The sequence below is a fragment of the Ambystoma mexicanum genome, chromosome 4p (genome assembly GCF_040938575.1).
Source record: "Ambystoma mexicanum isolate Mex_15411 chromosome 4p, UKY_AmexF1_1, whole genome shotgun sequence".
Classification (NCBI taxonomy): Eukaryota; Metazoa; Chordata; class Amphibia; order Caudata; family Ambystomatidae; genus Ambystoma; species Ambystoma mexicanum.
Genome location: NC_090927.1, coordinates 355984091 through 356128269, shown reverse-complemented (window position 1 = coordinate 356128269; position 144179 = coordinate 355984091). Strand labels below are relative to the sequence as shown.

The window sequence follows — 144179 nt, the reverse complement described above, 5'->3', positions numbered from 1 at the left end:
TACACTAATGTCAGGACTCGGGGCCAGCTAGATTTTTGGTTGTAGCCCCTGAGCTTCTATCTGAAGCTACAATCAAAAGACCTGGGCTATAGACCCTCCCAGCCCCCTATCAACGCCTCTCTGTACTGTGATTTTGCATGTTACAAAACTTCACATAAGTTTAAATGATAAAAATATATATAAATTAGACAAAAGTTCATAGTAGTCTTGTTACTGTGCTAAGGGGACTGATACATGACACACTGGTGGTACGTTTCCATTCTTTGGTATTTGTTTGTGAAGATTATGTGGGTCATTACGGGTTTGGAGGTAGCCATGGCGCTATTAGTGCCATGGCTGCCTCCAAACCCGGATCCGGTCTGGCTGAATGGGGATTTACCGGGACATTCTGACCTATGTGGACCCGGTAAGTTCCCATTCAGTTGACCATTTCCCATTCCCAGCCGTTCCTGCTGGGACCCGTCAAGGGACCTCGGAATAGGGCGGTAAGGGTTTACCGGCACCATTACCGGTGACTGTCAATCCTTACCGCCCAACTCGTAATGACCCCCTATGTATTTATGTATGAATGGGACTTTAAAATCTAGCTGAGAAACACAGTGCTGTACAGAAGGGCTGCACCAATGACGTTGCAGATAGGCTGCAGAAGTAGAAAAGGTGGTTGATGGGCACGGAGACCAGGAAGGAGTAGCTCCAGGTGGGATTAAGTAGGGCTGAGTGAAGCAATCCGCAATATGTTCATTGAAGGGTAGGATCTTCTCATCCTTTAAAGGAAGGATGGGCAGGGCCAATTTGATTTCTATTTGTCCCAGAGACATGGTGCAGGGCGGCAAAAAACCTGTTCCGTAGCTTTTTCCCCTATCACAGTTCTTTGTTTCCATTCAGGAAACATCATGGCTTCTGTGGTGCATTGCATAATCATGCAAAGGTAATCTCCATCTCTGATAGGAACTGAAAAAAAGGAAGTACAAGCATAGAGAGGTATGTTCCCGTCAGGCATTATTTGCAGCCAATGCAGCTGATTTATTTAATCGGGCCTAAAGCCTCACAGATTCTGATTTGGTCGACTCTGCTGAGAAGAAGTAATCCATACATCTTCATATAACCACAGAACGAAATAGAAATGTGGTCTTAATATGGAATTCATTTGACAAATGCACAAATATTCTAAAACCTGTGCTGCATGCAAATACATTCAAAGCAACACGTGTACATAACATGAGTAAACCACACAAGGTTCAAAGACAAAGATGGGTGTACATAAAATTACAAAAAATAAATACATTCAACTGAACTAACAAAAGTAACCAGAAATTAACATGCAAGCATGCGATGTCAGAAGACCACACTGGGCTTCAATCATTCCCTTATCACCAGAAATGTCCTTTCTGGAAACCCGGAGGGCAAAGGGTGCCTAGTGTATATCTAATCTATAGGTGGAGGGGAGGAGCACACACATCAAGTGTTCTGTGGTGCATTGGCTTCCAGAGATGGCATGTTCTTGCCAGATAGTGATGTTTTGGTTGCAACTTCTTTGTAGGCAATACAGGATGTATTTACCATGCTGCATGCTTGGAGGTGGTAATCAATGCAGCTCCTCGAGGATGGTGAGACACCTAGTCCGGTCCCGCGTTTCTTCGAGGAGCTTGCGTGGGGGGCTCTAAGTGGGGCTTGCACCACTGGCCACCAGGCTTAAGCAAGGGCATGCCAGCCATTGCTCCACGTGCCTGTGAGAATTTGGATTAAACTCCACGCTTTTTGAAACTCCATCATGCCACCTTCAGTATATGTGCAAAGGTAAGGAGTAGCGAGTCCCTTTTTGTCGCATTGGTTGACGAATGGGATCCATGTTTCACTCTAATAGCCTCTTCCTCTTACTATGTCCGGATTCTGCGATTCCAGTAAGCACTCTCCCCTTTCTGTTTACTTAGGCCATGTGAAAGCACTTAATCACTGCTAGGCCTTTATTGTTGGTTCAAAGGTTAAACCCAACATTGAATGTTTTGTGCAAAGTCTGAATGCAATTTGTGGGGGCTAAGTTATATGGCTATTGTAAGTACATGCATTTTGACACTTGAACCGATACCGATAAAATAAGGGCGGATTTTCAGCAAATTTGTGTAAGGGGCATTGGCAAGGACCTGAGAGCCTGGTTTTGCAAATGTGTCCGTGTTTTCTTTTTGTAAAGTGCCATAATGTAGGTACAAAAAATAGTGAGCTACGGTGACCCGGAAAATCTGTCTACTGACCATGGCCACAAGGGACCAGCAATGAGGTTAAAGTGGGCATGGACACCAGGGACCGGCTATGTGGTAAAGTTTTACCAAATTGGGATAGGTTTGAATGGATAGAAAATATGCTTGTGGGTACAGGTTGAAGTGCTGGATGGGATTGCAGTATATATGCACGAGTAGGCTCAGCAAGAAGTTAAAGCATGGTTTTGCAAATATGTCCAGCGTTTTATTTTTTTCAAAAGTGTAAAATTTAAGTACACAACACAGTGATGTAACATTGGTGTCTGGGAAATGGGCCTGGCCGTCCGCAAGGAGAAATGTCTACTGTAATTTGATTATTGGGGCATGCGGCATGGCCGAAGCAGTAGGTTTGAATGGGAAAAAAATATTCTGCTTGCATTTACAGCCTTAAAGGAATAGTGCCATCAAAATGTTATTGGTTCAAAAGATGGGCCATCATCAAAAATATATATAAAACATATACATTAAGAAAGTTCCTATGTAAACATTTGAGCAAATGAAGCTCAAACTCAAAGATTTAAAGCACTATGAGGCATCCATTTTGTGAAATGGATGAGCCGCCTGTGCTTGTGGTAATTTCTGCCCTTTCGGCACTAATGAAACAAAGGCCAGCCAGCTGTAATAAACAAAATCTACCAGCAGGTGGCTTTTGCTTCATTATTGCTGTAGAGCAGAGATTAACACAAGCTGCTGCTGGTAAGTGCTTTAAATTTCATTCTTTTAAAAAAAGCACTGCAAAATAAATGCTGCGGTTTTCTTTCTAACTTAGAAAGAAAACCGCAGCATTTGTAACATTGTATTTATGTTTGCTGTGGCTTCAGCTTTGAGTCTCCTGGGCTCCCCCGACTCAGTAGCTTGGTTCTTAGGACTGCATATGCTGTGAATTGTACTTAATTTTAATCTGGGTGCACATTCATAATTAGCTGCAGAAAGGTCGAGAGAGCCAGGAAGACACCTAATTTACAGATTAGTTACATTTGTGCCATTTCTTCAAGGCTCTAGGACAAAGACAATGTGCTCAGCAGATTTAGCATTCCAGGGGCATGTTTGAGGAGCTTTCAAAGCGATGACTTTGTGCCACGTTCGGAATGAAAACGTGCCAAAGACAGCAAACGACCAGGATTGCGTTCAGGAACCGCAATGGCGCCGTTTAAGGTGTGCGCACTTAGGCCAACATTATAATACAAAATGGATGTATTTTTACTTGCAGAGTGGTGTTTTGCAGTATATACAGAGTACTGTTGTCTTCAAAAGATATGGATCAACAGGCTCTTTTATTACTTGCAAGGTAGCTGGTGGGATTTTGTGTCCCACAGAAGTAGGCTGTGTGGTTACAGTATTGGTTGAGGAAGATGAGGTGGAGAAAGAGACTACTACTTGCTAAGAAAGGAACAACCTCTGAGAGCATTGAAGTGGTTGGATTTGGTGTGGTGGCTCATGGAGGTGGTCCCGTAGGAGTACTGTCCAGGTAGTCCATGACCGATTACGACATTGCACTCAGTGCATTTTACTTTGGTAGCTTTAGCCTTTGCTACATTCCCTAAAGTGGTGAAGAACTGCCACACCCATGATTAGCTCTGGGTGCTAGAGGTAGGCACCACCTTATCTTGGCCTCTTCATTGTATTTGGAAGTAGTGCACTTTTTTTGTTGTGTAGGTCCTCCAGCTGGTGGTGATGATGGTGGTGGTGGTGGCTCTTGGGGAGGAGGGATGGCAATAGCGGATGCCATTTTTAAGAGAAATAGCAGGTTTGCTAATATTCTTCCAATTATGTGCTCTGTGCTAGATTGTTGATGGATAATGAGTAAGAATATGTGTAGGAGTTGTGCAAGGGTAAATTCCGAGCTTGAAAGTTCCTAGATAAGCAGAAAATGCAGCTGGATCTGTCCGTGAAACACGGACCCGTTCGCAAAGCGCAGACAAGTTTGCAGACATGTCATCATGCGTTCGAGGTCACATGACGCCGTCTGAAAAGTCTGCAATGACATCAGACTTTCGAGAATGTCGACTAACACAAAAACAGTGGACAAAGTTGCAAAAAGTGTATAGAAGTGTTAAACATGATGCTAGAAGGTGGGGAGTAAGGTGAAACTTTGTTAATTGGACAAAAATGTTGCTATATTGTGGCAAGTATGATATTAGTAAGTTGTAGGAAATTAGTGTGCACTGGTAAAAACTCATGAAATTCACTGACCATTGTTTGTTAAAGGGACGTTATGGTTAAGTTGCACTAATAAAAACCTATCAAATTCACCAATAATGCTAAGCAATCATAACTCACGCCACCACCGTGCACTGCTAAGACTAACACCAGGACATGAAAGATGATATCATAAATTTCATTGATGACATCACATATGAAATTCATTGTAATAGACAGTCCCTACAAGGGGTTGTGTTTATAATGTTGGAAACAAGATGTTAGGGGTGATTGGGAGAACTATCATGAACTACGTCATGTATTAAAGAATGTTCTCTTGTAAACAAATCATTATATTGTAGTGTTTTTAGTAGAGGAACTAATCATACATACATAAAGGCAATGGTTGGAGCATGCACCATAGAAGTGAATATTTTTAATTTGGTAATTTACGATAGTAAAATAATGAGTACTACATTTTGAATAATGTTAGACATGGAATAAATAGGTAACAATTGAAAACTTACCACACACTTGTGTTAGTAGAAAAAATACATATACAAATGCACAATGCATACAAATTAGAGGCACATACAGGGAAACTAAAGTAAGGAAGAAAGAAACAGCACCAGAAAATGACAATAGCATAAGAGTTAATCATCTACACAAATTAAATATGTGTTTGAGGCATGCTTGTTACCCCATGTATGTGCACTATGATCACAGATTAAACTCTAAGGAAAGCATTTTAATAAATATTAATATGTAGATATTTAGCACCTTTTAAATTTTGGAAATTCTCATCGTCAGTCAAACCAAAAAACTAGCCTAATCAGGTCAGTAAACAAAAACAAGTGGCCCAGATATGTGATGTCATTTGTGATGTCATCTTTCATGTCCTGGGTGTTCAGACCGTCCAGCTGAGAGAAATTTTGGGGCAAGGTTCTCAAAACTTTTTTTGACGCAAAAGGTGAGCACATCTCATCACTTGCGCCAAAATGAGAGCAGCCCAATCCACTATGGCATCTGAATGGGCACATATTATATGCGCTCATTAAGATGGCCTCTTTCACCCCTTTGTGCAAATCAGGGTGGGGTTTCTACACATTTAAATGCACATCCCAAATTTACAAACAAGATGTGCTTTTAAATGTGCAGAAATTGTAGGCAACCCTATGCGCCTGCTTCGAAAAGGCAAATAGTGGGTGTCACTGCATGATAGGGTTTTTCCTGACTCAGACATGCAATTTTCTTTTGTCTTTTTTTTTAACATGTGCCAGCAAAGGTATGAACTGCTGCGGTCTCACTTTAAACATTTAAAAATTGTCACAATTTGTGAGGGACAGGAGAGGGAGTGATGGTGAGATGTGGAGTGGTAGACAAGAAATCAGAGGAAGAGCAGTGGGTCAGAGGGAAGCAGTGGGCAATAGAGCAGAAGTAGTGGGGCGGTGGGCCAGAAATCAAATCAGAGAGGGAGAGGTTGGCCGGAAAGAGGCAGCGAGCTGCAGATTGGGAGAAAGGATGAAAGGATGAGGGGAGTGTGCGATAGAAATGGGAGAAAGGATGCACGATGCAGAAGTAGCATGAAAGAATGAAGGACTGTGTACTGCGAGAGGAATTGGGGAGTGTAAGGTGTGAGTTGGAAGTATGATTGGAGTGTGGCAAGGACTGGGGAGTTCAAATTGTGACTTGGCAGTGTGACAAAGAACATGAGTATGTGTATGACAGAGTGAGAGGTTCAGGAATGCAAGTTGTGATGGGGAATTGGTGAGACGCGTCAGGTGTGTTAGTGAGAGACGTGTGTGGGTGTTTGGGGATGAAGCAAATATTTTCAGCATTACAATGCATATTGATAATATTGTCAATAATATTAAATAAGCATGCACACAAAATCAAAAACGCAGCCAAAACCAACACTGTTCTGACAAGCCACAGATATCTGGGACTCTTCCTTTTAAATTGATACAAAAGGTCCAAATAATGACACCCTGGCTCTCATGTAGCCTTGCACACTGCCCCTTTCCTGCAATAAGCCAATTTTACACCTCCAGTCAAAATGTGCTATTTCATGCCGCAATATCCTGGAGGGTCTCGGTGTTAGTCTTAGCAGTGCACGGTGGTGGCGCGAGTTATGGTTGCTTAGCTTATCATAACTGGAGAATTTCTGGGGAGTTTTAGTTTTACTTGTGACCATAATGTCCCTTTAACTGTGTTTTTTCATTGAATTATATATAAGTGCATAAATATTTTTTTTTCTCACTATTTGGGTGCCGTTCCACCGTTCTATGAGTTGCACTCCCGTAATAGGCCCAGTGATTCATCGCCAGAGTACAAAAACAATTAAAATGTCAAATCTTTATTGAAAGAAAAAAAAAAAGTTTAAAATTCTTTCTTCTTAGTCCAAAATTGTATTCGACAGCAGCAGCTTCACGCATTTCGCCACAATCCTGTGGCTTGTTCACAATTACAATATTATATATATTTGGCCTGCGGTAGCAGCCCTGTAGTTATGGTTAAGTTGCTCAGCTCCTAGAAAGAGCACTTTATGGGAGGCTTATAACTTCGCCCCCCCCCTGTATGAAACCTCACCAAACTTTGCACAAAAAAAAAGTATATGACCCCTAGAATGATTCTGCGAAGTTTGGTGCAGTTTTGTTGTAACTCACATTACAACATATGGTGGAGATGGTGGAGGATAGGGACCTCAGATTGGCTGTACAGGAAGTGTTCAGAGATATACTCCAGGCACAAGAGGCGGAGGACATTGGAAAAGACAGTACATAGGGCGGGCCCTAATAGAACAGGCAAACCAGGGGAACGCCCCAGGGACGTGCTGGTGGCTCACTCCTCATACCCCCAAAAGGAAGAGATCCTGAAGAGAGCGAGGGGGGTGGACCACATCAGAATGAACAGAGTGGATATCCAATTATATCAAAACCTAGCCCAAGTGACCTTGCAAAAGAGGAGGGTGATGGCCCCGGTGGTAAAAGAACTGGTGGCGAGGAAAATCGCTACAAATGGAGGTTGCCATTCAGAATGCTTTTCACCTGGGAGGGCAAACAGCGACGGGTAACCACCTGTGAAGAAGGTCTCCACATAATGGACATAAGAGGAGAGAAACAAGGGAACTAACACCACAAGAGCAGAGAATCTCAGGAAACCAGGGGGTTGGAAGACGGTCCAGCAAACAAAAGAAAGAAACAGGAGGGGGAAGACACTACTAAACCCCTGAAGAACAAGGGAAAATCATAACCCGAGGGAGGGTGGCAAAATGAGACGAGGAGGTCGGAGAAATACACGAAAGGCAATTTCCAGTAGACCAGCGACGGAGCAGCCCGGCAAAGGGCATCTTACTTGGAACCCGCTGAGGACCAAGGTAAATGCGGGGTATAGGATCTCTGCAAAGTTCATCTCGAGTAAACAGATGGTCAGGAGCGACAGGCCGAGCACCCTAGCAGCCTCAGGTACCTGGACTCTCCACGGGATAGTTGATGGTTTGAAGTTAAACGTTAGGGGGAAAGAGTTGGGTGAATTATGGGTATGGGAGGCCAAAAGGCATAAGGGGATACCACCGGCAGAGATCGCTACAAAGATGAATTTACCCGACGGAGCCAAGAGAGAAAGAAACCACACAGTACGATGGGGCTGAAATCCTAACATGTCAGAGGACTAACTCACCAGTCAAGAGGAAAAAGCTGGAACACTATCTACATAAAGAGAAGTTCGATATAATGCTTCAAGACACATATCAAGAAAAAGGAAAAAGGGAAACTCCACCTAAAAGGCTTCAATCAGATAATACAGGCTAACGATGGGGAGAAAAATTTTTTTTTAAAAAAAAAAAAGTCCTGATAGCATCTGCTAATTCTCTAAACGTACAAATTCAAGAAACACAGGGGAATAAACCAGGAAGATTCCCGTTTGTAAAAATACAAATCAAAACCCGCAGGCTGACACTTGCAACACTATGCTCCGAACACGGGCCAGGACGGCTTCATAAAGGACACACTGCACAAATTAGAGAACTTTACAAATGGACAGATCATACTAGCAGGAGACTTCAACTTAGCTTGGGATCCCAGAGAAGATCGATCAAACCCAAAACCTTCACATCAGGTAACCCCAACGCAATCGCTGAAAAACACCATGGGGAATATGGCACTTGAAGATGTATGGCTGCGAATCAGGCACACAACCCTGGGATTCACATATCACTCCCATGTATATGGCACAAGCTCAAGAATAGACTATATGGGCGGCGGCGAGTATGGTAGGGGAGATAAAGGACACAGAAGGGCCCCATTTCATTATCAGACCATGCACCCCTGTGGTGGACACTTCCCACATGTTGCAATCAATCAGGCTTATGGCATTGGACACTACCACGGGAAGTCCTACAAGATCCGGTAATGCGAGAAACAATCAGGGAACAAATAACGGACTACTTTGAACGAAACAAGTTGCCAGGAATAGCAAAATCCACTGTATGGGAAGCATTTAAAGCAGTGATACAGGGACAGATGATCGCACTCAAAGCACAGAAGGACAGACAATCCCGGAAATGGGAAGAAGAACTGGGAGGAATCTTATCAAAACAGAGGAGATATCAAACACATCCTAAAACTGATGAGCCTACAGACACATACAGGGGCAGCTAGAATCCATTCAAACTAAAAGAGCAGAGAACCAACTACTACATATGAAACACTGGTACGCAATGAAAGCAAACAAGGCGAACAAACTTCTGGCGAAACAATTAAAAGGTAAGCAACACAATCGGATGGTGAAGGCATTGAGGGACGATAACAATCAGCGGAGAACGCAATCGAAGGACATAAAAGAAATATTTAAAGAATACTACCAAAGGTTATATACAACAGATCAACCAAAAGAAGCAGACCAGGCGAGCTATCTGAAGGACATAACGCTCCCACATAGAACACCGGAGGAGAAAACACTTCGATGAACCAATCGCGACGGAGGAAGTAACTAAAGCAATTGGAGAACTCCCTAAAAACAAAGCCCCGGGACCGACGGCTACACAGCTACATTCTACAAAACGTATGCCGGAGCCCTCACGCCGATCCTAACAGACCTCTATAACACCTTCAAAGAAACAGCAAACATCACGAACACCATGAACGAAGTGAAAATCCTGGTCTGCCACAAAAAGGTGAAAGACCCGAAGAATCAGAGCTTGTCCCGCCTCGTAGCCTTAATAAATCAGGACGCAAAGCTGTATACGACAATTTAAGCTAATAGACTCACTCCGCTCCTCCCAAACTAATCAGGACCAATCCGGATTCATCACTAACAGAACACATGACAATATTAGACGGATCGCCCACCTGATTGAGAAAGTGTGAATCCCCAAAAATCCAGCAGCAATATTGGCACTGGATGCAGAAAAAGCATTTGACCGAGTAGAATGGTCGCTCCGGTTTCGAATCCTGGAGAAAATGGGCATAGACTAAACATACATAAAAATGATACAGGCCAACTACTAAGCACCCTCAGCCAAATAGCAGTGAACGGAGAACTATCAGACAAGATCAAGATAGAAAGAGGCACAAAACAGTGTTACCCCCCTCTCCCCGTTACTATATGCAATATTTTTAGAGCCACTACTGGCAAAAATCAGAGAAACACCCGACATCCAAGGCATAACAATGGGTGGTATATCCCATAAAACTGCAGCGTACGCAGGTGACAGGATGGTGGCCACGGCTGACCCAGTGGAAACACTGCCAATAATCATTCAAACAATAGACAAATACGGAACGATCTCCGGACTGAAGATCAACAAACAAAAGTCATGTAATGGCCCTACATGGAAATGCACAAGAAATCCACAACCGAGCTAGAAAACTCCACATACGAGTATCGAAAGAAGGAGTAAAGTACATGGGCGTCACACTGACCAATACAATCAAAGGCTTGTATTCAACGAACTATCCGACCCTCCTGGAACAAGTGAGGAGAGACTTGGAAAGATGGAACCCACTCTCAATATCATGGTGGGGTAGAATTACAGTCCTAAAAATTACGATTCTGCCCAGACTGCTATATCGCTTCCAAGCACTCCCCATTCGAATCCCACCTTCCTTTTTCAAAGCACTCTCAAAGATGATATCCAAATACGTCTGACAGAACAAAACCCTGAGACTCTAATATCACACTTACAGCACCAAAAACAATGGGAGACATGGCACTACCACACTTTAGAAACTACTACGAGGCTGCCCAGTTATGGGTTTTGAGAGAATGGATCCCAAATAAATCGAAGAAGCTATGTGAAGTACAAGACGGGGCAGTGGCTAGGATTAACCTGCGGCAGCTGTTATGGTTAAGTCCGGAACATACACACCCAAATGTTAACCTAAGTGAGATCATAAGCGCAACACTTGAAATTTGGAACAGGGCAACAAAAAAGGAACAGACAATAGATCCGGCTCCATTCATGCTCCTATTGGAGAATCCCGAATTTCAACCGGGCACAGAAAAAGGAGCATTCCTGAAATGGATAAAAGTGGAGTGCACGAAGGTGGGGGACATGTACGAAGACCACCAAATTAGAATGCTCACTGAATGCAGGTAACTCCTTGGCCTCGTGCAAAGAGACAACTCCACCACTGGCTTTCATCCCCAAGAATAACAAGCGGCGACAAGAGATCTAACCCCATTCGAATCATACATAATGTCACAACCAGGGGATAGGAAATTCGTCTCAACCCTGGACAGATCTCTAAACACCCAGCCGGAAGAGATGAAGTGGCAATATATGAAGACTATGAAACACTGCGAAGGGAGATGGAGAGAACAATGGACATCATGTATGGCAAATAATTACCAAATTGACAAGGACGACCCACTCAAGAGAAGCATGGACAAAATTAATGATACAATGGCACTATACACCGGAAAGACTACACAGAATGAGAATGTTCAACACCACATAAAGCAAATGTTGGCGAGGCTGTGATTCGGAAGGAAACTGGAAACACATGGTGGGGTTGCCCAAAACTCCAGAACTTTTGGTCGGAGGTAAGAGCCCAATTGCAAGAAATGTTCAAGGAAACAGAAAACCTAGAAGAGGTCTGGATGTGCGGTATGTGGGACCCCCATGACAGAACAATGACAAAAAAGCAAAAGAGAAACTTTATGGGTCTCCTAACGGCCGCATGGCTGGCCGTAGCTCGAAAATGGTAACAGAAGACACCACCATCCAATCTAGGATGGCTCCAGAGGGTATGGCAACACATAGCAATGGAGCGTATAACATTCAAGGGGCACGCCAAAACTTTATAACAGACTGGGGGATGGCATTAGAATACCTACAAAGTGATTATATGCAACAGTGGTGCCCACACAAAATAAGAATATTGGACATGTTTACATAAGAAATGGACTGAGGGAATAATGATGCAGTCAAACTAAAGCTGGTGGGAGGGGGGGGGGGGGGGGGAGTGAGGGAAGGGCAGGGATGAGAGACGATGTCGGGAGTCCCAATGTTCATGTTTAAGAAATACTAATAAATAGAACTTGGGGGGAGGGGGGGGGGGGTTAGTCCCAGGTCTTCTTCAGTGGAAAAGAAAGCAGACAGGCAGTGGAGAAAAGCTGATCCCATCTTACTGGCTGATGCCCACCTGTTCCTAGAGGGGGAGAATTGGCACACTCCTTAAAAGGGTGCCCACCTATCTGATTCAGCCAAAGGAAGTCCTGATGAGAGTATTATCGAAAAGGGAATTCATCTTGTGGGGAGTGATCCTATAAAAAGGGAGCGCAAAGAAATTATTCTCAAAAAATAAGTCCACGGTGTGTAGATTGTGAGATCAACAAACTCCTCCTCTGTGCATTGCACAAGCACAGAGTAGCATCTCACTGCGTGCAGACATACAAATAAAGTAGAAAGTTGTGGGGCTTATTTGCAAAGTTGCTCACGCAGACGACTCCTTACAATCCCTGTTGTTTACCACGTGTTAATATAGTAGATTCACCGATTCCTATTTACTTGTCGCTGGTCACCGGATTCAGACGGGTATTAAGCCCATACCGTCCAAACACATCAGAAAAACCACAAAAGATTCCAGGACTCAGCGCAAATAGTAAGGGTTGTTTATTAGCATAAGCCCTCTACTTGATAACGCGTTTCGGCTCCCACAAGCCTTTGTCAAATCCGGGCCAACGTAATTCTGAAAAGATCCGTAGGACTGTTGTCTGATATACAGTAATAGGGACAAATCCCTACTGGTGAAAACCGCCCGACGTAAAGCAGCTTTTCACCAGTTCCTGTCTGGGGAGCACCGCAGAGCCTCCCTCTTCCCGAGTTTCTATCTTTGGGATTTGTCCCCATTACTGTATATCGGACAACAGTCCTACGGATCTTTTCAGAATTACGTTGGCCCTGATTTGACAAAGGCTCGTGGGAGCCGAAACGCGTTATCAAGTAGAGGGCTTATGCTAATAAACAACCCTTACTATTGGCGCTGGGTCCTGGAATCTTTTGTGGTTTTTCTGATACAAATAAAGTAATTGGTCATTTCTTGGGTATACCTTGGAGTAGAATACTGTTCAAGCTAAACTACTTCAGATAAAAGGGAGAGGGTGATTATTCGTGGTCCATTTCTTTCCACTGTACAAAGTGCCCATCGAAAGTTAGAAAGGTACATTTTACACAATATTTGAATAGAAGCATCATTGAAGGGAATTATGCCAACATACTGCCGAACATACATTTTCTTTTCTACAATCCATTCACATATCTGAAGGTCCAATAGTTGGTTACAATTGAACTGAATCTCTGACCTATCGAGTAAGGGTGGATGGGTGGGGTTTTTAAAATAAAAATAAAAAAAAAAATTTTAAAAAAAGGGGAAGTAGTGAGAAATGGATAGGCAGGGATATTTGATCTAATTTGTTGTCTGCACAAATAACATTCCTCCTGGACTCTAATGCATCCAATTCAAGGTGCCTGCATGCTCAGCGTGAATAAAATGAATATGGTGATGTTGGTGTTACCAAGTCCATTTCCATAACTGTAGCATTCAAAACTGAAGTGAGTAATGTGTTCAATATTTTATCATTGGCCTTGGAAACAATTTGTATATCCATGATTTTTGTTTTGTTAATAGTCCATCTGTGCAACCCAGTGAGTTTCTTATCCCAAAAGGGAGTGAAGCTGTAAGGAATCAATTATATTTAATTGAGGGTCCCAGATTCATCAAAAAGAACTTTATTGAATAAAGAAAAATTATACGTATCTGGTTTGGAGCGAGTGGAAAATTCCACTGAATTAGTTATTGCCCAGTTAAAACATCATGGTTATATACTTTGTCTCTTTGTTGAGGAGGTACATTAGGTTGCGCAATGGGTTTCTCTGTTCTGAGTCGTAGTTCGGTGTTTGGTTGGCCAGGTGGCCCTTTTTCCAATAGCTGGTTATATATGGAGTGCAGGTAGCAGTGGATTTTAGTCTGTGCTTCTTATAGGTGCCTTTCCTTCTCACCCTTGCTGCGTTGCAAGTGTTGGGGTGAGAGGTTTGATAGTATAGTGGGGTCTCCTTTAAAATTCACTGGGTCCTTTTTTGTGGATTGTTGGATTGTGTGTGTGGCTGGTTTGTATGTGGAGAGGTAGCGGGAGATGAAGTGAAGGAGGTCTTTGTCTGGATCTTTGGTTAGTTTAGTGGAGATTTAGGTTTTGTGAATTTTGGTAGGTGGATCCTGGTGTTCGGTGCGAGTTCTTTTGTCCCTTCTGAATTTCATTGTCAGTTTATCCTTTTATCGGGGCATATTTGTATAAGCTTTTTTGTGGCTTGGTGATCCGTTGATCCTGTGCCCATGTGTCAAGCTAGTTCAGAGATCGGGTCCCTTGTTGGGGAGGTTTGCGGTCATTGAACTTTTGACAGTTATAATCCTGGTGGTTATGCCATAGTGTTAAGCGATTATTCACTGGGTTGACCGCGTTTGTTGGGAGATGTGTAGAAAAGACAATTTGAGCCAAGTCACATTCCACAATGCCACCCAGTAGCCATTGCTAGAAGATCAGCTCCAGTTCTGAATCACAACAGCAAGGAATTGTGTGTGCAAATTAGCCCAAATGCAGACCTTTGAGAAAATTGCCTGTCTTGGGTTGATTACGATATGTATAAAAGGAGCACTGCCTTCTAAGACAAAGGCAATTTCCTGGAGAAAAGGTTTGTGTTAATTTGCATACTATGGCTAAATCAGAGGTGGTCATCCCTTCCCCCTTGGGGGCGAGGGGCTGTGAGCTATTGAGCTCCTGGTTATAGCCTAGTGGAGCCTGGTTAGCTTAAAGCAAACAGCTACCAGGAGCTACTTTTGACTCCTGGCACAAGTGGTGCCCTACAAACATAGCTATACGATTTTGGCCATGTATGTTTGGGAATGCCTGCCAAGGATGATAAAGAACACACTTAAGGGGACATTTAGACCATATTGGAGAACATGAAATGGATAAAAAGTTAGAGTTTGCATCTTGCACAAAGTTAGATTTGTTGTGCACTCTCTACTAGCTCTTGGTTCCCCAATGGTAGCTCCTGCCTAACTCGTTATGTCGGCTACCCAGGAGCTGCTTTTTGCTCCTTGTTGACAAATACCAATTTCAACCCATAGAGTGGTGCATTCAAAGTACAATAATCCACCTAGGGGTGTTTCACAGAGGTTGGATTACATGGGGAACGAAGCCCCCTATAAGATCACAGATGACTATTCTCAGAAGACACAGAATGCCCCTGCTTCAGCACCGCCAACCCCTTCTCCAGTAGCAAGTCACCCCCCCCGCTAGCCAGGGCCAATATTTTATATTGTCAAATAAGTCTGACTAATACACTGATTGGTAGGGAAGTGTGCCTAGTTGATGGGATAAAAAGGAACTTTAACACTGAGAAGAATATCCTTGTAAATCATCCAATGGCATTTACCTGAAAGGATACAGATGAACATTGTTTATTTCATCACTTTTGATTGCCTGAGAGAATGGGAAGGAACTTTTCGGTTTGTTGGAACGACCATGAACACTTTACTTGGGAAGAGATCATCCTTGCACATTTGGTATAAGTTGTTTGTATTAGGGACAGAGGTATGCTTTTGAGACAGGATGGTGATGGACTTTGTTTTTGGACATCCTGACCATTTCACTAGATTTCTTTGAGGCAGAGAGGCTTTAGTGGTGGAGAGGCCATTTTTGAACCCCTTCTTGATTAATAAAAGTCTGCATCCAAAAAGATGCCACCATGGTGTCCGAGCCTTACTTCTGCACCCTTACAATACCCACAATGCCTTGCTGTCATGGCAAGTAACAGGGGGGGTGAACTTCTAGCAATGAGCAATGGCTACTAGGTGGCATTGCGTAATGTGCGAGTAAGCTCAAATGGCCTTTCCTACTTCCACATTTCAGGTAAAGGATTGAAAAAAGTAAACACAACTAACATAACTTTCTTGGTGTTGTGGATATATATTATATCTTTTTATTACACGGCCTGCGGTAGCAGCCGTGTAGTTCTGGTTAAGTTGCTAAACCCATAGCAAGACCACTTTTTGATCGGCTTATACCTTCGCTCCCCCTGGACGAATCCTCACCAAACTTGCAAAAAAAGTATATGGGCCGCTCAGAATTTTGTTGAGGTTTCGTCAAGTGGGGGCAAAGTTATAGGGTGGGGGTCCCAACAGTTTTTTTTTTCTCCATAGACTGAAAAACTCACGCCTAAAGTGTGCTTTTGTAAATTTGGTGGAAATCCGTCCAGTAGTTTTTTTTTTTTAACCAGGAAAAATGTGCGATATCTGGGTTCGGTCCGTGGAGCCATTTCCCTGTTCGGTCCACGGACAGGCATCGATTGGCTTAGAAGGTGACGCGATTGCAGACATCGGACGCATCCACTGATTGGATGATGAAAAGCGTGAAGTGCGTCAGATTTTTGGAAATGTCCGCCATGTTGGATACGCGCACTACGGTTGATATCCGCGGACATCGCAGTAAAAACATTACACTTGTCAAACTTATCAAACAATCTCTGGGATGAGGTTGATGGGAAATGGCCATAAGTAGCCAAAAAACAGGTGTTTTCACTGTAAAAGTCCACAAACGGTCCGGATGTTCACAAACAGTCCTGTGAAGTTCGGGGACACTTCAGATGTTCGGGAGCAGTTCTTGGATGGCTTATAACTTTGGCACCACTCGAACTGCATTACATTTTGGAATTCTATTCTAGATCTGCTACTGAAATAATTTGCAAAGTTTGGTGGTATTCTGTACAGTGGGGGCAAAATTAGAGGGGGTCCCAAAATAATGTGAAGGCTAATAAATGTGGTGCCATTTGACAAATCGGCATAAACGTTTGCAAGACGATTTTAAATCTAGATATAAATGTTTTGTTAAAGTTTGATGGGATTTTCTCAAGAGGGGGATAAATTAGAGGGGGTCTCAACATTTTTAGATGGTTTATAACTTTGCCGCCATTTGATGAATGTGGACAAAAGTTTTCAGAAAGATTACAGACCCAACCTTGACTGTTTGTGTGAAGTCTGAATGGATTTTGTAAAGTTGGGGCTAAGTTATATGACTATTGTATGTGCATACATGTTGACACTTCTGGAAAAAGAACATGGTTGATTTCAAGCAAACTTGTGTAAGGAGCATTGGCAAGGACCTGAAAGCATGGTTTTGCAAATATGACTTATTTTTTGACAAGTGTCATAATGTAGGCACAAAGAATAGTGATATTTGGTGACTGGGGTATAGCCTCGGACCATGGGCAGTGGCCAGATAGTCCGGATCATGGTAGGTCATGACCCGGACAATCTGGCTACTGGCCTTGACCGCGAGGGATGAAAAATGAAGTGGCCATGTCCACCTGGGACAGTTATTCGAAATTAGGATAGGTTTGAAAGGGAAAATGTGCTTGTGGTAATATGGTCATAAGGTTCTGACTTCACCTTCTGCAGTCTGCCATGCAAGAGGGGGTCTGTACTGAGCCCCACCTTCTCTTTCCATGGTGGCCATCTTGGAAAAGGATTTTCCTATGTTTTAGCACCTCAAGGTTCCCGATTTGGGAGCCAGGGGTGCCAATGGCCTTCATCACCTATTGCAAGGAATGCAATTCAGGATAATGGTCTTGAGCCCTCATTTATTTATAACATGCCAAAGCCCGCAGGCATCAGGGTGCACACAGACACGCTTGGGCCGATAACTTGGGCTGCCGGGCCGTTATCCCCCGTTCCAAGCCCTAGAATGGGGCATGAACGCCACATTATTCCCATTAGCATAACACGAAATGCTAATAGAAACGTTGGGAAAACGTATTGAGTCTATGTTAGCGGATGTCGACCGAAGCAAACAGTGGAAAAAGTATAGAAGTGTTAGAAATGATGCTAGAAGGTGGGGAAATGGCAGAGTTAAGGTGAAACACTATAAATTGGCCAAAAACATTACTATATTGGGGTTAGCATATTAGTAAGTTGTAGGAAAATAGCATGCATGGGTAAAAACCCATGGAATTCTCTGCTAAAGAGACGTTATGGTTAAGTTGCACCAATATAAATTCAATGGAAAAACATTACATGGACGTTATTACAGGTAAAACCAAAAAACCTCAGAAATTAGGCAGTTATGGTAAGCTAAGCAACCATTACTCACGCCATCACCGTGCACTGCTAAGACTAACACCCAGGACATCAATGATGACATCACAAATGTCAATGACGACATCACATAACAGCCCACTTATTTTTTGTTCTGAAATATCTAGGCCAAGTGGTTTTGTTCACCGACAGAATATTAAAATTCAAAAAGGTGTTGTATATCTAGACATAACCTTGTCATATGTTCTTAAGGTACTTTCCTTAAGGTTTGGTCTCAGCTATGGTTCATAAACATGGGGCAATAGGCAGGCCTCAAACAATTCAATTGCTATACATGCATATACATTTTAATGCTGTTAAGATTTTCTGATGATGCCGTTTCTTTCTTCCTTTAGTTTCCCTGTATGTGCCTCTGATTTGTATGCATTGCTTTACTAGCACAATTGTGTAGTAAGTGTTGAATGGTTAGCTAGTTATTACATGTTTGACATTACACAAAATCAACCCTGACCTCGTTACCAACACTATAAAACACAACCCCTTGTAGGGAATTTTCATTCACATGTGATGTCATCAATGACATTTGTGATGTCATCTTTGATGTCCTGGGTGTTAGTTTTAGCAGTGCACGCGGTGGTGGGAGTTATGGTTGCTTAGCTTACCATAACTGGTGAATCTGAGGTTTTACAACATCCCTGTAACAATGTTTTTCCATTGAATTTCATAGGTTATTAGTGCAACTTAACCACAACGTTCCCTTAACTACGAATATATAGGACAATGCATTACTTACTGTAAAAGCATTTCTGATGGTTGTATCTGCTTAGATTCACATGCTGTGCATAGTCTGACATCCAGCGGTCACTGCGGAGTATTGCATTTTGTTTTTCGTAGTCGAAAATTTGACGTCGATAAGGCATGTCTGTAACACTATCCCTATAGTGACGTACAGTGTAGCCACAACCCCTGACGCGTCGAGGTCCCTCTGTTTGTATTTTTTTCTGCCCTGAGGGAGCCTACTATACGCGAGTACAGAAAAGAGAGAGAGAGATGTAGAAAGATGTCTATGTTCGTTCCATCCGAGCGGGGAGGAAGGGTGGGCGCATGTGAATCTAAGCAGATACAACCATCAGAAATGCTTTTACGGTAAGTAATGCATTGTCTTCTGATGTTTGTTAATCTGCTTAGAATCACATGCTGTGCATAGACTAGCAAGCAGTACCCGGAGTTGGAGGTGGGTTGCGAGAAGGGACAGTAGAGAAAAGATGTCTTGAAGCTTGTCCCACCTGAGAATCAGATCTAGAGTGAGCATCTAGACAATAGTGTTTTGTAAAGGTGTGTACAGAACTCCAGGTTGCCACTTTGCAAATGGACTCAAGGGGAATGTTTGCAATGAATGCTATGGATGCCCCAGTGCCTCGAGTAGAGTGTGTTCTTGGCTTGAAGGGTAGTTCTCTCTTAGCAAGAGAGAAACGGAGAGTGACGCATTGAACAATCCATCTAGATATAGTTGACTGAGACTGCATCTCCTCCTCTTCCTGCTGCCACCGAGACAAAGAACCGATTAGTCTTTCTCAGTGGCCTAGTTCTTTACATATAAAACATGACAGCTCTGCGCACATCGAGTGTATGCAGGCTCTTTTCTCCCAAATTGGAAGGGTTTTGAAAGAACGTTGGTAGTTCTATTGACTGGTTGACATGGAATTTCGATATGAATTTCGGTGCAAACCTTGGGTGTGTGCGTAGAACCACCTTATCTTTGTGAACTGTTACGAAGGGGTCTAGAATAGAAAGAGCCTGTAGTTCACTTACTCTCCTAATGGAGGTGATAGCTATTAAGAAAGCAGTCTTAAGAGTGAGGTCCTTAAGAGTTGCCTTGTGCATGGGTTCAAAGGGTGAGCCCATGAGCCTGGTAAGTACCACATTACTGTCCCAGCCAGGAGCTGGGTTTGCTATCTGAGGGTGTATTCTCTTTACCCCCTCCATGAAGGCTTTGATAACTGGGACTTTCCACCATGACACCTTAAGTTGAGAGGTGGTGTATGCCGAAAGTGCCGCTAGATGGACTTTAATAGAATTTATCACTAGTAAATGGGTCAGGTAAAGGACAATTTGTGTGGGAGAGCAGTGGACTGGGTTGATGCTCTTACCTCTACACCAGGTGACAAATCTCTTCCACTTGCTAGAATAGCAGTGGCGAGTGTTGGGTTTTCTAGCTTCTCTGAGAATGTCCATGATCTCTGAGGGAGTTGTAAATGGCCAAATTCTATGACCTCAGGAGCCAGGCTGCTAAATTCATGTTCTGTGGGCATGGGTGTGGTCTTGCCCTTGTCCTGTGACAGCAAGTTGTACGGGCAGGGCAGTTCACTGGTGGGGACAGGGACATCTCCATCAGGTGCGCAAACCATGGTTGGCGGGCCCACATCGGGGCCATCAGTATCATGGTGACTGGTTCCTGGTGCATCTTGTGCACTCTCTTGTTCAGCAGAGGAGTCGGGGGGGGGGTGGGGGAGAGAGAAGCGTAAACAAATTTCCCTGACCATGGTATCCAGAGACCGTTCCCCTTGGAGCGGTTCTGTTGGCATCTGGAGGCGTAATCTAGGCATTGTGAGTACTCCAGAGTTGCGAACAGGTCTATTTCTGGGAAGCCCCATTGTGTGAAGACGTCGAAGACAATATCTTTGTGTAACCGCCATTCGTACTCGGAGGGCAGAGGGAAGTCTCTGCTGAGTTCGTCTGCTAGCAGATTGTGTTCCCCTGGTACATGTTGTGACAATAGGAACATGTGTCTGAGAGCCCACTTCCAGATGTTCTTGGACAGTCCTGGAGAGTGAGTGCCCCTTGCTTGTTGAGGTAGTACATGGCTGTGGTGCTGTCCGTGAGGACCATCACGATCTTCCCTTGTAGGTGTGCCTGGAAGGCTTTTAGTGCCTTGAACACCGTAAGTAGCTCTAATAAGTTTATGTGTTTGGAAGGTACGCTCGGAGTCCAAACTCCGTGAGCAGTCTGATGGGATAGGTGAGGCCCCCATCCTGTGAGGGATGAGTCTGTGGTTAGAGTGGCTTCCACTGCGGAGGTGGCGAATGGTTTCCCTATTACCAGGTTTTCCTTCGACCACCACCGTAGCGAGAGAACCAAGGCCTGCGAGACCACCACTAGATCGTCCCATTGTCTGCTGGCCTGACACCACTGGCTGTTGAGCCACTCTTGCATTGGGTGCAGGCACACGTGAGGTACCAAATAAATACATAACGCCATCATTCCTAGCAAGCGCGTTGCTTTGAGTACCGTCACCTCTCGACCGGCCACATATTGAGGGATCTGAAACAGCATATTTTGGACCCTCTCGTTGGAGGGGAAGACGAGGCCGTCCTTTGTTCGAATTAGATCCCCTAGGAATTGTTTGATTTGGCTGGGGTCTAAGCTGGACTTCTTCTCGTTGATGGAGAAGCCCAGTTGGAACAAAAGGTCTACCGTCTTCTGGGTGTTTGAGAAGCATGTCTCGTAGGACTCCCCTGTTTTTAGCCAATCGTCTGAGGTAAGGGTATACCGGTATGGACAACCTGTGCAGGTGGGCCGCTGCCACTACCTTCGTGAATACCCTTGGTGCAGACGCTATGCCGAAGGGTAGCACTCTGAACTGGTAGTGTTTGCCCTCTATCATGAACCTGAGGTATTTTCTGTGCGCTGGCAACATCAAAATATGAAAGTATGCATCTTTCATGTCTAGTGTTGTCATGTAGTCCCCCTGAGATAGCAGGGGAATTACCTCCTGTAAAGTTACCATACGAAATTTTTGTGGTTTTACAAATTTGTTCGCTGGGCGCAGATCTAGTACAGGGCGCATGGCTAGGTCCTTTTTGGGTACAAGGAAGTACACTGAATAAATACCTTCCATTACCTGAGATGGGGGCACAACCTCCATTGCTCCTTTCTGTAGCAGCTGTTCTACTTCTTGCAGGAGGATGACGAGGTGTTCAAGGGGATGACGCCTGTCACCAGGAGGTCTGTAGGTGGGGGACCGATTGAACTCTATACAGTACCCGTGGGCTACGGTTGACAATACCCACCGGTCTGATGTTATTCCCTCCCATGCTGATAGGAACGATGTTATCTGACCCCAACCGGAGACGCATGGGAGGGGACCCGAACCTTCGGGTCATTTGGTGTTACTTGCTGGGGTGCCTCTGGGGCTGGAGCCCGGCCTCTGCCCTTGCCACGGCGTTGTCCTCTTTGGTTATACTGGTTACCGGTACCCTGATTAGAGGGCCAGTTGCCCGCAGTGTAATGCGGTTGCTGGCCACACAAAAATTGCTTGTTCCCAAATCCCAGAGGCTTTGAGATTTGGTCTAAGGTCTTTATGGTGTCAAATTCTTTCTTCCCATTTTCCAGTGCGTCATCCGCTGCCCTTCCAAAGAGATTTGACTCTTCTATTGGCTTATTATTGAGTGACGCCTGTGTTTCTGCCTTGAAACCGGAATTGCGAAGCCGGATATGACGCTTCAGCAGAATTCCCTGCACCAAAGAACGGACAGCAGTTTCTACCGCAACAAGAGAGTTCTTAATGATGCTCTGGTTGACCAGAGCTCCTTCTGTAACTGTAGCCAATACGCGAGTTCTTAGAGGTTCAGGGGCTTCTTCGATGTCCTGCTTAAGCTTTCCCCATTGAGCATCAGCATAGCTTGCCAACAATGTATTATTGGCAATCCTAATTGAAAACGCTGCCGAGGCGGAAATGCTTTTGCCCAAGGCATAAAGCTTTTTTCCTTCTTTATCTGGGGGTGCCTCGCTGGTTGACCGTGGAACCCCAGCCCTCTTCCTTGTGTTAGTCACCACTAAGGAGTCCGGGACTGAGTGACCCCTGTTATATAATGGGTCTGACTAAGAGGGTGAGAACAATTTCTCGATTCTTGGATTGACACCCCTTACCAGCGCGGGGGTGGACAGCGATGGGGTGAGTCGTCTCTTAACCGAGGCAAGGATAGGAATAGTTTGACTAGTGGGAGGTTTTTCTTTAATAATCCTTTCGACCGAAATCAGTATCTGGGGTGACCTCCCCAGTTTCAACTTCAAAATGCGCTGCTGCCTTCCTCAGTAGCGCATTGAAGGTGGGCTGATCGTCTACTGGAGATGGGTTCCTGACCGGTGTGGTCTGAGAAGAAGAAATGTCTATATTGTCGGGGTCTGGAGACCCTGATGGCGACTGCCAGGGCTGTAAGCCACTTTCACCTGGGTCCTCCTCGTAGCCCTCCTCACCTATGTTAGTGTCATCATGAAAACCTTCTCCCTCTTGTTGGTCTTCATTATTCACAAACTCATCCTCTTCCTGGCAGTGAGAGTCCTTTTCAGTGAGGTCGTAAGAGTTCATGTCTTCCTGTAGGTGGTTAAAGAGCTTCGGGTATTTAGCCCATGACCCCTCCTGGAGTACCTTCCTTGGCCTCTTGCCCATACATGACTGGAACCTCTCTACAGTCCAGTAAGGTAGGCCAGAGCGGTCTGGGAGTGAAAAGGGAGTTTCCTCTCCCTGTAGTTGCTTAGTTCTGTCCTATAGCGTCGAAGATAGAGTCCCTTCGCCTTCTGAGAAACCCTCTCGCTGGCTAGGGTCTTCTGTCGATGGTCGGAGCTGTCCCAGCCTACCCTCCGGCGTCCTCGGCATTTGTGGCCTTGTGAGCGGTTTTCAACGCGTCACCCGCCGTCCGTCTCTGGTCGTCTTTAGAAGCTATACGCGCGAGGCTTTCGGCGATCAGCTTCTCCGTCGAAGGATCGCCCGCTGTCGCGCTAGACAATGCCGAGTCTTTACTGGCAACATACGCAGAGGCGCGTCGCCTGAGGACTTGGGGTTAGCGCCCTTATTTACAGAAAGCCCAGTCGCCGGTCGCGGGGAGGGCTTGTGACCCTTACGGTCGGCGGAAGACACTGATGGACCCGATGCCTCCGTTGACGCTATGGCTGCCTTCGTCTTTGACGAATGCGTGCCGTGCGGTATGTGCTTATGTGTTTTTCTGTGTTCGTCCTTGTCGCCGGGGTGTTCATCCCCATAAGAGGGGCGTGAGCCGGGCTTGTCGGGGCCGGGGACGGACGACGACGAGCGGGAACGCTCCTTCGAGAGGTCTACAACCTCCATTGCGGAGGCCGTTTAATCACTGTCCTCGTCACTTTCGGTGGCGGCAGCTGGTGAGGAGTCAGACAGACATTGCATAGGCTGCCCACCTTTTGACCTTGCGGTCCTTTAAAGTTTTGGGTTTAAGTAACTTACAAACCGCACAGCCGTCCTCTTTGTGATCGAGGCGCAAGCAACGGTTACACCGTTTGTGCTCGTCCTTCCAGGTAAACTTGCCCTTGCAACGCGGGCAAAAACTAAAACGGCATCCTCTCCATAGCTGAGGGCATGCAATGTGATTACGACCTCAAAAGAGAGGGAGGGGAAAGAGAAAGGCATTCTCAGAGTGTTAACAGAGAAATGACCAACAACCCCACTCTCCTTACTGTGTTAGGCCGGCGAGGCCCGGCCACGTGTTCGCCAGCGCCGAAGGATCTCCTCCGCTCATCCCTCCGTCGAAGATCCTGCTCAGCGGAGAACAGCTTGGCACCGACGTCGAGGGAGGGATCTATGTGACAGTTAATAATAATAAACGACCAAGGGTCGAGGAAATGATTTCGCAATGTCTCGAGGAGCTCCGCATAAAGGCGACCAGTAACTGGGCGGAAAAAAACAATCTGAGGGACCTCGACGCGTGAGGGGTTGTGGGTACACTGCACGTCACTATAGGGATAGTGTTAGACACGCCTTGTCGATGTCCCCTTTTCGACTACGAAAAACAAAATGCAATACTCTGCAGTGACCACTGGATGTCGGACTATGCACAGCATGTGATTCTAAGCAGATTAACAAACATCAGATATATATATATGCATACATACACACACACACTGGGTGCCCATCTCTGTGGTGTCTCACCTTCACAAATATTAGAGTGGGGTGAGAAGGAGGGGGATGGGACATGAGGTAATCTTACAATAATCAGAAATCAATCTTCAGTCAGAAGATCAATCGTCAGTAAAATGTTTGTGAATGTTTTCACCCTGGAATGTTGCACAGAATTCCCTCAATTTCTGACTTTGAGAAGATTCAAAGGGAACCCAATCAATCAGCATTTCCTTTCAAATCCAGTTGTCCCCTTACCAAAGAAACCGAGGTAAAGAAAAATATCCTCTGCGTATTTGTTTACATATATTTTAGTCAAACATCTGGCAAGCTAAACAATTTGGGGTCTTAAGAAAAATGCATAGAGTGACGTCCTCTGGGACATTTGTGCTCAGTTTAAGAGACAGTGGTTTATATCCCTACATCCCTCAGAATCTGATAAATTGAGTTAGAGACTAGTATGATGCGTTCAATAAAAACATTACTACCAGTTCATTTTATACTTCAGTGAGACCAGGAGAAACATGTTTGAAGTGATGAACATGACCTGGTTATTACAAGTCTCAACACATACCCCTTAACTTCTACCCAATAGTCAGACCACCTCCCCCAATATTCTCGGTCTAACCCGATATTCCAGTTCTGTCAATACTGCAACCTTCTCTCCTTTTGAACTTTGTAAGGCACTCCGGGTAGGCTCAGCGCTGGATGCAAATGCTGCCACTTGAAGCTCCATGGATGAACGCATTACCATACAAGTAAATTCTAAAGAATGCTGTAAGTTTCACTTTCCTCCATGTTGTGCTAGTCACTTTTTTTATTGAAGGTGTATTCTAAAATGCTGCGCCAACGGAAAAACTGGTACACAGTCTACATCGGAATCTTGTGCTTCTTCGAGTTATCTTGACCATCACCTGAAGGTTTTAAACACCGACAACACATTGAACTAGAATTATTTTGTTATAATTAGTACCACTGGGGCGACTCAATTGTTCAAACGCCACCAGCCTCGCAGGATCCAGGTTCTGATCACAGCTGCAGCCACCATCCTCCCGCTCCCCCACCAGCACACTTTGTTCCATGACTAACTCACCTTGCGCTTTTGTGTCCACCAGCTCTGACTCACTTTGCCGGAGCACTGCAGACATGCTGTGAAGCGCCACCTCATTCCTGTACTATCTTGTGGACCTGCCGACCTGAGTGCACCTCCAGACAGTACCCCAAAGGTTGCACCACTGCAGGGCCCATACCAGACATTTTTATCCCTCAGACCTCAATTAAAGCCCTCACCACACTCTAGCCTTTAACTTGGTCTTCCAAGTACAGCATGCCCGGTGAGTCTTTAAAAGCTACATTAGCACGCGGGGAGAACATCAGCTGAAGCACAGAACCCAAGCATCGCTAGTTATTGGGGAGTTTCAGCATCCAGACACCTAACAGGTCGCCACTTCTGCCCTCTTACCATTATGAGCGGTAACTTCAGGCTTCAGAGAACATTCTTGGGCATGTAACCTCACCAAATACTGGTTTTTTCCTAAATGTAACTCTTCCCATTGTACCCTCCTTTTTGCATGTAGTTCGCATCCCTACGGGTTCTACGTTGTTTTCGTGAAGCCAATTACTCTGTTGTAATTTATTTCGACAGAATTACCAGTGTTTTCTTTTTTAAATGGGGTCCCTCCAATTCCCCCCACTACTCAGTCACTGCCCCCAACACTCAAACACATTTACTGTCCGTAATTACAGAGTAATTTACTTCAGCAAGCTTGCACATCCCCAACCCCTCCCCACCCCGCCAAGGCATCTTGAAGGGGCACTCTTGCAAGGCTGCACCATACAAAAATGATGTTAAAAAGCTGTCCAAGTCATCCCAGTGCATCGATGAACATTTAATGCAGACTTTTTTTTTTAAAGAACTTTCACTCTGACCAGAAAAAAAATTAAAAATCGGACAAGCATCAAAAGGGCAGTTTTTATTGCTTTGGGTTTGAAATGACATCATATGATTATTTGAAAACATGTCAAATGCAAGTCTAGATTGTGTTCATTTACAGTTATTTACAACAAGGCATTACTTCCTAAAAAGAAAGCTACAGCATAATCTGTTTTTTCCAAATGTACAAATTGTGTTTCTAGTGGCAAAAAAGATATTGTCACTGGTAAAATGATGGCAGTCAAAGAAAGCTTAGATGGATCAATTGCAAAATTATATACAAAAACACAAACCTGAAAAAAGTAAAACCTACACTTCAAAATTAAACAAAATTATACTGCTGTGCATCATCTGTTTTTTTTTACACAAATACTAAATGAAAATAAAAATGTATAAAAAATAAAGATCAATATTAGTTTCTACGTCCTTCTCCAAAAGTAACAGCAGGCATCCACATCATTTTAGTTTGCCAGTACAATCTCATAGGTTAAGAAAATTGTCATAAACAACCTTTTTCTCCAAGATCTGGATCAAATAGTAGGATTTATGAGATATACATGTTAAATGTGATTAGTGACAACTAATGAAGAAAGGAGTTTGTAGGTACATAAAGAAAAGTTCTTAGGTGGCCCTTTCCTGCCAATGTACACCGTTGTCGACTCAGTTGGGAAAGGCCCTGTGGGAGGGTGTAGGAGGGCTTCAAAATGGTAATCGAGGACAACATGGAATTTGCGGGCTACCAAATGCTACCCCAGTTACCCTGTCACCAGGAAGTAAACAGCGATTATGCACATGTCCAACACCAGCCAGGACTCTGAAAAGGAACAGTCACCTCTTCCCGCAATGTAAAAAATAATGTTTCCCCTTTCACTTCGGCTGATCACCACTCAAATTTATGAAGACAATTTTGCTATAATTTCACTTACAATTATTTTTCACCTGTCAGAAAAGATAGATAGTGGCTGAAGTTATGTAGAATCTGGGTATTTTAAATGCAGCGAGTTGCCAAAGCAAGAATTGTACTCCATTAGCAACGTGTTCATTGCATGGCAAATTATGCCTAAAGCGTTGAGCCAATATACTCAAGTGTATTCACAGTGATCTTCTTGGATCGGTCAGATAAGCAAAATTGACGTGAATAAAACCATTAACAAGAAAGCAGTGCAGAATTACAAAGCACAGTGTTTTGTAGGTATTGAATCGTTCCTGGTTTTTAATCATGCACTTTAATGACTGGGATCTGGATCGAACACTTTCCAGGTTCTTCACAGAGGGATCAGTGAATGTAACTTTCTGCAACAGGACAGCCAGCTCATGGACAAGTCAGTCAACTACCAAGCCTGACAAACTTTACATTTATGAAAAGCTATTCTATTATAATTTAACAGATATGCAAGAAAAAAGAAAAAAAAAAAAGACTTCTTGGCATTTTATGTTATAAAGATACATTGCCTCTTTGAGGAAAAGGGAAACTGAACTATGAAATGTATACAGTACTAAGGAACAGTAAACCCACAAAACCATCTTTAAAATCGGGCAGAAAGTCTAATTTTTGCAAGAAAATATAAGTCTTTATGCTCCTGACAAAACATGGACTGCCAGTAATGCAAAGAGCTGTTCAATAGTTTTGCTTTCTCTGCGATGCAGCCATTCAAAAAGTAATTTAACATTTAATGCGTACAAAGCAATAACAAAAATTTCGGTTGGTTTTAGTGGGTCTTGGGTTGCAGCACGTATCTACCCTCCCCAAAGACATTGCTCCCATCTGGGACTCTGCTCACCATGAAGGCGGTCTTGGCCATGAAGGAGGTCTTTGGTATAAAAGATTCAGGAGACAACTGGAGAGTATTTCTAGGAAGCATATAGCAAAACATGCATAGGACAAAAAGGACAAAATACACATAAGGCACGGGGCAGATATTGTAATGTCAACATATGTACAACAGATGTGCAAGGCCTCAAATTTGTAAGTCTGAGGTATGCAGATTAAGCATCAAACATGCCACAGATTAAAGTAGAACATACAAAAGACTAGAAAATGGAATTCTGTAGCAAAGGATGGCCATCATCGGGCCAGTCATTAGGGTTGGCATGCTGGCAGTAACAAAGGGAATGGATTAGAAAAAAGGGCACTCATGGGCATTTCTTAATATGTACATGCTGTATAAAGACAGAAGAGTACGAGAATACAGACAAGCCAGGGACAACGTTCCTGAATATTTGGCAGCAGTCCTTTGATATCATTGCAATGATCCGAGAGTCTTTACATTTGTTGGTGGAACGTTACCAGGAATAAATAGCATACAAAGCATGCAGTGCTCAATTTGCACTTGTGTCGCGTTCCTGCACGCCTACAAATATCGCTCTAAATTTAAAAGGACAGAGTTCACGGTTTGCATTTATCCAACTAGCATGGTTTCATTGGTTGAGCTCAAGCTATACGCGCACAATTAGCACTCTGTGGTATTTGCTATTAAGTGCGGTAATCATGGCAGCTACTCAGCGGTAGGTAGTACAGGTCCACGACTAGTCTTCAATACTATCCTAATATATACAGATGTGCCAAAGCCAACCAGACAATGGGGACACTCAAGGCCAAGTAACAACGTGAAGCATCGGTCTTCAACCCTTGAGGTTTTCTAAAGTCAAAATGCAAATGTTCTCCTCCCCCTTCCAGCAGGGTGAGACAGATGAACGATAGCAGGAGACCTTGGCCCCAAGTCTTTGGGTGTTCAACTAGAAAGCCCGCAACAAACAATCCAAATCTCCTATGCTGAAGATATCCAGTGGTTTTGCGGCAGAGGTTAGGCGTTGCCACACAATCAGAATATCAACATAATAAAACAAAAAATAAATTGTGTGCTACTCTGGCATGAATAAGAAGTCTTGTTTAAAGGAGGCCTTTTTGGGGCTTACGCATAGAACTCTTCCTGCTTAATGGGCTTTTCGTACCCTCCATTGGTCTGCTTAGTTTCTTCCAAGCAATAGCTTCCTTCGTCTTTCTTCTTCATCCGGTACAGCATAAAGCCTACGAGGCAGATGGCAAACAGTAGCCCAGCTACACCGCCCGCAATGACTGCTGCAAGTAAACAAAAAAAAGGGCATTCAGAATTTTTAAATGCAGAGCTAATTTGGATGGCATTACTTAGTACTGGAAGGTGGTGTACAGTGTAATAGGAAATAAAGCACATCTAGAAAACAAACCCAACACCTAGTCAAGAGCTTAAGAAGACTGCTCTGCAGATCGTTCTGAGTGCAGCAGGGCATACCGTCCAAGCAGTCATCGGCCTTTAGCTTTTGCTAATAAGTGGTGTTTTAGGGCCAACTACTAGTGAAAAAGAAAGGCACAGAAGAGAAGCTGGAGATGGGATGGCATGCTGGAGGAGGGCACAGCCTCTTGGCTATGTCACAACCAATTTCAACCATATGTGCGTGTAAAGGCAAGGTCTTTTCAACCCACTTTTCATTCCCCTCCTTGTCTCCTGAGGCACTTTGAAGTGGGACTCTTGCAAGCAGTTTCCTACCCAGACCATCACGAGGGTCTCCTTTCACAGCAAACTATGTGCCACATTAGGGCTGCTATATATATATATATATATATATATATATATATATATATATATATATAAAATCGCTTTTCTCAAACAATGGGTTGACCAAACCATAAATCTGGTGCAATAAAAAAGGTTTTCAGACGCTCATTTTATAAGCAACGTGGGAAGGGGGGAGCTGCTGCGCATGACGAAAATGGCCATCTGAGAGAGGAGCTCCGGTCCCGCCATTGATACGCGCCTAACAAAACCTTAACTAGGGTGCGTTATGCTTCAAACGATATCCACCCGAGCTGTGGAATACATGCACTACTGTACAGTTCCGGTCTTAATGTGGTCAGTTACCCAGGGAGCCTGCTGGTCGCCTGCGGACCTTGGGGACTTTTTGCCCTCCTCCCCCACAGCGCGAGCGTGACGCAGAGGCTGCCCCGAGCCCAGACTATGCCATGCCATGGGCAAGGGGGACACCCGCCCCGGGAGGCACGGACCAGCCACATTACCCTCCTGGGGGACCACCCAGGTCAGTATGCCCGCTCCTCAACCTTGTATGCCCGCTCCTTGTACGCCTTGCCCCAATACCGGACAGTGATTATACCGCCAACCGCCCCCTTGGGCCAGTAGATGTCCTGCCTTGTACCATACGGCTGGACCTCGCGCTGTGGCGATTGCCCGGCAACGTATCCTGCAGGCTGCACAGTGCTTCCAGCATTTCCATTACTCAAGGTGCCTACGATCAGCATGGCATGACCCCCTTGCTACGAAGAACGGTGTAGCGCTCTAGTCAGCATCCCAGTCTCTCTAAATGGTCACCGGGACCCACAGATTCTACCAGCAGCGCAGCACACAGCTACACCTGATCTTTGCCACACACCCCCTACTTACCTGTAAATTCGCCAACCGGGCCCTACCCTGCAGTGCGGGACACTGCACCTTCACAAACGGAGACCACGCACAACTTGCTACTGTGAGCGCAGCGCTGTAATCTCCATTGACCGCTCGAGGCTGCAACATATCGCACCTCACCCAGTGCATAATACCCTGATCACACCCTCCTTGAACTTCGCAAGAGGCCAGTTACCACACGGCAGCATTAACAATGCGGGCCCTTGACCATGCAATACTCCCCAACACCCACGCTGCCTCAGGAGCCTACAAAAGAGGGTGGGGTCCGTTTAATGCAAGATACAACACGCCCTGGCCAATAGCCCCTATACTTGCCACACTGTGCAGACTCCAGGTCCACCTTGCCTGCGAGGTGCTTTGCTGCAACTGCTTGAACTCACCACAGGCATGCAGGGCCCTGCCCTGCCCCAATCCGACGGATGTGGAGACCCCCACAAACAGTGGAAACCATGGCTGGTTGGCTGTTTTACCAGGGTGCTGTACTACACTCTTGCCACTAGCCACCTGAAGTTACATTGAATTTGAGTGTGAAAGCGGAACACTTCCCACAGCCACTGCAACGCCGCCGAGTACAATATCCATTCACACCAGCCCAACGCCCCCCCTTTCTATTCAAACAAACTTTGCAACAACTTGATTAGCCCTTGCCCAGGGTGCCCAGCCATCCCTCCTACTGTCACCAGCAACTGAAACCTGCAGTTCACGGTGCCCAACAGTCCCTACTATCATTGGACTAATACCACTGCGGTCGCGGCCGGGCCCACCTCATTTGCCACACCATACACCACCACCCCCCCCCACCTGCATAACAAAGTATGATGACCAAAGGAACCGGCAAGAAACACCTTGATAAACATGTTCGCCAAAGCTACAACCAAGGCAGCCGAGGGTGCTGATGCAGAGGAGAGCGCAACCGCCAAGGCGGGTTGGGGGGACTGATTCGGACGAACCCAGTGAGCTCCCCCGGGTGGAGTACACGCGGGAGGGGTTCACCGCCATCCACACAAAACTGGATGACATAATTGGCACAATCAGCTCAATATAATCCTGGATGGACAAAACTGACACCCACATAAAATGGGCACTACCAATTATGAAGTTGCTGTCCTTAGGGTGGATGTCACCTCGCTCTCGAAACATGTGCTATCCATTGGCAAAAAGAATGAAGACCTCAAATCACGATCCCGGCAGAACAACCTGCGGCTAATAGGTATACCAGAAGAAAACATTGCAGGGTCAATGTGGCAAATTTATTGAATGCACCTTACTCTCCTTATTGGACACCCCAAAATGATCGCCAAAATTTGCGATAGAACGGGCCCATTGCATGCCCCCAAACCCGGCGCTCCACTTTGCCCAATCATAGCCTGAATGGTTCGCCCAAAACATTTTATTGGCCAAACTGGGGACAGCAGGAAAGGGGTAATGAAAAAACCTCATGGCTTCCTTGGGTATAGTGAAGAAATGCACAAATGAAGGAAGAGCCACCCAGTGGTAGCTTTTGTTTACTACAGCTGGCTGGCTTTTCCTTCATTAGTGCCGCAAAAGCGAGCACAGGCGGGCATCCATTTCACAAAAAGGATGCCCCCCCATGTGCTTGCTTTTGTAAATTTTGAGCATCAATTGCTCAAAATTTTACATAGGGACTTCAAGTGCAAGTATATATTTTTTTTATTATTGCCCATCTTTTGGGCGAACCATTCCTTTAACTACCGAGACAGGTAAGCGCTACTGCGGGCAGTGAGGGCCAAGGGCAAAATACTTCTGTGCTCAACAGGATACACGTGTAGCCAGACTTCTCGGTCACTGTTCATCAGGGACGTAAAACTTATGGCCACATAAAAGACTCTGCGACCTCAATGTGAAATATGCCATGCTTTACCCGGCCAAGCTGAGAAATGAACATGGCAAAAAGGTGCATTTCTTCACTACACCCGAGTAAGCCAAGAGGTTTTTACATTACCACTTTCCTGGCTGACCCCAGTTTATATACTTCCGCCAGATCCCCAGGCCTCCTTGCTGACTGCTCCCTGAAGGTTTCTGTCGGTAAGCATCAACCTGTGGACCCACTTGCATTTCCCCCAAAATCACTGTTCGCATTGTCACCACTTAGTTGTGTATACTTAGGAAGCATGTGCCCATAACCAGTTCACTTAAAATGTAAAGCTAGGCTGTGTAGATCCCGGGCTGAGGTCTGCAGACCGCACCCCCCCCCATGCAAAGTTGCATATGTTGTTGGGATGTTGGAATTGGGGCAATCATTCCTCTGCTTGGGGAAGGGGGGGGGGTTGTGGGTTAAACAGAAAATGCTCGACATGCCGGTGTACGTTGACAAAAAGCAGCACCATATAGTTACAGTTCCATTGTACTGTCTGCATGGCCCAGTTTATGTTCTGGTTTGATTGCGGTTGAGCCCTTGCCAATTTATGAGCTGCGGTATGGGCAATCTGACAAAAAAGCGATGCTTGCAACTATATACTGAAAGACACGGGGTGCGTATCATTTTCTAAAAGTAACACATGCACTAGCTGCAGGGTGCGAGAAGTTTGCCAGAAGCTGGGGCACACAATATTTTACTGCACACTTGACCCAATGTAGGGGAGTTATGATCCTTATTCATAAGTTCATACCATATGTCCACAAACCGGCACACTTGGGTCCACTAGGGTGCTCATACTATTGCAGGGTGTGTTTAGAGGTCAGGAAATAGTCCTGCTGAATGTATATGGACCAAACGTGGGTGATGCTGAATTTTACTCCACGATCGAACTGCTGGCGTTGTATCCCCTTTCTCCCCACACAATACCAGTCTTGTGGGGGTGGTGACTTCAATACAATAGTGGACGTAGATAGCGACAGGTCCGGAAGTAGGCCTCGACAATTGACCAGGGCTGCCCAGATGATACGAGAGGGCCTTGCTGACTTGAGACGGTAGATGCCTGGAGGTTGCTCAAACCAACATCACGTAGATACTCTTACTGCTCCACAGTACATGGCTCCCACTCCCGGACAGACATGTGGTGGCTATCTTGTGCCCTCATAACCCATCTTAGCGGCACTGACATACTAGATCGAACCTTCTCAGATCACACGGATACACCGATACTAGCACTGGGTGTTGCACTTGGTGCTAAAAAGGGTATGGCAATTTAAACCTCAGGCATTACTAGAGACCGAATTTGAGAACGAACTGGGGAGATGCGTGGATGAGTACTTCAAAAGTAACACAGGCTCTGTTGACACACGAGGGAGGCCTCTACATGCAGGGTATGACCCTGGCCACTGAGTCAGGGCTGCTCAAGGCAATATGGCCAGATATCCATACTAGCGAAACTAACCTAAGGAGGTTGTAGCTACAGTATGCATCCACACCTGGTGCTGTCACCCTGGGAGACATTAAGGCTGAGCTTGATGGATTTTGGGCACTCGCACACAGAGAACTAAAATTAGATAACCCAGGCCTGGCAAGACAATATGGGGGTCGGGGGGGCGAAGGTGAGCGCCCTGGCAAGCTAATAGCTTGGATCACACGACAAGCAGGGGGAAGCCACCATATTCCATTCTACGAGACGACTGGAGCACTGGTTCACACCTCTCATGAGGTGACCAAGGTGTTCCACTCCTTTTACTCCACACTAATGTTCTTATGTTCTTCTCTTAGGCACCTCCAACGCTAATCTGACTAAACTCCAACTCCTGCAAAATAAAGCCCCGAGAGCAGCACTAGGCATAAAGAAAAGACTCTACACATCTCCAATATAAGGAAAGAGAACCACTGGCTCCCCATTAAGGCAAGAATCATCTACAAAACCCTTTGCATTACACACAAATGCATTGCCAACAAAGCCCCCCCCAAATACAACAATGCAGTATTTCTAAAACCTTACTCCAGATTCCTCAGATCCAGCAACCACTCCCTCCTTGAAATACCATGCTACAAAAAGCACTAGAGCGGGGTTTAGCAGCTTCAAAGTCTTAGCTCCTCGACACTGGAACTCCCTCCCATCCTACTTCAAAAATGAAGACTCCCAACAGCAAAAAGCACTAAAAACCTGGCTCTTTAACCAATTCTAATCAACACCAAATCCCCTTCCGATTCATGCATGCCACCATGATCTGACCCGGTAGTCTTTCTTCACTTGTACGGTTTCTTCCTGCTAACCTCCCTTTCTCTTCTAGATCACACTGCTATTCTGCCATTGCTCGCATGCATGTATTCATATAATTTTGTAAGATTGTAATAACTAAACTGTCTGCAACTATGCTGTGATACCTCAGGGTTTGGGCGTAAAACATGAATATATATACATACATATATACATACATACATACATACATATATATATACACACACACACTAATTCAGACACAGCAACCCTCCTCAAGATAGACAAATACTTAGATAATCTGTCACTAGGGGTGTCACGGTATTGGTTTTATGGCGGTATGATAACCTTCTTGCCAAATGATGGTATATCATGGATATCGCGGTATAGCAGGTGTAGTTAACTAATCTATGTTCTTATAGGTCATAAATTGTCAGCACTTTGAAACTGGTCTCTGCACATTTTTAGCTGATCCTCCAAGAATCTAAGGCGGCTGCAGATTTGGTATTTCATGGCGCTCACTCGTTGAACGCCTTGAATGAAAATGACTAGTAGACGTGTTAAAATGCACATTTTGAGCAATGAGCTTGCTGCCCAGTCACAGGTCATCTCTTTGAAAATCAGCCTCGAACTGCATTATTTTGGAACCACATGGCATGGTCATCATGACACCTTGCTGCAATCAGTCCTAAAAGTTTGTTTTAATAACGCTTTAGCCCGTTAAAGGAAGAAGTGTCACTTATGTGAGGTCTGAAAGCGCTTGTCATTGTGTTTCTATTGTCAAAAGGTCATAGCCAACACTCTCACCGAAAGGTTGCATATTGATCAAAACACTATAGCTTGTTTACCATCTGCCTGGAGTTACCACTGACCATGTAATCCTAAAAGGACAGCGTTCAGTGGGCGCTGTTCATACATGTTCATTCACCTTCTTAAAGATAGTGGCACAAAAACTTTGAAAATGACAAAGTTAAAATACATATCAGCATGAATATGGCCTAGACCACCACCTCACCACAGCCCCATCATTACCATTTACCCCAGATCTGAGCGCATTAGGACCCATGTCATGTGAGTTGAGACAGAGGAATGCTTTCACGGATGGTGTCACAAATCGAGGATAGACCTGAGAAATCTCACCCCCATTGCTCTGGATACTTCAAATTGAATGTAGAATCTGTCCTGCCTGCTCGATTCCAGTGCCATATGCAGAAGGCAGGTGAAGGATCAAGTGAAGCAACAACTCCAGTGCCAATATGCAAATCTACAGGGAGGACAGTGTGGGGGGGCAGTTTATATACTGGCACAAAGCACTGATAGGCCCAGTGTTCATACAGTCTACAGAGCTTAAGTTTTTTGTGGACATGCATCAGAAGGACATCCAGTTCATCCCCCCCCCCCCGCCCCCTTTGAATTCTGGGATGTGTACTTCTCATCTTTGAAATTGGTGCAAACTACAAATCGGCTGATCTTTAACCAGACTCTACTGATCACGGAGAAAGAGCGGTCACAGCAAAAGCTGTATTTACTAATGTGACCTCACTTTCCCTATGCTCTGGTCTGCCAAACAAGGCCCCCTTGGCAGACGCCACATCCCACAGTGCAAGATCCAGACTGTGCAGCACTTGCTTACTGCAGCCTTTCCAAATCAGATTAAAAAGCTCACTTAATAGCTGCAGGCCCTAAAACGGTATCCCGGTATAAACAACGTGACAGTTATTATAGTTTCATTAAGCTGTTCACGGTATCTATAATGGTATACCGTTATACCCCTATCTGCCACTGTCAAGGCAGTCCGACAAGAATCGTGATCGGCCCATCTCCTCCGACGAGATTGCCACTGCCATCGAATCCCTTCCACAAGGCCCCCCGGCCCGGACGGCCTCACTATTGACTTTAAATCCCACCTTGACACCCGATTGACCACCCTATGGGAAGAATCCTGCACACACTCCACCCTCACACTACATGAGGCCATGATTAGTCCTAAAACCTGACAAATCAGCCAAGCAATTCAAGTTCCATCCCCTCTGCCTCAGATGTTGGTCCTTGCCCCTTACATGAGACATTATCCACCCAAAACAATCTTGTTTTGTTCCCGGCCGCTCCGCGGTGCTCAATGTAAGATGCCTTTTCAATGTCCTGGCCCAGATGAGCACAGAAGCACAAGCAGTCGCAGTGGCCCTTGATGTACGAAAGGCCTTCTATTCGATATCTTTGCAATTTATGTGAGCAGTACTAGCAACTTTGGGCCAAGATTCATATCGTGGGTACTACTTCCATACACATAACCTACTGCTAGAGTTCATATAAATGCATCACTCTCGGCTCCCATTGACATGTGCAGCCGGACACAACAGGAAGGCCCATCATCTCCTTTAGTGTTTGCCATAGTGATGAACCCCTTGCAAATGCGATCCGACAGACACGCCCAAAGGGGTGGTGGGGGCGGGGGGAGAAAGATCAGGCTCTTGGGTGAGCCCGAAATTATCTCGCTTTATGCGGACAACGCACTACTATTTGTACGAGACACCAAGCTGAATCCAGCCCCAATCATGCATGAAGTCCGATCCTTCGGAATCCTACCCGGTCTTCAGGTCAACTGTGCTAAATCAAACTATTCCCCCTCACCAACACTACAGTCGCTTTTGGGATTTGCCTGGACACTCCTTGGTATTGTCGCGACACGGCATCCAGTGTCGATTGATACCACAACTATGGGGTATATTTACCCCACTGACAGCTAAATTCTGCGCCTGGGCCAAGCTCCCACTTAACGATAACCAGCTGGGTAACAATCACCCTCCCGAAGCTTCTGTACCACTTTCTAGATATAGCAAAGTGGCCTGGCACTGCGTTCTTTTGTGGCACGCAGGAGCAGCAGACTAAAATGGGATGCACTAACAAGACCCTACATACAGGTTGGGCTTGCCGCCCTAGACTGGAAAATACTGGGTAGCGGAGCAGGCGTACTGTGCAGCATACTTGTTCGACACAGACACAGGTCATCCACATGTTAAGATAAGTGGTACGCTGCAGGCCCCAGTAACGTGCGCTCACTAATATTACAGCCTGTATGAAAAGGCCCAGCAACCGCACCGCTGCAATAGCACTGGCTTGGTCCAAAATATGGAGAATGCTAGACAAACCCTGCCCTTTACATTGTGGAATTTCTTTGTCATTCCGTAAAATAAATAAAGTAGCACGGCAGTGGATGGCTATGCAGCCATGAGGGAAGTTTACAGCATGGGATTTCTTTATTACACTCAAGAACTGCACGGGCCAACGCAGAGGCTCTCCACGCGCTGGTTGCATTGCACGGGGCTCCGACCGAGTTGCTAAAACAGCTTGGGTGGAATTCACTATGCTCCCCCTGATGAACCAATACTGGATGTAATGGGAGTGTTGGGGGGACCTCTGCTTGTTAAAACAATTTTAAAAAAAAGTTACTACATAGGTTCCACAACACCTCAGTCAGGCTACACCACCCCCGCACCTACTCCGCCCAGTGAGCATTCTGGGGGAAGATGTCTGATATTTGGTTGCACCATTGAGCCTACCCCTTTATTCCACAGGTTCAAACAGTGCTTCCACAGACTGGGAAGCCGCTTTATGTTGCTGGCAATTAGATGTACACTGTTACTATGGCTACGCGCCCCCTCCCTGTCCATGGCACATTGGCTACGTGCCATCACATGGGCCTCTGATCAAGAGGAACATTGGTCCATGTTGCAACCCATGAACTGTAAACCAATAGACATTTGGCAGCCATTTCGTAATTTACTGTCTATGCAGGAGAATGCTCGAAACGATGGGGACTCACCGAACAGTTATTAGCCCACCTCTTATCCACTTTGAGACGTCATGTATGCATCTATGCGACTAATTTATACCATGCCTCGGCCGTATCGAACCAATGTGAGCAATAACGAATGTAAGATGAGGTTTCAGTTTTTGCAGCTACTACTTGTGTCTTTGTTAGTGAGAATTCTCATAAATGTGCCAATTCATCCCACCTTAGAGCCCTCCAGCTCTTATTCTAAACTTTGGGACTTTCTAATTCTGTTTGTTTTCTGTGTTTATTTCTTTGATTATGGAGTTTTAGACAACAACTCCATAGGCAGCATATTTTCATTTATGTCACACAGCACCCTCAGTGCATTGACACAGGGAAGCCTTTTAGGCTGTCGCAAGGTTTAAATACCTTCTCTGGGATAAACTGTTTCCCAGAGAAAGTAAAAGGAAATTGAATTTACTAGTCTTTCCAAATGCCTAGACCCAGTACACCCCATCTTACAAAAGAGTGCTGGAGGAGTTACTTAGTATCCCCTGTGTCTAGAAAGTATCCCGTGTCTAGAAACTCATGTAGCAGTCAAATGCTATCCTTTCCTCTCGAAATGGCTGGTGGCAGTGGTTTTACAACAAACTACCATGATTTTTCCCCCGACCACGAACAATGGTAACCTTAAATTGAGGGAGACATTTTTTCAAGATGGCGTCTGAGCCCCCTCTGTAAAAACAGGTCCTGGTCGTCTTTTTGGGCCATTTCTTTTTGGAAAGGTCCTTCTAGAGTTGTCTCTGCACTCCAAACCAGGTTTGGTCCCTTTGTTTTTATGTCTTTGGCGGGCTTCAGGACTGAAGACCGCCTCTGGCGCCCGGGTGGGCAGGATGTGAGGAAGATGCCCGAAACTCCCTGTGCTTAGTCTCCTAGGAGACCCAAATGCACTCTGGCGCGATTGACTGTCCAGCAAGGACAGCCACCCTGCTAAGTGAGTGGCAGCTAGGCTGGAAAGGCGAGTCTCTTGGCTTGGAAGGCAGAGTCGACCACTGGAACGAAAGAAGAGGACAGCTGCTGCAACTCCTGGACCATTGGTTTGCCTGGTGAAGCCCTTCTGCAGGTCTGAATCGCCAAGTTCATCTCGACAGAGAAGCCCTTCAAGAGCGACTTCACCCTTTGAGTTGGTGGGACCAATCAACTCGACAATAAGCCATCTGGATACCATTCTCGGAGCTGGTTGTATCTTCCTCAGAGTGCTGCAGGAAACCGAATAATCAGGGAGAGGGACACCAGTTTGTGTACTTGACTACAGCTACCGGATATTGAAGAATTGCCCTTTGCCAGCTTTTTGACTAGTCGCCGTGCAGTGCAGGAGTCCTCCCGACGTACTCCCTCTTGTCCCCACGACTGAGGCTCAGGAACACGAGCTCTGCAGGAACAGAAGTCTTCAGCTGCATCTTTTTCTTCATTGTAAGGTACTATGAAAACCCGACCGAGAGAATTTACCTCTCACTGCGGAAGTGCTTGAAACTTTGGCAACTTGCAGGCCTAGTCAGCTTGTGACCCAACATATGAATCTTTCTTTTACAAACTACTTGGCAAAGACTTTTCCGTTTAACCACCACAACTGCTTTATCCTAAACAAGACTTTAGCCCATTGACTTTGGCCTAACCTATTGCATTGAATGGACTCCTCTGGTGAACTCAAACTATTGGCACTGTTTAAGAACAACTAATCTTTATTAACCTATGCCTTTTTGCCCCTACTTCAAACGCTCTGAATGCCATTTTGCTCCTCCTTCAAAGTAGGTTAAATGCCTCAGAACCGGACAGTGTGAAGTGCTGTAGTATATTTCCGTGTGATATTGATTGCCTCCTTTTAGTGAATGTTTGACTGTGTAATAAATAAGTGTTTTACCAAGAAATAAACTCATTCCCTTTTGAGATAAGCCTGACTGCTCAGCTCTACAACCAAAAACTGTAGTACAGACGCATACCAAAGGTTGGTTTTGCTTACACCTGTAGTCCTCGGTGTGTGTATATAGTACCCTTTGGGACCACTACAAACTCTGCCTAACAGTCTTCTGTTGCAATGTCAAGCACTAACTTTTTTTTAAAAAAAATGCGTCTCCTTGTAACTGAATTCCTGTAAAACAGAAGTATTGGCAAGGACATCTGTTTTTGCTCCAACATTAGATTGTCAGATGCCTAGGTGGTAACTTTTGCCATCTTGTAGCCAGGTATTACCACAAGAGCAGCACCCGGCAAATGCCTATCCCAGGTCTACACAAAAGCAAAAACTGCCGCTTTTGCCAATGCTGGTTTCTTTGAAGGTAGACGACATCACTGGAGAAGATTACAGCAACAACTGCTATCACAGAACAACATTACATAGTCTATCAATGCTAGTGATATCAGCGTACACTACAGAAATCTTCAATTCTATTTTTGCAAGAAAGTCACATTTCCAGTCCAAAAATCTTGGAAGTCTCAATTCATTTGAAAGTCAAAATACTTAAGGGGAAGTTCTCTCAGGAATGTTATGATTGAAAAATGCGACCATAACAAAGCATTTTAAAAGGTCCAATGGAAAAAGTTTTAAAATGACTCCAAGTCCTCCAAGGAGTAGGATGCAGCCATTTTGTAAGCAGAACCAGTTGAGCTTTAAGTGATCTTGTGGCAACAATCAAGCAAAAGCCCCATACGGGGAGCTTTGGCTTTTTGCTGCCAGATAGCGGAGTACGACGGCACCTTCACTGTCCTCCCGCCTGCTTTCGATCCCCCAGCCTCTGCAGAACCTGCTCTGACCCTCCCCCTCGCACAGATTTTTCCAGGCTCTCTTGGCACTCCCATCCTAATACCTGCCTCCCCCCAGCTCTAGGCAGTGCCAGGTCCCTTCCTGCTGCTCCCTATCCCTCTCATGGTTGGATCGTATGGATATCACTAGGTTACAGGACTGCATGGTGTGGCTGGCACTGCGAGTCGCCAGAGTCCAAGCCCCTTCAGAGGACACGTGCTTTGGTTGCTAGTGGCGGGATGTGGTGTTCGCACTCTTCCTGCAGAGAGCAGACCACCACACTCTCCAGGTAGGAGGCCATTCTCAGCTGGAGGGATCCCGTAATGTTATGCACCAGTGCTAGGGTGGTGTTAGTCACTAAATCCATAATGTTTTTTTTAAAATGTGACCAAGTACGCATAAATTAAGATAATGGGCCTCATTACACGGACGGCGGTAAGGGTTAACGGTCACCGTTAATGGCAACGGTGACCGTTAACCCTTACCGCCGTACTACGAGGTCCCTTTGCGGGTTGGAGGAATTAACGCCTGCTTCTTGCAGGCGTTAAGTACCAACCCGCTAAGGGACCTCGGAGCTAATTACGGCACCGCAAAATTGCGGTGCCGTAATTAGCGCCTTCCCCATTCCCATAGAGCCCTATGGGGCAGAAATGGGAATGGGGAAGGGCAATGGCGGAAGGGGGATTTACCGCCCCTCCAACCTTGTAATGGGGCGGTAAATCCCCTTTCCGCCAAGGCGGTGCCGGTAATTTACCGGCATGGTCCAGGGTGCTAATAGCACCCTGGATTACCGCCTTCCGTGTAATGAGGCCCAATGATTACTGTATGTCAATTGTTTCTAGCCCCATTACATTATTTTGCATTGTATTCTGGTATTTGTAGTCAGATTCAAAACTATGAAATAGCTAAAGTACATGAATTGCAATTCAAAAATAATTTTAGCCCACTCACAAGTGACATTTTAAGCTCTGAAACCTCGGCTCTGCTGTTAATGTGTGTGGTGGCTCTGGGCAAGCACAACCTCGGGCCCCGAAATGGGGGAAATCTTGGGGTGCTCATCGAGGCACACTGGGTGCATTGCCCTTCAATGGTTGTGGAAGCTCTGAGCTATGTGAGGTAGCGCGTCTGCCCCAAATAACATGGGTATACTCCCACTTAAGTGTGCCGCAGTGGTTAGCTTGAGGGTCCAGAGGAAAGGGCATCGGTCAAGACAACAGTGGCCAGGTTTGCTGAGTGCACCAAGTCACAAGCAGGTCCAAGGGGGGGGGGGGGGGGGGGAGGAGCTGAGGGTACATGATGTATTCTGTGTTTTTATAGAGGTGTTGCAGTGAAACTTGATAATGTGAATTATGGGATGGGGTAGTGGTGGCATGACATGTTCACATGCGTCTACACATACGTGTTGGGGTGTCTGGAGTAGAACAGGATGGTTTATAGTGGTTGTTAGTAGGGCCGTTTGGCGGCGCATTGAGCCTTGTAATAGTTTGCACCTTAACACAGCACAACAGTGTGGGACTCACTGTTGGGCTGTGTGAAGGTGTAAACTATTAGGGCTGTGTGAAGGTGCAAACTATTACAATAGGGGTCTAAAGGTATATGGGCAGTTGGGTTTCTTCACTTCACACAGCCCAGTTCGGAGGACTCTGCACCGCTGCTTCAAGGCATTAGACATCTCGGGAAAGAAAGCACCCTCACCTACTGCGTTACCCACATCTGCATTCCCAGGGGCGAGTGGGGTGGGCACCACATGCCCTGGAGCCCAACACGGAAACAACTCGCCTCTCTGTCCTGCACTGAAATTAGAGTACTCTAGGAAGACTAGGGTCGGTATAGCTGAGACGATTGGGAGGCCTTATGTGGGGCCAAGCATGCAAGCAACACACAAAACCCCCTTCAGGAGGGATGACCCCCCTCCTAAAAGTCAACTGGTAGCGGGCATGGCCAATGCATGTGCAGAGGGGAGCCTCCTCCTGCTGTTGCTCTGGGCTAGGACGGATGCTGCAGCTGGTCTCAACGCTGCTTCTGCACCTCCCTTCAGAGGTCTGCATTGCTGCAGACGGTGTAATTACAAAGTGCGGGGTGCAGAGCATCGCCCTGTGCACAGGAGAAGCAGTGAGGGCATGCACCCAGATGCATGCAGAGGTCCCGTCACAGGATGCTTCACCTTGCTGAGCCAGACCAGTGACCACGTTCACAAAACTTTAAAAAAGGATGGTTGGACTCCAAACTTTGGAGTAGGCCTTCCTGCCGGCGTGGTCGCCCTACAAAGACAGGCTTCAGCGGCCAGCAGGGAGCTTTTGCTGGATTGTTTCTGCAAGAGCACATCACTAACAAACACATAAAACCATGAAGCTCTTTGTGCTTACACAATGGCTGCCTGCAGGTCCTTGGAAAGCAGGACTTGAAGGGTAATTTTAAGACTTCGGCTCCATAGGAACTTTCTCTTTTAAATGACGTTAATATTTAGTGACAATCATACATTTTCTGAGAGAACTTTTAAACTTCTACAATTTGTGGTGTAAATGACTTCCATAACAATTTAAATATATGTCAATAGTAAGACCAGTGAAATCCTCTTGAGTTTCTGCGCTAGACAACAAAACGGATGACAATGTACAAAATGGAAATGGATGACATGTAATTGCAATCGGTCCACAGGGAACGAAATGGCTGGATTCCAAGACACGCTCAACAAGAATAAACAGAATCACTAGCATGTTCAAGACTACTTCTGAAGCTCTGCAACTGGTAAAGTCTTTTACTTCGGGGCCCTTTTTTCTACACCTCAAAAAGCTAAGACTAATAATAGTTGTAGCTGACAATACTCTCCTCTGCCCACCCCACCTTCCCCTAGGGGGGGGGGAGGGGGGGGGGGGGAGTCATTTCTAACGCATTACACGTGTGCCTCTACTTGCCACTCTGTTCAGTTTAAAGCAGCACCACGCCATGCTACCATGCATTGGCAATCATTGTATCTTTCCATTGACCAGCATATAATTACTAGAGCTTTCTAGACTGGTCCTTGTGGGTTCAATAATTCTGCACCACCACGGTTCTCTCAAAAGGTAAAAGCAACGGACCAGCATTCAATGCCAGAAGCACTTTTGTGGTATGATGTACCTGTTGTGAACAGCCCACCAGGCCAAAGTAATGACGAAGAGAGGGGCATCAACAAAGTCAGCAGTGCCAGCCGGCAAGCACAGCCTTCAATGTATTTATGGCCTTTGGCACCCATACAATAAGACATAGCATTACTGATAATGGGGAAAGGAAATCCCAGTTCGACATCAAAAAATCCTTTTCTGGCTGCCAGGCGGTTACACTTGGTAATGTCTCTGTCGCCGCTCTCTCTAGGTCTCTTCCGCGTGCAAAAATAGTCAACTTTCTGGATCTCTTTTTCGAAGTCTTAAGCTTGGCAGAGCAGAAGCCAATAGACTCAAAATAGTAAGGCATGCTGGAAGAGTCGGGCGTAATCGAGCCTGCACTGTTGCCCTCTCTAGTGGACTACTTCTTAGCATCTGAGGAGTAGCCAGACAAAAAGGAGATGGATCAGAAAAGGTGTCTGGCAGCACATGGCAATGCACACAGCATTCTATGCCCGGTCGGCTCTACACGTAGGTCACATGCACAAAGGTGGCACTGCTGTAGTGGGAGGGCCACTTAAGTGTGTAACAGGCATACGCTTGACACTGTTTTCACCTCGGGGGTGGGAAGAGAGGTTGTCTTTTAGGGGATAAGCCTCCTTACATGAAATGGTAGCTTCACATCATCACCCCTAATTTAGGTAGAAAACTGTAAAAAGTGGCACAGCGTGCCCGAGCCCTATAGGAGCATTACAGGCCAGACCACTAGCCTGACCTGCACATTCCCCTGTACATGAGCTGCACCTAACCAGATGGGGCGTGGGAGGTGGGGACTAAAAAGTCTTATATGGGGCAATTGTGAGAGTTTCTCTTCGAACCAGAGAAGCTCTTACAAGCGAGTTTTCCACCTTCTGCCTGTGCACCCAGAAGGTACAGTGTGGGATGTACAGGGCTGGTGCATGGGAACATAAAAGTTACACACGGGGGGGGGGGGGGGGGGTTTCAGGCGAACTTTTGTGACTCCATTTATATGCGTGCGAATTAGCAAATTTTCCAATCCTGTGCAAATCCAGGCCACAGAGGCTCACTGGCTCCTGGATGGAAATATAGGCATCTTTTCAAAATGCAGACATACAAGGCGTGCCACCTGAGTAAAAAAAAAAAACACTGCCAGCTGAAATCAAACCGCTCCAGAACAACCTGAAGAACTGAAAGGCATTTACGGAGAAGCGCAATATAATAATGAACACTGCTTTGTACTGTACCTGCCAAGACCCCCTTCTGCTCCATGAACCCCGTGGAAGTGTCTGAGATACCTTCGTTCTCAGCGGCATTCACAGTCCCTGCAGCTTTGCCTTCGTGGACGACTGGTTCAAGGAAGAAGTCAGTCTGAAAGAAGGAAACATTAGGGTGAGTTGCAAGAATGGTCCACTGTGGATTGTCATCACGAGCCAACTGCACGCTTACAGGGTTGCAATCCTAGTGCTACGCCTAGGAGGCCAAGTTTGCACTGTATGGACTACCTTTTAGGGGCAAGCTGGGGGGGAAATGGGTTTATGAATTGCATTTTTGAATACCCGAAAGTGCCCTTAGGGATACAGTGGGTTAATATAAAAGTGCACCAAAACAGTGTGAATCGTTGGGGGGCTAGGGGGGGGGGCAGGGTCCAGAAAGTACGGCCGGTGATGAGAACGTATTATTTTAAAAATAAAAAAGTGCAGCATCGTATAGCTTACACTGAAAACGCTTGTTGGATAAGAGCAACAAAAAGCAACAAAGACAAGGTCTCCAAGAGAACATAACCAATTACTTTTAGTTGTGGGACTTCAAAAGGGCTCTGCATTTCTTACCTCTTCCGTGGTTTCTGCAGATCCTTCAACGTCTGCAGGGTCTGGTCTCTCGGTTTCTGGTTCGCCCTCCGCAATCACCACAGGGAAGTTAGTTTGGCTGTCGTCGTGGTAGGAAGCAGCAGTTGTGGTTTCCTCATTGATCGGGTCTTCTTCCAACAGGTTCGCATCTTTGGTGGTGAGATCTGGGACAACAGCAATAACCGTAGCATTGGGCGCATCTGGATGAGGTACGTGGCGGCCATGACCGTGGTGCACCTGTGGATCAATGGGGCTGGTTGCACTTGTGGTGCTGGTTGCTGGATGGTGAACATGATGCACATGTGGTTCAGTGGCTTCCGTTGGGTTGGAATGAGTCGTTACTTCGTGATGGTGACCATGATGATGACCATGATGATGATGGTGGTGGTGGTGAGTTGGTGTAGTCTCAATGGCCTCAGTGGTACTGGTAGTGTCCTTGTGGGCATGTGGCACTAGATCAGTGGCTTGTGTTGTACTGGCTGCAGTAGTTGCTTCTTGAGGAACATGGTGCATCACTGGATCAATGACATGCAGTGTGGTGATCTTAACAGAGTAAGGCTGAACTGTTGGCAAACTGGTTGGGGCAAGAAAGACTGCTGTGCTCTCTTCGGTTCCGTTTTTCTCAGAAACTAGGATCTGGTCAAGCTCCTCCTTAGGACCCATTATGGGAATCTCAGTCTCCACAGCCCTGGTTGTGGGCACCGTTGCAGATTCCATTTCCTCAGCACTTTGTGTTCCCATGACTACCGGATGCTGGTTCTCTGTAGCTGCTGACGTTGGAACAGACGTCAAATTAGAGTCCGTGGGTTTCTCTGCGTTACTGACATCGACCCACTTTTCATCAGGCGAGGCTAAAGAAGACCAAATGACTGAAGTTTAGAAAACTACAAGTTCACATTTCAGAGAACGTATACCTTTTGACCCAGTACTTCACTGGAACACACAAGGAAACAATTACCCAAATGTAAACAGATGATCTTCAGATACTGAACGCAGGGGTCGAGGATGAATCTACTGGAAGGCGCAAACGCTCAGCAGTGCATCTATATTCTTTCAGTGCACATATGTTGTAGCAAATATGCCCATGGTCCATACAACCATTTAAAAAAATTAAAAATAAAAAAACGCCCACACAAGCCGAATCAATGTCATCCATTTATTGCGCAGATGCCACAGATTGTGGCAAAAGTTCACATGATTTATCCAAATCGTTATGACTGGCTGACTACTTTCTTAAAGCCCTAGTGCTCGGCTGCATGCCATCCTTGCATACAAAAAAACAAAATAAAAATAAAAAGGGACAGATAGAGATCAGAAGGTAACGTATCCTAAAATGTCCACGTAGCATGGGACACATCCACTACAGGCCACAACGAACTTAGGCGATTGGACAAGTAGTGCGCCATTCACTTCCGGTCGCATCAGTCCGTTTAAAAGGTGCGATGGTCGCTAGGATTAACATCGATTCTGGTTCATCCCCAAATAAAAAGCATGCGCAGCATTAAGTGGCACCAAAAATGAAATACTGTAAAATATGGCAAACCAAAAGTGTGCATATTTCTCCAACCTTATTCCCTTCAATCGGGAAGCATGCAATGCCTTAGAAAGGATGCCTTGACTAACCATCATTAGTGGCTATACAGTGCTCTGCAAACTCCGGGACCAGACAATAAGAGTGGGGTGAACAATAACTGGGGAAAGTTACTTCTAGAGGGAGTCTATAAGCCACACAGACATTTCTTAATCACCCTCCAGTCAACGACCTGCCACCCAACACAGAACAAACTTGTGGCAGAGGCAACCATAAAATAAATAAAAGAAAAAGAAAACCAACACCACAACACACCCCAGCCTACAGGATGCACTGCACGAGCAATTAAAAACCCCCCGACTTACGCTCAAACCCAGAGCCAGAGAACATGTCTTCATCGTCGCCAGAAGCATCTTGGTCACCAGGTGGAAGATGCGCCGCGTCATTCTGAAACACACAAAATGGATGAAATGGGGGAGGATAACAGGGTGCAATGATCTAGAGCCGACCCGCTTAATTTACATAAATGCCAATATGAAATTCAGAACTCGAATCAATGGGAGGGACACTTGTCAATTGCACACAAACTTAGGCTTTTAAATTGTAGTCGCACCCCTAAGCCACAGTTGGTGAAAAGAGTAAATGGGTACCCACTCAAGAACATTTGACATTGACCCCCATTATTCTTGGGGCCTCCAATTGAGCAAAGGAACTGAAATAACCGCACTATCACGTTCATCACTCTCCACATTAGCTGTAGCTCACTCACAAGCGTGCAATGTCATTGACCTGACCGGGCTGAAGCTCCCCACATCCTGGAAATGTTAGCTGAGGGGCGGGGCTTCCGTGCTGAGCCTTTAACAGTTCAAAGTATCAGGGACATGGTCCTGTTGACGCATTATTTTTCCTTCCCAGGCAAATTTGCTCAGACCACCAAGCCCTGCCCGTTTCCCCCGAGTCACAGCCCCCTGAGACACACAGGCTGTCCCTGGCTCTGCAACCAGTGCCATAAAGAACTCGACATCACCTTTCTTTGTCATCAGCAGCACAGTTTTTCTTCTGCATAATGGTGAATTTCACAACTTAAAGACCTAGTCACCTTGCAAATCTGTGACAGTTAAAGTGAGCAACACAATAAAGCACCCTTTGAAAATGTGTTAGACCCATAATGTCCAATAGCTTGAAATGCCAAAAGTAAAGTGTGCTTTGATGTCTTTAGTTGAATGTTCTTAAAACCATACATAAGACGCTGGAGGTTTGTGACGAATCTCCAAACCCAAGTAAGTTTATTACACAACCTTTTATTGTGTGTAAAGTGCTGATAAAGTGGGTGGAGATGTTGCCTTATAGTTTTGCATTCAGGATGTGGAAAATAAGGAAGACTGATATTATTTTGGCTCAACCTGCTGCTATGAGGATTTACATGTCATGATGCTTTACTATGCAATTTGTTTATTTTGCAAGTAAACTCTACAGGACCGTATTATTGTAGGCCTTGACACCCAAATAGTTGTTATAAGCGTGGAATAAGGTGGCCGGGCCCAAATTGCAGAGTTGGTTAAAATCCCTGCTTCTCTGATCAGCCTAAGTGTGTGTGATCCCGCCAAATAATGTAATCTCACCCGGATTTCAACTGCAAATATTGGAGTGCTTATAAGTGATTAGGTTTACACCCTTATAATATGCCAGGTTTTAATAAGTGTAAGGACAGATTGATGTACCCTCTTTCTCCTCTGCTATTGGCTGCAATACTGTCAGATGTGCATTATTGCTGCACTGGCCCTCCCCCGGTCTCATACCACTTGATTTGATGGGCAGTCACAGTCTCACCAGCCAGTCTGTGCAGCATAGATTCTAGTTTAGCGGGCTAAATGTGGTAAAACCAACATTACATTTTCTCCCTTGTTGCTCCCAACCACTGAAACTGCTTGGGCCATCCCGAGTATGGCCCCACACTCAGCCTTGTCCTGTTATGCTACTGAGTCTTTCATTCCACACCATCTGCCATTTTCACACTTTCTAGGAGCTTCGGGATCTGCAAGAAGTGGGTGTTTTCAGACTTAAAGGAGAGTTTACTCATTGTAATGAGACTATTCTAGTGCAGCTTCAATGTTACAATCAGTTAAGTTAGATGCCCCTACACAAGTAAGTGTGCTTCTCCTCCACTGTCTCAGAAGCTAAAGCCTCTGCCAACATTTGAAGGTTTAGCCCCGCTTACATTTTAGCCAAGGTGCATCCCTGGATGTGCGCCCTTGCATTTTTTTTTTTTTTTTAGGCAGAGATGTAAGAGAAGCCAAGTTTTACTGTTTTTTTCAGAAACATGTACCTCAACAAAAACGCAGTACAACTTTAAAGCTGCTACTTTAAAGGAAGACTTCATCGCCTTTCTGCATGTTGCACTTTAAAATATACCATTTGATAGTCCCCACACCAGACCATTAGGGGCAGGAGAGGTAGACCAGTGGGGGCGGAGCCTCCAGGTTTGCCCCGTCTATTTTCTGAAGTGGCACCTCTCCACCACTTAGCCTGCCCCACACCGAAACGTAGGTTTCGTTGCGCCCCTGCTCACTCACCTGATAATAAATGTGCAGACTGATGCTGCGCCGTACTGGTCAGAAGGATGGATTCCTCTAAAATGCAGGACACTGAAAAATCGATGAATTACAAGAAAAGGGGCTAGAAAATGGTCAGACAGAGTTGTGCAATACTCTGTACTACCAGCGACAGATCCTCGAGTGAGTCTGGAAAGTGTGCCATGCTGCACATCATCTTTCAGTATTCGAAAGGGAGGTTAGACTGTTTGAGAGGGGTGTACGTCAACTTCATTTTTGCATTACAACACGAATAAAATATTTACTGCCCCATTTCAGAAACCACAAGGATTCATTTCTTACAAAAAGATGTACGTCTGGCTCACATTTGAAGCCGTGATAGTTAAACATGCGAGCAGATTTGTGGCATAGAAAACATTCGCCTTAAACACACCTTGGAGTTCATCCTAAACACAGATCTTAAAGGATTAGGTGAGAAAAAAGATCTACCATTTCCTGCCATTTACCTGCCATGTTTGTTTTAAACCCAAACAGGCAAAACGGGGGGGGGGGGGGGTTACCAAACTGCAACGAGGAGGACAATGCCACGCAGGAAGGTTGCGGCATGGCAAGAATTAGGCTGCGTTTTAAACCAGAAAGGAAGTTTGTGTTATAGAACATTCCCATATGTTGGAATACTTGTGTTCCACTGAGGCACATGGGAATTGGAACACTAACCAGTTATAATGCTGCTAGGTTTACAAAAACCAGAAGCCCTGATAAAGTTGCTTCGTCACGAAACACATTGCCTTAAAGTAAAACCTAAATGCTTTTATTCGGTCAATAAAAAAAAGTTATTGATAATATAAGCTTTAAGAAAAAGAAAAAAAGGAAGGGGGTCATAAGTACTCCATTCTTTGAACTTCAGAAGTGGCATCACCATGGCACAGACGTTCGCAAATCCAAATTGTGGCACCACGCTTGTGATATGCGGATCATGAGCGTCCAACCAGATTCAAAGTGCTGCAGTCTATCAGATCTTGGGCTCTTCCCCATGTTTTTCTATTACTCGTATAGCGCACACAACCCTGAGGAATCAAGGCGCTTTAACTTCAGGATATGGTTACATATAGTGCAGGCATCATACAATTACATGGTTACAGACCAAGCAAAAGCGATAACATACAAGGCTCTCCTCCAAATCCATAAATCCTGGCACACAGGAACCGACCTGCACCCATCAACACCACATGTTTCAGATACTGCCTCTCCCACTGTCCCACTAATGCAATCCCCCCCCCCAGCTTTTACAGGGAGGAGCGCAGCGAGACTACCCACAGTGGTAGAAGGGTGCTATGCAATTACACCTGCAAATAGCAAGTTAGCATTTGAACTCCCCGGCAATTAACTAATCCTCGGTAGACCAGATGATTTTTGGAACATAACATGTGGCTTCCTAAATGGGGAAATGGAAATCACGGTTTTGCAACCGACAAAGGATGGAAGGGATGTGGCACTCGAGAAGACTTGCATTTGAATATCCGACAGCGCCACTTCCATGGAAAAGGGAAATAGGAAGCAGAGCACCACCCAATAGGACACTCGGCTGCTTTCCAAGGAATCAGGCTGGTAAATGATCAGCTTACCCAACCCAAACCAGCAGGAAACGATGGTGCATTAGTAAGCAGCAACCAGGGCATCTCAATGGCCAATCCAAGCACATGCACCCACCCCTCTGCAACGAGCTATGCTACACAGCCGTATACTTCGAGCATCTTAAGAGGGATCGGCATGGCCATGGTATGGCCTAGCCGCTGGGCAGGTCCGCAAGAGCACAGACCAAAGCAAGGGGCATGTGAACCATGCCCAACTAGACTACGGAGCCCCACTCGCACCCTGTGCAGCCCAATTGCCCCAGCAGTATCACAAGTTACTTGGCTAAGTAACCAGAACAAACTGATCAGGCCGTGACTGCCCCTGCACCCTCCCCACCCGTACCCCAGATGTGCCCCAATGCTCGTTTGCACACATGTTTGTACACATTCCCAAACAGTTAATGCTCTGAACAAGGGTAAAAAGAAGTTGCTAGCCAGGAATAAAGTTACTCACCCCCACAATTGTCCACAAGAACAAAGCATACCATTGATTGCCCGCCATGGGTCAATTATAACTCAAAGGAGAGTGTGCACATGGTGGGGCCTGCTACGTAGATGTTTGTAAGGTGCAAGGTGGCTTGGAGAGTCCAAAATGCCTCCTGGTAACAGCTCTGTCGCGTAAGCAGGCTCCAATCAATTTGAATCCCTGTAAACGTACACTGCTTCTGCCATGCATGAACATGCCACATTTGGGGTTGATCGCACATTTTGAATGGGCGCCTAGAGAGCCTTCATGTATGAAGGCACGGGTTATTCCCGAAAAGGACTCGGCATGTAGGAAGTCTGAAAACTCCCAGCACGCCATAGAGTTCAGGTTTATACAACTGGAGCATTTACAGTACTTTCTGCCCAGTCATTGCAACCCCACTTTGTTCTTAAACAAATGTTCAGATTTGCCCAGAAGACAATTATTTTCCCCATCCCCACAAGTGTGTGCTGTGGAGTGTCCAGCTGATCAAAGGCTGTCTGAACTGTGTTGTAAGAGGTGTGTGTGCGCTCAACTGCAGCAAGATTGTGTCCAATACAGGAGCACACAATATGGAGTCAGTCTGGGTTGAGCAGCTATGGGGTGGAATCATAGAGGGTAAGAGGGCTCTTTTGAGATTATGTCCTGCAAGTGAGTCTCCTTACACGTGGTTAGGCAGTCAACCTAGTAATAAACGTGCTCGGTCATCCACATCAGGCAACCAAATAGTAGGTTGACCAAGGCTGTGTAAAGAGGGAACACAATATATTGTTCTTGGTCTTCACTAAATGCACTTCTGTGCCCCTGTTCATTAGCCAAACGCCCAACCCACTATTTGGTTGGATGTAGGGATGTAACGGTATACCGTTATCCGATTTGGAAAGGCTGCCGTAAGCAAGTGCTGCGCAGTCTTGGTCTTGCACTGTTGGATGTGCCATCTGCAAAGTAGTTTCAGTTGGTGCAGTTTTTAATGCCATTCCATAAACCACACATGCCTGACAAAATCAATATGTTAGCAATAGGAAGAATAAATACAGTGCCAAGCAGGAAAAGGGTTTACTTTGGGTTGGCAGCTTTGGGGTTTATATATTTATAATGGATAAGGTTTGCTAAACATATGACAATGAGGGGGATTTCCCTGGTTCTATCATTGAATTTACATATAATAAGTCACACTGCAAAAGGCTGTAACGTAAAGAGAGCGTGTGTGTGTATACGCATAAGCTTATACTACCATCAGCCTCCATTGATCTGTGGCATGCAGGTTATAAAGATGGAAACATGTTGATCTTCACCAGTAGCCAGTGGGGGAGCTAAAAGCCTACATGACCACTTAAGAAAAGCTATTAAGTTTGCTTTGCCAGTCGCAGCAGGCCCCCCCACTCCTACTCCTCTCCACACGTGTGTTTGGGGGAAGCAAGGGGTGGCGTTTCAGTGGAAAGTATGTTGAAAAGCCCAATAATGGCCCTGGGTGCCTGGTTTTGTTTGTGATGACAATTTATGACCTTTTAGAAAATGTTTGTTAAGATTAGTTAACTCCACCTGCTATACCGCGATAACCATGATATTCCGTCATTTGGCAAGGTTATCATACCGTCATAAAACTAATACCGTGGCACCCCTAGTTGGATGGTGATGTGGACAACAGATCACCAGCCCCTACCATTTGCTAATCAAAACCAATGGTCAGTCAGAAAGCCTAATGCTTCCCTACAAAATTCGATCCACCTCTAAACTCCACCTCTGCTTCAGAAGAAAGGCACAGCCTGATCAGTCTGCCTACTGCAGGGGGCACCTTCTGCCAGTACAAACCGCTGCCACAGTTCAAGAGCAGTCACCACTCGCGGAGACCCAGCATGCAGTCTGCTAGGCCTGCCGCTTCTCAACCGAGCAAGCAGCCTCCAGATCCTTCTAGTTCGTGGAAATGTGCACTGCGCCCCAGGCTTGTACGGACCTATTAAAACGGAATGCTGTGCGTTGCGCTTCCGCAAACTCAAAGTCTACTGTAAACAATGAGAAAGGGTTGCCAAACAACTGGGGAGAAGTTGCACCAACGACAACTGGCACGGAGTCTGCCTTTTAAGACACAATAAGAATGTATGCTAAGACACACTATACTAATTTCACATGATAGCATGTATACTTTTCATCATGGATATAAATTGCAAGCTACTAGTCAGACAGTCACTTGCCACCTTAATTGTACACACAGCCCCTCTTACTCGCAAATAGTCAAGCATCCCTAGCCAATGGCAGGTGCACATTGGGAGCCCTGTGCAATTCAGTGAAGCGCTTGCATAATTCAGAAAAGCAACACCACGGAAGCCCTCCAGCCAGATCTGCATTGAACCTTGGGGTGGCAGCTCAAATCACAGCAGGGAAGGCTCAGCCATTAATACGTGCAAGAAAACCAAATTCTAGTAACGTCAACACCTGGCATTTAGAAACTGAATAATGTGCTCTACGAACGCTATATACACTTTACTACAATGCAACAATGAATTTAAAAAATAAAACTGCAAATAAGGTTGAGTAGCCTTTGGATAACTCTTCTATCACCTCTTTCACACTTTTCCAAGTACTTCCTAAACGTATGGAATTAGAAGCTTGCACTAGATGCTTCACTTTTCACACATTCAGTCTTATATAATCGGTTTATAAAATGCCTAAAGAGCTATGCTTATGAAGTGGCTTCCGATATTAAGCAAATGAGCCCCTCCGACCCCGGCTGCCCAAGAAAAAAAACAAGAAAAAAAACACTAGGTCCGAGTTTCAATTGTCTTTGGTCTATAGCTCGGTCCATAGCATAACTTTGTAGCTCTGGGAACACCATGTAAACACAGGGGTGGTGGGTGGGGGAAGGATGCAAGATTGCTCAGCGAGCAAGCATAGCATGGGGCAATTTCCTCGAAATGCGACAGAAGAGTGCCCAAAGCTTTGGATCAAGAGAGCAAGCCAGGCTCCAGAAGCAACGAGTATGGGAGACCAGCCCTGGACAAAGTCAGTGAAGCACAAGAGAATGGCAACATTGAAGGACACAGTATGTTACGAAGCAATCCGTAACAACCAAGGGAAGATTCACAAAAAGAATCGCACTGCATGTGCAGTCCTATGGCACATTTATTTAGTTGGTGCTGAACCAGATTTCAAGTAAGCCGGGTTCACAATTTGCCATTGGCTAGTGATAATTTGCTCCTGGCGAGCAGAAAATGGTGTAGTGTGTTGTATGTGTAGAAATGACACGAGAAGTAATTTTTTTTTTGGGCTGGCTAGCAGCTTGCATCTTAGCCCTGGCATAGCACATCAGATTCCATTCTAGACCTCTCAGGGAGGGGGGAGCAGGGCCGCTCACTTCACCCACACTAATGTAGAAGGTGGTTACCAATGGAAGTAACTCGAATTAATAATTTGAACATGACTTGTGCTAAATTTCTCTCACCAGTAGTAGATATGGCAATGGAATAGCCTCCTAGACTGCAGGAGGGGTCATTACTACACGTGAAAATGCTCTTCCACAATGTATAGCCCTCTACATGGCATTGTGCAATAACCCTGGAGGCGGGTCATTACTACGTCCCCCGTCCCATGGTCTATAGAACTTATTTTAACAGCAATTCCTGAACAGATGAACCTTTCCATGACAAGTTCTCTGTAAAGCCCAAGCCACAAGGACTCATGAAATCGCAAGTAAACTAACGAGTGGCAGTGTTCCGACACACACCGCTACAGAACTGCAACTCTGCACTTTCCTAGATTTACAACAAACCAACAACCTCAATAGAATGAAATTATCTGGACGTGTACGATTCTATAAGTAAAAACAATAGGAGGTCGATCCATCTTTCGAAAGCATGGAATTAAAAAAAACAAATAAAATGAGCCCCCCCACCTACAGGAAACGGAACAGAAAGGATAAGGCACGTTGTAGAAGTATTATGCTGCGGTAACCATGCGGGCATTTAGGTGGTCGGATATATGGGAGGGATCGGGCAGTGTCATTACTGAAAGACCCCCACAAGGAGCTTCTATATACACATTTAAATACTTCTTCGATATCCGTGTGGAGTAAACTTAACTTGGCCAAGCTATGGATCATACTCTTCCCACCCTCAGTATTTTCCAGTTACACGGTTGCGCTCTTGGCCTGCTTTAGTGTATGGTCCCGTGTACGAGCGAGAAGCCTTTCATGCTGTACCCGGTGAAGCCTTTCATCATATTGTACAGCGTTTGCCAGCAGACACCCTGGTGAATGATTCTTTAGAGAAAGCCGGGGTGCGCCAGGTAGTTCCTGGTGAGTCATGTTGCATGATCCTATTTGTGACACTGGTGCTCCAGTAGCGGCTTGTTCCCTTTCGAAGAGAGGGCGAGTGTTCCCATCTGCTGAGATCGCTCCACCTTTGCAGTACTGTACTTTCTTCCAAGGTTTACAAGCGAACCCACAATCACTGTGTGTGCCTACATAAGGCGAGCGTGCAACCACTTAAAGGGCTGTGTGCTTGGTTCAAGAGATCCCCTGCTAACCCACCCCCCCATGCCAAGATGGTCATTCCCTTTCCGTCAGGAAGGGGATTTCTACAGTAACAAGGTTACTGTAAAGTAGGCGCATAAATACCAACACGATTAAACTACTGAATAAGCAGCAAGAGTTTTGGCTCTGCTCATAAAAGTGCCACATGCGGACTCTCGCACAGCTACGAACATTCACAAGCAACTAAGAGCATGAAACACAGCCCCAACGTCTTGACTAGCCATGCATAGGGTTGCTGGCGCAACAACAACCCATAACCCCTCTCTCCGAGCTTCATCCCTTCACTGGGATATCAGTTACCACACACAAACAAGGCCTGACCCTTATGCCCCTTTACCACACATTAGGACAGAGCACAACCACATGCACAGTTGGGTAGAACACAAAACATATCGCAGGTTCCTCCGCTGCCTCTAGAAAGGTCACAGCGACCTTGATCTGAAGGCATCACCCAACAACATCGAATGCCCACTCCATCGAATTTTAGAACAGTTCAACGAAAATACAGATGGGATGGTTTGGAGAATTAAGGTGTGGCGTAGGCGATGGTTCTTTCTCCCCCCCCCCTCGAAGAAATGTGTTAAAATTCAAAGAAAAATAAAAAATAAATTCGATGTATTCAAGTAGATCCGATCTAAACACATTGCTTCCCGGACATGCGAAATCGAGATGGGACCAGCGCTATACGCTACAAATTGATTTCTTACGAATGGGGTGGGAGGTAGCAATTACCTTTTAATTCTCCAAACTTACACATTTTGTTGCCCTGTAAACCCTGCAGTGCCCTGGTGCCAATCGGTGCTGGATACGCTTTAAACAGGAGCCTAGCCCGAATCCACCATACATGGCACCGAAAGTTGAACTCTGCAGGAGCAACACTGTCAATAGCAATTTGGTGAGTTTGCGGCGAGGTGCACCAGAAGGAATAGGCAGACACTCACCCGGTGATGCGGCCTAGTCTCAGCAGGAGACGAGGCGAGCCCTGGCCAAGAGCCACAGATGGGATCTCTGCATATTCTGCAAAAGCAGGTGTATATTCAGAGACCACTGTTCTCTACAGGCAGCACCGAGGCCAAAACAAATACACTTAAAAAGAACTGCACCGTTTTCACAAATAATGGGTGAATTCTCACGGCAAACAGAATTATCCAGGCCATAACTTGTGATCATTGATTCTACATTGATCATTCTAAAATTCACATTCTGTCATTGGCGTTTGGCAACAAACATAAATAAATTTAGTCCACAAATTGGCCAACAGTGACCTGTTGGGACCGCCCTTTGGATAATGGGTCATCAGCCAGTCAGAGCCCAAGGGCCACTATCGTAGCGGATCTCAAAATCAGCTAAAAATCAGCTAAAAATGTACGTCGTTTTGTCACTTGAGACTTTGTAAAGCAGCAACCCACACACGTGTGGCCTCATGGCACCACGTGCCATTCTGCAGGAAGTTGTTGTGCTCAACTCGGTTTCCAGCAAACCATAGCACCTATGTCAAAGCAATTACATGAAAGTGACCAGCCCTAAGGGCTAAGGCGCGCCAGTACATTCAGCAAGCGAATAATGCCAGTGGATAAGATTGGCAGCGTGAAGAGTATGAAATGGTTTCTAAAACCCAGTGAAAAGTACGAAGACGCTGCAGACTGGAATAAGAGTGGTAAGAAGCAGTTACCCAATAGGTGGCAAAACGACGGACTCTGCTTTGATCTGCTTTCCAAAGTCAACTTGCGTACAAGTCACAGCAAGAGAGGTAGAGCGACTTCATTTTCTATGCAAGAGGACAAACAAAAACAAAAAAGCCAGGAAAAAATAAAATAAGTCCACGATCGCAAATCGTGTATTTTACTTAGTTCACACACTGGCTATCAAAATGGGACGTTTGTGAAAAGTGGTTGCAAATAGTGAATTTGTACGTAGGTTAGTAACATTGGTCAGAACTATCATCAGCTGCACAGATCATTAACACAAACTGGACCATGTTCGAACGTCCATACTAGCAAGTTGGGGTGGCCCTTCAGACAGGACCCCTATAGACGAGTCAAAGCCTCACTTCACCTCCTCACAGCGGCAGTACTCGATGGTGCAGCCATATACGCCTGCTCCAGGAAGCACCGGAGGGCACACGACAGCGAGATTACAGCCAGGTGAGCCCTCGAGGCTGTGCAGGAGGCTCACAGGTAGGCCCAACAACAGGTCTGCACCTTCTGGCAAAGTGCTCCTCCCAAGAGCGGGCCATTCTGCAGCCTTTGCAGACACATCTAAGGAACGCCTAGTCTCGGAATGGCCTGATGCGAGACAGGAGGGTGCCACAGCTTAGTACTGCAGGATGTGCAGCCCCGGCCGGGCACACCACACGGCAGGTAAAGCAGTGAACAAAAAACAGACACCGATGTTTCACCAGATATGAGATCTTCCTCACAGGAAGACAGCCAAGAAATGATAAACTGAAATGCATGCCAGAATGGCGACAGCGGGAGTGTATATATACGTGTAGTTCCCGGAGTGTCCAAAGCGTGGACAACTAAGGCCCAAACAGGCTTTAAAGTAGCCTATTTGATACGATATGGCATTTGAAATAATTGGTTGACATTTAGAACCACATAGGTCCACATTGCCCTCTACCAACACATATAGCGGAGCACCCCCGATTCCAACACACAGTGATGAAGTCACTAGACAGGTAGGAGAAGGTAACTGAATAAACCTGCATTAACCAAGGCACAGGTGCGGCTTTGTGAATGTATTGGGCAAGATGTTTTACATGAAGCCCCGGAAGGTTTATCCTCTACATTTGCTAAGGGGCACCGAACGGCCTTGCTAATGAAGGCAACTCCCAACACTTCCACTTGCTTATGGCTGGCAGATGGGCCAATCTTTCTCTGCAGCCGTATTCTTGTTGTAAATCCCAGGCACCCATGCTCCAGCCAGCTGCATGGTCTCCTTGGCAAGCATCCCGGTTTGCGATAGATGGTCATGTACTGGAAAACATGCTTTCACCACACTAACAGAAGCCACCAGTGTCAAATACAGAGGCAAGCTAAAATCTCAATGAACCAAAAAGCATTGAAAAAAAGGCAAAAAACAATGCCAGGCACTACAAGAACAACAAATAGTGTTTAAAAAAACCCATTAAAAGCAGCAGAATGGAATCCCTGCTCACCTCAGACAGTTGGACTAGCTAGTATAACATGGTAGCCCAGGAAAGAGGCAATAAAATCCCATGCCCTCTTCCTGCATCACAAAGCAGCTTACTGACGACTCTCCACGTAGGTGCGTAGGCCCACGCGCACGCAGAGCACTCTACTTTTTGGGCTCCTATGTCTGGTTGGAGAGTACACACGTGGGTGGAAGATTACGACGCAAGGAGACTTCGATGCAAGAGAAACCCCTTGGGCACATTGTTTTTCTTCAATTTCTTATTTAAAAAAATTAAATTCACAAAGGGGCCCTTCTTCGTGGGAAGGAGGCAGATTAACTGTAGAATTTTCCAGTGAAGACATTAAAGCAGCTATATTTCGTGGTGGGGGACAGTGAGCTACCACGTCAGCCCCTTTTCTCCTCCTAGCACATTAACCAGGACTCAATGCACGTCCCTCTTGAGTTTAATCACTGGTCTATATTTTCTCAGAATGCTAGGTTTGCAATATTTACACAAACTACTCAGATCGTCTCCTTTACATGTTCAACGGCAGGTCTACTACAGAACACAAATTGTCCCAATAAGTCCCTCTTAAATCGCAAGGGAAACGAGCATTGGCAAAGCCAACAGTTTTTCTGTAAGCCCGGTATAGGCATTTGCCAGGCAGCACTGAAACTGCGGTACATACAGCTGAGAAATGGTGGGATTACCTGGGCATATGCAAGTGCCTGGCAAAATATACACAACTGCTGGTCTTGCCAATAACTTGCATTCAACATGGCTTCTGTGCAACAAGCAGATGGAGGGCACAGAATACTTCTTGCCTTCCGCCAATGGATTTACAAACCATATTGCACCCAAACATCATTTACAACAGCACTTATTCAATCTCAGAATACTGCTTATAAAAGGACACCAACAGGCCTATGCAACAAAGGTTGATGTTACTGCGTCATAGGGCCAGGTCAAGTATTCTAGTCGGGTGTGTTTGGGTGAAAGGGCCAGTAAGTGGGTAGTTATGGCCTTAAGCATTAAACTAGACATGGGTGGTCAGTGGGTTGGTTAAAGAAAAGAAGAAAAAAAAAAACTAACATGCTGTGACCCCCTCAGATCCCAACTCCCATCTGTACTCCGATGCAATCATTTCCGCTGGTGGGTGCTTCACTTACGTAGCAGTATTGCAACATCTTCACTCGCCTCAATCATTCCTTTTTGGCATGAAGCCATAGGACCAGATTCATGGAATTATTTACTTGTAAAATGGGGATTTGCATGCCATTCTGCCCGCAAATCCCCATTTGACGAATGGGAATTGCAGGCACGGCACGCAAATTAGTTTTACAAGCAAATCATTACATGAATCGGGGCCATAGTGTTTTTGCTCTATCCTTGCCTACACTTTTTTGGTCCAAAAACCTAGCACAACAGAGGTCGAAATTGGGATTTGTTGACCAGGAGCAAATAGCTGCACCTCGGCATCACCAGTTAAGCAGGAGCTCCCTCTGGAAAACCAGAAGTCAGCCCATTGTGAGAAGCAAATGGAACACAATGTCTTAGGTGTGCACTTTATTCTCCTGTAAATACATTCCCTACACAGTTAATATCACATCGTTGTGTGTTTGGTGCCACTTGCCTGAGTAACATGTTTCTTCTGGTAGCTGTTGGTGTCAAGGCTATACCCAGGAGCTAAATAGTTCCCAGCTCCTGGCAATTTCGAACCCTGCACAAGCTACTGCCCAATCTATGTAATGCCACACAAGTTATTCAGAACCCACTGTGCCCTTCAACCAGACTCTGCATCACTGGAATCTCAATTCTTTCAGTTTCATGCGTTTACTTCAGGTCCACTTGGATCTGGTCCCTCATCTCTGCTCATCAGATTATTTCCACCTTAAATTCCGCTCATCCATCTGGCCTCCAGCCCTTCCGTCAACCATCGTAATTTTGGCAACTTGTAGGATCCTCCTCTAATCCTGTCTTCTATTCTTCAAACTATTCTCCCAATGTACCTGCTCACCAGCAATTGTCTATCCAACATTTCACAGCCTACTTCACGGATAGATTGATGCAAGAACAAAAACATGTCAATAACTTTACGGAGTGGAGCTGGTCTGAGCATCAAGAAGGAAACCAAGAGAACTGGACACTTAAGCTAGAACCCTTCATTTCAGGCACATGCACTCAGTACAATAACTCACTCCAGGACCACCTGTAGGATACATTTACCCATTCAGCAGTACTTCCACACATCACCAAGCTGCACTTCAGCAGTTAACAGAATGGCTGTGCTGGCTCCTTTAAGCACCATTGACCCGCATGCAGCTACAAAATGATGGCTTCACTGTCTTGCCAAGCACCTATTGGGCAGGACGGAACAAGGGGGCACACTGAGAAAGCCTGCCAGTGTGTTTCTTACATGCACCAAGAAGAAAATTGAGAAGCAGCACTGCTTGATCCACATTCCCCCTTGAAAAAGGAAATTTTTGGCCTTTATAATGATGGCGCCCCAATGCTCTTCCTCATCTGTTCAACCTTACACATTTAGGATCCCAGGAGATCTAGCTGTGCCCATCCACATTCAGATTGTGCCAGCGAAAGATAGCACTGTCACAGAATGGCAAGCTGTGTCAGGCATGGTCTGGGAAGTCACCAGCAACTTCACTTTCAGCCATATGGAAAAGCGCTTGACTTTTGGCTACAAAGTGTCAAAAATAAACCATGCAAAAAGAAACCCTAGCTCTCTGTGCATATGTCAATTTCAGTGGACCTGTGTCTTAAAAAGATTGTTGTAGATGTGAAACTTTGCAAAACAATGTTGGGAAGTCAGAAGGAAGAGAAAACCTTTTGAAATGGTCAGCCCAGCAGACTTCATCATGTGTTAAAAATGCGCTTTTGCAAATAAGGAAAAATGCCCGTTTTAAAAGTGTAATGTTGAAAGAAGGCCCTGTCTTGGCCTAGCAATGTAAAGGGGGTTTTGCTTGGAAACACAAATGGGATGTTTTATTTCAACGGGCTTGCTTCTGATCCAGAACAAAATCAAAAATCAAGAAGTAAAGGCATTGGCTATACTAGAATATTAGCCAAACGGGGTTCTACTATGGCTCAAGGGACAGGAGCCACAAGGGAGTTCTGGGACACCTACGTGCGACTTTTGGAAGCTACGACAACCACCAGTCACTCAAACTGGGCAAACTCCAAGGCAGCCCTAGGCTAAACTGACATTTGGTGGTAGCCTGAAGAAAAACAAATGGTCCCAGTTGGAGGACAAAGGCCACCCCATTTTGGCTAACAAAAAAAAAATATATATAAATAAAAAAATAAAAAAAACGACTAGTTTATTAATAAAACTTTGAGACTTTCATATCCGCAAATGGACAATGCAGAAAGGCGAAAGTTTCACAATCTAGATGCAATTTTGGTGGCTTTCAATTAAGACCTGCTAGCCTTCACTGGCATATAAGGGACAGAAATGACAGAATTGGATAGTCTGAGGAAAGTGTATATGGTGCCACTTTTAAATTGTATAAAGTTATAGAATTTTAGGTAAAATAATTTCATTGAAAATTACGAAAAACTATTATACGGATGAAACAAAGTCATAGAAACTTGAGAATTGGACTGCCATGCTCTGTGTGAAATATGAAACCTGCCCATATAATTTGCCAAAAGGCCACAACTGTACAAATGTTTGATGTTAAGATGAAATTTTGGCAAAAAGGACTTTATGAGGGCTTTTAACCTCATAAACACAACCCCCTAAACTGAGTCTCCTCCTTGAGGTGGAGATTAACTTAGGCTAACCTATCAGATTCTTGGGAGTAGGTGTAGCTTTGTTCTGCCTAGCAATATACCCTGTGAGGTCACCCGCTTTATAAAAGGTGGTAGCTCACAGGGACAGGACACTCCTGAATTTCCAGCGCCTGCGTATCCAGACATTTCAGATCTATCTTTGCAATATTCCAGACTCTACTGACAGGCCAAAGCATAGCTGGCCTATCCCAGCAAGGCCATTGATCCAGAAACGCCACTAAAATCCCAACAACTCGGGGGAAATGCTGTGGTACCCTTTTGGGAGCATTCTGTGACCAGACCGGCTTTTTGTCCACTACCTGCATGCCCGCTGTACCCTTGCCATCCAGTGACCAGACTTGCCCAGCTATTTGCCGTGAGGGGCACCCGCCGCGTTGTGACCAGAGTCTGAGTCCAGAACCCGGTTGACTTCCCCAAATCACGTGTGGATTGGGAGTATTTCCCCATCCCATAGCAACACATCGTATATCCAATTCGAATTCATAGAAAATAAAGTATTGTAATTGAGCGCTACATCCTAGGCTAAGGGCAAGAGTCCTGATCCGGTGTGCGACACCCGGTTAGAACCCTTCACACACACCTCAATGAATACCTTGAAAAGCAATACAGGGTTTCCAGTTTGAAGTAATTTATTTCAGTGATACTGCCCACCTGGACCAGAGCTTTTTTTAAAAAATGTGTGTGCATTAACATGTCCTGCATTAAGAGGTTTCTTTTCCTGTTTGTTCAATGCCATCCCCCGTCCTAGCAAGACTGGTGCTCAAGCTCCCTCTCCAGTTCATAGCATTATTATAGGGAAACGCTTCCAGGGAAAATACGTTGCACTTAGGAATTTGAAGGTATATCATTAACCAAATTTCCCTCCTGCCATAGAACTTGGGTTGCTGTTCTTGCGCCTCTCGGCAGGCCTAGGTGAAACCACGTATCATGTAATCTTTCACATGTGGACCCCATTACTTTACCAAATACTCCAGGTGAGGACTTGCTACTGGCGTAAACAGTGCTAACAACTTGGTCTGATGGTTGCACCTCAAGCCCCCGCCCCCACTCCTCACTTGAGACCCCAGTCTTCAGGGAGAGCAGTTCCTCGGATAAGAGGTCTCAGAGATGGTCTTATCCAGGTGGAGGACCTTTAAAATCCTGCCTTAAAAGCTGCATTTGCAGGCAGAAGCACAAGACCTTAATCCCCCCCCCCCCACCCAAACATCCATCTCAGCTACTCTTCCCACCTGCCCTGTAATAATGTGCAGAGCAGTAGAGCTAAGCAGCAGACATACGAGCACCCTTTTGGTCAAGAAGAGGATGTGTCGAGTTTGGCCAGCAAAAGCGGTACCCTGCATCAATGTACAATCACGAACCAGAATGTGCCATCTAATTGTGCACCAGCTGCCTCCAGCAGTACTTCACCACACCTAGAGCAACAAGAAATCAAACATCACTGGAGAAAAACAAGCTTTTATGCCTTCACACTACTACAGAAAGATGAAAGGGATTCTACCGTAGGCCGTCGATTGCTAGCAAACGCAAAGAAAGGGATTAGCAATTTTCTGGTCAAACAATGCAGTGATCTTCAGGCTTGCCTTCACAAAATGTTACGCATGCAAAACACACAAACGGGACACATGGAGTCACCCATCCAAAAAAATAAAAACTTCAAAGCATGGAGAACTATTGCAAAATATAGAAGACCTGGAAATAGCACGAAGGAACAACCAAATTATGAAAATTAATTTGAATATTTCAATCTAGACCAGAGCCTTGCAGTTACGTACCGGGTAGTTGGGGACTTAGAATTATCCTCCATGCAAATACACCTTTAACACTTAAAGGAGTCGCTATGTGAAAATCACATGGATCTCTGTCGCCTCCAGCACCACCCGTCTATTCCTTTTTTCTGGCTGGTCTAAGACCACCAAAAAACCCTCTGGCTAGTCGCACTACATCTAGACCCCGTTGCGCCTTTGCTTGGTGCTTAAATGCCAGCAAGCAGGCATGAAGCTCGTTTTCTTCACCTCACCAATCCTGCTTGCCCAGTGATATTACTTGTGCCCGCTTGTGTATTTTGCAGCCTTAATTAGGTAGGCTCGTAGTTGGATGTGTGTAGTGACTTTAAGGTACCAGCCAGTTGTAGGCCGCCTGCATGTTACTCTTTACCAATTTGCTTCCTCTTAGTAGGTGCTACTAAGAGTGCTCACTACTGTAGGAATTCGGCCTGGGGCGGCACATCTCGCGGTGTGAGTGGACAGATAATGTTATGTGTATATAGTCATGCCAGGCACACTATTCTAAAAATCTGATCCCTAAAGCAATCTAGCGTGTGCATGCTTTATCGGCTCCATTTGCTTTCAAGTCCGCTTTGATGCAGGATTTTATGCACCTGTCCAACTCCCCCGCCCCATTCTCTTTAGTAACCAGGACAGGTCATCAGAAAAATAGAGTAGGTAGTGTTTATACAAATAAGCGGCAACGAGAACCAAGTAAAACAATAAAAAAAAAAAACACTATTTGACGAACCCAGCCCCCACGCATCTGGCCATGGTCGTAGGACTTCAAGGCAAACAAATGCCTAAACTGAAAATGCCGTAGGCAAATAAGACATTTATATATAGTTTTTTTTTTTTTTTTTTTTTAAGTGACTTCGTTTTGTATTAGGTTAAAAGATTCACCTACATATAGGTAGTACTGGGATTGTAGTAATTTGTACACGTGCCTAACTATAGTACACTGGTCAAGTTCCTCCATGAGCAAGCATGGGATAGTAGCAATTGGGAAAGTTGTATGAACACCCACCGACCGCCCCCCCCCCCGCCCGCACCCTTCCTCTTACATAAAATGGTCACCCACATTTCCTTTTTGTTGGCCATTGGTAACCAGGGACCCAACACTTGCCGTCTAAAACACCTGTACAATAAGCACCAACACGCGGTCGACATTAAGAGTCAAGGGCGCTGGCCTAAACAAGAAGCTCCCACACGGTTAAAGGAGTGATCCAGACAGGATTACTAAGGAGAACTCGGCACAGATGCTGTAGACATCCTCAAGGTTGCCCCTCGCTGCTGGGATTTTCCCAAGGCAACATCCCCGGAAAGATATACAGTGTGTGGGCGTAGCTTATCCATACCAATGGATTTAAAAGGTTAGTATCACTGCTTGTTTGAAGACTAAATCCTTTAAGTTTCAAAAGAAAAAGGAATGGCTTCACTTAAAGGTTAATAGTTCTAGAAAGTCCGCAGCCAGCTGCACTTCGACCTGCAGTATCTTATGAGAGCAGGTTTTTGACCTCTCCGAAACCAGATTGCAAAACGTAATACGATTTTAATAGCAATTATGAAATGCAGCTTTCAGAAGTTAATGTTTGTTATGTCGGTGCGTGGGTATAGGTTAACATTTAATTAGGCAATTACTTTGAAGCTTGGAACATTTTCCGGTACATCCGGAGGCCTAAATCGTTCCCATGGATACAACATTCCGTGATTTTGGAAACAAAAGATATTCAACTCGCTCAAATTATTAACAAAAATAAAAAAAACCCACCAAAGACGACATGTGGAAAGGATGGAGTTACTATTATAGAAAGGACAGTAACCACACAGTATAGAAGCAAGAGGCAAAGAAAAACTACAGGAGTCGCCTTCTGAAATGGGAACATTCCTTCATCCAGGAAAACATACAAACTTTTACTAGGATTCGTACCACACACCGCTGCCAGTTGCATAGTCTGTGGCGCTCTCGCAGAACCAAGTGTCTGGGTTTGATTAGTTGGGAGGAGAGGGAAAGGCAAGAGTACAGTGCTTTGTGTTGAGGTTGCAGATCAGTAATGCACCGAGAACGCTGCATGCTTATAAGCTTTCTAGGCGAGACGTGTTGGAGGCCTAGAAGGCTGTGTGTCCAGAGGGGCAGCCTCATGCTTATAGTGTTCGCCAGCAGCAGAGTAGGAGAGTCTTTTAGAAGTAGTGCACGAGTGGCTTGTTTGCGTGTGCCAAGTGAGGTGGAGAGAAATTGACGGTTAGTCGAAAGAAGGAAATGGTTCGGCAGCAACATGTGCCCATCGGATCAAGGTCAGTCGTCCTTGGATGGACCAATCTAGACTTGATTTAGCACTGGCCCCAAATGGCTGTGCCACACTGAACCATGCCACAGAAATCAGTATGTTTGTACGTTTTAATATTTGTAATGCGCACCAGACCTGAGGGTATCAGAGCGCAATAGGCACAGAGGGTTGTTCAGTTTAGGTTACATTGCTGTATAATATCATACATTTTATACAATAAGTTGTAAACAGGCAATATGTACAGAATACAGGCATAAGATAGGCAGGTTGCATATTTACAGAAAAAGCATCGTAGGCAATATATACAGTGTGTACAGGCAGAGGGAGAGTAGCGTTATATATGCAATGAGAGGTCAGAAGTCATTTTCCTTGATCCAGTGGATGAGGTTGGACTTAAAGCAGAGGTAGGGTATGTCTTCCCTCAGGGTCGGAGGGAGGAAGTTTCAATATTGGGCATCTTTGAACGGGAAGCTGCTTCCACCAGTCTTAGTGCATTTGAATCTGGGTACCGTTAGGAGGTTGACGTTAGCCGTTCTCTTGGGATGGTTGGAGGATTGTCTCGTAAATCTGGCTATAAGGTATTGTGGGGCAGCTTGGTGAAGACATTTGTGGGTCAGGGAGGCCGTTTTGAGGAGGATTTTGTCTTTTGTGGAAAGCCAGTTATTAGATCTTCTGAGGTCGGAGATGTGGGATTTCTTAGGCATACTTAGGGCTGCTCTCAAGGCATTGTTTTGTAGAATCTGGATCTTGTTGGTGATATATTCGTTGCTCTCTACATATAGGCCATTACAGTAATCTAAGGCTCTTGGCTAGGGTGATGCAGTTGGAGAGGAAAGGCTTGGCTGCTCCAATTAGCTTACAGGTGTAAGCAGTAGAGGAGGTCATGGAGTGGACTGGTTTTTTGAAGGTTAGTGTGGAGTCTAAGTAGAATCCAAGGGTTTTGACCTCCTTGGCTACTGTAATATTATTGCCATCTATTTTGAAGTTGGAGTAGTTGTGGCCCAGTTTGTTGAAGTTCGCAGGGGTGCAGAGAATGAGGAGTTCTGTTTTTTCATCATTCAGGCATAGACTGTGCGAGGCCATCCATACCTGGATTATGAGGTACACTCTATTCACAAAGGCCACATCCTTGTTATAATCACAAGTCTTTGGAGGAAGAAGCACGCTGTGTGATGTTGGCAGCAAAACTTGGTCAAGTGTACGGGTGTCTCTGCGTTACTGTCCTGGGCTTGGATTTTTCCTTAATGCATGTATTCAATTTGAGCCAAATCCATCAAGCAATAGACTTAAACGGAAGCCCAAGATCCAAACTGTGTCCCCAGTGATATGAAACCATTTTCACTCCTCACTTGGTCCACAAAACCAGTACAATAGTGGGTACTAGATAATAGAACATCTATTCTAAGGCCCCAGTTTGTTCCCCATTTCTCTTCATCCTGACTTCCCACCTGGTGTTCTATCGCTTCCTGGGGACCGGCTCTGCTCTCCTGACGCTGCGCTCGACTTTGGGGGACTGTTGCCTTCGGTGGACCCAGGCAAGCTCCACTTGGAGCACGCTGCCTGCCAGATGATGTCTTGTGTGTAACTGCTGTGCGCGCGGCTGTGGAACTCCTGACTTCATTGCCACATCAACATGGTAAATGCGGCCATGGCCATCAGCTGTTCAATTCACGGCAATACTAGCCGCCGTGTGATGTACACCATCTTCCAAGATGGCGACTTGAAAAATCATCTCCTTTGTGCCCTCTGGCACAGATGGTGCTGTGGCATGATTGGCTCCTGAACCATTTTATGCCAATCCGTACGACAAGTGGACACCGGCCCCCTTCCCCAAGGCCCACTTTCTAAGGCCCCCCCGTTTGTTCCCTGTTCATTATCGGATCGTGAGGTACCCCTGTTTACACGGTTGTTCATTTCCCATCCCCCGTGATGTCCTTTCAACCCCCACATTGTCCCCCGTGATGTCCTTTCTGCCCCCCCCCTTACCCCCTGTGATGTCCTTGCAGCCCCCACTTTGACCCCATGAGGTCTTGTTGCCCCCTCACCTCTCCCTCTTCCCCCGTGTAGTCTGCTGTGCCCCTCCTCACCCACGCCCCCTGTTTCTTCCCTTGAAAACCCCCTTTTAACCTCTCACTGCAGGAGCTGTCTTGATCACCATTGGTTTCACTTTAACCAACCTGTTGCAAATGCTTGGATTTGGCTCTGGTCACTTGACTTGTGCCTCGCCTTCTCAACTCGTACACATGGTGGCCCAGTTTCTTATTGGGCCCATCGCCTTCTTGAATCCTGGTCTACAATTCTTTCTCTGCAACATTATGTTTTCTGACCACTGCAACTGTATTCTCTCCCCTCTGCTCTTCCCCTTTCACTGTTTGTTCTATGCTCCCTCCCTTCTTACTTTCTATGCACTTACTCTATCAGAACAGTCCTTGGACCTAGTATAATTTGTCTCCCGTCTCCCCACCCCTTTTCCTTAACTGTTCCACCCCCACCACCCCCCCCCCCACACACACACACACACACACACACACCCGCAGAACTATCTGAAATGTCATCAGGCTGTGGTAATGAAGGATGACACGTCAAGCTTCGGTATATTCATGTGCCTTTATTACCATAACTACGTAAGCCTTGTCCAAGGGCACCAGCATCCCATCCGGCCAGTACAGATCGCAACGGCCCATTCAAGAACTTTCACACCACACTCACATTTCATTAGCTCTCACGCACGAGGACACTAGACAGATCGTAACACAGGCCCTAGTAAGGTAGTCGCTTGTTTTGTCCCTCTCCCCCTCCATCTGTCTCTAAATGTAGTCTGACCCTAGTACGGTAGTCACCTGTCCGTTTTCCATCCACCACCCCCCCCTATCTGCATTTTAGCTGTTGCACTGAAATGGCGCCAGGCCTAGTACGATAGTTATTTCACATTCCTGTGCTCATGGGCACATTGAATGTCTTGTAATTTTCCCTTTGTTCCCTCCTTGCTGTGAAGCGCTTTGCAACACATGGTGTATAGGCGCTATACAAATAAACTATCATATCATAGAATGTATTCCATTGGCTACAATAAAGTGTACCCTGGCTACAGCCGTTTTGTTCCCTTGTAGCAGTATGGTGGCAGCCATGAACACAAGGACCGAAGCAATACTTCTGATGCAACATAATGAGGTTATGTAAGATTTGTGGCAACAGTCAACTACGCTGCCAGACACCCAAGCAACTCCACAACAGCACTCTCCAGCTAGCTCCCAGTCTACAGACAAGCATCAAACAAGCTCAGGCTTGCGGATCACCAGCACCCAGAAAAACATCACATATCGCACACAACAGCACCACGTTTGCGCACAGGCAGAATAAAGGCCACCTTACACAGGCAAACTGATTGCAACCCCCCACTCTTCTCACCAACGCACTCATACCTGCACATGTTCAACTGGAAGGGCCTAAAGAGCCAAGTGGTCATGGAAATGGCAAATGCCACACTTGGCAAGACCCAGAAACTAACAGGACATTTACTTACAAGAGTCATAGCACAAGATGACCTTGCAGAGACCAGGATCCACAGATGTGCGCAATTCCATGACTGGGGATTTTACCAAAAAACAAATCTGACTTTGCTGCCACCCCTTCCCATACACAGGAGTCTGCAGATGCAAGGCATAGCACTCATTTTAGTAACCACCAGGCAAAAGCATACATGATCACTATGTACCTTAAGGGAATCACAATTAAGATTGGATAAGCAGGAGCTAAAAGCAGCTCCTGGGTATCCAGCAGTAACCAGTGACAAGGAGCTAGTACATAGCATTCTGCAAATCTAACTTCCACATAAACTAGAGACTATTTTGTACATTGTGTGTAACCTCTCCCCCTTATGCTTTGAATATCCATAGGCGAGTTTGAATCTCTATATAGATTGTGCGTTGGGGACAAAATGCACAGTTAAATTCACAAAGGTGTGTTTGTTCGGCATCAGTTGGCCTGGGGAGCCAAAGTAGCTCGTGGTAGTTGCTGGTGTCAAGCTAATCAGACTCTAGGCTAAAAGCAGGCACTAAACTTCTCCCGGTTACACTAATTTTCGAACCCTGTACCACTAGCACAATCTAAATCTTTACCCCCAACATGGCCCCCCAGCATCGCCTTCAGTGACACTACATTGCCGACGCAGTACATGAGCTACACTTGCTTTGCCGTTTGAGATTCTCATTAGAGCCCTGGTGCACTACACAAACTTGACAGATTTCAGATGGGTCAATCCTACCACAGTGCAAGGCATCACTCAACGTGGATGTGGGGTGACACTACCAGATAAGAACCATCCAAGAGGAATCGAGATTTGGGTAAAACATGGCGATTGGCAAAACTTACCAATCAAAGAGACGAACTTGAACCAGCGAGGAAATTTAAAAAGGTTGATATCAATGTTCATAAAATTTAAATAACGATAACTTCAGGACTGACTTGTAGTTTGATGCTAGACATTTTTGCCCCACCCAATCAGGCACAGGTTTCGAGCTTTGGTTTCTTGTGCCACAATTGAGCCAACAGGCTCCACCTAGGACTTGGTGCCCTCAAGAGACACGACGTTAGGATAAGAAAAGCAAAATCAAGAAAGACCATTACTTTATGTAGGCAGGTAGAAAATGCTGAAAGACCTAAGCAAATACGCCAGCACAGAAATAAGCAGATACATTATGCACCATTTGTAATCTGAAATGGATCGACTTTATAGCGCTTTAATCCAAGAATGGTTGTAGTTTTCTTATGTTACCCCGCAGACTTACAAGCCCATATGGTCACTGAAAGTAGTCAATTCGATGGTAGCTCGCCCCTTATGTACGTTTTAAGAAACTAGAGCATGAAGACGACTGCTGTTTCTAACCAGGCTCTCCTACCACAACCCCAAAGTCTGTTACCTCCCACAAATAGTTCTGCAGCTGCTATATCCCCCCCCCTTACTGAGCTAGCGCTACATTACACAAACCTGAGGCCCTGGGTGAAAAGCTAGCTTACCCAACACTTCATATTAAGCACTTCACAAAGCCTTACACTGAATTCTGGACATCGTAACAATTCAAAGTATGGCAAACACAGTTGAACAACTGGGAAAGCCACCAGAGGATTTACTGCCAATGCAGTAAAACAGAAATTAAATCTATTGGCGACAAGCATCTCCAAAGCCAAGCTGTCAAAGCACTTTTTGGGGAAGTCAGACCGTGTCTATGGCATCCAAAAGTAACAATCCCTATATGAAAGTAGGTGTCGCGCCTGCTTGAAACTACACTTTCGTGTCGATTGTGCTACCACACCCTTGCCCTTTCGTTAGTAGGCTGTTAATCTGCGTAGCCTGGTCTACATTACATCAAACCAAAACTCTCCGAACACAGAATGCTTAAGATCAGTCCCTTTTGAGCATTTTCAAGGCTAGGAAAAGCCAAAGGACCATTGAAAGCAAGAGCCAGGCAGAGGCAGATCATCTAAAAACAGGACTGCCTTTGGCGTTCTTCAAACCACCAATGTGCCACCTCCGTCCGCCCCGCCCCCCCCCCCCCCCCCGCCCACCCGCATTTCGCCCTGCACCATGAACGGGACAATTGGCTGATCCTTTTTAGGGCACAAATCCGAAGGCATAGGAATCTTCCCTTGCTGTTCACTTCTCCATTTTCTTTCTAAATAAGAAATGACTACCAAGGGTTTTTAACAGGGAATCTAGGTCTGCTAACTGGGCCCGGCCACTGGTCTATCTAGCAAACAGGGAACATCCATACGGACAGTCTCCCTAACCAGGAAAGGTCTTCCAAGTTACCCACGCCCCCCCCCCCCCCCCCAAGAACTGGGCTACAGGGCCCTTCAGTGCGGTTCTTCCAATCATGATGCTGGTAGTACACTGTTAGCTGAAAGGCTCCCCCTGCTGTAAGTGCTGTGAGGTGGCACTGCTGCGGCATAAAGCACTATACAAGCAAGCATGCCAGCATCTGTTCAACTACATTAACCTTTCACATACTATTCTAGACCAGGCCACATCTGGCTGGTACGTCCACAATTACGATGACAATAAGTTCTCAGAGGCACAATGTTAGCAGGTGTCAAAAAGCCACCATGATTTAACTAGGGGGCTGAAGCCCATCAGACAGTCAAACACCACATGCTACCAACTACCAATTGCCCCACTAAACGGTTTCATAGACCACCCTTTTGATGCAAAACACTTTTTATGTACCACTACAATACTGATCTACGTTCCTCTTTAATGGACCCGCATGCACCGAAGCCATCTCAAAACTTTCCCCTTACTCATTGCCCTCCACCCACACATCTACAGAGCTGTGGCATTTCAACCATCTCACTACTCCCTTTCCTCCACAGACTAAGTTCTGGACACCTGCGAAAGGGCACAATACGCCACCCTCCTGAGACCACCATGTTGGTGGTTTGGTGCAGCATTAAAGCCTTGCAATGTTCCATACCATTGTTATCTCTAAAACGAGCAAAAAAAGGTTTGACTTTGGGGCTCATCACAAAGTTAACCTTAGCAACTTGCACCAAATGCATTGCCACAAGCAACTTTTGTGAACAATATGGGCTCACCCCAGGAATAAGAGTCCCTCCTGCAAAGCTTTTGTGAACTGGCAACTTATGTGGCACAGTCACACAAATAGGTAACTGAAGCTCTGCAACAGTATAGTAGAACAAAGGTCCAAACACACACCTGCTGCACAAGGGTAAATACCCAGCGGTTCTTATTCAATAGTCACTGAACGAAACCAGTTGACTTCTAGCACATCCTCTGGCAAATTGGACTGTCGCCCGGTCCAAAAGGCAATACAGACTCTCCATCCGCTCCAAGAAACGGGTACACATCAAAGCCTGCATCTTTGGGGCCACAAACACGGCTAACTTAAATCTACAAGGAACTTGCCAATACCACTTTGGTCTCTACTTCTCCTCTTCCTTCCCATGCCCTCTGCACGGCCTTAGCCAACCACTTCACTACCAAAACTCAGGACCCACTCCACTCCACTCCACTCCTCCCCCTGTACCCAGGCCTCCCTTATTCCCCCCCCCCTCCTCCTCTCACATTTAGTGATGGATGAGGTAGAAAGTCTCATCCGACAAGGTGCTCCCCTGCAACTATCAAGGACAACATTGCCTCTCTCGCTCCCTCATGGCCAAGTTCTGAAACCATTCTTTTGCCACTGGCTCCTTTCCATCACCCCTCAAGCACTCCCTTGTGCAACCCCTCCTAATAAGAGCCATCTGCGGACCCTTATTGCCTGGCTAACTACTGCCCCATCTCCACTACCCCTTTCTTGGGCAAACTCTTGTAGAAGCTGGTTATCTCCCAACTAATCCATCACACTGAATCCGTTGTCTGTCTTCACGACCACCAGTCTGGCTTCAGAGCACACAGGCACAGAAACTGCTCCACCTGAACCCCCGTGACAACCTGCTCTCAAACCTGGATTCCAACTCTCCTTCTGTTCTCATCCTCCTCGATCTGTCCTGCACCTTTCACACGGTCAATCATTCCACCCTCAAAATTGGCTACGTGATACCCTAAGCAGACCAGGCACTGTATTGGTTGACCTCCTTCCTCTCAAATAGGCCCTCCCAAGTGCAACGTACCAGTTTCTCTCCTCCATCTCACACTCCACCTGCAGTGCCCCTCAGGGGTCCATCCTCTCGCCGTGGCTTGTCAACATTTACCTTGCCACATCACCCACCCGATGTCCACCTATGCTACGCTGATGACACAGCTCTCCTTTAAGCTTCTCTCCATCTCCTTCCTCCCTCATTCCTGACTGTATTCAGGCATGGTGTGCTTTGAACAATCTCGGCCTTAATACTAGTAAGACTGAGATCCTTCACATTAGGACTCCTGCCACCCCCTCGTTCCCTCACCTACTCTCTGGCCACCCTCCTTGGGCCCACTCTCCCAAGAGGTAACAACTGGGTGTCATTTTGGATGCTTCCCATATCACTGACCTGGTCAAGAATTCTCACTTTCAGCTTCACCTCCTCAGAGGTATTCTCCCTTTCCTCCTCCCCATCTAGGATGGACTACTGCAAAAGCCTCCTCCTTAATATGCCCCTTTACTCCCTCTTCAACTTATCCAGAAGACTTCTCCTTGCCCTCAAACCCAGGGACCGCATCTCTCCACGGGCTTCTTGTGGCTGCAAGGATCAAATTCAAGACCCTCTGTGTCATCCACAAGGCTTTCTGGGGCTTGGGACTGCACTACATCCAACTCTCGTCAGACGCTTCTCCAAGCAGAGAATGGGGGCACATCGGCAGGAGCAGCCCTCTAGAACAGCTTTCCTGCCCCTCTCCCTCTTGAGCGGGATCTCCAATTCTGGAAGCTTCTCAAGACCTTCCTTTTCTCCTCCTCCTCCTTCCCCTGACCCAGTTAGTGCCACCTGCCTCCATGTCTGGTGGCCTGTATCCCATTAGCCTTACTTGGGCATGCCCTCCTTTGCCCAGTCTTACCCCCTTATAAGAACTTTCCCTCAGGCACCCTTCCCCGATCAGCCTACTTATTTATGCATTTCATTCTTTTTTTTATAACACGCCTAATACCATACCAGAGTTCCATTTCCAAGTGTGGATCCGGGATTCGAAACCTCTGTTGCTCTGCGTGGTCTTGCTTCGAAGAACGCGTTGCCCCTGCGCTACCCCTCCATTCATTCATTAAGGTCCACTTAGTCTGGTACACCCCCTCCCTTGCACAAGGTGACCCCTATCCCCTTAGCACTTGCCCAAACCCTTGCCCCCTTACACTTCTCCCTCTTCCCCCCACCCTCCCTGCACTTCCTGTTATTGCACTTGCACGATCCGAATGTCACAGCCTAGTAGGCCAGTTACTGTTATTTTCTCCCATGTACGACCCCCTGGCCCTCCAGTCTTGTTACGCCCGAAAACACTGGCACACAAATGTTCAATCAACTGATCAGAACTCGACATCACCCATCTCTTACACCCATCTGTCCACAATCCCAACAAACAGGATGTGCGTAACAAATCCAGCATTTTGAAAAAGAGCCTGCGAGGAATTCCGCACGGTGGGCGGGAGCTCGCCTTTGCTTTTTTTGAAATTTTAAATGAAATTGAATGATGGTAGATCAACCTCAGAAAATGTGTGGGGTTAATCTGCACACATATGCCTATGCTCACCGCACGACAGACAGACCTGTGTACTCTGGGTGGACACAGCCTACAGGCACAGTTTCCCACGGTCACATTTATTTGGGATATGACACCAGGAGTACACCATGTCATCTGAGTAAGGGTGGGGGGGGCGTCGGGGGTAAGACAAACTTCCCCTTGCCATGGTCAGCATGATTAATTAACAAAGGCTCCATGGATCCGCCCTCATTTGTTCAGCCCTTCAGCTGGTGGCAGCAATTAACATTCAAATAGAATGTACTTTAAACAGGTCCGGATGGGGCCTGGGTGCAGAGGTTAAAGGGGACAGGAAACCCAACCTTTTAGGTGCAACTGTGTCAACCTGAAGCCAGCTACCGCCCGCAGTATCAATTGACAATGAGCGGTCATGTCTGGGACTGCATGTTTACAGTAGTTCACCCTGCAGGAGCACACCATTCATAAGGTACGAGGATGTGGTTTGCAGGAGCCAGAGAGCCTGGTCTCCCCACAGCTTCAAGGGAGACCTGCCGCTTTAATCAGGAACCACAACAGAGAGGAGGGTGGATGGGACTTGGCATTACATGTTTTCACCCTTTACCTTTTCTGTTGCAAAGCACTCTGGTTATGACCTCACGCATACCCAGGATTGGTTCATTAAGGTGGACTTAGCCTACACCATTCCCTGTGGCCCATTTGGCTATAAAAGAGGGCCAAGCGCCTCTTCTGGCAGATCTGAAGACTTTGCAAGAGGAATTCATCATTGGACCCTGACTGAAGGTAGAATCTGCCTTACATCTTCTGCCAGTGAAGGAAGGCCAGGACCTCCAAGGGAGAAGCAAGATCCATACCCTGAACCTCTCCCAGGGAACGGAGGGAGCTACTGAATCCAGAGGACCCTCCAGCAGCTACAAAACTGGTACCCAGCCAGCACAGTGTTCCCTGCTAAGCTCTGCAGCAAGCTTCCTAGGTGTGAAGTGCCAGAGAGTTTTTGAACCCAAAATCAAGGGCAAGCAACACTCCATAATAAAGTAGATAGGTTTATACTGGACAGTCCAGTCCCAGTCCCTTTTTATCATTTGATAATTGTATTTTCTGTGTTGCAACTAACCAACGATGCACAACCTTTCGGCGACAAACCTGCAGTTCCATCCAGGTTACCAAAACTGGACGAGGTTGTTAATAATTTGCTTGTGTTTCCAATCTGTTCAAATCCCTTCTGGTGTAGTAGAGGTGCGAGTGATTGATGGTTTAAAACCCTATATTCATCCCTGGACCACTGGTGCCCGGAAGTTGATTTGTCTAAGCGCCTGCAATTTTGACGCTTAATGAGTGGTAGAAACCCTCCTCCCAACTTAGTGGTCACAAGTTGAAAGTAAGGGCCTTCTAATAAAGGAAATTGAAAAAGCTGCCTACCATGGGACAGAGCTCTACTGTTAAGGGCTCCAGCACTAAATGGAGCCCTCAACTAGGAGGGGCAGGCACTTCGCAAGCAAGGCTGGTGTGACCAAGTTATTGTTATTTGGCATTTATATAGCTATATATCATTGGTATGGTCTCAAGGCGCTTGTGGGTTGAACATCCTTGGGGACTGCAGTCCAAGTCAGTTGAGGGAGAGTAGGATGCAGTGCTTGGGTACACAATGTGTGCAGCCAGTGTGATTTTCGTGATGGAGGCTGAACTAGGTGCGGTGGTAATGAGATCAGTTGAATGTGTGCAGTCAGGTGGTTGGTCACCAAGACTACATTCAGGCGGTATTATGCCTGTGTAGGACGTTTATGTGTGTAGCTAGGCTGATTTTTTCCATGGGGTATAGCTGCATTCTAACAGGTTGTCGAGGTGTTCACGAGTTGTTCATGTGTGTGCTGCTGGGCCAAAATTGATTAAGGGGTATTTATTTTTTTATTTATTCATATTTGTATAGCGCGCAGCAGACCGGGGGAGTCGTGGCGCTTGTTACAGAGTGATCAGAACTTAGTTACATATAAGAAACATACAGGCATCATTGTACAATTTGCACAGAACATTTTGTAAAGCAAGTAGATTGGGTGGGGGAGGAGTAGGAAGGAAGTGAACGGTTAGTTAAAGAGAGCAGTTTTAAGGTTTTTTTTTTTTTTTTTTTTTTTTTTAAAGGCAGGTAGAGAAGTTTCCGCTATGAGTGCAGTGGGGAGCGCATTGGAGCTTGGTGCTTCATAGGGGAAGCCTATCCCTCCTGCTTTGGCCCTTAATGCTCAGTACAGTGAATTGGTTGGAGTAGCATGTTCTAGTGGGCCTGGTTGAGATGATCTGGATAGTGGGTCTGAAAGTTAGGACGGTGCTGTAAGGTTAATGCATTTGTGTGTAGTCGTGAGAATTATGATGCGGTCTTTGACTGGGAGCCAGTGAACAGACTATCCCGTTGTCTCTTTTTGGAATGCTTAAGGCTGCTCTTAGTAAGTTATTTTGGGTAATTTGGAGTCTACGTTTTTTATGGAGGTGCCTGCTATAGCGGCGCAAAGACTTCTCTGGGAGTATAGAAGCTCAGGTGCCATCCTTTGGGTGTGTGGCACTTAAGTGGTTAACAGCAACCGAGGCGTGCGTTACTGGAAGAAGTTATGCGCCTCCACTTCCAACAAAGGAAGCTTTGAGTGGATTTATTCAATATCTTGTTTTTCCTAGTGAACTCTCCAAAACGAATATTTAGGAGCGTGTACGTACCTGTGCTTGCACCGTGGCCAAGCCGTAGAACTGCCAAACCGAGGGCGTGGAGGAGAAGGCACGAGCAGTTTCACCCCGCTCAAAGTACAGTGAGTCACACCAAAGAGCAGCACAACGAGTCACTGCCCCCCACCCGCCTCTGAAAGTGCTTTTACATGCCACCCAGTTTACCAAATATGAAACAGGGAGCACCGATGAGTTAATTATTTCACAGCATTACCCTCCACCTACTTTATCAACATAAGGTTATCAGACAGCACTACCATGTGTCGCATAAGTAGGGTGGGTGAAAAAGCCTAGTTGCAGGCTACTACCTGCAAGACGAACAGTCTTCGACACATGCAGAGTTTCCTACATTACAAAAATGTGCCAGTGGTAAGTGAAAATTTGGTGGCCTGGCATTTCGCATGCAAGATACAGATCTGGTCAAGAAACCCCGTTCTACCAAACACTGCACCCAGTAGCAGCAGTGGGCCGGTGTACCCTCGATCAGCACTAGAAACAAACAAGTAACCAGAATAGAAGTGCCAAAGAAAGACCCAACACATCACATGCACAAACATTTTCAGCTAACCAGCAAAACAGATACATACATCAAGATGCAGGGGGCAAACATTCAAGTTAAAATCTACTAGTCAGCCGTAAAAAGTCACACCTCCGTTCTACACGTGCACACAGCACACCATTACTTACTCGCCAAGATTAAAATATCAGAGAATGGCTAGTGGAGAGCACAAACACCCATTAAAATTCAAAATTGGACTGCATAGTGCCATTAGGCACTTTATAAGGGATTCCACCTGGCTGCACCATACACACAAAAAGACCTTGTGATACTTTGGCCTTTGAGAAGAGTGAGAAAAGGTCCAATTGACTTGTTGGCAGTCTTTACGAGATCAAAGAGGCTCAATTACAAACGTGGCCCACAAATTACAAGTAAATCCTCCCCTTTTACCTAATGCAGCTGAGCAAGGCACATCACCCAACTTGGCCATTGTTAGTCCAAAAACGTGCATGCACAACAAGCCATTGGAGAGTGATCATTCCCTCTTGGAGAGTAAGCAACGCTGTCCTGTGTGCATGTGGGGTGGCATTCATGGGTGTGGCGGACAGCTAGAGATTTGAGCGTAGCTAGTCGCTGGCAACATCTTTACACTCGACTAAAATGGGGGCAAAAACAAAGGATGGCGAGCTCCAAACGGCTAAATAAAAGTGTACGGGCTGGAAATATGCTAACGTGGTTAATTTGCTGGCTGAAGGAGTGATGTTTTCTTCCTGCACACGGTTAAATTCTCAAATGGCTCGGTATCGGATCTCTACTAAGCAAGATCAAGCACTCCAAGCCCCCACCCCACAGTGGTGCAGGCCCTAATGACCTTGCATATCGACAGGGGCAACAACTTCCTTGTAGGGCTCCCGGCTGCACATCTGGCACCACCACGGCCAATTACGCTGCAGCTCACCTCATTACCAGCCATCAGAAATTAGACTACCTCACCCCCACCTCGCACAAATTACACAGGTCTGCTATTCAAGCTAGGATCAAACCTGCATGCCTCAGCTACAGGGCAACCACTGCCGGTTCCCGCCAGCCTACCAGACAGCAAAACTAACAACATTGAGCAACACATGGTCATCTTGTAGTCAGACCATCTCCAGACTGGAAACCACACCAGCCGACAAGGAGAAAACTAGGTAACAGTCCTTCTCATGGTATGCCTCCAGTCTTCTGGAACCCCATCCCTTTGGCTATTTCGACTGCTTCGGTTAAGGAAAAAACTTAAGACCTGGCTCTTCCATAATGTTGGTGGAACATACATTTCAGCCATTTTGTGCACTCCTCCATCCCTAAAGAATTACGAAGGTTTACTTGATTAATTCTTAAATTCCCTTTACAAATGCTTTGCTATAGGACAGTGCTACTTCGCTCCAGAGCCAGGTTGGCGCCATAAAAATATTGTACATGTACATCTTGTAATTTATTCTAGAACATCCAGACTCGTCACCATGGTGTCAAGCAGGCAACATGTCCAACTGCAACAATATGTATGTATCCAATTCACAGAGGAGTCATTAAAAGACATCTGATTTCATGCTAGAGAAGACTGTTCTACTATTTGCTAGAAGAGAATGGCTTCAAGCAGTTTTAGGCAGTGGACTACTCGGAAAATCAGTGTTCTCGCTTACAAGTAACGTTGGTGCAAGGAGCAAGTCAGAGTATTCTGTGCAGTCAATAGACAAGAACCAAATATTCCGATGAATTGGACGCAGGCATTTCTAGGAAATAGAAGTGTGTTACAACTTCCCTCGAAAAGTAAGCCTGTGAATTATTCACCCAACATGGGAGGGGGGTGGAGGGGGTTCGACAGGGCAGCAGCCTTAAAAGAGAAGGACCTTCCTTCCCAAAAGATCAGTTTGTACTTGGTGAGGAGTAGGTTCAAAGATTCAGATCTTGGTAATCAGAAAGGGACATATCAGGTGAATTTAGTTGGTGCAGTGTCCGATGACGGATGCAATGGCTTTCAATAGCATTTACTCCCTGGGAGAAAGGTGGGGGGGGTGCAAGACATGCAGAGATGGATAAATATGATGAGCACTCTAGCACAGTCAGAAGGAAGTCCAGGCAGTAGTGAAGTATTAAATCATTGAAGTGCTCTAGCCTACGTGCCTGTTGTAAAATAATGGCGGTTGAACTCAGATTGTATTTGCAAAGAGTACAAGCAATTTTCCAATCTGGGGCTCAGTTTTCAAAACGGTGTTTTGCATATTTCACATTACTTGAAAGAGGACACTAAAGTCAGCCAGGTACACTGCATGATGGCAGTTCACCCCAACGTAAAAAAACAGCCAAAAACGCACCAAATACCTACAAAATAACGTAGGACTGAAATTGGAAAAAGAAAAGATAAATTTTAAAAAAGGGGGCACCCCTGATGACAGCCAGTTACCAATTTGGAACGGGCACAGTTAGCGGTGGGGTAGGACCTGGATGCCTTTTCGCGGTGTACTGAACAAGCAAACACGGCAAGGGTTTCTAGAAGTCTACCTAGGACACCATTAGAATGAGTCTGCGGAACAGAGTGCACACCATCCATCAACCAGGCCAGTAAGGTTGATTCCAGGAGGAAGGGTATTCACCTTCCATGCAAGTAGATTAGGACCGTGCTTTTGGTGCATAGTAGAAGACGACGCGACAGTTCGTATGTACCACCAAGAAAACAATTGCCACTGAGACAGATATTCCCTAGCCTAGAAGATAAACTCAGAAAGCCATTTTGCCAGACCTCCACACTTGCAGTGGTCAGTGGTCAGTGGTGTGTGGCCCAAGGCCCCACCTGCACTACTATTTGAACTACCGTTAGTAAGCTTGGTAGAGTACTTTGGTTCTATGGGAAATGCGACCCCTGGCACAATTCCAAGTAAAATATCTAGCAAACAACCTGTGAAGGGTAGACAGGGGTCGTACAATACTTTTAAACGTCCATTGTTTATCATCAAGCACATACACAGTTCAACAACAAGACCACGCGCAACCAGTGTAGTGCAGCGTCCTTTGACAAAAAAAGATTTAGTGGCAATTTTATTTCGTAGGTTAAAACAGACTACATTCCAGAGGGGGCGGGCAGAGGGTGGTGAATTCCATGGCAGGAGTCCACCTTCTGTATTTAATCTGACCTAGCTGCGTGCTGTAGACGAACACCTGGTCTTAATTCAGAAGAAATGAGAGCAGTAGATTATGGCATGCAATAACAGGAACGCAGACACAAGTTTGCCCTTTTAGAACCACATTAGGCCACTAGAAGCATTCCAACTGTTGACTGGCTGCCTAAATAAGTGCGTGTGGGAGGGGGTTGGGGGAGGAGGGGGTTTACAGCAGACTGGGTGCCTGGGAGAATTGGGGGGGCGGGGTTGGAAGAGCAGAGATGGGAGGCGTGGTGCAGCAACGTCAATTATTTCATCAATTCTGTCAAAACACCCATTTCGGTTAGTAAACCGAAGTCGTGCTTGTTTACTATTCAGACAACACAAAATCTGCATGGTCTGCTTTTCTCAGTTTTATTTTGGGCATTGAGAGCAAACCTACTTTCGAGAAGCAAGAAAGCCATTTACATCGGGGGATTACCAGCATACACTTGGGAGCAAACATGTGCACTAGCCATTGGCTAGTGATATTTAACTCTTGGCTAGAGAGGAAAATGAAATGCTGTGGCGCCTGTACAGAACTGAGGTGGCGAGTGACTAGAGCTGGCTAGAAGCTTGCAAGTAATATTTGGCTCCCGTGTTAGATGGTTACTGTGGTACTGTCCTTACAAAGCATTACTGGCATGTAGTTAATATGGAAAAGTTAATGGTGCCCAGGTAACGTGCTAAAAAAATTGATGTCAGATAAGGACGTTGACTACAGAGGGTGGTCATCAAGAGGGATCCTTGACTTAGTGATTTAGGGGCATATCCCACGGTGTGTGAAGAGGTACGAAATATTCATTATTTGTCAGAGTTATAGAATTCGACACTTCAGGTGGCGGGGGAGGCAGGCAGGTCAAGAATGCAGCTCTAGACTGGCCAGGACCTGGCTCCTAGCGACATGCTGACCGCCTGCAAGGTAGGAGGGAGCATGCATGGGGACAGCTTTGCACAGGATGCTTCTACATTTGAAGGTGGTGTGCGCTTGCAGGGGTAAGCAGTGAATTTGAATAGTATGGGACTAGGTCATCATATTTGTGGAGAGCTTTCATGAGACCGGCAAAGGCACAGCAAATATTTCACTCGCAGCTTGGATGGTGGTGTATAGGTCCAGGAGCAGGGCGTTTCATCCAGGGGACATGGAACCAGGACCTGTGCAGTGGATCTGAAACTGGCGCCCAATAGAAACGGCTCGATGTGGCTGCCAGGATGAGCTTTTTATCACTATGAGTACTTAAGGGAAAGTGGCTGTCCATTTGGAATCCCAGGGTCTTGGTGCAAGGTGTACACTGTTGGGTAAAGCTCTGGGGGTTCATTGTGGTCAGCCAGGTCTGGATGAGAGAGACTGTGGGTGGGGATATAAGATGGCCGCTCATGGGAATGGATCACATGAGCGACCTACTCTTTCTGGCAGAGGTTAACTGGGGAGAAAGGATGAGGGTATTCACAGACACCCCCTCACTCCCACCCTTCTGCTGCCCAGAAACCCAAGCAGGGATTCCACTGCTGGGCTAAATAGAATGATGCTTAAGTTGCTGCCGTGAAAGCCAGAACCAGAGGATACCAAGTGGCCTGGTACAAGGGCATGAAGGTTACAGACAGGAATGTGCCAAATCCTCAGCACTAGAAACATTAAAGGGTTTTTGAGGGAAGGCATCCTATAGAGCCCAGGAGCATACGGATTAGTGAACTGCAAAATGTACTGGGGAGCCTGCATTGGCTACGAGCCTGTAAGCAAATGGGGTCTAAAGCGGCAAGAGAAACATACTTGCTGGCAAGTGAGACCCCATCAAGAAGCAAAAGGTCAAACCCCAAAACAGAAACCCCAACTGCAGATTCCGAACGTTGGCGTGGGCTACACACATGTGCACGAGCCAAGCTCAGATCTTGAAGGCGACACAGCCTGCACGGGACTCAGACAATGTAGAAATACCAAGAAAACAAGAAAATCTGAAACGAGCTGGCATTTGCTCAGTGGAGCATGTTAGTACACCGCCCGTTTGTTTGAGAGCAAACAGCTGTCAGGAGGGCTTTACAAAGAAATAAGCCTTTAACAATAGAAAATATTTAGCCGTCTTTATATTTTTTCATCCAGGTTTTTCTCACCCCTCTTGTGGCCCCACCCCATGACATCTGCTATGTTTTTACTGTAAAGAAATTCGAGTTTTACCACGCATCACCCTCGACGAAGAGGTGACTAAGAAAACCTCAATGATGCAGCAAAAATAATTGCAGTACAATAGAAACATCCCCACGACCCCCAGCTACACACAGACCTACAATAGAAACATCCCCACGACCCCCAGCTACACACAGACCTACAATAGAAACATCCCCACGACCCCCAGGTACACACAGACCTACAATAGAAACATCCCCACGACCCCCAGCTACACGCAGACTGGCCTCATCAAGGACCCCATTGAAATGCACAATTAAAGCTTTTCCCTCTGAAAGGTGAAGATTTATGGCCAGGCAATCCCTTTACAGGAACTAAAGTTTACAAAACCACGTACAGCACACATGTAAAAATATACCTACAGAACCACATGGCGGGTCCAAAAAAATAAAAATTACAATCTCATACCACCCGGTTCGGTTTTCTGCCAAAAGGTGTACCACAAACATCCCGTAAAATTGCCATGCCAGTGGTGGCTAGACATTTTAGTGGAAGATTGTGACTTAGAGCACTCACCATGTCGATTCATATTACAAGCCCATCACGCACGCCACATGACACTTAAGAGAGCAGAATAGGCCCTGTCAGAAAACAAGACAAGGCACTATGCCCTACCCCAGAGCCACTGAGCTGGAGGTGAATGAATGCAAATTAACTCGCACGTGTATTTTGCAGAAGAAAATTGTCAGTCTTATGGGGCAATGCCATTATATACCTTTAACAAGCTACTTTTGCACACATCAGCCCCCAATGAAATTAGAAGAGGCCCAAAGAACGTACAGCTTCAATTCCGTGGAGATGGCTAGGTACATGGTCTCAGGAAGAAGACACTTTCATTACTCCTGCAAAGATCTGAATGGCTGGACCCATGGCGCATATGTGCTAAAAACGGTGGTGTGGAAGGTTTTCCAGAGCAGTGCCAGTGGTTCAGATTTAGTCCGAGCCAAAACTTTCAACCCATTAGTGTTTGGGTTGAAATGTGTACGGTCAACATCAGCAGAGGCTCCACCCCACCTTCTTGTCAAAGGCCATGGCAGGGCCACAAACTATCATTGCAGCTTCCTAGATTCTCCGCCGGATCCCACAAAACCTTCAGTCATTAGCACCTGCAGGGCTATGGAATTTCCCCATAACCAACTGCAGGACAATCTCTGGTCAGTTAAGGTACATCTTTTGGTGAATCCAAACAGAGTAAGTGCCATTGTAACGGGTCCATTTACTCCCATTTGCAATCTTGCATCGATAGATTTCTCCAAAAGGTCTTTTGGGATGGCCGACGCATCCCGCACATCTAGTGTAATACAACTTGGGAACGCCTTTAATATATTGCACCATTGCTACATACTTCACATCACCTAATCAAGGCTGCCATGTTTCAAACGATCAAATCCTTTGAAATACATAAAGGCCCGCGACTTTTCACAAAGTAACAGGCCCGGTATTGAAACCTTGCAGAAGCAGTGGGGTGCTTGGCAAGGTTACAAGAGCTTTTTTTGTATGTGGCAAATCCTGGTGGAGGGGGGCTCTCACTTCAAAGTGCCTGGGAACATGTAGCCAAGCAGTCTGCACCAGAGCTCTAAGTGGACAGTGGGATGAACGGGGTGGTCCTTTGCTTTTGCTAAGGTGCCATCGGTTGCAGAAATACTGGTGCTTGCAAGTCTTTCATATTACAACAAACCTACAAACAAGCGGAAGACAGATAACCCTCCCTGAGACAAGGAAGGCAAACTCCAATTTATCAGGAAATCGCTCAATGTGGCCGTGAGGCTGAAGTGCCAGTCATAAGACATACGCGGGGTGGAGGCATAAGGGAAAGGGAATGTTAGGTAATTAACTCCAGCACATCCGGGTCAGATCTTGGAGCCAGAGTGTCACATTCCCTATGAACCGCTTGAGGGTATATTCCGTTTGTCTGACCCAATACAGCAAGGGCTCTCCCGCTGTGCTTCCCTTTTTTGACCTTTGGTTGTGAACCACCATCTTATTGGTACATATCGGTTTTAAGAAATAGTTCAAGCATTTAAAAAACAGTGTTATGGAGGCTGTGCAAGTAAAATTAATTTTGTTTATTCATTTTAGCAATAGAAAGCCACCCCAGGTTTTTCAGTCTGGTGAGATATGGTCCCGGAGCTTCAGTCACAAAAGGAGTGTAGCTGCCTGGGATATATTGCAGCGGATTTAATGCGCTTATTTCTAGATATTATATTCTAGGGCTCTGGTCACCTCCATTTCTCGTTATTTCTAATTTGGTGACAGTTTTCAGACAGATTTGGGGCTGGCAAATGTTTGCGTTTAATATTGAAAAGGAGAACTAGAATCTTGACTTAGAATTAGGCACCATCCCTGACCAGATGTCGTACAAATGCAGTTCCTGCTGCAGTGGCCAGTATGACCTTTTCAGGAGCTATGGTTAATTTTTCTGAGAATTTGCAACAGGTGACCGATCATACTAGTATGGATTTCAATTATTTAACACACTTTCAGCCAAAAGACTTTGTATATACAATATGAGACAAACACATTTCAATGATCTAATTCCTATGGCAACGGCAAATAAAGAAAGGGAAGCACACGTTAAAAAGGTATCAGGTGGACCCAAACCATTGTTCAAGCGCTCCTTAAGCCAAGTTGTTTTGGGTCATCTTTAACAACCGATTGCTACAACCCGGGGGCATGCCACAGTGGGAGCACTCAGAGCTGCGCTTTAGAAGTGTTCCGACCACAGCTCAACATGCCTTTATAGCAAGAGCCAGCAAGGCTTGTCGCTCCAGATATTTTAGACCAGGACACCTCACCTGGAATCGTGAGAAAAATAAGTTGCAAGCTACTACTGGCCAGCCATAAAAAAATAACTTGCCACCTCAAGTCTAAATATACAAACAGTACACAATTTCTTGCTCACCAAGAATCAAATATAACTAGCAATGGACAAGTACACACTTTGCACCCGGGTCAACGTTCTAGTCCAAGTATCAAGCGTGCAGAACCATGTATAGGAAGGATCGCCTAATCAAGAGGCATACAGAGAAAATATTCCAAAAAGGAGTCAAAGTGGAGAGGGGGGTCTCAATTTGGCACTAGGTGACCAGGCTTGGTAATAACCACTGTTCTCAGCTTTTATTTTCCTGCATTTGACGTGGCCTTTAACTCCTAGAGGGCTTTGAAACAGACTTCCACTGGCTGTAAGCCTGGTTTCCAACTAGTTCTACTTGGAAGGCGTGCAGTACCACACACAGAAGCCTGAACCCAGAGTGAGAGGACGGGACAAGGTCTAAAATGCAGACAAGAGCCAGCTGTGGCCAAGACAAATTGCAATGGGAGTGAGAAGACCAAAGGTCTTCATGCATGCTAAATGGTGTGTGGGGTGAAATAACCCCGAATATCATAACGAAAGGCTTGAGTCACAATAAGGCCCTGCAATGCCTAAATGAAAAGAGAAAATGTAGGCATCTAAGCCTGGGGATGCCTGAAAATGCATTGTCACACATGAGGGAGAAGACCTCATGATACATTTGCAAAAAGGTCTGGAAAAGCAGAGACCAGATTGGCAAAAACTGCGGCATCCAACATGTAAATTTGGGTGCAACCCTGCACTGCTGGAGGTTTTCTCTTCACCATGACCAAAATCATTGCCTTCAAAAGCCGTTTTTTCCTTTTCAGTTAATGCCACGCTCCTCAAAACGTGTGCAAAGCTTTCAACAAAAGAGTTGGTTTCTGTCATGTTGGGAGCCTGATATGGGTTAAAAAGCTGCAGTCAAATTAAGGCCTTTTTCACAGCTGGGACTACAAAAGACATTTCGATTTTTCCTTAAGTAACACTTTGTAAAACCAGATGTGCATCAAAGTCTTGAATCATGTTGCTCACATGTAACCACTAAATGCAGGGAACAACGTTGCAGTGATATTTCAATATATTAATGGGTTGCATTTCAGAGTTCATGTCGAATTACAATGCAAGCTAAAAAGGCAATTTCAGCTGAAGGAAAGGTTAAGGGGAACTCATTGCCAGCAAGTTTCAATTCCTGGCTGTGAATCCCCAAGAGTGTAACTGGATCTCAAAGCTGTTTTGCCAAGGGTATGAGTTGAGGAATTCTCTGGATCTTCAAGTTTTATGACCAAAAGCACTTAGGCCATCATATCCTTGGTCATTTAGGCTTTGACGCTCCAAAAGGTGGGTTCAGGATAATGAGGGCTTTCACAAACCTTTGCAAAGAATGGGAGATCTGCAATAAACTTGGGAAAATGTACACTATCCATGTTCAGATTTATGAAAAGCTGTTAGTGAGCTGCTTCTTGTGGGTTGAAAACTATTTTTGTGGCAACTACACAACCCAAGTGATTTAGGAAACTATTATGGGGATTTGTGGTGTGACTGATCAATAGGAAAAACCATAACTCGGCCATAGAATAACCTACACACTTCTAGGTCGGATCATTTGATTCACAAACAAATATAGTGTCTAAAAATACTGGCATATGTGGTGTAATCCGACGAGAAAGGTCATTTGTCAAAATGTGAGATTTCCATGTACAAAATCTAGATCCAACCCAGTGTCTCAGTCAGATGAATGGGGTTATCTTCTATGTCTGCTCAAATCACTCCCCCATTCTCTGGACCTGCCGGCTCGCAAAGGGGGAGGGAACCCTGGACTACTGCCCTATCAGTTATGCAAGAAGGTTGACACATCAGTGACGTAATTTGCCTTATCAATAGGTTGCTCCACGCTACATAATCCAAAATCTAGAGATATCTTTGAAGAAGTGGACCTAGTCTGGGAGTAAAGCAGGGAGCTAGAGTAGCTCATTTGGAGGACAGTGGGGACTTGAATGACCCCCCCCCACCCCCTTGATGGTCCCTGCAGAGAAGCCCTGGCACCCCTTGATGACAATAAAGCCTCTTTTCTCTTACAAGTATAGACCTCTCCAGCCATAGATTACACAAATCCTATCTGCTTAGGCACTGCCATAGAGAACGCCCATGGAAAAAGATCCCCTATTTTACCTGGTGGTGAAATTCAGTCATTTTTTTATATTGAAAAGTGTTTTGTCTGGGCATTGTGGTAACTCTCCCATTGACAAATCCTTTGTTCACCTGTGCATTTAAGGCATTTTCCTATTAACAAAATCATCCCTCATTTGCCTGTTGATTTAGTCCTTTTCTCCTGAAAAGTCATTTATTTTACTGCATAGTAAGTTGTTTTCCTGTGTAAGAATCCATTGCATGTCTGTACAGTTTTGCCTTTTAAAAAAATCCCCGGGGTGGGGGATGCGGGTTTAGTACATTTGGCTTATTAAATCAATCAATTCCCACATTACTTCACGGGAAATGTAGCATTCGAAACTACCTCTCCCTTCTCTGTGTCTTGCGAGTCATTATAAATAAATATAAAGTATTCCCCAAGAAGCCCTAACATCTGATAACCCAATTTTTCTATGTGTTAAAGGGTGTTTCTAAACAAATTCCCATTTGCATCTGGCATTTTGAACCCAACCCAATTTTGTTCTTGTGAGTAATCCCTTTGCCCAAAGTCTCCCTGTTGTGTGCCTCTGTCATTTTAACTAAAAACCGAGCTCCTATGCGAGTTTCCCATTGTTTGAAGTGTGCGACATTTGCAGCCTCAGCAAGAATTAGGGCGATTTCCATTTTTTTTTTTGAAAAACAAAAAAAGTACCCTTTGAAAACTCCCATTGTATTCTGAGTGCGGATTTTGAATTGCATTTCCTTAGTTTATCATTGTTGGGAGCATGTCTGACCTTCCCAGCCCCCGCAAGAAATAGTGACACTTCCATTTTTTATTTTTCCCAAAAGGTCAAGTCACCCGTTTAAACCCATTTTTCCTAGTCATTTCTCTTCCCCTACTGTACCCTGATATTGAATTGCATTCCTTTTTATTTCAGATTTTTGTCATGTTTTGCCTGTATTAAAACCAAACAAACTGTCCCTCCACCCACAACCAACCCAACGACGCCCCCTGGGCCGACCCCCGATTCCCCCCATCTTCGACTCCTTCAGACCCATCTCCAGTGATGGGTTTCTTGACCCATCTGCCAGTGAACTGTCTGGGCCCCCCCACTCTACCCCTTGCCCTGCTGCTGTCCTAAAATAAATATTCTCGTCTACCTGCGCAGGAGAAGATGCAAGAGCCATACTAAATGACTCACTCACCTCTGGTATTTTCTCCGATGCCTTCAAAATTGCGCATGTGAAGCCTCTTCTTGACCCCAAAAACTACAGACCCATCTCGAACACCAGATTCCTTGCAAAACTATCGACTGAAACGGCATACTGCTAAGCTCAACACCTTTGTAGAATCCAACAACCTCCTCGACTCTGCACCAATTCTCCTCAATCTCTCTGCAGCCTTTGACACGGTAATCTTCCTGGACCGCCTCCACTCCCTTGGAATCCGTGGCACTGCTCAAGTGGATCCCCTCCTTCCTCAACAACAGGAAGCAAATAACCCTCCTCTCCCCATTTGTCTCAGCTGCACTCCTGTTCAACCTCTATATGACCACCCTCCCTGGAATCATCCACTTGCACAAGATGTTGTGCAATAACTACGCCGACAACACCCAGATCATCCTAAGAATCCCCAATTCAGGCCCCAACCACCAGCCCGACATCCAAGCCCGTCTTCAAGATATTGACCAATGGATGACAAAAAAACCACCTGATCTTAAACCCCATGAAAACCGAAATCATGGTGTGCGGCAACACTGCCTTTCTACCTCATCCACTCCCATGGCCCCCGTCCCTGGGCCCACAACCTCCAACACAGCAACAAAAAGAAAACCTAGGCTGCACTATGGGCTCTGGCCTAACCATCTACTGTCAGATCAACAATGTGTCAAAATGTTGTCACTACCATCTCAAACGCATCTCTCCTTCCTGAGCAGACTCGCTGCAGTCATGTCTATTGTGATGTCGAGACGGGACTATGCCAACTCCCTATACCTAGGAACCCGGCATACCATCTTAAACCCCAAAGAGTGCAAAATGCTTCTGCTGAACTGCTCCTTGCCCTGGGTCCGAGAAATCACATCTCTCTAGCTCTCCGAACCCTCCACTGGCTCCCAGTTGGACAAAGGGCCACTTTCCAAGACCCTGTGCATCACTCACCGTGCAGTGCACAAAACTGGCACATTATACGTGCAAAAAAAAAAAAAAAAATATATATATATATAAAACCATATCTCCCATCCTGCACCCTAAGATCAAGCACTGCCCTCCTTTTAGCAATTCCTACCTCCAACTCTGTCAGGATCGGAGGATCTGCATTCTCCACCTTGGCCCCGACTCTGTGGAACTCGCTTCCCCCACATCCCTTCCATGCACTCCCATCCCTTCCATGTCCTACAACCATTTTATGCACTGCTCCCTTTATTCGTTCTACCCACGTTATCCTTGCCCCATGCATCATCCATACACATACGTCTTCACACTGCTCTTTTCGTTCTACCCATGTTATCCTTACTCCAAGCATCATTCATCCACATACATCATCTTCACGCGTTCCATTCACTTAACTAGTTGCACCCATTTCACTTGTTCCATGCACTTCATTAGTTCCGCCCACTTCGCCGGTTCCAAGCACATCACCCGTTCATTCACCTACTTCATCCGTTCTACCACTTCACCCATTCTACATCAGTTCATCCGTTCCATCCTCCTACTTCACCCGTTCCATCCATCCACACACTTCACCCGTTCCATCCACATACTGCACCCGATATAGGGCATCCAAGTGGCTCTGGTCCCCCGTGTTGTCGCTGTGCACCCCCTGCCATTTGGCTCCCTGCTGTGTACTCCTCTTCCCTGTGCTGTCACTATATGGCCAGCCCCTTCTAGCCCCAGGGATCTCTCTGCGTGTCCCTTGGATCCCTGTGTTGTCGCTGTGTGCCCCCTGGTCCACCGTACTGTCGCTGTATGCCCTGACCTCTCCAATTCTTGTTATGTCGCCATGTACCCCATGCCGTCTGGTTCCCGTGATGTCCCTGTATACCCCCTGCCCTGTATGCCCCCACCCCTCTAGTTCCTGTGATGTCACTATGTGCCCCTTGGTCCTCCATGTTGTCACGGTGAACCCTCCCGGCTCCCCATGAGGTCGCTGTGTGCTCCTTTGGTCCTCAATCCTGTTGCAGTATGCCAAGCCCCATCTAGTCCGTTCAATGTCCCTGTGTGCCCCTACCCCCACTAGTACTCAGTGTTATCACTGCATACCCCCCCAGCCCCATCTGGTCCCCCGTCAGGTCGCTGTTTGCCCAGCCCGTCACTTCCCTTGATGTTGCTGTGTACCCACACCACCTAAGGTCCCCATATTGCACTGTGTGCCCAGAAACATCCTGGTCCCCTGATGTCATTGCGCCCTGCCCCCTTGGAGCCCCGCGATGTGCCCCAGCTCCTCTAAGATATTGCTTTGCCCCGTGCCCCTCGTGTCCCACATTGTCGCTGTGTACCCCCCCCCCAACCCCCCTCTTGTCCCCCCTCGATTTCGCTGTGCACCACCAGCCCGTCTGGTCCCTGTGATGTTTCTCTGTGCACCCAGCCCCCCTCTGGCCCATATATGCCGTTGCTGCATACCCCAACCCCCTGATCTCCCACGATGTCGCTTGTGCCACCATTTTCCTCCCCTCCCCCAAAGTCCTTGTGTACCATTCCCTTCTCTCTGTCTCTAGGCACTTGCCCTTCCGGGTGTCGCTAGTCCAGATGCAGTGGCTCGTCTTCACATTCTTGCTTTTCATGGCCAGTGGGAGAGTCTTTGTTGCGTTTACCTTCCCTCCCATTGTGTTTGGTCGCTGCATGGATGAACCACCATATCATATATCACTATGCTTACTCTCTACTCTACACCATCACACAATGAAGAGTACAGCTACACCCCTCGATCAATTCGGCCTAGTTGCTCACATAAGAACACTATCCCATGAACACCTCCACGCAGCTATACCCCATGAAAAACTGGCCTAGCTGCAGACATAAGAGGCCTACAGGCCTAATGCAGCCAGAACCCAGTCTTGGTGTCCACTGTACCCTTTCAACTGACCTGCACTACGGTCCCAGAGGGCGTTCAACCTACCAGAGCTTAGAGATCATACCAATCGTATATAGAGCGCTATACAAATGACAAACAACATAATATAAAACCACTTCATCTTAACATTTTTTTTAAAATTAAGATTCCAGTTCGTAGTAGAATATATGGAAGTAAAACAAGCAACGTGTACCCAGGTCAAAGGGATTAAGCAGATGAACCATGTACACTGAAGATATGCTTCCCCGTTTACCTGTACAGATAATGCATTAAAGGAGAGCCTCCACAGTCATGCACATGCAAGCACCAACCTTGTCATAACTCAAAGCTGTCCATATATATTTAGCCTGCACAAATCACTGTAATTGAGGAAACGTCAAAACGAAACATGCTCGAATGCAGGGAATACAAATCAACCTCTGGCCATTGCATGCACGTTTGGGACCGTGGGAAGTCCAGATGGGGCGAGTCTTCGCCCTGTAGAACAGTGTGCAAGCACTACACCAGGGGCAGATACCAATTCAAAAGCAACCATTGCAAACTAAAGTGGTCTAGAACAGTTAAAGGCTATCCCAGGATATTTAATGTACAAATTGGTAATAATTCATAGTGGCCATTTAACAAAGAATAGGTTTAAGGAATTTTCACGCAGGAATTCAACAAATGGCAGCCATGTGCAATTGGCACGCAAAACTATAAAACAAACACTCCAGCGGCAGAAACAATGCAGGTATAAGTTACGAGGGGGCAAGAGACGGCACTAGTAAGACCACCAAGGAAAGTGACTGGCGTTTACCAGCATGCAGCAGATTCCAAGTTATGGGCATAAAGGAGGCTACAGAAGGTGCCACCGCGCACTAATACACCCCCCCCCCCCCATCCAAAGAACGTAATAAAAGGGAATACTACTGGGAAGGTACAGTAGGTCAACATTTACATTCTGCAATACTTTCCAGGGCACAATGGATACTTCCCAAATCAAGTCGAACTTTAAGCCAATAGAATTTCCTGGCACTGAGGCACATGATGTAGCGAAACAAAGAATACATACCAAGTTCACCCATCAGCTGCACCACAATAAATCCAATTTATTGAAATAAATGGGAATGGAAGATGGAATTAAGCCAAACGACGGGGGGGGGGGGGGGGATGGTAAACAAGACCAAGTAGGACTTTACTTGGTCAGCCCACAGACTGGAGTCTCCTGGGGGAAAGGCATGCAGAGGAAGGCTCACTCCCCTCTAGAAACTACTGCGCAACCGGGTCAGGCCAATCAATTGCTAAAAAACGAAAACATGGCTCCAAATCAAGAGCTGCCAACGCACAATACCCCGAACACAAGCTGCTGCCAGAACAGGGAAACATTAACTGGGCAGGGATCGAAATGAAGATTGGATAAGCAGGAGCTAAAAGCAGCTCCTGGGTATCCAGCAGTAGCCAGTGACTTGGAGTTTCCACTGGGTAATGAAGAACTAGTGTAGTGTATAGGATTTCCACAAATGTAATATCCGCATAAGATTGCAAACCTATCATTGTGTCCATTATTTATGACCCATTATGCTTTAAATGCTGTATAGATAGGTCTCAATGTGCATTTACAAAATGTCCCAAACATGCAGCGTTCCAATTCACATAGGTGTGCTTGTTTGGCATCTGCTAGCCTGGGGAGCTAAAAAAAAGCTCCCGGTAGCTGTTAGCGTCTAGCTAACCTGGCTCCCCTAGGCTACAAGCGGGAGCTAAATAGCTGCTAGCTGCTCTCAATTTCCTAGACTGCTATCACTTATTAAAGCGATCCATAAAATAGACGAGGCCAGAAATCCCAACGTTTATTTGTGCTTCTAAAGTTAAGCCAGGCTCAGTGATATTCCATCTACCTCAAACTAGCCAACAGTGGCGCGAAAACTGTTCCATCTACATGAATAACGTGGGCGGGAGGAAAGAGTAATCATGCAGGTGAGAACGGCGAAAGCACCAAGAAAAGTAACTACAGGCTGGCACCGTCCCATTATCAGCCAGGTTCTCATGCTTGATGTGTCATTACCCCGGCCTGCGTGCGCGCCCCCTAGTTACAATCTACAAACAAAGGCAATGGTTGCCATAAGAGGAACAAAGATTGCATATAAAAGCAGGCATAATATAACCGTTCGTTTATTTGCACCTTATCGTGCTAGTGACTCAGTACTAATGTTACTCAAGGGAAGGTAAACATGTCAGGACATGGAAGGAGAGTAGAAGCCAGTCGCGTGTAGGAACAAGTCATTGGGTCGCACACTCCAAGACACAGCTGCACCTGCAGAGCTCCAGCGGCAATTTTACAGAAGGCAGAAAAAGTGCAAGTTATCCTGAGCCAGAATAGAACCTAAACGGTGCAGGGGCCTAACCCAGCGTTAATGTTTACCCACTTGGTTTAAGGCCCTAAAGACAATTCAATCTTTTTTATGGTGGGGCAGCTGCGTGCGACCACTTGCAATGCCCAATACGTGTACTCACACCAAGGAGGTATCAGGAGGAACTTTGGATCAGAGACTTAGACCAACATCCCAGAAAGGACAATCGTGGGTGAGTACAAGCGTTCTCTTCCTGAGAAACTATAAAAACTCTTAACCAAATAACTAGCATGCAATGCCTACCCTTCATTCAGCCATACTCACAATCCATACCCTTAGGAATAGGCTTGTCACTACTACCAGGATAAGTTTACCAGGATAAATGTACCAATCGAGTGAAGACAGTAGCCAAAACCCACAACATGTAGTGGAGCAGTGGTCAGCAGCTTCGCTTCTCTCCAGGGGATTTGGAATGTGACTCACATGGTCCCTCGCCATCCAATATGTCCACTAGATCTAGTGGCAGCTGAAGCCCAAAACGTCTGGAAAGCCAAGGTTTGCTTAATACCTTGGTACTCTGTCCATGTTAAGGCTATGGTGCAGCTGTACTGCTCTTTTATGAGCTAAAGCGACAGAACGAGCTGCATGAAAGAACCACTTTTAACCACCCCCATCTATCTCACACCACCAACTCCCTGCAGGACAGTGATGTGATCAGGTTAAATATGCCAGTCGTGGCGGGAGCCAAGAGAAGTCCTGGTGCTAATTGCATCGATTAAAGACTCTTGCAACCTGCAAGATGTTCAGACTTGCACCTCTCAGAAGGAACGCACAGAAGGAAGGATCGAGAATCAAAATACCACACCAATTCCTTGTGATCTATATTGGGCCAACACCCCTGCGATGTAGCTGAAAACTAGAAAAAAGCATCCAGGACGCAGGAAAAGCCCTAGGCGAAAAGCCCAGATTAAACACACAAACACACCCATAGCACACCCCAACAAAAGTGTGGCCATGCCTCAGCACATATGCAGGCAACTGGAAGGTGCCTGCTGCACTAGCTACGCAGTTCCTAAAATCAGGAACACACATGAAGGCAAATATGTCACCAATTCTCCTCTCTGCATAAATATAAAAAAGAATTAATAAATTGCTGGAAAATCACAAGCCAAGGCATCGCAACCATTGTTAACTGGGAATTCCCCTGGGTGACCAGAATGTACATCGGTCTGGACTCGGAGGGTAGAACTAGATTGGTCAGGCCAAATACCCTCTTGCAAGGTGAAGCAGGCCTTTGTCTTCAGACAAAGTGCAGCAGAGGACCTGGTAGTGCCACAGAAAGAAGCCAATCAAGTAATCAACCACTGAAAATGACGCAACGGTTTAACTCTGGTTTGCAACCCCTAGAAAGTCACCAATTGGGTAGTAATGGGAAAAGTGTATGACGTCTCCAAGAAGTGCAACTGCAGTGGCTCAGACTCCATAAAGCCCTCATATCAACGCCATGTTCACTCGTCCGAAAATGTCTCTCCTCTCCAAGAGAAACACACTACCCCCCCCCCACCCTCCAGCAGTGAAATAGTTAAAGCAGATTAATTTTTTTAACTAAAATTATCCATTTCTAAAAATTCTGGAAATTGCTGCGGAAGCATCCTCTTTTCTAAACTTACATGGAAATAAGTATTAAGTACAGCCCAAGAACATTCGACTGGAATGGTTACTCTGAGGGCCCTGCAGATGTGTCACTGCTGCTTGATGGGAGAAGGATCATTTTAGTCAAAAATCCTGAGGACATCCTAATGATTAAGGGCGCCACAAACTTGCTCTGCTCAGGGGTGATTTAAAAAAAAAAAAAGAAAAAAAAAAAGGGGGTGCTCAAGTGGAGAGTAGTGGTATTTTTACAAGAAAGGTCCACCACCAGCAGTCAGTCAAATGCTGAACCATGGCCTATTGCATAATCAAACTATGCTAAGCATGTGTTTGTGTAGGCCAACATTGGTCCACAAGAGGCCCAGACAGAAGAAAAAAAAATAATAAGTTACCTAGCGTTTAAAGCCTTCATGTAAATTCTTGTGTAGTTCTGTAATGGCAGATTCGTCCCCTCTTTTTAAAATGGCACCAATTTATCGACATCAGAGTGATGAAGAGGTTGCAGTATTGGAGCTCGGGAAATGCAAGTTGGCCTCATATGCAACAGAGCATACACAAAGAGTACTGCAGATTGGGAGTATGCACTTCAGTGAACACTACAGCTCAAGACTGGCCACATAACCAGCATACAGCAAGTAGGGATCAGGGGTGGGCGCACAGAAATCCCTGAAGGGGGAACTTCCTTGGAGCACACACACACAGGCTTTGAAGATCTACTAGCTCCTTGCAGGGGTGTTGCTAGGTCTGGAAAAGATGGGGCTACACTAATGTTGGGATTCGGGTCTACACTAATGTTGGCATTCTTTTTGGTTGTAGACCCTGAGATTCTATCCTGGGGCTATAGCCCGCTAAGCCCCTCCCCCACCCCTATAGCAACGCCTCCTTGTTCCCATGGAGCTCCTGCTCACCACGTGATGCCAGATACGCATGCGCTGCTTTTAGCTCTGGATAATAGCCCTTCTCTTCAATCCTCCTGAATAGTTTCTAGAACTTCTGCACCTACAATAGATAAGTAGGGCACCTTCAATAGATAACTAGGGCAAGAAAGCAGCAATGGTGATGCAAGTTTCCAAAATAAGGCAGTGGGGGCAACCTTCAAAACAAGACAGGGGAGGGGACGGGCAAAACGCAGGGGCAATGAACTCTATTTGTTGCACACCCAACTACCCCACTTAATGCAGAGAGAAGAAGTTGGCCAGGCACCGCTTTTGTTTTATTGAACAGGTTTATCTAAATCGAGCCAGGTTAGCCTCCACAATGCCGAGCGTGGAAGGATGGGAGCTTCAGTGGAACCCCCCCGTCCCCTGCAGAGGCCCCGCTTATCAATTTTGGGCGCTGGGTGTGCACCTGGTGTCACGCTCGTCCTGCCCTTAAGCAGGATGGATGGCCTGAATTCGACGCAGGTCATAAATACCTCCGCGCGGGTCATTGCGGGAGCTGCTGCCCCCCCCCCTGCAGCCAGCCGCCCTTTATGGCTGCGCATGAGCCGATGTGCAGGCCCGATAGCGATAGGCAGGCCCGCTCCGCCGCTGAGGAACACGCCAGACACCTCATCAGCCCGGAGCCGCCTTTATTCCAGAGATTACGAGGTCTATTAGCCAGGTGGCCCCCAAAGAATGGAGCGGCGATAAACAGGATGCTTCCTGCACGGGGATGCCCACCCCCGCAACCCCCGCTCAGGGAGCTGCGAGCAACCTGCAGGCCTGGGCTTGCACATGCCAGGATTCTGTGCGGTGCGCCGCGGGAAAGGAGGGGTTTCAAGGCCGCATATTGCAGTAATGCGAGCGACTTCGGACAAAAATCTAAAACAAATCTGAAATTGCACTAATCTAGAGCAGTCATTAAAATAAAGGGTGAAAGCACAGTACTATTTATTTGGAAGCTGGAAAGTGTTTACTCAATGGGGCAATGTTTTCTGATCGGAATTTGAGGAAGATTTAAAAATTAGACGCAAGAAAAGTACATAATTACCGGTGTGGGCAACTGGTAGCAGTATACAAGGGTCTGCAAGACGGCACCAGGCCCTTCAGTGGTTCAAACGCCCGCCCCAAACTGTTAAAGCAAGTAATGGAACTTCGGTGAGCAGAGCCACAGGGCAACGTTGGGCTATATCATGCACAACTTCAAGCACTCTCATGAAGGCCAGAAGAGAAACCGACTGACAAGTCGCTCTCCAGGTATAAAGTTAAAATGATCAATTATGCTAGATATATATATTATATTCATGAGAGATCGTGTGGACATTAAATGCAGACAAAGTTCTTTCAGACACCCATTCTCATTGCAAACTAATTTCAGTCCATGCCCTTTGAGTCAGCTACGCTACAGTGGTTACAGGAAATCAGTCGATGAGATGGATTCTGATCCGCTCTGATGCGAATGGCAATCAGCTGATCTAAAGGTCAAGCAGCCTCCCACGATCATCACATTCGGTTTCCATAAGCTTTTTTCTGAAGAAGTGTGAGATCTAGTGGCCAACATGAACCCCACCTACTGTCTGGTTAATGCCTGTCCCTCACTCATCACAAGAGACTACATTGATGGCCCACTTGACAACTTCTAAAAACTCACTGGTCAAGTAAGATCTTTGGGAGAAACCCACATTGCATCCCAGACAACTCAAGAACTACAGGCCAACAGCGAACATAGCGTTCTGGTTAAAGATTCTAGAAAACATGGTCCCAAGTCAACGTAACACATGTACTTCTCGGAGACCATCAGTTAGGCTTCAGACTTGGGTGAGGTGGGGGGGGGGGGCACCCACAGACATTACAGAGCACCCACTAACATGAATGAGCATTCCAACTCATTTCTTGATAAGTTGAATCTGGACACCAGGAATTACTCTTAAAAGACTAGTGTATGGCCAGGGTGCACGTCAAAGCCTTGACATAGATGGTCCAACCAACAAATTTAGCTACTACTGAAGGTCTCAACTAAAACCTTCTCTTGTTCCATATGGGGTACCACAGGGATACAATCTTTCTCCAATAGGATTTAACATTCATGTTAAACCGCTACATGATTACTTACGTGTACCGAAAGTCTGTGTCATTGCTATGCCAACAGTCAACAACAACAAGTGGCTCAGTTGGAATCTTACAGTAATCAATGGCCGACGTGTTATTAGGTCGGTCACATACTCGCCATGTCATTCAGGATGGACGCCACTAACCTCTTTGATTCACATTTCTTATAAACACCAAGTTAATTCAGCAGTCCAGTTTTAGTCACCATTTGCGACTGCTTGTACAAAGTATACCTTATACCTTTGTGAAACCCCATTTAAAGCCATTAGCTAGGGCCATTATTGGGACAGATTGTGATACCATCTACACGGGGGCACTCACGTAGGTAATGTTACATTACAGATATCAAAATAATGTTGCAATAATAATCGCTTATGCAAAACAAACGAGGTGATGGCTGGAAGGTTTGGAATTAATCCTAATCTTGGCATTGCTCTGGGCAACCCTCCAAACATAAAAAAATGTCCCTTTCTCAAAAGCTATATATTCCTCCCCCTGAGCTTAATCTTCTGCTTGACGTCACTTTTACTTGAGGCTTTGTTCGGCACTGTACAAAATAATGTAACATTAAAACGTAAGGGAGAACACAACACGTCACAATGTCAAATCATAAAGATGCGACCGCTCGGGGCGAGAGAATAAAACGTACATGTCACGCAATGAAAGTATGGGACAGTCAGATATTTCCCCCGCTTCTTTTCACCATAGCGTTAAAGGTCAATGAGGAAGGGGCTGGGGCCCGAGAAGAGCTTACCAGGCCAGTGATGGGCGACGCAGGAAAAGCCAATTTCAAAGAGGTCTGTCCTTTTATAGGAGGTTGCACACAGTCACTTTACAATTCCCATTGTGGCGTGGGGAAGAGGGTGGCAGATATGGGGCTGCAGGGCCAATGGGTTTCTGGGGTGCATGTGGGGAACATGTCGGAGAGGGGGGAGGCGGGGGAGATCGACGGCACAAATACAAAACAGATTTTTGATGGCTTTCCTGGCCACCTGATGTGGTTGGCATCTCACCTTGGACCCATCCATTGGGTGCCAAGTAAAAATATAGTTGCTCAGAAAAACTCACTGTAATCTGGTGATCCACTTTTTCTGACGGGTGGCGTCTGCTCGCATCACCGTTACATTCTTGTGTTGAACCGCAGCATCTGCAGAAGTTGGCCGAGTAGGCATAGAACACAACCCCACATGAATAACCACTCCCCTCGCTGTACAACAAAACTAGAGTGGTGCAAAAGGTACGCTCCTCTTAAAGAAAAGTGTGGACACCCATGTGAACACACATTACATCATGATGCGCTTTTAGGCAACAGTCGGGGCCTCCCAGGGTTCAGACTGTTAAAGGGGCATATTCTATACAGGAGAACATCATGGGCTCTTTATGACAGTTTGGTTTGAAGTAACTATTGCATGTGTCCGCAAACTTCAGCACTCAAGATATCTTGTACTACAGCTTCTGTCAGCCTCAGCCGGCACAGTCAATGGGAAGGGATCATGAGCCTCGGTCCGTAATAGCTGGAGAGCCTCAGGATACAGTCCAACCGCAACCTTTCAGGACACTATTCCTAAAGGCTTGCATCGTCTGTGAATAAAGTATTCCAATGGTAGTCAATTTAGACTACAACAACGAGTAAGACTTTGCTGGCAAAACTTTATTGGTCCTGCTACTCCCAGTGGGCAGGAAGGGAGCTAATCAGACTGACAGTTTTTAGTAGCATACAGCTACTGGTAGCCCAGCACATGACCAACTGTGAATATAAATCATGCCTCACATTTATTGTGGCGTCCTTCAGTAATCTTAGAAGTGCCTCAGCTAACAATTTCAAGTCATCCGAGTTATCAGGAGGTGCATCTTTGGAGAGGAAGAAAAACAAATACAAGTCATTGCAGGAGGTCGAAAACCTTTTTGGGTGAAACCTGCAATGACCAATTGTGGGGTACATTTACAGGCCCCAAGCAGAAACCCATATCACCTGAAAAGCTGCATTAAACATTGCCACCGAAAACGGCTGGGCTTTGCTTTCCCTGGCACATTTGTGGCAAGCATTTGAACTTTTCACCAAGAACGGCCCTGTGTTTGCTTTTCTTCCATCTGAATAAGAAGATATGCACTGCATTTAAAAACAGCCCTGCGTTACTTACAAAAATTGCAACCCGACGCGGCTTTTGTGTTCCCTTACATGCGAACAGCAGCGCTCTAAACAAGGAAAATGAAAAATGGCTTGGCTTTTTCTTTTATCCAGTGTCAAATCAAAGAACCCTGTGCAGGGGGCCTACTCCTCCGTGTCAATGAAACTCAAAAGAACAAATTAAAGAATCCCATGACCTACAGAACAGCATTTCAAACAAATGAAAAAAATACAGCTTGCACACGTGTGAAAAAGAAAAAAGCCACTGTGAAAGGATAGCTTTGCTCACACAGAAAGGTCAGTGAAAAATGCTGTAGGTGGGCTGTGGACTAAAGCCATTTAAATTATGTTTTTCCCCCACAAGACTTCAATCACATTGGAAGAGGCTCAGAGTACCGGAAAAGCCTGTTTTTTTTGGCTCAAGCAGGAAACGTCTCAATTGAAAGCCTCGCCTCCCCCTGGAAGTTACACCTATAAGTGAACTATTCTGCAATGACATGCGATGTGGCTGAGGGCGTTGCAATTCCCTGCTCTGCCAGACTGGAAGGTAGTACTAGCAGGGAGGACAAGTGTGGTGACCAGGAAGTGAGAGTTCCTTCTGCACCCACTACCAAAGGCAAACTTTCAAACTTCAAAGGGTGTAATAAAAATCTTTAATCATGGGCTGAGCCAGGGGAAGGCATTTGGTTGAGGGGGATGAAGCGCCGCCCTCCGATATGTGACAGATCCTCCCAGCACTCAGAATAAGAAATAATTTAGTTTTATGCTATTTTTCCACGAGATTTCCAGGGGGTTCTGAAGAGACTTAAAGACTCGTTTCTGGCTGATTAAAAATGGGACAAATATGAAGATTGGTGGAAAGATGGAAAATAAGATTAGGACCATGCTTAATCATTTGCAGAGATAGAACTGTTATGCATTTCATGAAAAGGACAAAAAGGTGGCAAAGGGCCATACTACCTTGTACAGAGTTGGCGGTCGGCTTGTCTAATTCCCCATGACCCACTGAAACTGCATAAACTGTAATAAATTCTAAACAGACAGATGGTGCTCTCTCCCCTTGAACCAATGATGCCAGGGGGCGGAGAGAGGAATGGTAGGCTGTCCTATCCCAGTCTAGGAGTAATTCTAGAGTACTCCCCCTAGATTGTTAAGTGACTCAAGTCATTTTGGCTATATAGGGGGAGGAGGGATCCGTACTGGGACAGATACGGGACACACAAGAAACCGGGGAGACAGGAGAAGGAAGCCGGAGAGGAGGCAGCTGATCCTATCCAGGAGAGTACAGAGACCAGACCCCTTGCCCTAGCTGTCCAGAGAGTCCCGAGATCCAGCTGGCTTTCCAGAATCCCATACCAAGGCTTACTTTGTAAGTAGCAAATAACCCCAGCCCCAAATTGCATAAGCCTCTCCTTTTGTAACATTGCATCCAATATTTTTTGCCCCCATTGAAACACCATTGAAAATACCATCGAAGGTCCCAAATTGCCAGTACAATTAATTCACCTTCCCATAGTAGAATCTGTATTAGCTTGTGTATGTAAGCGTATTCCCTGTGATAAATCTGTTTGTATAAATCCTTAGAATTACTTTGAAGTAATTCAATTAATTCCCCATTGAAATTCACGCCACAAGTTGGTTAAAATTGGAAATTTTTAATAACTATTGTCATTAAAGTATAGCCTCAATAGAATTAGTCTGTAACACAATTTGCCCGTGTATTGTGTGCATTACCCCACAAACTCTTGCCTCAGTCCTGTAAAAACCCCATAGTTCCAATGAGAGCAACCCCTGTTGCCTAGTTATGTGCCTCTGTCCCTGAAAACAGATTTCCGATTTTGAAAGCTAAGCCCCTTTCCTTAGCTACCGTCATTTCAAATCCTGTGTAAAATGAATTTCCATTTGCCGTTTATTTTTTCCTTCTGCATTTGCTTTCTCCCCAAAATCGATTTTTGTACCTCAATTCCACATTGTTCCGTGTGCTGATAGGGAACCTTGGAGACTACTATCTCCTCAAGTGTACCAAAACAAATTTCCTTTATTCTGTCCCACCGCAGTTGTGAGTAGCCGTGGGAGTAATAATCCAAGTCTGATTCTGCCGTTTTGCTCCAAAAACTGGTTTTGACTTTTTCTGGCTTCCCATCTTGTGGTGGTGGGCTTTATTCCAAATCTGATTTTTCTCCCTCTATCCTTACTCCTTTAAGTATTTATTTTTATTATTGTAAAGCGCCTGGCAGCCCAGAGGCATTGCAGCGCGGTTTCAAGAATGTGACTTAGTTACATGGGTCGGTGGGTCTACATTGTTACAGAGAGTGTTACACAGCTTTATGAATTACATATTGTAACCAGCGTGGTTAACACTGGTTATGATCTAGCAGGTTATGATTTTATATGTAGGCATAAAGAGCACATGGCTAAACGAACAGCAGGGTGTTTAATGTTTTTCTGAAGGCAATGTGGGATTCAATGCCTCTAATGGATGGAGGAAGCAGATTCCAGTTAGTCACTGCTAGAACTGGGAAGCTGGAGCCCCCAGCTCTAATCCTGAAGCTTTTGGGAATGGCGAGGCAGTTAGTTTGGTGAGATCTCGCCGGTCTGTTTGACGTGGGCACAGAATCTTTGCGACAAGTAGCAAGGTGCTGTGTCGTGGCGACACTTGTGGGTCAATGCAAGGGACTTGAAAAGGATGCGTTCTTTAACAGGCAGCCAGTGGACGGATTTTCTGGTGTCCGAGATGCAATCTCTCTTGGAAATCCCTGTGGCCGCTCTGAGGGCATTGTTCTGCACTGTTTGAAGCTTTTTGATGTTCTTTGCTGAGGTGCCTAGTAGGAGTGCGTTGCAGTAGTCTAGGCGGGATCCTATGATTGCTCGAGCAATGGTGAGAGCATTTTGTTGCGTTAGGAATGGCCTGGCAGCAGTTTTTTGAGTGGTAGGCTGCGGCAGATGAAATAGCATTTACCAGTGTTGTCATGGTGAGGTTCGAGTCTAGGTAAACTCCTAGTGTTTTGACTAGGATACGGGAATACGAGAGCCATCTATGAGAAAGGAGTCATATTGGGGACCCATTTTTTTGATTGTGGCTGGAGAGCCAATAATAAGAAGTTCGGTCTTTTCGCTGTTGAGGCAAAGCCAGTTTTTGGCCATCCAAGTCTGGATAGTGGAGTAAATGGAATTGAGAGTTTTTTGGTCTGCTTCGTAGTCCCCCGACAAAGAAATGAGGACCAGCGTATCATCGGCATAGTTTGTGTATGAAATGCCCATCAGATCGAGGTATTTGTACAGGGTGGGCGAGATGCAGGACCCTCGAGGAACCCCGCACTTGATTAGATGTGGGTGTGCGCAGGCTTGGTCTGAGAAGGCTTTCATTGCTCTCCCACTAAGAAAGGATGCAATCCATGCAGTGGCATTAGGAGAGAAGTTGCCGGCAGTTGAAAGGTGGTGGCAGAGGATCTCGTGGTCCACCAGATCAAAATCCGCCGAGGGGTCGAGGAGTAGGAGGAGGGCTGGTTTGCCCACATCCCTGAGGTTATCAATTTGTTTTTTGAGGTCCAATAATGCGGTTTCTGTGCCATGGTTAGGTTGAAAGCCTGACTGTCGGAGGCTGAGCAGATGGTGCGTTTCGAAGTATTTTTGGACTTGGGTGTAAGCTGCTTTACCCAGAATCTTCAGTAGGAAGGGGACTGTCGTGATGGGCCTATAATTTGTCAGTGATTTAGGATCAAGTGTGGGTTTCATCAGCAATGGGTGCACCCAGGCTTCTTTGAGACAGGAGGGCACTTGGTTAGATTGGAACGAGGCGTTGATGAAGGCAGTGAAGAACGGCGCTAGAGTGGTGGCGCTGTCCTTGATGAGCTGGGCAGGGCACGAGTCCCCCTTGCAGTTGGAGAGCTTGATTGAATTTAGTAGGGCGAGGACTTCTCATTTTGACATCTCTTGGAAAGAGAAGGCTGGAATTTCAGTTTGAGGGTTCTGGTGAAGGTTCGAGAGCTGTAGTGTTAGTGCTTTTTGGTGGCTGATTTTGTCTTTGAGGGTGTTCAGTTTGTTGAGCATGGCTTCTTGAATGTCATTGCACCATTCTTGGTCTTTGATTATGGGGTTGGCTGGCGAGTGGGTGTCTCTAGTTCTCTAAAGATGGCGAAGATTTCTTTGGATCCAGATTGTGTTGGCTACCCTGGCGTTGAAGGAGTTCGCTTTGGCTGTGATGATGGCGGATTTATATTGTTTGGCGATGTTTTTAAAAGTGAGTTTGGTGTCGTCATTGGGTTTCGTTTCCCATGCAGTGAGCTGAGCGTTTTTGTGCGTGTAATTTCAGAAGATCTTGGGTATACCACGAGTTTGTTTGCTTGATAGGTTTGGCTTTTCTTTGTTTGAGGGGAGCGATGGTGTTGATGGCTTTGGCAATGATGAGGTTGTAGGTAGTTGCAAGGGTGTCTGGATTATTGGAAAATGGGTGCTTGAGTTCTGGAACCTGGAGATGTGGGAGTAGCCTTTCCTTAGTGAGTTGTTTAGCGCTTCTGGGGAGGGCTGGTGGCGAGGTCCCTGGGCCGGTGGCAAGGTCCCTTTGCTGAGGGTTGGAGTTTTCGCATAATTGAGATTGAAATGGATCGCCGAGTGGTCTGACCAGGGGATGGTGGTAATGACGGGAGTGGGCAGTTGTGATGGGCGAACCAGTCCAGTGTGCGACCTTTATTGTGGGTTGGTTTTAACACTGCTTGTTTGAAGCTGAGTGTTTCTAGGGCGTTGTTGAGGAGGAGGCATTCCGCTCTGTGTGGTCATTGAGGCCAAGATTCATGTCACCAAGGAGGATGGACATGGTGGATTTTTTTAGATGGTCACCGAGGATGTGCAGGAGAGCTTCTTGGAAGTCTGTCGTTGGACCCAGTGGGTGGTAGTGGAGATGATCGGTGATGGTACAGCAGGGGGTAGGACTGATTTTGACTAGCATGTAATCACAATTCAGGCCTAGGTCTCCTTGAATTCTTCTGATGGGGATGGATTGCTTGGCTATAAGTGCCACCCGTCGTCCTTTTTGTGCTTTCCGGTCTGGTCTGAAGATTGTGTAACCCTCGGATAGGGCCAGGGACAGTGCTGGGCCAGAGGCTTCGTGAAGCCAGGTCTCGCTGATAAATAGTAGCTTGAGGTCTGAGGAGCAGAGAAGGTCATGAATGTCTAGAGCATGCGCAGGGAGTGAGCGCGTGTTGATGAGGGCACATTTAATTGTGGTTGAAGTGCCGAGGTTCCCTGGTCCCAAGGTAGGTGTGTTGGGCGTATTGGCAGTGATGGGCGGCGTGGCAAGGGGGCCCTTATGTGGGCTAGCGTGCCCAGTGTTTATAGTGCTAATGGCATTGGCAGGGGGAGTAGTGCTTCTAACATCCTTCATGGTTGCAGGGGGGTGCTTTTAGCACGATAAGCATAGGCAGGGCTAACATGATTCACTTTAGCGGGTTGGGGGGGGGGGCGCTACTAGCATGAATGACCAGGGGGGCATGCACAGCATGATTGCGGACATAGCACGATTGACTGGCAAACTTAGCACGATTGGCTGTTGTAAGAGATGGTGCGCAGGTATTACTATGGGTAGCTGTGGAGGGGCACCCAAGGAGAACTGTTGGCTCGGAAGTCTTGACTGCAGACCGAGCATTAGTGGTAGATAAGGAATTAAGTTAGCTGATGTTTGGGGGCGAGTGTTGCAGGGGGAGTGCTTAACCTTGGTGCTATCACTTTACTGTTATTTTTCCGTTTTTTGCCATTGAAGATCTGTGTAGACTGATAGGATTTCTGAACCAATTGTTCTGTAGGAATCATTGCATTTGTGTTGCCACAACATTGGGTAAAATAGTTTGGTTTTCCTTTTTCATTAAACCATAAATTAGTAATTATCTTATTGATACACACCGCCGGCCTGGTTCCTAGTCCATTGTAACATGGGGTGTTTGTGAAGGTTGCGTGTGAAACGGGTTTGAGGCCTACTTAGCAAGAATCCATAGTACATTAAAAAAAGAAGCGTTTTTTTGTGCGCCACATTCATTGTCTGGGAAGGAGTCCCTGGCTGGAGTGTGCCGTGTTATAAACCGTGACACAATCCAGAAAAGCAACAGGAATGGTAGAGTAAGAATGGAAAAACCGGGGCCAATGCAAAACAAGGAGCGCAAGAGCAGAAACCAAATTAAACAACCAAAAACCAGTCACAGAAAACATAGCATTTCTAGAACGATCAACAAACGGGTTGTAGAACGAAAGTTGAGCAAATGGAGCAGTTAGAGAAACACTGTAATAGAAGCCCACATCACTGAAGAGCCCTCTGCCATTTTAAGCCTAGAAGAAGCCATTTCAAGTGTGGCTGCAAACAAACGGTCTAGCCACCTTAGGGCAATTGTTTAGCCCATTTAGAGTAAGCTGGGGGGGGAGGGACATAGGCTATGAACAGCACAAGTCCTGAATCGTGCAAGGGTTTCTATTTGAAGAGGCAAAGGCAGGGGTCAGATGATCAAACAGGGGCATTAAGTCAGACCCTGGAAAAGATGCTACAATCGCAAGAAGGGTATGGTCAAAATTGAGGCAATGAGTAAGATCGGGCAAGGTGGCTCCTGGGAAACAAGGAAGATCTTCAGACGGGCCTAGCTGAGGGAATCATTCGCTGGCGAGATCCGAGCAACCTGCAGGCCACAGCCCTGAGCCTAGACACTGCAGACTTCCACACAAAAGTCGTGACCTACCCCTATCAATGAGAAAACTGAATGCAGTCAATAACTAAAGATACGGACGGCATTCCAAACGGTCCGACAACAGAGGCAAACAGGAAGGCATGCATCTGCATTCTGGAAACCGCTGTGGAATTTCCCAGCAACATTTCTCTCAAGACTCTGTCCGCATGGATCGTTTTAAACTGTAGCTTCAACGTGACAAGAATAGCCAAACTAACACCAGAATTAAAAGCCAAAAAAAAAAAAAGAATGCTTTCAATTTTGCCAGAGAACCCAAAGCATGCTCAAGCCAGGCCTGTTCCACCACGTTTACAACCGAAATGGCTACATTTCAAAAAACACCCTTGTTATTTGTATTATAAAACCTTAAACTAGGTTGGTATTACCACAAGCCTTTCAAACCACAAAGGGGGTCATAATGCATGAAATCATGACCACATCTTACTATCCAGCAATAATGACCCCTACCTGAGACTATTTATAACCAAGTCGGACAATAGTTATACGTGTATGCGTTACTTGGAGAACAAAAAACTATTCAAAGGGGAAAAAAAAAAGTGTGATGATATCAAGTCCTATGGTAAAAATAAACCACAAGACAATAGAACCATTCTACTTCTTGATACTAGACAAGGGACTACGAATAAAGCAACACATGGGTGGCTAGGCAGCACCCGATCAAAATGTCAGCTTCGAAGAAAAGCATGGGATTCACATTACAGTGACTATTTTTGGAGCTTATGCCTCCAGTGTCCCAAGGATGCAATTACGAACGCCGACCCCACCCCGAGTCTAACCTGAACTGCTGAGGAATGCGGTCAATCTGCGTCTGAACCTCCTGTCCAACTCTTCCACGTTAAATGGATTTAGAATAACCAGTACTTAATAGAGAAGAATATCACTTGTCCAGAGGAAGCACATGGTGGTTGTAGTCTTGTGGCATTACCTTACCTCAACAAAACCTCAAACCGTGCACAGGCCTTTTGAGATGTGCACATCCGTAATTTTCAAATACACGCGTTGTCCCAGAAGCGTCAGTGCATAAAATATAGGTTTAACTATTTTGAAAAAAAGGGATGACGAATAAGCAAAATATTGGACAGCACAAGGGACCATTGTGCTTTGCAAACAGTTTTTTTTATTTTTTATTTAATTTTTTTTAAAGAAGAACGCTCTCCCCATCTTGTCCCACCCAAAGACTGATTGTGACTCCATCAGAGGCACGTCTATTGAGACTACAGGTGGGATCTCTGGGCAGGAAAATGGCAGCATGGCGACTGATCAAAGGCAAAAATAGGCTTTGCACCCCATGACCACAGTAATCCAAAAAGAAATGGTGGTCCTGGGAGGGGTACAAGGACACCAAATGGCTGAGGTGGAAAATCTCGCCCTCGTTACCAACCAAGATAGCTACAGTCTTACTATTTAGAGGACTGGCAAACATTAGGTGCTTCAAGTTGAAGCAGGAGACACGCTATACAAATCTTTTAAATACCGATCAGACACCAGGCTGGAATGGACAACTCCACCAACTCACAAGCACAGTAGTGAAGGAAAAACAGAGACATGTGTGGGAAGCTAGACAGCAGAAGCAGGAAAACGTGCACATGCAATTATGATGGTTAAAAGGGATGGTCTAGTAAATTTTTTTATTTAAAAAATAGATAGGCCACATAAAAAAAAAAATACTAGCATCCTCCGTTTTAAAACTTCCTATGTAAAATTTTGAGCTATTCAAGCTCTCTTGGGCGCCATGGGCAAACATTTTATAGTGCACCCTCCCACCCACGGTTTATAGCATACATAAGTACCAGCAGATCAGCAGCTGCAAAGGTCCAACCCCCCCCCCCACTTGTAATCCAGGGCATCAATGGAACTAACCTCAGCCTGAGAAAGAGGGGAGAGGGTAACCAAAGCACTCCTAGGTGACGTGCAAGGGCAGAATGCAGTTCGCAAGACACCACTTATACTCCCTAGGGTGGCTTTAAAAAATGATTTTGATGGGAATTGATTGAATCGAATTTATTTGCATCAATTCGTGCATTATCCCACAGTCAACCCTGTATTTCTCTCAGCAGTTGGATTGCGGCATTCCAGCATTGGCTCCCACTAGCGCCCTTGCATGGCCGATGCGGAAACCATCATTGATGTCGTTTTGGAGCACAAGAGCCTCAGTGGTGGGAATTGGGTACATATACTAAGTGAAGAGGCACCTTTTTAGCAGGGCCAGAAACTGAAGGCCCAAAGTGCATAGAACCCTGGCACCAAGTACGATTTTTACTCCCCAAGATGGCAGTAAAGAGATCTTTAGCGAGCAGAAAGAAAATGTAATTCCTAATAGGTATACTTCCCTATTCCACCAAAGTAACTCATGGAAATTGAAACCCATGTTATCGTAATGTTCCTCTTCGGATAGGACACGCAGATTCGATGGATCTACTTGGGACACTACTCTGCTGGTACCACTGATCTGAACACATTGGTAGAGCTTCTGTGGGTATGAGCCTTCCTCCCCAGTGTCCGTCGTTTGGGAGATACCTCACACCCCATTTTAGGGCGGGGGTATTGGTCCGTTTTTAGGGAGTGTAAAAAGGGCTGGCAACGCCTCATCTGCAAGAATGCCTAATTGCCCTTCAACTGGGCCCCATTCACATCTGCCGAAAACTAGGCGTACACAGGTGAGGAGCCAATCAAGTCTTTCTGTAATCAGCATTACTCGCCTGCCGACATAAGCAGCAGTAGCATAATCTAGACATGGCAAATAATGGCTCCAAATAACGAGAGGTTACACGCCACTATGCCACGTGGCAGCTTGCAGCGATAATGCATTACGAAACCACTGGCTTCTCCTGCTTCTCAGGCGATGACTGCATTTTTAAAAAAAAAAAAAAAAAAAAAAAAAAAAAAAAAAAAAAAAAAAAAAAAAACACTGCGTAATTGCACACCAATCCACCAAGCAATACTGTTCCCTCCCCCACTGCCCTCAGTGTCAGTGAAGATACCACTACTACCCAGGCTTAAGGGATCAATTCTAATTGGTTTACTCACTCACCGCAGTCCACAGATCTCGTTGGCCCAGAAGAGCCCCTTACGATTGGGAACGGGAAATGGCACTACCCCCACTCCCCGCCCACCAAATGTTATCTGGGCTCATCCTGCTGCCCTCTCGAGATTTGGCGTTGCAGCACAGCGAGGGGGGTCAATTATTTTTTCAAGAGGCAAGTAAAGGGTCAAGAGGGCTCCAGTCACTACTAAGCCTGGAGCACGCCAAAAGGTTTCTGGCACAGCCAAAGAGCTTCTGGGGGAGCAGACTAGGAACTCTGGAGTATGTGCGTTAGGAAGGGTCCCTGATAAGAACAGTATGCGTGTGCTACAGGTCACTCAGTTATCCAGTCTGCAGAACTGGCCTGGAGTTTATGTTCTACCAAACAAGGAATTCAAGCGCTGAATCCAAACAGGGGCTAAACTAAAACAAGCAATGTTCACCTTTTTTTCCATTGGAGGCCATTGGAGTGGCATCAGTATTCGCACCGGACACTACTAAGCCTTTAGATGTTGATTCAAGGCTGTGGGTTTAATGAGTGACCAATCTCTGGGCTCGGGGAAGTAAACCATTTCCAATCCTTCCAAATGTCGTAAGGAGATGGGCCATACAGAGTTTTATGGGCTAAATTCAAACGTTTAAGGTCCATCCTGCCCTAGACTGGCAATCAGTGAAGATTCCCCAACACAGGGAGATATGAGCATGTCTCGGCGTGTTACGAATAAAGCGTGCAGCTGAACGCTGTACAACTTGTAGACGATGGAGTGCAGATTCTGTAATACCAGCATACAGAGCATTGCAATAGTCCTAGCTTGACCCCACTATATCACGGGCTAGATTAGCACAATGTTCCATGGAGAAGAGAGGTTTCATTCGTTTCAAGATCAGCTGAAAACAAGAAGTACTGAACACTCAGTTCACTTGAGGATTTAATGAAAGGAGGAGTCTAAAATTACTAGTAGAGATTTCACAGAGGTTTGTGTTTTTATCAAGTGACCGGCAAGAAAAAAAAGTTTTGTATATAAATCCAAAGATTTAGAAAGGTGTGTGGGGGGAGGGTGCAACCAGCAAGATCTTGGTGGTTCTCTTTTGGTTAAGTACTAGCCAGTTGCCAGTCATCCATTTTTCGATAAGCCCAAAAATAGGAACATGCAATCTATTGGTATCCCAATCACAATTTCGGCATAAACTGCATAGCTTTGAAAAAGGACACCTTCCGCATCCAGTAGATTGTGGAGAGGTTTCATGTAGATGTTAAACCAACAGGGTGGACATACAAACTCTGTGGCAAGCCACGGTTTCTGCTTGAGAAACTGGATTGCTAATTTAGGAATTGTGATACATAGCATGGAGTGAAACCATTCTACAGAATTACCTGACGGACGGACAACCTAAACAAATATAGTAGGAGCGCATGGTCAACAAAATCAAGTGCTGCTGACAAATCCAGGTGCATCCTTTCACCCATCAGTGGATCTTTGGAACTTCAACGGCTTGAAGTAAACTTCAAGCTACAAAGATTCAAGCTACAAAGATATCATTGAAAGATATCATCGTCTTTAACACGAATTACTAACGGCTTACACTTTCCTTATGGTGAACAACTAGCTACCATGCCGACACTGGCTGCCAACGTCGCACGTAAAATGAGCCCATCACTAGCAACTGTCCAAGTGGATTCACGTGAAAGCCAGGAGCCTACCCCATGCCATTTGGGTAAGTTGACATAGCACCAGACTGTTCATTTTCTACCTTAACATGCAAGAACCCAGCCAGGAGCGAGTCCTCAGGCTGCCATCAAGATTAGTCAGTGTTGTACCATGGAAAACCATGCTGTGCGCGGCTTCCAGCAGATTGGGTCACATGTCATATCATGGCATTCACATCTTGGCGAATTGTTATCGCATGAAACCAGTTTCTATTAAAAGGCATTCTGAAAAATCCACAGGTTTTAGGTTTACCACAGCGGGTGATTGACTGAAACTTCCCGCATTATGCTCCCAATTGCAACTTGGAAATTCATTGGTTGCTCCAGTTTCAACACCTCTTGTGGATAACAATTGAAGGATTCCGTGACAAAACTGGAACTTCCTCCCTGCTTCGATTTGTGCCAAAAATCAGCAAATACCTTGTGGCTTCCTCTGTGGCAGGCTGCAATTGGCCATTCTTCTCTTTAGAAGCCCTTGGCCTCCAAGTCTTACGGAGTGCATGATTTAAGCATTGGAAGTGACCCAAAGATCAACACCTGAAACTAATTTGAGTAACAAAAATCAAGCCTGGACGTCAAGGTTGTTCAAAAGCCATCATCTCATCCAGTGCCGATTTCGAAGCAGGAGTATTTTCATGCCCTTTTTTTTTTAAGTTCGGAAAAACCCCAATTCCTTAAGAGCGTATATTAAGGATTAAAACTGTCAAATAGAAATATTTTGTAATTTTGCACCAAATTATTCATGCATATTAAAACTAGGTTCACCTCTTCCGAACTGGCATTCTTTCTTCCAGTGGCACTTTGCGTACTATTGGTCCCAACATATCCAGAACACTGGTTCAAAGCAGGGGGGGGGTGGGGGCAGGCTCCTAGGTGCCCATCTCTTTATTGGTGAGTAATTTTACTCCCTAGTTTGTATTTTTTGGGAGTATTTGCCAATTTTTAGGGAGTAAAAGTGCCTGACACACCCCTTATCTGTAGGTCTGATCTCATCCATAAATAAATGCAAACCAATCTGGACTAATGAGCCCCCAACCCTAGCTGCCCAATCGAGAGTCCTTAAGGTGAGAAGGAACTTCCTCTGCACTCGAGGATAACACCACGACCTTCAAACGCACCAGCCGCAGGCCAGGGCCCAGTGTGGCAAGCAATGTAGAGTGCACGACTTACAGTGAGAAAATACTAAACCCACGGAAGGATGCCGTGCTAATCGTGTTGGTGGGGTTATCCGGGTGAGCAGGCAACAAGGGTTTACAGTCAATCGCTGTTGTAACTAATTGGGGATACAGTTAATTAAAGTTAGCTTCCCCCAAAGCACTGCGAGGTGGTGGCAGCGGCTAGGAGCGAGATGAGCGTTGGAAGGATTTGAAGCATTCTGGCGAAACGCCAAGAGAAGTATTTCCACCCACCGGGTTCTTTTCATTGACGTTTGCAGCGCTCAGGTCTCTGCAAGTCCAGGCAACAATACAAGGGGGCTTTTCACTTGGCTTTCATGAAGTTTCTTTTCCAAGCCAAGGCGCATCCATATTCCATCCAATTTTCCAAAATTACACAATAGCCTGTCCTTTGCCAAGTACATTTGTATAGCCACATTATTAAAAGCATCTCTTGAAAAAAAAACCTGCATTTTTTTTGGAAGTGTATCTGGACTGCATAGCCAAGGGTTTGTAGACAACCCGATAAACAGTTTAAAACACCAATGTTGAATTTTAGAAAGAGCGGGTATATTTTGAAAGCAAAGCCGTCCTAATTGAACTCTGAAAGGTACAACACAAACAAGTAAGGCTACAAGTGCGATTGTCAACCAATTAACCTTCGATGTTTGAAAGAGTCACAAGCCTGCCCTCCACACATACGAGCAATGTAAAGCATACAATAGCTTGAACTGGCCCCACCATGGGACTGCCCAGAGCAGCCTCACTGGAAGCCAGACACAGGCTGGAGGAGTCCCGCAACCCCATCCTTTGCTGTGGTCCTGAGCCCCAGCCACTCTTCAATGCCACCAAGGACCACCACAGCTCAAAACGGAGGTCACAGCGATGACATCAAATCCTTCCAAAACTGAAGATCCACAGGACGCGGGGAGAATGGTTGTGACTGAACGCATTCCAAGCATAATTGTATCCGTCATACAGGTTTCAAAAGACTTACATTTTGGTTGAATGGACCAACTACATATACACATGGTTAGCGCAATTGGGGGCGTAGTGATGGATGTTGGGGGCCTGGGGGATCCTCTATAATAAAAAGTCTCACACAGGAAGACAAAGTGCACACCAAGTGCAGATCACTAACAATATTCCCCTTTCTTAGAGGGGCAGAAAGTACCTGGCAGAAACGCAAGATGACATTAAAGTTCACCTCACTGCATCAGCGCCAGATAATTAAAGGTTCCACGGCCCTAAAAAAGGTTGTGCATGTGTGAAACATCATTGGGGTATTTATTGAGCGCAGACCTAGCTTTGGAAGTAATGGAGCACTTTACAATCATAGCGAGAAAAGCATAGTCAGGGAAGCCGAGAAGCAAGCTGGCTAGCAGGGGAGGGCGTGCAGCAATAAAGTGAGGAGACGTTAATCGCTAGGCTTTCTATGGCTTCGAAAATAAATATTAAAAAGTTGACAATATTCCTTCCTTAGGGTTTAGTATTCAATTTTAGGGTTCATCTATGTGGCAGAATCTGTAGCTACACACGATTGGATCAGACATGCGAGCTCCACGCACCTGCGTTTCGTGGTACCATGGAAAAGCGTGGAACGACATAGCAGTGGTCTGCCTTGTGAGCATAAAGGCAAACAGTGTGTGCTCAAAGCACATTAGCGCCACCAATCATGCAGGACTGCAGACCCCCTCCTCAATGATCACCGACTAGTAAGGGCCCAATTCATGGAATTTTTTTGCACGGTTCAAAGTGACTGCACTGCTGCCACAAACCCTGATCCATGGAATTGTGCAAAGTGTATTTATGCAGTGAAAAGTCGTTTTGTACTGCAAAAATGACTTTATACGGACTTGCCACTGCATAAATACTTGCACAGTTCCAAGACCAACTAGCAGAATCCCAACGTCAACTCAAACTGCGTTGTACATGTCCTCCACCTCTAACTGATGCGCACCATCTACATAGGCAACAGCGCCACGATGCCCCCGGGGCTGCTGCGCGCTTTATAAATGAATTAAAAAAAATTAAATCAGGGTTTGTGTCGGCAGTGCAAAGCCACTTTGAACCGGGCAAAAAAAGTCCATAAAGGCCCATACACAAAGAAGTGAATGTAAAAAACAAAAAAAATGCACTGGTTAAGTGGTAAGCAATAATAGAATTGGAGTCATTGCGAGGGCTGAACAAAGCCCTATCAATAACAAAAAAATAATCATTACAATTAGTGTAGACATACAGATGTTACACACAAACACCTGCACAGACTTCGCTTGCCTGCGGGAATTAGACCAAAGGCAGAACACTAAAGAGGAACCCTTTGAAACTAGGCCACATATGGCTCTAAACATTTATTTATTTTGTATTTATAGAGCGCACTTCAGCCCCCCCCCCCGGCATCGAGGCGCTATAAGGATACAGAAGGCTTGCTTGTGGGTTACAAAAAGTGGCCCAAGTGTGATGCTTACAGACAGTTACTTACAGGGTTAAGTTACAAAGTACGATATTCTACATTGCAAAGTGTGTCAAGTTCAGAGAGGCAACATAGGTAGAAATATTGCACATGGGGGATAAGCCCTTAGATAAAGAGCCTTGTTTTTAGGGCCTTGCAGAAGGCAGCATGGGACGCAGATCTAATGTGGTCTGGGAGTTTGTTCCACAGAGTAGCAGCCATAGTTGGGAAACTTTATCCTCCAGCATGCACTCTACGTGTGCGAGGAAACATGATGCTGTTGGCATAGGCGGATCTAGCAGGTCTAGAGATACTTTGCACTAGGCACCTAGGGGCGAGGCCGTGAATACATTTGTGGGTTAGGGCTAGCGTTTTGAAAACAACCCTTTCCTTGATAAGAAGCCAATGTGCCCGTCTTCCGAGCGTGGAGGTGTGTTCCCTGCGTGATACGCCCGTAGCTGCCCTTAAGGCATTATTCTGTGCTATCTGGAATTTAGCCAGGTTCCTTTGGGAGGTGCCAATATAGAGGGCATTGCCATAATCCAGTCTGGAGCCGATGAGGGCTCTAGCTATGGTAATACAGTCTGTTGGGTTAAGAATGGTCTGACAGCGTTCATCAATTTAGAGTGATATGCGGCAGAGGATGCAATGGCATTGACCTGCCTGTCCATGGTCAGGCTTGGTTCGAGGTACACGCCCAGTGTCTTAATAGTTTGTGATACTGTGATGGAGATGTCAATAGTGAATGTGTGATATTCCTTGGCAAGTTTGTTAAATGTGAAAGCGTTTTTTTCACTGTTTAGACAAAGCCAGTTGTCTGCCATCCATGATTGAATGGTGGAGTAGATGAAGTTGAGGGTGTTTGTGTCAGCTAGATAATCCCCTGAGAGAGGTATGAGCACCTGGGTGTCATCTGCATAATTAGTATACGAGATGCCCAGTGAGTCCAGGATTTTGAACAAGGGTCTGATGAAGAGGTTATACAGGGTGGGGGCTAAGCAGGAGCCCTGTGGGACGCCACATTTGATAGGACTCTGGGTGGCATTGGTATTAGCGGAATCTGAAAAGACCTTCATTACTCTCTCCTGTAGGAATGAGTTCATCCATTCACAGGCCCTTGGGGAGAGGTTTGCCGTTGAGGTGAGATGGTGGCATAAGGTTTTGTGCTCTACCAGGTCAAAGGCAGCGGAGAGGTCTAGGAGCAGAAGGAGTGCAGGTTTGCCTGCGTCTCAGGTCATCTATTTGATTTTTCAGATCAAGTAGTGCTGTTTCGGTGCCATGACGAGGACGAAATCCAGACTGGCGAAGTCCAAGAAGGTGGTTGTCCTCAATGGATTTTTGAACTTGAAGGTAAGCTGCTTTGTCCAGGATCTTTAAGAGGAACGGGACCGTGGTGATGGGTCTGTAATTCCCCAGGTATCAGTGGGTCGAGAGGTTTTTTTTTTTTAGTAGAGGTCTGACCCAGGCTTCTTTAAGGGAGGTGAGCCGATTGGAAGGACGAATTGATGAAGGCAGTGACAAATGGAGCGAGGGCTGGCAAACATTCTTTGTGAGCCATGTACCAGGTCAAAAAGGTGCACTTAGAACCAAAATGGACCCCCTACATTACACCATGAACATGATTGGATGGAGCGAGCAAGCGCAGTCCATCCAAATACAGTTTGAAGAGTTCACTGCTGAAGATAATGTGGAAAAATGGTCACACAGTGAATTTTAAAGCACATTTGTTCTTGTAGAGAGATTAAAAAGTAGGTAAAACGAAAAATGTCACAGTTAAGAGTGAGTAATACCACTGTGGACGCTTATGTTATTTGCTTCAAATGGATGTGGGGGTGAGGAGAGAAAGAAGGAGGTGGGATGGCGGAGAGGGTAATAGAGCTCAGCTGCAACGTGCTCGTCTTCGAAGCAAGATGGACAGGAAGCAACACAGGTTCGATCCCCGGGTCTGGGCTTAGAACCCTCTGGGTATTTAAGTGCGTTATAAATATGCAACTAAGAGAAAAAAAACAATTCTGCAACTAAAAAACAAACTGTACTGCGAGTCTTCACCAGCGCAAAGCTGCACACGCACTGCTCTAAGAGCGCCTGCAATTGGAGCGGCTTGATGTCTTGCACTGAAAGTACCGAGCACCCGCTGCAAGGCCGGAGGCTTGAATAGGGCCACTGCCACATGAGGCCTATTCCCCGTAAGCTGCAGTGATTTAAATGGAGGGAGGCGTGCCTCCACTCCCTGCAGGAGTGCATAGTGCCAGCCTCAGCAAGACGGGAGTACTGCACCAGAGGTCAAAGGAGGAGGGAACTCAAGGGTACACGTTCCCTTAATTTTTGGGGAAATCTGTCATCGCTCCCTTATTCTATGTGACCCAGAGCACCGTTCCAGGATGGCAGCGAGGGTCATCTTTCTCCCCTACTGATGATTTGAACATGGGCTGTGCTGGTGACACGCGTGCGTCACACCATGGTGCGCTGCTATCTTGCAGATGGGCTGCTCTAGAATGCCTGGGACATATGGCTCACCGCCGAGTGAGTCACAAAACCCCACTCGGCAATTGTGTCTTCTGCAATTAATCATGGATTACTACAGGCAAGAGTGTCTGTACAGATAATAGTCACGGGTGGAACAAAGTTGCCTCGGTCACCAATGAAAAAGTGGCCCACAGTTGTAAAATGCAGTCAGTACCAGGTGTTGCAAATTGTGCTTTTGAAAGAATATTTGTTCTGCATCAACGTCAAAACTACTAGCTCAAACTGGCCCACGCCCCCCCCCCGCAAACCCAGGCCAACTTTCACCCCAAAAAAATAAAAACTGGCTCATTGCCCTATAGACCAGTCAAGTGCGGCTATAGCCGTAGGTGTGTCCCTTAAGAGGGAGGAATGTAAAATATTTTGTAAAGTTGACTTATGCCAAGGGGCAGAATGGGGGAGGAGGGGAGTGGAGGAGTGGAGGCTGCTTAGAGCTGCATGCTGTGGGGAACAACCACCAGCTAATGGTAGTTAAAAATGAATTTTTTTCTTCGTTGTGTTTTCATCTGTGATGTTGCTGGTGTCCCCCAACCACCCCTTTTGTCCCCTGTGAGGTGCCTTGTTCCCAACCTCTTTTCTGCTCCCTCTGACGTTACTGTCTGCCCCCCTCGTTCTTCCATGATTTCTTCTCCCTCCTCCCACTCCACTTTCCCTTCTTCCACCCCCCCCCCCACTCATTGCAGAAATTATATTGATTCACGGAGGGTTCAGTAATTTGCCAACGCTCGGATTTGACATTTGGCCATATTGACTCTTGTGCTGCACAACTTCTCATGCTGGACCTCCCCTGGATCTTGCACTCAGGTTGGCCCTTAATGATGCTGTGCCCATAGTCATCTTAATCCTTGCCTTCTTGTCTGTTCCCTCGTAACATTTGCGAGGTCTTACTGACCTCTGCAACTGTGTTCCCTCCCCCCTCTGCTTCTCTGCTCTTCTCACTTTTGTTATTCTCTGCTCTCTTCTCTCCCTTTCCCCTCGTCTCTCCTCCCCCCTCCCTTACTTTTCTCTTTGCAATTTAACAGAATTGTCCCACCTAGTATGATAGTATCCAATGTTCTGCCCCCCCCCCGCAGCACTATCTGAAACGTCTTCAGGCCTAGTGCGATAGTCGCTTCTTTTGTTCCTCTCCCCCTTCTCATCCCCTCTCCCTCACCTCGTGCAATTCTCTGGCTCTACCAGAAATACCCATCAGGCCTAGTACAGTAGTCGGCTGTCTGTTCCCTTTCCCTATGTGTCTTAGCTCTTGCACTATCTGAAATGTCGCTATGCCGAGTATGATAGTCATTTCACATTCTTGTTGTTCGTGACCTGTAAGAACGTCTGTATTTTTCCCCTTGTTCACTCCCTTGTCGAAAAGCGCTTTGAAACAGTTTATTTATATAGCGCCTATACACAATCATATATCTGTCTTGATACAAACAGCAGTGTGGAGAAAGGGAAGGTGTGGAGTTCGAAGGGGGTGGGGGCAGGTGATCATAATCCCACTATTTATTTTGTACACTCCACCCACTGGCCAGAACCTGCAAGTCCACAGAGGAATCCTAGAAAAATAAGGCCTATACCAAACTACACCCCTCACCTAGAATGATGCCAAGGCCTGCACCAAACTACACCCCTCACCTGAAATGATGCCAAGGCCTGCACCAAACTACACCCCTCACCTAGAATGATGCCAAGGCCTGCACCAAACTACACCCCTCACCTGAAATGATGCCAAGGCCTGCACCAAACTACACCCCTCACCTAGAATGATGCCAAGGCCTGCACCAAACTACACCCCTCACCTAGAATGATGCCAAGGCCTGCACCAAACTACATCCCTCACCTAGAATGATGCCAAGGCCTGCACCAAACTACACCTCTCATCTGAAATGATGCCACGAATACATGTTTTTCCGTTGGTGTGCAAAGTACAGCAAGTGCCCTTTCATTTGGGTCTTAAAGCGTTCAGCAGCCAGTTAGCGCCCCCAGTCCTTTACAACTACCCCCATAGGTGTGTGTAACTCGAAAGTCATGGGTTCCGAGTCCGACTGACCCACTCAGCCTTTCATCCGTTCCAGGAACTATCAAATCCGTACAGTGGTGCGCTTTCACTGTTCCAGTGCTTTTATTTTAAAAGAAAGTGTGCGGAATGGTTTGGTTTTAAAATAAAAGTGTAGGAAGCAGTTGAGGCTTGCACTTTGCGCTGCGCTGATCGTTTCCTTTAACGGTAGGGGCAGGGGTTTGTATTTTGTGTGGCGATGGGGTTTGTGGGGAGCAGGCAGGCCAGCGGGGGACATAGTTCCACTGCTTCTTTTCATACACTTCGACCACTGAATCCGTAGCATTGAGTTGGGTTAGAAAAACGCCGTTGCCAGCTCCTGGCGAGGAGTCCAAAAATAATCAGATTATACAATTCCAAGGGGCATTTGAGGTCCCTACGGGACAAAGCCTCCAAGCCTGCTCCAAAAGAGACACTTCGCTTCAGGGAAGGAAGCGTGAGTTGGGAGAGACACTTGGTGGAAAACTTCTGGACAGCCAATGATGGATACAACAGCAGCAGCAACTCAGAGGCATGGATAGGGAGGGCCTTGAGCTGGCAAGGGCCACCCAAAATCTGCACAATGCCCACTCAGCAGCTTCAGACCCCACTTACTAGACAATTCTGGCTACACCTCTGCAACTACCAATGAGAATCAAGGGGTCAACATAAAGATGATGGCAGCAAAAACAACTAGAGGCCGTGAAAATTCAATTTCCTTAAGTTGGCGCTACTCTCCGTGTCAGCGCCGCTAGTTTGAAGCAGGCCGATTCGCTGCGGCCAGTTTGGGGACGGGATGTTTTGGCGCGCCAGTACACATGTATATGCTCTATGGCATATGGGTTCTTGGTGCTTTCTCAGGTGCAGCAGCTTCTCGGTGCTATAACGCACACTGCTCCTCCTTGGAGCCGTGGTCCTGAGATGCGCTCCTGCTCTGTTATAATGCTACTTTGACGTCAAAGTGCACCCGCACAGCCTCACAGAGCGCAGAACACTACCTGTCTGCCTCAAAGTAGCACAATGGCTATTTAAGTACACTGAACATTTCAAGACCCCCCTCCCCCTCCTCCGTTGGAGCAAAAGACAGTTCCTTGATATAGCTGGGGGGCGGGGGGGAACGTTTGTAAAGCGCCGATTGCTTGGGTGGGAGAAAAGCAATGCACACATGGACCAGTGGCTTATCCATCCTGCTAGAAACGCAAAGGTAAATACAATACTGGCAGATCGGTTTCTATGCACTATCCTTTAGGACAAATGGAGCACTTTACAGCGTGGGGAATTTGATGTCCTCTCTCCGTCCAAGCTGCTCTAATGCCGCTGCCGGAGAGCAGCACATTTCGGTGCGGCCAGTTCGGCGCGGGCTGCCGCACCGAACTGTCCTGCTCCGTAAATTGGGTCTTACAACCAATACTCTTTAGGTTGCCCTGACACCTAGTGGCAGAAAAACTATGCCATAGCAAGCTTAGATGTGATTTTAAATTACAGGCCGCATTTGGGGTTAATCAGGCGCTTTCCACCACACTGGGTATGCGCGCCCAGCCTGCTTGTTCGTGTGATCAATTCGACCAGATCCGGTTCCATAGTCTGCGCCTTCACCACTGGACTAGCCCACCCACCCAGGAAAAGAATTCGACACTTATGGGCAGAGTTTGACATAGCGTGAAGTTCCGGATTCCTCCCGCTTCCGATTTTTTTATTACCTGAATGATTAATGTGGAATCGGACAGAGTAACTGTATTCGCCTAGTGTGGCAGTACTGCCAAATGGTTTCAATGTACCCTTGTATTCTTGCACTGTCTGCTTATAAGCACTCTGGGTAACCAAGAGACTGCATATCCATGTAATGCGCCCAGATACCCGGCGTGCACTATAAATAAACACAATAAGATTTGAACTGGTCAAACCAAGGCTGATCCCCGTCAATGGCGAGTGCTTAACATATGAGCTATCTTCCGAGCGGTCCTCGGTCCACCAGTGGAGAAAAAAAAACAAGGCGTTTGCCTGCCGGACTGCAGAACGGGTAAGGTTAGTGCCTAGGTCCTCTCCATGCAGAGGAAACGTACCATGCAAAAAGGCCAAATTAAGTTGAGTCAGAGGGGGAAAAAAGGCACCTGCCGAACACATTGCAAATAGAAGCGGCGGATGCCTCTCTCATATAGCAGAGTTTCTCAATCTGCCATATAATATGTACTTCGAGAACAATAGAGTGAAAATCTATTCAAAGATGGAGTGGAAAGCCCGGCAGAACAATTAGAAACGGTTTCTACATCAAGGGTTTGTTGGCATGAGGTAGTTGTGGCGTATCGGGGAGGAAGGTCAGGAAACGAAGTCCCAATGTTAACTGAAACCATTAACACCATGTCCAAGACGCAATTCGGGATTTTCCACATGGAAATTCCGGGTATGTGGTTTAAGTTTTCCAGCAGCAACTGGATCCAGAAGAAACCGTGTGGCAGTTGAATTTCCAGGTGGAAATCTGTCAGGGGGTATCAGCCGAGTGGGTCTCACTGTGCCGGGTGGGACCTCCCTCTGGACGTGTGCCATGTGCTTTGTAACCAAATGAATGAAGGAAGGAGAAGCCGTGCACTAGGGGCGGGCCTGCTAAGGTCAGGGCTACAACCCATGCTCAGTGGAACAAGCATTAATATTTTTTTGTTTTTGCTTTTATCAATTTTATGATTTTGCGAAATGATTTTCCCTTTCCTTTCTTAATAATATTTATATAGAGCCTTAACCCAAAGCGCTTTACAGAGCACATATTTACATACAATATCATTTTTACAAAAGGTAGCGGGCGCCCCTCTCTCGCAAGAACAGACATGATAACCTGTTCAGTGGTTATTAACCACTTGAGAGTTCGCAGCCACTGCTTTTACTCACTGTGCCTTTCACAGATGGGAAATATCCATTTGCATATCAGTCTTTGTCCTGCCCAGGGGCAGTCCAGCACCGAAATACAATGGCAATTCCAATCTGAACGAGAGTACCACCAGCAACCCCATACACGTGTTTCACCCTTGTTGGGGATCATCAGTGAGGTGAAGCTGATGCCTCTCTAAGCACAGTGAGAGGGAGACCACGTCTGGTTGCCCCCAGGAGACCTAGGGTTACCAATCCCAGGTTCCTTAAAATATAGTTTTACAAAAGGTAGCGGGCGCCCCTCTCTCGCAAGAACAGACATGATAACCTGTTCAGTGGTTATTAACCACTTGAGAGTTCGCAGCCACTGCTTTTACTCACTGTGCCTTTCACAGATGGGAAATATCCATTTGCATATCAGTCTTTGTCCTGCCCAGGGGCAGTCCAGCACCGAAATACAATGGCAATTCCAATCTGAACGAGAGTACCACCAGCAACCCCATACACGTGTTTCACCCTTGTTGGGGATCATCAGTGAGGTGAAGCTGATGCCTCTCTAAGCACAGTGAGAGGGAGACCACGTCTGGTTGCCCCCAGGAGACCTAGGGTTACCAATCCCAGGTTCCTTAAAATATAGTTTTACAAAAGGTAGCGGGCGCCCCTCTCTCGCAAGAACAGACATGGTAACCTGTTCAGTGGTTATTAACCACTTGAGAGTTCGCAGCCACTGCTTTTACTCACTGTGCCTTTCACAGATGGGAAATATCCATTTGCATATCAGTCTTTGTCCTGCCCAGGGGCAGTCCAGCACCGAAATACAATGTCAATTCCAATCTGAACGAGAGTACCACCAGCAACCCCATACACGTGTTTCACCCTTGTTGGGGATCATCAGTGAGGTGAAGCTGATGCCTCTCTAAGCACAGTGAGAGGGAGACCACGTCTGGTTGCCCCCAGGAGACCTAGGGTTACCAATCCCAGGTTCCTAAAAATATAGTTTTACAAAAAGGTAGCGGGCGCCCCTCTCTCGCAAGAACAGACATGATAACCTGTTCAGTGGTTATTAACCACTTGAGAGTTCGCAGCCACTGCTTTTACTCACTGTGCCTTTCACAGATGGGAAATATCCATTTGCATATCAGTCTTTGTCCTGCCCAGGGGCAGTCCAGCACCGAAATACAATGGCAAATCCAATCTGAACGAGAGTACCACCAGCAACCCCATACACGTGTTTCACCCTTGTTGGGGATCATCAGTGAGGTGAAGCTGATGCCTCTCCCCTGGGCAGGACAAAGACTGATATGCAAATGGATATTTCCCATCTGTGAAAGGCACAGTGAGTAAAAGCAGTGGCTGCGAACTCTCAAGTGGTTAATAACCACTGAACAGGTTATCATGTCTGTTCTTGCGAGAGAGGGGCGCCCGCTACCTTTGTAAAACTATTTGTTAAGGAACCTGGGGTTGGTAACCCTAGGTCTCCTGGGGGCAACCAGACGTGGTCTCCCTCTCACTGTGCTTAGAGAGGCATCAGCTTCACCTCACTGATGATCCCCAACAAGGGTGAAACACGTGTATGGGGTTGCTGGTGGCACTCTCGTTCAGATTGGAATTGCCATTGTATTTCGGTGCTGGACTGCCCCTGGGCAGGACAAAGACTGATATGCAAATGGATATTTCCCATCTGTGAAAGGCACAGTGAGTAAAAGCAGTGGCTGCGAACTCTCAAGTGGTTAATAACCACTGAACAGGTTATCATGTCTGTTCTTGCGAGAGAGGGGCGCCCGCTACCTTTGTAATACATACAATATCACCCAACCGATATTGGTACTCATTTATCGTCCTCGGAAGGATAAAGGCTGAATCGGCCTTGCCGGGATTCAAACCTGCGACCTGCAGTTCACGCACACATGGCAGCAGCGAGCGCTCAACCTGCTGAGCTATTTTACTGGCATTACATGGAACAGTAACTGGATGCGTGGGGTGCAGCGGGTACACTATCTTGGGGGTACAGGGTTACATGAGATTTTATTTTAGCACCGAAAACCAGCCTCACGCATAAAGATCAGATGCAAAAGCAGTGGCACTTGTTTTGCCACACTTAGGTCTGGTCATAAGTCCGACAGAAGGCCAGACATTTCCATGGGCCCCCAATAATCGCCTCGAACGCCGATGGCTCTTTAGAACGTAGATTTGCAAGCGAGTGCCCCCAATCCACCCGAGCCCCCCCTCCCAGGTTTACATGTTCGTGCTTACAGATGGAGTGAAAAGACAGTACGCACTGGTTCTCCCGATGGCGACAGCCAGCTGCAGTGTAAACAAGACACTAATGAAATGCAATGGCACTCATACCATCAACCCATTTGAAGATAAACGGCCAAGTTGGACCCAACGCAAGTACAAGATTACAGCAGAGGGGGCATGTACTGCTTACAGTCAACATTGCGAAACTGCTCAAAAGAGATACGTGTAACATTGAAATAGTTGTGTCAAGTACACAAAAAAAAAGTCTGAAAAAGATTTCGTTTCTCGAGCGGGTGAGATTGCATGTGCACGCAGGTATTTCCTTGCATCTGTCCTAGGCTTTCTGGGGTATGCCCAAGTCCACGATACTGGGGGGGGGGGGGGGTGCTCATAGCTTCCAATGATTGATACACATATTGGGTAACGTAACTCGGGTTTTGGCACACACCCCACCTTTAAGTACCTGTACAAGGGGGCGAGTCCCTCCGGGGACTTGGGGACTGGCCCAGCCACTGACCCACGCATCATTCGCTAAGGTGTCAAGTCTTTGCTCACTCCCGCTGGAGGTCTACTTCTCAGCGGCACTTTGTATAAACAATAACAGGCCCCCCAAGGCTTGTGGGGGAGGGTCGGCGCCCCCGAAGCACACGCCAGACGCACCCCAGCTCAACTGGCGCCAAAGTGCAACGAAAACAAAATAATTGCGAAAAACGATTAAATGAAATTAACAAAAAAGGCAGGTGAGGATTCAGTAAACGAGTTAGACTGGACTTCAGAGCACTGCTCCGGTGACCCCCTCCCCCTGGGCTGGTTACCTCTCAGCCTCTCCAGAGTAAACATAGCAGGTAAAGCGCACACCGAGAGCAAACATCCGGCCGGGGGGGGGGGGGAGCCGCGGCCGCCCTTTCCCAGACAATTAACCACTTAGGCAGCAGCTGCTGCAGCGGACCCCGGTCACGGGAGAGAGCGGGGTGCCGCCCCGTCAGAGCGCAATACGGTTACAGCCCCTTCTCCCCCACAACACTCGAGAGTACACCCCAACACCTCGAAAGAAATCACCCCAACATTCTCCACCTCAGAGTAGCCAGTTCGTTTATGGGGGGGGGTGCGCTGAACTGAAGAGGTTCTCCAGAGCGCACGCCTTAGCAACGCAACAAGTCACCGCCGCGATGATCACGTCAGCGTCTGGGGCGAGCAGGCGGGCCAGGGCTCTCTAACCAGGAGCACGTGTGGCAGCCAACTACCACACCAAGGCAAGTCACTGGGAGATCAGCGGTCGGTTAAGGGTCACGCGCGTGCACCACCCCGGTTTGTAAGCTATCGAACCCAAAACGTGCACACCCTAGACATGGGATGTTGGCAAGGGCACCACCAGCCGATTTCAAACCACCCCTATTAAACGGGCTGCCACATTAATCAGGGGTGGGGGGTTCTTTGGATCCGGGTTTGCCCTACATGGGGAAAAAATAAATAAAACTGACGCAAATACCTGAACACGGTGCCACCCCGAGCCAGTTCTCGGCGCTAGAGCTGCTGCATGTTAATTCGCCTCAACTGTCATGGACCACCGAACTTTGGCGGCTTTTCCCCCTTAACTACACCCAAACCAAAAGCCTGCCACTCCACTACATGCACAGCTCGATGTGCGGGTAGGGCACGGGTCGGAATTAGGGGGCCGCCTGCCTTGAACGTTTGCATCCACCGCCCCCGACCCTGCAGATGTGCGCGGTAAGCAGGTCAGGCTGAAGCCGCGACAGAGTTCAGAGCAACTTACTGCGAAGGCCACTGCGAGGAGGAGGAAGAGGAGCGCTGCTGCTGCTGCTGCCTTTGCCATTGCTGAGGGGGTCCTTGCTGCGCGCTGGTTCCTGGAGCTGCGCTTCGAGTTGCACGGGCTCCTGACGCGGCTGCGGCTGGAAGTTAAGAAAGGCGGCTGCCTGCTTCTAATACATCTTATCCAACCTTCACCTTTAGCTCCCGGGCGGGCTCCTCCCACCTCCCAGGGCCGGCGCCTCCCCGCGGCCCTGCTCCGTGAGCTGCGCCCAATCCCAGGCGAGTCGCATCAGGAACACCCTCTGCCTGCGGCCCCGCCGGGTCCTGCTGTAACAGGCACCACTGCCCCGGGGCAGCGCGTGCCCCCGCCGCGGGAGGCCAGAGCGACCGCGCTCCTGGGTGGAGGGCAAACGTCGGTATCAAGGGGGCGCACAAAGTCATACTTTCCATGATGGCAAAGCAAACCATAGCCTTTACTCGGATACAAGACCCTCTATAATGGGTGACATTAATGTTCTAAAAACCCCCCTACCCCCAAACCACACATAAGAAGGGGCTACTGGCGTGTTTTTCCACGTGTAGCCTTTTTCTTTAAAGGCCAAGTCTCCCTGAACTCGCACGAGTCTCCCTATGAGCCCGCCTCTGTTATTGCACACAGATACATGTAGACTTTCCCCAAACTTAAAGGAGAGTTCCGGGACTTTTTTTTTATTGTCCCTACGGTCCGGCCATGTGTTTTTAAGCATAACTCGGTAGATCGTAGAAAACTTTCCTATGGACCTTACCCGACTTTTCGTCCATTAACGCACTCGAAATCAGCCGCCATTTTCTGATAATCCTATCACTTGCCGCATCGCCCTGGCTCACCTGCTTTTGCGGCACTAAATCAAATCCCCCGCCCCTGAAACAGACTTTATCAAAACATTCATATTCCCCGCCTCTATCCGTGACGTGACTGTGCTGCGTAGGCAAACGCGCCCAGGCGTCTTCTACGCGACTCCACACAGAACCCGGAAATCAACACAGATCAGCTCACACAACACAGCGCGCCACAATTCGCAATATGAAACTGTACTTTTAAATCAAACCGCAAGATTGTAAATTTGGTAAAGTACATTTATTTGACATCAAATGTTTAGAGAATATTCAGCGATTTTCTTTTTTATTTGCTCTCGATCCAAAATAGTTCGTTTTGAGGCACGCAATGTTCCTTTGCTGTACACAGGGTCTTAGATCATCTCACAATACAGCGCCACAATTCGGAATATCAAACTGTGGTTTAAAAGCAAACTGCAAGATTGTACATTTGGCAAAGTACATTTATTGGACATCAAATGTTTATAGAATATTCAGCGATTTTAATTTTTATTTGCTCTCGATCCAAAATAGTTCGTCTTGAGGCAAGCGATGTTCGTGTGCAGTAAACAGGGTGTTGGTTTACGATAAAATAAGCTCTTCGGTCGCACTGATAATCGCATGGCTGTTCCAACAACGAGGCACTAGGCCACCACAACGGTCTGTATGTTGCATCTAGCCGTTAGTACCGCGTAAGGGCATACTTGTACTTGGCGATCGTCCCATAAAATGGTCAGGGTGGTAACGTTGTTCACGCGGAGAAGCAACTGGCGGTTAAAGAAGCCGTCCGCCGGTGTCTGGTACTGGTGACACATGCAGTAATGCATGATGTACCTGTTTGAAAAACATAAATAATGAAATTAGTCTCACCATCAGATCTTTATTAAAATTATTCATTTTATATATTCGGTCGGTAAATTATTTCATAGCTAGGACAGTGCAACTGGGTTTTAAACGTCAAGGGGGGGCTGTAGGATACTGAGACAGTCCCTCAGTGCAGGGGTTGACAGGGAGTGCAGGTGGAGAGTGGAAGGGCCCAGGACCGAGATCGCAGACAGTGGACCAGTTGTTGCAGGGGAGAGGGAGAGAGAAAGCAGAAGCAAAGGTTTTGAGGTGCTTCCGTAAAAGTAGACGGTTCTCCCCAAGATAGTGCGCGGTACAAAACAACATGCCACATAGAACGAACAAGTACAACTTAACCCGTCTTTAAAGCAACTGTATAGTAATTAAATTGCGGTATAAACTCATCTAAAGAGTTACTTACATTATATTTGCATTTTCCATTGCGTCTGTGCGTAGGGCAGCCCCGAAATACCACTCCTTCTATGCCGACGTTATTTCTTCTAATGAACGAACATGAAATGGCTTTCGTTTCTGAAATTATATTCATTATCGTTTCTTACGTGGTCCCGGCCTGTCAAGGTCAAAATACAATAGAACCTTATACTGAGTCGTGTGCCATTCTGGCACCCGAGAAAAAATCAAAGCAGCTGACCTTCACTTTGAACGAGCACACATTCCTAGTTAGCTACATTCAATGTAAGGCATTCTCACAGGACTTGAAATTTACACTCCATCTTTGCATTTTGTCTGCGTGCTTTGCAGCCACACAGAACCATAAATACGGAGACATTCTATATTTTTTGAAAAATGATTTATATTACTGTTTGGTTTAATTTAATGCGCAAATGAACAAGGTTGGATAGATACACATATTCAATGGGCCTGCGACATGAGGAGACTTGAGAGAACAGACAATGAAATTACAATCATTTAAACCGTGATGTGTATTTCTCAATGAGTTCTTCTTTAGGTGGACATGGAACAGATGCAATGTTGGGTGGCAATGCAGTTGTCCCCTGCACAGGTTCGTTCACAACTCCATTTATGTGCCTATCTAGGACGTCAACAATAAGTTTCTCAATAAACTCATATTGCATATCCTCAAACACTGGTTTGATCACCCATTGTTTACTTCTTTTAGTGAAGGCCTTATTGTAGCGAAGCGTCCCTAAAGTTCCGGTCGTCCTACTTTGTTGACGGCCAACATTATGGTTATGTGCCAAGACAGCTAAAAGAGTCCGATTTATCATGCCCTCCATGCCAAAATGCAATCGTTTTGGCCTGTACTTGAGGCACATATTGTGGAACACCTCCAAATCTCCTGTGTGGCAGAATTCCGTGAGTCCCCTCAAAGCTTTTGTTATAGTTTTATCAAATACAATCTTTTCAATGGCTTTGTGAGTGGGTGATGAAGGAATCAACCACTTCTTCTTCCGTGCCTCCTCTGTGGACAAATGGCCATGTTCACAATTGTGGAAATGTTGGTTCGTGTTCCATCGGTGAACGTTTGTACAGTGTGGCATTACTGACCGCCATTTTTCCAGTAGAATTTCCAACGACCCTCCACATGTTTTTGAGCTCCACCAAAGATGGTTGCTGATTGACTTGGACCACTGTGAAATACCTTGCAATTCTTTTTTTTTACCTGCAGCCGACAATTTTTTATTGATTGATTTTGCAAGATGCCAAACGTCAAATTGGTGATTTATATTTTTGTACTGTTCTCTCATTGTCATGGCAATTGAAACGTGTCTGTCCGTGGCTATCAGGTCGATCACCATTCCCCGCGATTGTAGTTCTTGCAATGATGCTACAAAGCCAACTTTCTCCATGGCCACTGAGGATGTACTTTGTGACACCTGCACGACCACCGAACTCACAATTTTCTTACTTTCCATGTCCTGAAAGTGGTAGGTGCAGTACTTGGCTGAAAATCCTGGGCTGTCGCACTGTCCATCACCGGCTAGCCTGAACCGTTTGCCCGCGAATGTACTATCAATAGACATTTTTTCCATTCTCCACGCTTCGCTAATGGCTGGAAATAGATAATCGGTTTGGTATTTGTAGAACTGAGTTTTCGCAATGAAATGGATTCCCACAAACTGAAAGAAAGACTCTAATTTTTTAAAACTTGAACCACTAAAAAGTGCAGCCGCTGCACAAAGTAGATTGCCTGCTGGCAGTTGTCCCAGCATAGGTTGTGCAGACCATGTGAAAGGATGATATTTTGTACAGGTGGCATGTATTTTAAGGTTAGTGCCTCGAATTGCACGAGTCACATTAATCAATGGCTCCCCACATACTTCCCCACCAACCAAATGCCCACATTTCATCCGAATAATAATATCAATCAAACAACTATCGAATACAATGAATTTGGCCTCTTTCCTTATACTGTCACTCTGCATCCCAGCTGGTTCGGCCTGTAACGTTGAGGACATGTCACTCACATGAAAGGTAGAATCTCTGATATCGTCTTCCGCTATGTTCAGTGATATTGATGGTGTTTCATTGTCGCCTACTTCATTCTCTTCCATTGCAACATCTGTTCCTTCTCCGGCGATGGGTGAATAAAACAATTTCTTCAACTTTCTCGCGGTCTTAGTTTTTGCGGGTGTGGATTCTGTGAATTGATCTCCGACTGCATCCGAACTACCAGGAGGACATTCACTATCAATGGCTGGTGGTGGTATAGCTCCGTTGTCAATCACTTCATATTCTTCCCATTGGCACGATGCTTCTCCAGTCTCAAGTCCCTGCCAAAAGGTTTGACAAGCAACATCTCTCGTTCGCTTCACTGTCTGTGTAGATCTAGTTCGTACACCCACTCGCAACTAGAGGACAGATTGGAAAAGGGGTGTTCAGTTTAAACACAACTTACAGTATTGAACTATTAACAGTGAAAAACAACATAATATAGTGACCAGGACACTAACCTTCTTTTGCTTTCTTTTCTTTGAAACTTTCTTGCCTCGAACTTCAACATCAGGACGCTGTTGCTCCGACTCGTGTGTGTATATGTCTCCACTTCCTCTTGCGCTGCAACGACTATGTTTTCCTGATAAGCACATCCATCACGCACTGACGCTCCATAGACTCCCTGAAACATAGAACTTTCATTAGTATGTATAATAATATCGAAAACACAAAATGTACTTGGGGACCAATACCCACGTACATCTCAATAGCAAAACACGAATGAACGCTTTGTGTAGAACATTCAAACGACAATTATTCACGCATTGTTGATCTAGTTAGATGGAACTGTCAAGATCCATACCTTGGGCTCCTCATAGACTTCCATTGATGATATTATTGAAGATGATGCTTCAGTGACTCCCTGAAACACAGTAATTGCATTAGTATGGTTTTCTATTTTGATAAAAAGAACATAAAGTTTGTGCAGGCGTCAACGGCTCATCTAAATAGACCTGCACAAATGATCAGTTGTCTAAAATAAATAATGGATATCTAAATATGATTCGATTTGCTCGATCGTTGGAAGTGTCACCACCCAGAAATCTGCATCAACTACTAGGGGTGATGTTCTTGTAGAAGAAGCTCCGTCATCTCCCTGAAACATAGTACTTGCGTTAATAACGAAGGAAGTATAGCGGATGTAATCACGTCAAATGATCTCGCTTGATCGAGCTGTCAGTATCCATACCTCGAAATGCATAAGAACATCAAGGGACGATGTAACTGCGGTGCACACTTCTGCAAGCTGTTGCGCCGACCCGTAACTGCACGCTCCCCCTTCTTCTTGGACTAATGCTCCATCGACTCCCTGAAACATAGGACTTTCATTAGTAATGAACACAATATTGAAAAAAGAAGACACATACGAGGGCGACGACAGAAGGACATATCAATGGCTAAAAACGAAAGAAACATTGTGTGTAACAATCACGCTACAAGAATGCAAGATCTGATGATCTCCATCGATGGAACTGTCCTGAAACGTACCTCGAGCATCTGAGTGACATCAACGGTAGTCGTCAATACGTTGGACTCCTCAGCATCTCCCTGAAAGACAGTACTTGAATTATTTTGGATAACAATAATTATAACTCAAAACAAAGACTAGAGGACGAGTACAAGGGTGTACCATTAGGTAAAATAATTACACGATAAATTAAAACTGTTGATTTACATGCCTAAAACAAGTCAATGGCAGAATAGCTAAGTAAGATTACCCGATAGGCGCTTGAAGTGGCTGATGACTGCAATAACGACACGGATGGAGAATCTTCCGCCTTCATATTGAGTGGATACATAAATGGGGAAATTATTGTTAGCTAATGCTACACACTACCGCAAGGCCGAGAGATAAATACGTAAACTTGACTCACCAGTGGAGGGATGTGGACGAATAGAGTGGGAATAGCGGTGGAGAGCAATTTTCGCCTCGCTCGCGGTGTGTTCTTCTTTATTAGCAATGATGTGGAGTACATGTCAGAGGTAAAGTGCCTGCTGCAGATGCGGTATCGATCACCCCTCTTGTCCGCAAAGACTTCTAGGACTCTACTTTCAAGCTCAGAGGGTGGATATCCGCAATATCGGACCCATTCTCTTATCTGATCTATTGTCTTAGGGAAAACATGCATTATAAGACCTTCAGATTTATTATGGGTCTTCGAAGGGCAACCGCCAATGGAACAGGCAGGCATTGTGGAAAGTTCTGAAAAGTAAAGATCAACAATTCTCTATGAATACCAATGTGTTAAAAAATTAAATGACACATAAAAGGTTCAATGCAAGGTATGTTTTGGTTCTTGGAACTATACACGTTATTCACATGCGGATAAGTATTTGAATAACTTAAAAAAAATAGAAAAATAATTTGACTAAACTCAGAACATATGACTAGTTCCTTGCATGTACTGTCTTGAACGAAAAGAAATTGGACGCAAAATGAGTATGGTACATGGCCTTACCTTGACGAGCAAACAGTTAGATTCAGGGATCAGAGTAGTTTCTTGTCGAAGAACAGGGAGCAGTTCACAGGTTGCAAACTGACGAGTTTCCTCGAAGTGGTCACGGAAGTTCACAGAGACGAAGAGCAGATAACCAGCACCTTCACGGGTTGACTAGCAAAGTGCAAAGAAGTTCTCATTATAAATATGAAGTGGGTTATAAAGAATTCGAAACAGGGGTGTGTTTGTGAATGAATGACGTGTATGAATCACGTCCAGCGTGAGGGGGGATGCTTGGCAGGAGACACGGGGTCTGGCGGTAGACATGGGAACAACAACCCATGCGCTATAGACCACTTTGAAGTGTACATGGTCTTTGGCACCTCTTGGCCTTTATCGCTCCCTGACAGCTCCACTTGCCAGCACAAGTACCCCGGTGCGAACTGCCTTTGATAGGGCGGGGGGTGGATTGGGGCGGTGGTCGTGCAGACAAGACACAGGAAGACTCGTGAATGGAGACACACTTATGTGGATTGCAGGGGGCCGTCCAGCGTGAGGGGGATGCTTGGCAGGAGACACGGGGTCTGGAGGTAGACATGGGAACAACAACCCATGCGCTATAGACCACTTTGAAGTGTACATGGTCTTTGGCACCTCTTGGCCTTTATCGCTCCCTGACAGCTCCACTTGCCAGCACAAGTACCCCGGTGCGAACTGCCTTTGATAGGGCGGGGGGTGGATTGGGGCGGTGGTCGTGCAGACAAGACTCGTTTGCCGCAGGGCCTCACCAAGGAGAGGCCATCTAACTGCATGTAAGAGGCAGGCTGCAGGATCTAGTACATGGAAGGCAGGGGGGTGAGTTTATAAATACCTCACCGTCCCAGGAGAATATATGGGTGCAGTTCACCCTGGAGACCCTGGATGCCTAGGCTTGATGCCAACCCGCAAAATAACATATGTATGTCTGCTGCATATGGGTTCAACGGTTATGTGGATTGAAGGTGGGCGGCCAGCGTGAGGGAGGATGCTGGCCGGAGACATGTGGTGTGACAAGACAAGGCACAGAAAGAGTATTCAATGGAGACACACTAGATTCATTTAAAAAATCAAAACAACCATTGTTAAAATATATGTTGGGTTTTATTTTAGATCTTAATTTCAATTGAACATAAATAATAAACATTACACATTGTAAAGTTGCGGTTGCAGCACATCCCGGGAAAATCCGCGGTATTGTCCACTGTCGCTGGGGAAATGTTGTCTAATGGCAAGTACCGCACAGGCAGGTATTACTCTCCGAACGCGGTGTCCGAGCCTCCCGTGAAGCCACCAAGTGAAGCAACGATAGGCCACCAGCCTGTACCACCTGTGAAAATGAAAGATGCAAACTGTATTAAAATGACAACTTTCTTATCACTGTCGATTCAGGTAAAAAATGTCATTCTGCTTTGAAAAAAATTCTATCTAGAAAATGCACAACATGGAACCAATTTACATGCATTCGAATGATATGTAGATGTAGTTTTATATGTGGGAGACAACCATGAAATAGTAGTGGCATCACTGACATCACAACCAGAGTATACTTACTCGTTACTCGGATTACGCGGACGAACAGTGCCGCAAAGTTCGTGCATAAGCACCATCATCATCCTCAACACGGTCCGTGAGAGGCAGGCTTCCCTGAACTCTGGCAGCTCGGTGATGCATTGCGGACTTGGCTCGCCTTCCGAAATGTAGGCCAAGCACCCGGAATTTTCACGGCAGCAGCAGTTCTCCTCCTCAGTTGGCATTAGCTCGCACCGATGGCACGTGCACCAGGTGGAGACGCCGTCCATGCGACATGGTCCAGGCTCTTCATCCGTTGACTGGTCCTCCCAACTGCCGTCCGAATCCCCATCGTTTTCGCGTGCTTGCCTTTCCAGTAGTTCTTCCTCGGTGTACTCGGGCTCGTACATATACGGCATTATTGTAGCCATTGTGTGGTAAAGAAAGTAAAATAATTTACAGAGATGGTACAGGTGTTCACAAGGCCTAGAAGCGGCGAAGGTAGCTGACCAGAGCACAGAAACGAGTCACAGAATACTCAAAGTAACACAGAGAGAGTAATGGAATCGAAAATCTGCTGCTGTGTGTTGTGAAACGGTGTGTTTATACTTATTGAGGAAAGAGGCGTCCTGCCATTTCCATGGCGACACTTCATTAGCTGAGGCGCAGCGATTGTTGACACGAAACGTGCTTTGGCGTTGGGAAATGGGCGGTACGCGTCTGCTGATGTCAGGCTCAGGGGCGGGGGATTTGATTTAGTGCCGCAAAAGCAGGTGAGCCAGGGCGATGCGGCAAGTGATAGGATTATCAGAAAATGGCGGCTGATTTCGAGTGCGTTAATGGACGAAAAGTCGGGTAAGGTCCATAGGAAAGTTTTCTACGATCTACCGAGTTATGCTTAAAAACACATGGCCGAACCGTAGGGACAATAAAAAAAAAAGTCCCGGAACTCTCCTTTAACTTCAAGAGACTGGCCACGCACCATCTCTCCGGAAGGACTACACTTTTTAATAATGGGAGATTCTGGAGTGAACAAATGACACAGAGTAAGAAGTCGCCCCTCGACCACAATCCAGAGGCGGGACTGCTAACAGCCATGAGAACGGATTCCTGCCTAGAAATAGTCAACACCATTAATTTGGGCCCATTTATTCAATGGATGATCCTTGGACTCTGACGACAGAAACCAAGGAACAAATGCTAAGGAAACACTCTTATGTGTAATGAACTTGTATTGGAACCCTACATCCATTTCCCTACAAATAATGATAGAAGAAATTACGGAAATACTAGGTGAAGCATATAACTGTGAAAATATCGAGATAATAATTTGCAGAGATCGGAACATGACTTGTCTGAACAACCAGCCGATTTGTGATGACCTAACTTCATTGAGGCCTGTCGAAAAGAGTGGGAGGCGTTGGGCGAAACTAAGGGACACTAGAGACACACACGTGCTTGTTAGGGAGAATTCTCAGAAATGTGCTAATTCCCTTCTACCTTAGAGACCCCAGCACTTTTGCTGGACTTTAGGACTTTTCATTTTGTATCCCAGAGAGAGTGACACCTTTTCACCAGCCTCTCATGTATTTTTCTTTGATTTGAACTCTGTTTTTCTTTTGGTTTTGGACTCTGACAAACTCCATAGGCATCCTTTTTTTTACATTGTGTCACACAGCACCTTCAGTGCAGTGGCACAGAAGTCTTTCAGATTTCCCAAAAGTTTAAATACCTTGTCTTGGTTAAACTACTGTTTCCAAGAACAGTGAAGTGAAATTGACTTTACTTACATTTGTATCTTTCTAGACCCAGCACAATAGGGTGCTGGGGGGGGGGGTTACTTAGTATCCCCTTTGTCTATTTTCTCATGTAACTATTTTAAGCTACCTTTTCTACAATTAATGGCTGGTGGCAGTGGTTTACCCGTTTCTACCATTGAGTGTTTCTACCACGGACTGCAATAAAGCAGCCATGGGTGCCAATTTTGTCAAAATGACCCTGGTCTTTCTTTTTCACCATTTCTTGATGGAAAGGTCCTTCTTGAGATTTACTCTGCATGCCAACCCAAGTTTGGTCCCTTTGATCATTTTGTCTTTGGCAGGGTTTACTGGTGAAGCCCGCCTCTGGCTCCAGTGGGTCTGTCAGGGCAGGAAGCGAGGGAGGTTCCCGAAACGTAGTCTTCTTGGTTACAGGAATGCACCCAAATGTGCCACCCGGCTGTGTGAGTGACAGCTAGGCTGCGAATGAATAGGAGAAACCTGCATAAAAGGCAAGGTCTTTTGCTTGGATGGCAGAGTCGACCACTGGACGAAGGAATCTGAAGAAGAATTGGAAAAGACACTTGCTGCAACTCCTGGACCGTTGGTTTACCCGGTGAAGCCCTGCTGCAGTGCTGAAGCTCCACATTCACCTCAACTAGAGAAGCCCTGCGAAGGACGAATTCTCACCTTGGGTTGGTGGGACCAATCAACCCCAAAGCAAACTCGTCGGGACGTCCTCTCAAAGCTGGCTGTACTTCCATTTCTGCTGCAGGAACCGATTGCCAGGGAGATGAACACCAGGATAGAGTGTGTCATTTTAAGTTGGACACGAGCTCCAGGAAGATCCTCAGACTCACATGAAGCAGGACTGACCAAGCCTGAGCCACCTCAACAGAGTGCTGGATCCCAGGTGAGAGGAAAGTCCATAATGTATCCGAGAACCGCGGTGTTGCTATTCACGAGAAGCTGAAACCGCAAAGTGCCGCTGATCTGAAGTTTGCCCATTGCTGCCGCCGACCCTCAAACTGTAATGCAGGAGTCCCCAGACGTCCTCCCTCTTGTCTCCACGGCTGAGGCCCAGGAACAACAGGATCTGCCATACTACAACAGGAACAGAATCCAGCTGGAACCACTTTCTTCAGACCTAAGGTACTGTGAACTAAGGGGTACCTACCTCTTACTGTGTAGTTTGCTTGTCCTCAGTTGAGGCTTGCATTTACTGCCTTTTGTAGAGTTGCTTGCAGCTCTGCCTTTCACAAGACTCCCAGCTTGTGGGCCAACAGTGATTTCTTTTTCAACAAAAACTCTCTATAACATTGTGCAAGGTGTTTTACCCCCCAGACTTTGCTCAATTGACATTGGCTGTCCTGGCTCCCTGATGGACTCTTCTATCCTCTGACTTTGTGTTTTTCATCTGTCCCTCCAAAAAGTCATACATTCTTTACTTGTATCGCTGGGAAAGGGTTAATATACATTGCATTGGGGGATTCAAAAGTACTTACCAGTTTAAGAAGCTCGTTAACCATTGTTTCGCCCCCTAACCTTTTCCTTTTTGACACCTCAGTATTGCTCTAAATGTACCAGTGATATATCAATGTCTACAGTGTCCTAATTATTGAAGTCACCTTAGGGTTGAAAGATTAAAGAATATCGAGGCTTAATACCACATAATAGAAATACGCCAGTCACAAGTCCAAAGGTACCATGTACATTTATTAAGAGGCAGCTGTCTGATCTCTCAACACCCCGCAATGTGTGCAAGCAGACACCGTGAGATGAGAGAGTGCTGGACATTTCAAAAACACGTACATTTATAAAGATTTTCCACAACCCCGGACACATCATCCAGCCCCTCTTCGTGTCATACATTTACCTAGGCTTCATGGCCTATCCACATCACTAAGTAATGCTTAAACATTTTTGAATAGTTTGTTGTTTTCCTTAAAACATGTCACATGTTTTCCTAAATATAAGACTCTAAGGTAACATTCCTTATTTTGCTCGCTTACATTTTTTATCATTTGTTCTTGAGTTTAAAGTCAGCTTAGATTCAAGGAGCGAAAACAAAGATTTCTGCAAGAAGAGCACGTTCAACAATTCATCATTCTACTTTGCTGTTTGAACGGGGAAAGGCATTATTGGAACAGATGATATCTAAATTACTGATTAGTACAGCTTTTGTTTAACTCCAAGGTTTCTCAGTGTAGGACAAACAATCCACTTTAGCAGATTCAACATTCTTATCTACGTTGACATCATGGAAACAGTTCATTTTGCTCTGCTGGAGCCAAAAACACAATTCTAAACATGGGACAGAAAGCAAGAGATGATCAAAATGGCAGCGTAGTCAGCCTGTTTCAGGTTCATTCAGTGCAATTTACAGTGTAATGCGAATGTGCTTAGGCCAGACATTTACTATCGGGCAGTATTCATGAAAAATATACTTTTACAAGCCATCCTTTTGGCCTAAGCCAAGAGCATTACTCAAACATTAGCATCATCCGAAAACCATGTATCATCATCAGAACATACTGAATCGCTATCTTCAAAAACATTGATCGCCATTAATTCCTTTATGGTGATGTCCTGCATTACCAAAGCATTAGTAATTTATACTGGCCTATGTGTCTTAGGTTCTAGTTTACCAACTGCTTGTACACACTTTCCCCCATCATGGAACAGATTACAGGAAGACACTGTATGCAACAACAGCAAACAGTACAATGCCTAGGATCACCATTAGGAGTGCAAAGATTTTCCAGCCCCAAGTCCCAGAACCATGTGCCAATATCACAGTTTCCCTCTGGAACATGTACTTCAATACTCAAGGTGTGCAATTTCTTAATTGCCTTAAATATGGTGGGGGAGAAATCGGGTACAAAAACGCAACAAGCAGATTGTTAGGGAGAATTCTCTGTTTAGGCTGAATTTCCTAACCTAGTGAGTCCCCCAGCAGCTTTGCTGGATTTTTGGGGTTTATTTTGAGACTCTTTTACCCTCACTCTTGGGCATGATTTGAGTGTGTTTCTTTGAATCTAGATGTGTTTAATGGGCTATGGGGTGTTTTACTCCATAGGGCGTCATGTGTTTTTGTGATGTGTGTTACACAGCACCCTCAGTGCAGTGACACAGGGGTGTCATAGTGACCCCCCAGTATAGACTCCATACCCTGGGACGGACTACTGTCTCCTAGGGCATGTAAAGTCACCATTGACTTTACTAGTCTTAAATTCTGAACAGAACCAATACAAACCATCATATTGTGGACGTA

General features: G+C 46.0%; 1 protein-coding gene across 1 annotated transcript; it reads right to left on the bottom strand.

Moving 5' to 3' along the window:
* Positions 1-26869: 26869 nt before the first annotated feature.
* Positions 26870-131186, bottom strand: SDC1 (syndecan 1). Its single transcript, XM_069605909.1, has 5 exons — positions 130991-131186; positions 48827-48908; positions 46913-47781; positions 46328-46451; positions 26870-29923 (listed from the first exon to the last, which is right to left on the bottom strand). The coding sequence occupies exons 1-5, from the start codon at positions 131048-131050 to the stop codon at positions 29757-29759; spliced, it is 1302 nt and encodes a 433-aa protein (XP_069462010.1). The 5' UTR covers positions 131051-131186; the 3' UTR covers positions 26870-29756.
* Between the last annotated feature and the right edge of the window lie 12993 nt (positions 131187-144179).

Bases quoted from the DNA above. Each gene is read 5' to 3' on its own strand.
- SDC1 (XM_069605909.1), bottom strand. From the start codon at position 131,050: ATGGCAAAGGCAGCAGCAGCAGCAGCGCTCCTCTTCCTCCTCCTCGCA. The intron at 48,909-130,990 runs GTAAGTTGCTCT...TGTGTGTTTCAG, and splicing joins TCCTCGCAGTGGCCTTCGCA to AATGACGCGGCGCATCTTCC. The intron at 46,452-46,912 runs GTAAGAAATGCA...TCCTTCTTTCAG, and splicing joins CTGCAGAAACCACGGAAGAG to ACTGACTTCTTCCTTGAACC.